General features: G+C 45.3%; 1 protein-coding gene and 1 pseudogene across 1 annotated transcript; one reads left to right on the top strand and one right to left on the bottom strand.

The window, feature by feature from the left end:
• Positions 1-23,043: 23,043 nt before the first annotated feature.
• On the bottom strand, positions 23,044-133,698 carry IPO5 (importin 5). The gene is made up of 26 exons (XM_040336126.1): positions 133,490-133,698; positions 128,837-128,917; positions 121,181-121,373; positions 119,552-119,654; positions 106,973-107,069; positions 104,782-104,886; positions 98,795-98,917; positions 98,588-98,708; positions 98,406-98,493; positions 97,936-98,042; positions 96,942-97,066; positions 96,699-96,788; positions 95,925-96,098; positions 75,968-76,186; positions 75,551-75,634; positions 75,264-75,396; positions 66,908-67,029; positions 66,346-66,442; positions 65,976-66,148; positions 63,131-63,242; positions 50,134-50,189; positions 42,636-42,758; positions 39,171-39,390; positions 38,859-39,087; positions 24,645-24,786; positions 23,044-24,008 (listed from the first exon to the last, which is right to left on the bottom strand). The coding sequence occupies exons 1-26, from the start codon at positions 133,568-133,570 to the stop codon at positions 23,922-23,924; spliced, it is 3,285 nt and encodes a 1,094-aa protein (XP_040192060.1). The 5' UTR covers positions 133,571-133,698; the 3' UTR covers positions 23,044-23,921.
• LOC120928733 lies at positions 126,248-127,939 on the top strand (annotated as a pseudogene).
• Positions 133,699-144,179: the final 10,481 nt, after the last annotated feature.

Genomic DNA, 144,179 nt, shown 5'->3' with positions numbered 1-144,179 from the left:
CACGTTGCACGACCGCGCAATTGTCCGTTAAAGCGACGCAGTTCTGAATCGCAAAACCTGGTCGGGTCCTTTAGCAGCATTTTGGTCCGGGTCTTAAGTGGTTAAGACCGAGTACAAGTACTGATACTTTTTTTCAAATACTCGCCGATACCAATACTTTGTTTTAATGTCATGTGACACACTGATAGATGGCACTGGCTGATGGGCACTAAAAGGTGGCACAGACTGATGACTGGCAGTGGCACTGATAGATGGGCACTGATTATGCAGCACTGATGAGCACTGATAGGTGGCACGCACTGAAAGATGGCACAGATGACTGGCACTGAAAGGTGCCACGCACTGATGGCTGGCACTGACAGGTGGCACGCACTGATGGCTGGCACTGACAGGTGGCACAGATAGGCGGCAATGATGGGCACAGATGAAGTGGCACTTATAGGGCTGCACTGATGTGTGGCACAGATAGGCGGCAATGATGGACACAGATAGGCAGCACTGATAAGGGGGGGCATTGATATAAGGTGGGCTGTGAGCTAATGGGGGTCTCCAAGGGGGGTGCTGCTGATCTAATGGTTGGTTACCACACATTATATCAGCAGTCAGTACCCCCTCTTGGAGACCCCCCATTAGCTCAAATCCCCCCCCCTTTCCTTAGAGACTTCCAGAGATCAGAGAGCTGCCCTCTTTAAGACATCATTCATGTCTTATCAGCGTGACCCGGGAGGGAAGTGTGAGAGTCGAGCTGGGGGAGGGGGGCAGAGACGCTCTTGGGCTATGCAGACAGTGTGTGTGTGAACAGATCAGCATGTTATGTTACTCACATGCACACTGTTCCCCGCAGCACTTTCTTCCTCTCCTCCCGAACTATGTCACGACGGGGCGGCACTAGAAGGTATCGGTCGGGCGGGGAAGAGAATATGCTGGGTGCAGGAGGAGTGCACACCGCTGCCATCCCTGTACAGTGAGTGATTTCCCCTGCACGCCCACTGACTTCCTGTTGTTCCCGCCTCTCTCTCCCATCTCTTTCCCATCCCAGGTATCGGTGAAGCATCGGCAGCATTTGCACGAGTACAAGTACTCGCGCAAATGCTTGGTATCGGGACAACCCTACTTGTCCCCATCAACATGGGGACAAGGTGCTTTGGGGTGGGTGGGGGCCCACAGGGAGCCCCCCTGCCCCAAAGCACCTACCCCCCATGTTGAGGGTATGCGGCCTGGTATGGTTCAGGAGGGGGGGGGCGCTCGCTCAACCCCACCCCCTTTCCTGACCGACCAGACTGCGTGCTTGGATAAGGGTCTAGTATGGATTTTGGGGGGACCCCCCCCCACAATTTTTTTCAGCGTAGGGGGTTCCCCTTGAAATCCATACCAGACCTAAGGGCCTGGTATGCTCTTGGAGGGGGAACCCATGCCGGTTTTTTATTTAAAATTTGGCGTGGAGTTCCCCCTCGTGATTCATACCAAATGCCAGCTCTGTGGGAGGGAGGGGTTTTGTCTTACAGCCGGTTCACACTGGGGCGACTTCCTGTAAAGTTGCCTCAATATGAACGGGGATCCGACTTGGAGGCGACTTCTATTGAAATCAATGGGTACAAGTCACCTAGACGTCAGATTGACGTAGTACAGGAACCTTTTTTCAAGTCAGAGCGACTGCAGTAGTGTGCATTAAGACTGCTCCATTCACTTACATTGATTTCTTCATGCAGCACGACTTGAGGCGACTAGGGGCGACTTGCAGTCGGATCCAAAGTCGGACCTGTGTGAATGGGCTCTCAGTCAGCTTGTTTATCATTCACTACTTTATTTACTTCTCTTTTATGCCTTAGTACCCACACCCTCATGTGGGATCATTCTGAAGTAAATAATAAAAAAAAAAATTCTTGATGCATTACAGCTTGCACAATATCCAGCCTTTACTGGCCATACAAACAGGCGTCCCTTGTGTGAGCACGTCAGAGCATGTCTCTGGGTCTCTGCATCTCCACCATTCTGGACTCCCCAGCCAGTCTGTACTGTCTACTATGTATGTTTTTATCTTGCCACAAAAACAAAATGAATCACACCTATGTAAGTATGTTTAAATCTGAAGAAGGAAAATCACACTGTATTGTGAAACTCCAAAACATGTTGGGATATTATGCTTAAACACGGTTTGCTATAGCCCGGGCAGCGAATTCCAAGCTCCTGAGTTGATATCTGTACTTCAGTATGAGTGATTCATCTCTATTTTAAATGAATGTTGTAATCTTCTATGTTCATTACCAGTAAATAAATATATATTTTTTCTTGTTATAAAAAATCTAGCACTTAATGTGCGTTTTTTTTTACCAATTTATTCTTTTTGAATACTTTTTCTGCCTTAAAAGTCCCATGGGGCAACCCCAAGTGTACTAGTTGCACATTTCTCTCTATATAGTATAGGGATGTGGGCAGTGTGTTTTGTACATTTCCCAGAACTCACACCTATATTTCATATATATATATATATATATATATATATATATATATATATATAAATAAAAATAAATACATAAATATACATATACACACACACACAGTAGCTCAAAAAAGGTAGTACTACACCCCTACATTTTTGTAACTATTTTATCTTTTCATGGGATAATCCTCCAGGAGACATTTGATGGGCAGTCAAGTGATGGCTCTGAAAAAGCCATGGATGCAGAAATCTTTGCAAGCATCTTACTCTACATTTGCCAGGGGGCTTTGATTCTGCTTCACAAATCTCTTTCCCTGCACGGTTGAGGCAGTCCATATCAACCCCCATGGCTGGAACATGCTGTTGGTATTGACAATGTGGAAGTGACGTTATGTTATTGCTGGTATCTATGTTTCACCACCATTCAAACTAGAACTGCTGTATGCCATTCTGGAGAGGATTACCCAGTATTGCCCTGCAAAAATGCTGCTGTTAGGGGATTTTACAATATCCTTTCACCAGACTTGGACAGGCCCACTCTGCCTAAATCCTTTACTGGAGACTTACCTGACTGGGCTCTCTCAGCAGGTGTCACAGAGGTATGGAGATGGAAGCATCCCTCCACCAGAGCTTATTCCTGTTTTTCTACATCATATAAAACATCCTCTGGGATAGACTATGCTTTTGTCAATCCATCCATGATGGTAGATATACTAGATGCTACCTACTTACCTAACGGTCTATCAGACTATAGCTCCCTGCTAGTTACAGTAAGGACCCACGCTCTGCATAGGTGCCCAGTAGATTTCCCATGATGAAATTTCAGAGCAAACTCCTCAGGTGCTATCTGAGTATTGGGAGTCCAATTCAGGGTCACCCTCTCCTTCCATGGTTTGGGATGCCTTTAAAGCGTTCACTAGGGGGTCACTATATCTCTGCAATTGGTGGTTAAAACACATCAAAAAGCTGAAACATTATTACTGGAAAGTCCTCTGACCAATACGGGTCTGATTCTTCTATGTTTAATTTTGACCAACTACAAGGCCTCTAAATGAGACCTTCACTTGCATCTCACAGAGGTCACACATCTAGAGCTTTATCACGCTAAGCAGCAAATCTTTGAACAGGGGCATAGGAATAGCAGACTGTTGGCGATGTCCCATCATGATACCCCTCTTACCTTGATCCCCGAATTCATATGCTCCACGGGTGAATTCATTTCCTCCCCGGAAGATATACTGAAAGACTTTAAACGTTTTTATCAGATGTTGTACACCACCACACTGCCTTCAGATGTAGGCCTAGACTATTTGGCACCTCTCATAGTCCCCCTGGCCCTTGGGTGGCTGTCGGACTCAGAGATCTCATCTAATAAATCTCATCACTGCTGAAGAGGTCCTTACCGTCATGAACGCCTTAGCTACGGTAAAGCCCCGGGTCCAGACGGTCCGCCTGTTGAATTTTACCAGGCACACGTTGGCCTGCTGGTTTCCCTTCTGGCCTCTCCGTACACTCATTGCCTGGAGGTTGGTGCTCTGCCACCTACTATAGCTGATGCACATATTATTCTGATTCCGAAACCTAATAAGGACCCTAAATTATGTGCCTTCTACAGACCCATTGCACTCCTCAATATAGACTTCAAAATTCTATCTACGCTTATCACAATTAGATCTAACCCCCCTGCTACTCTCCATTATAGACTCAGATAAGACTGGGTTTATAGCCCATAAATCCAGACATTAATGTTTACAGGTTTTTCACGAACCTACATGCACAACACGAGAACGAATCGGTTAAATGGCCCTTCCTGTGGGAAATCCTTAGGAGGATGAGATTTCCTCTGGTATTTATCCAGTGGCTGCAAACCCTATATCGATCTCCACAGGCTGCCATCCGATTGGGGGGGGGGGGGGTAATGTGTCTTCCTCTTTCTCTCCATCCAGGGGAATAAAGCAGGGCTACCCTCTCTCTTCACCCCTATTTGCCATAGCCATGGAAACCGGTGGCAGAGCAATTACGTGTCTCACCTCATTAAGTGACTTAAACTGGCTTGGCTGGAAGAGAGGGTGGCCCTGTATGCGGATGACCTCTTACTTTACCTGAATGATGCAAACTCCTCCATGCAGGGGGCTTTACAAGTTCTAACAGAATTCTCAAAAGTAACAGGACTGAAAGTGAACTGGACCAAGTCCCAGTTACGGACTACTGACCCGGATGCCAAACAACTGGCCCTGCCGGATCTGCAGCTTTAGTGGGTGAAGGATTTTACATATCTAGGAGATACAAAGGGATTTATCCCACTTAATCTGGACTCAGTTGTTCGAAACGTTAGGGCCAAGCTGAAAGCATGGGAGAACCTCCCTTTATCCCTTCTAGGCCAAGTGAATCTTGTTAAAATGAAGATACTCCCTAAATTTACTTATTTGTTCTGCAATTCTCCACAGCTCCTTCTTTTCACAATTAAACAAACAATTCTCCTCATTTCTTTGGGACCCACACCCACCCAGATTTAAGCGGACTACCCCGATGTGTCCTGTGTCACAGGAGGGATTGGCATTTCCAGACTGTCAGAAATACTTCCTTGTAGCTCAGCTAGTTACAGCGGTTTGGTGGCTGGTACCAGATGCGTACAATCCTGCTGCAGCCCTCGAGGTGGCTGTGGTCCAATTCGTGGACACCTTGTCAAAATGTACCCTGGAAGGGCCTCAAGGCTCCATACGATCTGACTCCCTCCATGCGTACAACCCTTTGGACCTGGAAAACAGGTTTGGGTCTTGGGGAAAAAATAAATAAAATACCCACGATCTGCAGTGTCTGCAAATTCTCCCTTGTGGAATAATCCCACTTTACTCCACCCAAGTATGGGCCAAGTACAAGATTAAATTGATTTCCGATAATACCTCAGGCAACTCAATCTACTTGTTTGATCACTTACTGTCCTATAATAATGTTTTATCCCCCTACCTATTTAGGAACATACAGTTGTCCCATGCTTTTAAGAGTCAAATACATCCTAAGGACACACAAGTGGTACAACCTGATTTGGAAAGGATTGTGCATTATGAATAAACAAAACCTACATCTGTCCTATATGCACACCTTCTCAGGTTTCCTCCCCTGAACTGTCGGTGCTTCAACAGCATTGTACACTCGATATTCCGGGGCTGGACTCTGACGATTAGGACGACATGTGAGACTTCCCATTCAAAATTCTTGTCTCCTTACGGTACGGGAGAGCATACGTCACCCCTTATATGCATAAAATTAAACCCTTTCTGTCCTCGGAATGCTGGAGATGTGCCTAGGCCTGGACCTGTCCCATAATCAGTGTATACTGGGACACAAATGGTATCTGTGATACAAGAAATAGTAGACTTAGCAATAATCCCAACACTGCAGGTTTGTTTATTGGGGCTAGTAGAGGAGCTGGTCCCCAGGGTGGGGGAAAGAACATCGATCGGACTTATTTTTTACACTAGGAAAATTATTATACTTTGTTGGAGGAAATAGGTCCCCTACCTCTCTTTATGGAACACACGTCAATAAAGTAATACCCCTTTACAAAGACACTTGTCATAGAGGCTGCCCTAAAAAATAGAGTATGGGCCAAATGGCTAGCCAAGTCTGTTTAAGTAGAACATAAGATTCTCTTGGTTATAAAAAAAATAAATAAAAAAAAAACAGTTAGACTTACCGGTGACGGTATTTCTAAGAGCTTTTCAGGACAACCCTGGAGAGAGCGCAGCTCCGCCTCTTTTTCAGGAAACACATGTAACCTTTAAATCCCTCCTCTTCCACCATGGCCTCAGTTATTGTGGTCTCCAACAAACTGGAAGACAAAGCACAGAAGAACCACAACAAACCATGATGGATACTTAAAACATACTTCCAATGATATACTTAGGGAGGGAAATAGCGGTTGTCCTGAAAGGCTCTTAGAAATACCGTCACTGGTAAGTCTAACTAAGTTTTTCTTAAATCGCCTTTCAGGACAACCCTGGAGAGAATAACCGAGTAACTTACCCTAGGGTGGGACTACTGCCTGCAGTACCTTCCTGCCGAAGGCTTGCTCTGCGGCGGACAGAAAGTCCAACCTATAACGTCGGAGAAAAGTTGAGTAGTTGGACCAGGTGGCAGCCTTACAAATCTGATCAGGCGTGGCACCGGCCCTTTCGGCCCTGGAAACTGCCGTTGACCTCGTTGAATGAGAAGCAATACCTGAAGGCGGTATTTCTCCTTTATCTTGTTAGGCAGATGGCTTAGACAAGCAATTATGGAAGCCTAACATCCTTTTAGAAGCCTTCTCCCCTTTGCGGGGGCCTGAGAATATTATGAAAAGAGCATTCATATTCCTGAATTCTTTAGTAACTGAAAAACAAGCAGGCATCTTCTCACATCCAGTGTATGGAAAGCTTCCTCTCCTGCATTGGTAGGAACTGAGGAAAAGGTAGGAAGAATTATTTCTTGAGACCGATGGAAGGTCAAGGACACTTTTGGTAAGAAGGCTGGATCCGTCTGGAGGATCACCCGGTCTGAAAAAACTAAGAAAAGGTTCTGTGATTGCCAGGGCCTGAAGCTCACTGACTCTTCTTGCCGTTGTGATGGCAACTAAAAATTTTTTTTTAAGAACTTAATTTTTCAAAAGGAGTATCCTGTAAGGGTTCAAAACAGAGCTCCCGTGAGACCCTGTAAAATGATAGAGAAGTCCCAACTGGGAAAAGATTTGAGGGCTACGAGTGTTTCGAGCAAGTGCCCCAAAAATATCTAGAAATTAAAGCTCCTCTGGATAGAGATTTTTCAAAATAAAACTGAAAGACCTGTGTTTTCAGGGTGCTGGCTGCCAGTCCTTTCTCCATTCCTTTGTGAAGAAACTTCAAAACTTAAACGACACTTTTGACTTTAAGACTTTTGGAAGAACACCAAGAGTTGAACTTCTTCCACACTGGAGGTAAATGACCCTAGTTACCTCCTTTCTACTAGAGAGTAGTGTCTTCACTACTTTATCGGAAAGTCCTTTGGCTTTTAGGAGGTCTTCCTCAGAAGCCAAGCCGTTAGGTGTAGCCGGTCTGCTTCCGGATGGTTCACAGGGCCCTGTGATAGATCTTTCCTGAAAGGTAGTTTCCATGGAGGATTTGTGACCAAGTTTAGGAGTATCGCGAACCAAGGTCTTTTTTGCCAATAGGGAGTAATCAGGATTAAGTTGGTGTTTTCTTCTCTGAATTTTCTCAGGACTAATGGTATTAGCGGCAAAGGCGTAGCACAGCTGGTAATGCCATGGGTGGGATAGCGCGTCTATGCCTACCGCCTGGTCCTCTCTGTGAAGAGAGAACTCCTGAACCTTTGAGTTTTCCTGACTGGCAAACTGGTGTATTTGCGGTTGCCCCCATTCTTTGGAGATCATCATGAAGATCTCCTGGTTGAGACTCCATTCTGCCTCCACTACACTCTTTCTGCTTAGAAGATCCGCTAGCAGATTCTGAGACCCTTTCAGGTGGACAGCCCCAGGAACTCGCGTTCGTTGTTAGACGTTTGTCTATAGCAGGGGTCTCCAAACTGCGGCCCTGGGGTCAGATGCAGCCATTTGCTTTCCTGTATCCAGCCCTTGAGGCTCTTTCCACTGACACCAACAATGGGGTCATAAATCCTCCCACTGTCACCTACAATGGGGTCATAAATCCTCCCACTGTCACCTACAATGGGGTCATAAATCCTCCCACTGTCACCAACAATGGGGCCAAAAATCCTTCCACTGTCACCAACAATAGGGCCATAAAACCTCCCACTGTCACCAATAGGGCCATAAAACCTCCCACTGTCACCAACAATGGGGCCATAAGTCCTCCCACTGTCACCAATAATGGGGCACTATTCCTCCCACTGACGCCAACGGTTTCTCCCCATAATACCAAAGATGGGCCATTGTTTTCCCCCATTGGGCACAGTCCGGCCCCCCTAAAGTCTGAAGGAAAGGCCCTTTGTCAGGTTGGTTGAGTCTCTCCACGAGTGCTCGTTTTACATTTGATGTTAGATTGAATCGCTTTTCTAGCGATTCCTGGTGCGACCAAACCTGTAGGATGTTCATCTGAAGGGGTCTGGAATGCAATCTCGCAATCTCGCCCATTGCACTGCCGAAATCGAGGCCGTAAGCAGGCCCAAAACTCCCATAGCTGTTCGGACTGAAATACAGAGATTTGTCTGAACCTGTCTCACAGCGGAAAATACCTTTTACATTTTTTCCGGTGGAAGAAACACCTTTTGAAGTACCGAATTTATGGTGTAACCCAGAAACCTCATCTCCTGTGTTGGATCTAGATTTGATTTTTCTAGATTTGATCTCCTGTGTTGGATCTAGATTTGATTTTTCTAGATTTAACAACCAGCCTAGACTCTTGAGATGAGCCTGTGACATTTGAAGGTTTGTCACAACCTGATCTCTGGAATCCGCAAAAAAACAGAAGGTCGTCCAAATATGGAATGACAGAGATTCCCCTCAGTCTCAGAGGTTCCAGGGCTTCCGCCATTATTTTTGTGAAAATCTCGGGGGAGGATAAAAGACCGAAGGGAAGGGCCTTGAACTGGAGGATGCCAGACTGTGGTCCCTAGTTTGATAGCTAGGCGGAGAAACCATTGGGAGGCCAGGGCTATCGGTACATGAAGGTAGGCATCCCTTAGATCCAGGGATTCCATGAAGCAGTCTGGAGTTAACAACTTCGTTATGGAATGGATTGTGTCCATGCGAAAGTGTTTGGACCGTATTGATTGAGGGCATTTTGAAAATTCCAGACTGTACCCCTTTGCAATGATATTTTTTACGAAGGGACTTGTGGACATTCAAATCCATTGAGGAAGGAAGGCAGACAAAAATAATTCAACCCCTTCCTTTACCCTTTAGGGGAACCCAACGTTTTTTGTTGTCTTCTTTATTCTTGTAGAACTGCTGAAAAGGACGAAAATTCTTTTTTGAAGTCCGTTTCTTTTTAGCAGGGAAAGCCTTCTTTTTGTCGGCTGTTCTGTCCAAAACTTTTTCCAGATCTGAACCAAAAAGGAAACCCCTGATAAAGGTAGGCCGCAGAGTTTAACCTTGGAGGCTGTGTCCCCTGACCAAGTTTTTAGCCAGACTGCAGGCATGGCTGAGTTCACCAGTGCTGCCGATCTCGCCGCCATCTTGATTGACTCTGCTGAAGCATCTGCCATATACTTTTTTTTAAATTCTTTATTTTATTTTCATTCTTAATAAATCCTTTTACAAATCTATATGGCTTACATACACATTTATACAGTTTAACACTTTCTTAGCATTATCTTTTAACACGTTATTCCTCTTAACAAGCTCTCCACAATCCCCCCTCCTTCCACCATATATAAATATATCATAATATACTTCCCTTCCCCCCCTAGACCTCCCTTATCCTACCCACCCCCGCCCCCTTAAAAAAAAAAACATAAAAAAGGGAAAAAAAAAAAAAAACATAAAAAAGGGAAAAAAAAAAAAAAACCTTCCCTTCCCTCCGTGTCTCTCCCCCCTCTCAGGTCTCGCTCTCTATATCTAATGTACGGGGGTACATATCTGTCTATACTTCTCCTCCTGCTCTCTTACTCCCATCGTCAAATTTTCCATCAACTGATTTTCCATTACTCTGTCTAACCATTGTTGTCTAGTTGGCATAGATGTACTTTTCCACAGAATTGGAATACATGCCCTTGCTGCCGTCAGCAGGTGTCTAAGCAGGGAATTTTTAAACTTTGCCGTAGAAATTGGAAAGTCATATAATAAATAGGAGGCTGGGTTGTCACCCAATTCCACCTCTGTAATTTCTTTTACCGTGTCCTCAATCATTTTCCAAAATTCTTTCAATTTTTCACATTCCCAAAATATATGTAGCATTGTACCCTCCTCTTCTCCACACCGCCATCTGCCATATACTTGACAGTTTTTAATATCAAGGGAAAGGATTCCAAGAGGTCTTTTCTTGGTGTGCCTGCCTCTACATGACTCATCAGCTTCTCCACCCAACATTCTAAGTTTCAGGCAACCACTGTGGCAGCCATAGCGGGTTTGAAACTCGCTGAAGTAGAATACCATGCCCTTTTCAAAAGGGAATCTGCCCCTTTGTCCATTGCGTCCTTCAGGACCCCCATGTCTTCGAAAGCAAGGTCTGTGTGACGTGAAACCTGTGAGAAAGCTGCATCTACTCGTGGCTTCTTGTTCCACACCTCCATATCTTTATCCTCAAAAGGAAATCTTCTCTTAAGAGTTTCAGAAAAGAAAGGACCCCTCAGGGTCTTTCCACTTTTTTTAATCTTGTCCGACAAGACTCTATGAACTGGCAACACTTTGTTTAGTCATCCAGACCTTGGTACATACTATTGTGAATAGATAATTGTACTTTTTCCTCCTGAATATCCAGAATAGTGTAGATTGCTTTCAGTAAATCGTCTACTTCGTCTAAGGACAGTTTATATCTGGAAGCTTTTCTAACATCTTCCTCTTCCTCCTCATCCGAGTCCCTGAGAGAGGGAAGAGTACTAGCCCCTTCTTCCCCAGAGTCCCCCTCTGCTGGTCTAGACAAGGAGACTTTTGGGCTGGATGGTGGTTGCTGGGGTTCCACCTGAACTACTGGACCCTGTGTCAGTAAACATTTGACTGAACTGAGGGAGCTCGTAAGTTCAAATCCTTGTACTGTTGGGATGCTTCTTCCTCAACCAAATCCTTAATGCATGATCTACACATCGCCTTTTGCCATGAATCTCTTAGAGGATTCTTGCAGGAGGGACACTTCCTTTGGCTTGGTGGATTTAAATGCCTAGTTTTCCCTACAGATTTTTCCTACAATGAGAGAAATAGCAAAATCACTTTTGTTTTTAACTTAAAAACACACCACCACCAGCAGAAAGAAAGTGTCCCCAGTGAGAAGTAGATTAAAGCTGCCAGGACTGAAAGACAAACTTCTGTTCGGCAGCCACAGGCTCCCTTCAGGGAGGAGGAATACACAAAAAAAAACAATAAGCCCACAAAGGTTCAGAATAAAAGATACCACTGTACCCCTCTTACCTGGGCCTGACCGGTGCTTGCGGCGCCTGTATCCGCAATCTGTCCGTCTCTCCTACATGTTTTCAGAGACCGCAGCGGGGTGCAAGAGAAATGCAATTTTTTTCAATTTTCCCAGTTCCCGCGTCATCGACGAGGGCCGGAAACGGAAGCGCCGGTCGAAAGACCCGCCCCCTGGTCACTGCGTTCCAGGCACTTGGAACCACGAGCACCACGCCCCCACAGGAAGCTGCGTCACCCGCCAGCCGGGACCCAGAAACCGACATGCGGTATACGCCGCTGACCAACAACGGCTCCCGCCGACCACCAGAGTCAAAAACCATGGCCTCCAGGTACCATGACACTGCCTCCTGTGGGTCCATAGCTCCACTGAGCAGGAGGGACTGGGGACACTGGAGCATCTGCACTCCAGGCAGCACAAAAAACAAGGTATGCCTGCCCCCTCCAACCCTGGAGAGAACGTAGCTCCATGCTTCCCTCATGCTGCTTCCACCACGGCGGAGGAAACACAATAACTGAGGCCATGGTGGAAGAGGAGGGATTTACAGGTTACATGTGTAACTAGTTCTGCCTGCAGGTCATATTGTTGGCTATATAAGGGAGCGCAAGCCAACCTTGTTAACTGGTTTTGCATTACATTACTCTATGTTGCAACATACTATACCCCATACAGTGCACCCCTGCGAGGGTCCTTCTGGAAGCCGTGGCCGGCTTCCGATATGTAGTGTTTTGTCTTTATGTGCTTTATACACCAATAAAAAGATTAAAACTAAAAAATCCTTGCATCAGCCCTGCATACAAGCACCTGGGCTGGATGCAAGAGGAGGATCAGTGGGGATGAATATGCCAGGACAAGTAACCATGTTTAACCTCTGCTTCCCTACACCACTCTGCATATCACAACTGAGCAGGGGGTACAGCAGTGAGGCAGATAAGAGTATACAATGGTAGGGCAAATGAGCTGGTGTTTACAGCAGTGGGACAGAAGAGCCGATAGGTGCAGCAGTAGGGCAGAATTAGGACTGGTCAGAGGTGTGACAGTGCAGAAACTGGTCTGATCTGAGGGGGTGAAAGTGCAAGAATTAGGCTTACTATTACTCAAGTAATTTACAGCATATACTTTATAAAATTATTTTTCACGATTCCGTGAGAAGTTTTTTTTTTTTTTTTTTATATATAACTGGTACTCTTAATTTCTTGACTAGTATACAGTAGGTCTCACTGTCAGCAGTAACTCACTATAAATGTGCATCCAGCTTTCCTGATCAAAGTATACAGACAAGTCTGAACAGTGAGCATAACCCGCTATTGCCTCTTCCACTCACTTGCAGCAGGGTGGCTAGTGTGAAGCTTGCAGTCAAAGGTAGTAAGCAGATAGGGAGTGGAGCCTTTGAAAGAAGTCACATTGCTAGTAGATGTCATTAGATTGGGTACATTTTGCCCTTTTGGATTCGTCAGCCATTCTAGGGCTGAACTCTTCACTGACAGCAGCTGCTGGGCTAGGTTGTGCTCCAATGCCCCATTACGGGGATGTTAATAAAGGCCAGAAATACATGGTTCAAATCTCAGCAGGAACAGGCTGAGATTCAAACCATTAATGGGCAGGCTGAAATATACCAAGATGATCAATCAACTCGATTCACTTGCGATCAACGCAAGCAGCTGCTATAGCCACTAGCGATAATCACTGTCTTATCTCAGCAGGGACGGTTTCCCCCGCCAGAAGACTATTGCTAGGCCAGAGGAATTCCCCTGTCAACACTGTGTTTGAGGAATCGTGCAAATTTCTTTCCTGCAAACTGATCAAATCGATCAATTTGATACATTCAGCCTGCCCATTAATGGTTTGAATCTGGGCCGTTCCTGCTCAGCCAGCCTTAGTAACATCCCTGTCATGAGGCATTGGATCCCAACAGCTGCCATCAGTGCAGAGGTCGGCCCTAGAATTGCAGATGAATCTAAAAGAACAAAATTGACCCCAAAAAAATTACACCTACTAGCAGTGTGAATTCCTTCGAAGGCTCCACTCCCTGCAAGTAAGCATGGTGGGCTCAAACTGCCTGTCCTAGTTTTGGTTGCCCCAGGAAGCTATGCTCCCTTTCACCAAAAAACACCTAAAACTGCACTCATACTGGATGCTGGGAAAGGGGCAGGCGCAATGCAGGAGACACGCCCCCCCCCCAGTGTCTCACAATCCCAGTGGCGGGGGGGGGGGGGGGGGGGAGAGGCAGGCACAGTTTTTTTTTTTCTTTACTAATAAAGGTTTTACATAAGTAAAAGCTGACCATCGTAAGCATCCCTGGCAGTGCTAAATGTTTTATCCCAACCCTGTTACTTTGTCAGGACAGTGTGGTCATTTAAAGGAATTTGAAAAATAAAAGTTACTGGCCGATTAATGAAATGTGAGCTGGGCACATATCTACAGTATTTTGTTATCTCTTTTCAATGAGCCAAGTCTTATAACTCTTCTGAACAGTTCCTCTGTTATCAGCCTGAACTCTTGACATATTTGACTTTTTAGACAAAAGCAGCCTAAATCTTTTGTCATAGGAGATTGCTAAAATAGATTAGCAGAGAGCAGCTCCTATTACAAAACAGCTGAGAGTCTCTGCCTATGGAGAGGAAGTGTGTTCTTTTCCTCCAATCAGCAATGTTAACCATCGTGGCTGAATGCCCAGACATCACACTCTGTTAGGCTGGGTTCACACTACTACACTACTTTCATCCTACTTTGCTCTGCTACATTGGTCCTACATCCATCCTACTTTCATGAACAGGATACTACTTTGGTCCGACTTCAATGATATTCAATGGGTTGAAGTAGGATCAATGTAGGACCAAAAGTAGTAGAGGGAGCATTTTCAAAGTCGGACCGACTTGTGTAGGACCAGTTAAGACAGCTCTCATAGGGAAACATTGATTTTCACACGTCATGCTACATGAGGCTCCCAATGTAGGACCGTTTGTCGGACAAGTGTGAACCCAGCCTTAACCAGGAAGGGAAATATACATATAAAACCGATGTAGGGAGATTTGATTAATCTCCTTGTATCATCTGAGGCTGTTTTAGGTGTATGGAGGGTTTACATCCACTTTAACTGTTAGGCCGTGCAATGTGAAAAAATGCAACATGTTTTTCAGTGCACACACATCTAGCATGGCACCATCCTTACTTTATGGATGGTGGAAGAGCGTCCCCCCCCCCCCCCCCCGAACCATACCAGGCCACATGGCGGGTACCAACATCCATTGTTTGTGGGCGGTCTGCAAACAGAGGGCTTATCAAAATCTGCAAGCCACTTTAAAAAATACTGACCCTCATGCGAATGCAGGTATGCAATAGGAGATGGTCAAAGAGCTGCGCAAACATCCAACAGTAGATGGTCAGAGTGTGCAGACTTGCAATGGGGATGCTCTGGGAATATTGACATGCCTATAGGAGATGGTCAGAGACTACAGACATGCTTCAGAAGACACATTACATGTGACTGCTAGATACTACCATTACAGCTCATTAACAGATGCTTCCACTTGTGTTCTCACTTCAATCTCCCTCAAGTAACTTTTGCTAAATGTGATATTTCAGTCAGCAAGATACATTATAAAAGATCAGTGTAATATATATACAGGGCTCAAAATTTCAAGTCCTGAGCCACTAGCCAGACCTTAAGAGTTACTCGCCACCAGTTGCCCCACCCAACCTCTCCCCTGCCCCACCCCTAAACACGCCCTTGTAAATTATCTCATGAAATTACACTGTTAAATGTTTTCAGCAGAATTAAGTTCCAAAAATAAATAACAACTTTAACAATATCAACATAAAGCATATCAGTACCCATCAAATGCACCCGCACTGTGCCCATCAAATGCAGCCGCACTGCCCATCAAATGCAGCATTATGGTGCCAATGATTGCAGCCTCACTGTGCCCATCAATGCAGGAGGAAAATGGAGGGTATTGGATCCTCTATATGCCGCCCGCTGCCCCTCCTATCTGGGTGTACAGGGGTGAGACATGGGCCCCCTGAAGCATGGGGCACTGATGAGTGAAAGTGAGCGGTGGTAACAGTGATGGGGGAATGGGATCAGTGGTGATGGGGTGAGTGGCAGCAGTGGTGGGGGGGATGGGATCAGTGGTGGCTGTGAGGGGGGGGGGGTTAGATCACTGGCAGTGGTAATGGGATCAGTGGTGGCTGTGACAAGGGTTAGATCACTGGCAGTGGTGACGGAATCAATGGGTGGGGAGGGTGATGGGATCAGTGGTGGCTATGAAGGAGGTAAGATCACTGGCAGCATGGGGCTGGGATGAGTGACAGTGAGCGGTGGTAGCAGTGATGGGGGAATGGGATGGAATCAACGGTGGTGGGTTGGATGGGGTGAGTGGCAGTGGTGGGTGGGATGGGATCAGTGGTAGCTGTGAGGGGGGGGGGGGTTAGGATCAGTGGTGGTGGTGGAATCAGTGGTGGCTATGAAGGCAGTGGTGATGGGATCAGTGGTGGCTATGGAGGCAGTGGTGATGGGATCAGTGGTGGCTATGGAGGCAGTGGTGATGGGATCAGTGGTGGCTATGGAGGCAGTGGTGATGGGATCAGTGATGGTGGAGTCGGTGGTGGTATCAGTGGTGGGGTTGGCAGTAAGAGGCAGAGGTGGTGGGGGAGGATGGCACCGGGGATAGGGATAAGATCTGTGGTGGTGAGGGGGGTCAGTAAGGCAGAGTTTGGGATCAGCTGCACTGACTATTATGTCACTTACTTTGTCAGCGTTACTACCATGCCTCCAGGGATGCTCCTGTGTCATAGGATCTCCTGCAGAGGGGAGAGCTCCTCCCCCTTCACTGCATTGGTTGGTGTCAGCTGACTTGCTGTCCTTTCCTGAGGTAGCAGCGAGCAAACAAAAGCCCCCCACCCCTCGGCACGCAGTGCAACAAAGGTTCCCACACCCCGAGATGATACTATCGCACACGCCGATCTAGGGGGGGCAGGACCCTGTTACACACACACATACAGCCCCATGACACACAGTGGGACATCCCCGCTGTGTGTACGGTAAAACAAGTCAAGAGGAGGAGAGAGAGAGAGAGATGCAGCCTCCTCACCTCAAAGCCGCGCCAGCAGTCAGGTCCTGCCGCTGTGTCTCCCTCTGGCTGACAGTTTCCTGGCTGATCGCTTCGGCCAGGAAACGGATCAGCCTGGTCCACCCCAGCTCCTCACTCGCCCTGAATGAAATGCAACTCGCAAATTGCGAGCAAAGAGTGATAATATATATATATATATATATATATATATATATATATATATATATATATATATATATATATATATATATATAAAAGCTATGGATATAATTTCATTAAACAAAAAACGGATCAATGTTTCTCAACGCCAGTCCTCAAGTACCTCCCAACAGGTCATGTTTTCAGGCTTCCTATTTTCACAGGCATTTTGATCAGTTTCACTGCTTTAATAATTACCACAGCCATTTCATCTGATGGAAATCCTGAAAACATGACCTGTTGAGGGTATTTGACTGGAGTTGAGAAACATTGATGGAAAGAAATAAACCAAACAATTTAAAAAAGTTGGAGACTATGTCCAAAGCTTTTTTACTTCTCAAGTGGGTCACAGAAGAGCACTTGGATCTGCACTCCAGTAACAGATTTAACAGACAGCAGGCTAAAGCCTGCTGTCAGCTGAAGTCACAGCACCGAGACAGGCTCTGCAGGGATCCCAAAGTCAGGATCCACCCTAATGCCCGACTGGCAGCTGGCTCAGCCTTTTAGCATACTGTTGAGTCTGAGCCAGCTGCTTCCGCCCCCTCCACAGCCCAGCATTCCACCACTGGGAGGCAGAGCAAAGAGCTGGTGACTGACGTTAACAGCTCCTCTGCTCGATTAAGGCCAAGAACTGTGGTAATGTGATCTCTTGGTTCAGTCTTAGAGCCCGCAGGGGGACAGCTCCAGCATCAGAGCAATGCTGTAGCCATAGGTGAATGTTTTTTTTAATTTAAACCCACACTTCTCTTTACTGTAACCCAGTCAAAATAATTAATCTGCCCATTAAAGAGTAAAGCCTTGTACACAGGATCGGATTTCCAACGGACAAATCCCTGGAATTGTGTGAAGGGCATTGGCTGTGAACTTGTTCTGCATACATACTGCATTCAGCCAACATACACAAAACTACATGGTTGTTCAGCTCTTTAGCGCCACCCTTTGGGCAACTTCTGCTAATGTTGTGCCATGTGCTAAAAAGTGTACTGGGGGGGGGGGGGGGCTATAGAGTAATATGCAATTACACAACTTATCCTATAATATGCAACAAGTAAATTAATAAAAATATGTGTCCTGTTGTACGTGATAAATCAATCAATAGTAAATAATAAAGTCCCATTGGTGCAAACAAAGATACATCAATGCTCGAATATCCTCTAGATATATTTCTTGCTGTGATACAAAACAGTCTCCGGTCGTGCAAACTTATTGATGTCCCACCACCTGGATAATTAGTACGACACCCAATGTGCACAAGTAGTGAATTGTGCTTACCATACCTGGTTGACCTCTTTAATGAAAGACGGTCAGATGCGCTTGAGCAGGATAATGCCTGCAGACATAAAATGAACTGGGGCATGTACTGCAACTGCATTGGCAGTACCAGCAACACCTTTTGTATACAACAAAATTGTATAAACCAGTATTCTTCTAAGGGCTAGGAAAAGATTTCTGTGGACATCCTTTCACTCTCCAGGAGAGCAGTGGGGACACATTTTGCCTGCTTATCTTCTCTCCATCCAGCCTGTGTGAGAGCAATACAGACACCGGGGCTGCAGTGTAAAGTTGGGGAGCTCAAACTGCTACCCTTAGAAGATTTAGACACTGGTTGCTCCTGCTCTAGACAGGTTTGTGTTACCATCAATTCCTTATTTAGCCTCTGGAAGGCATCCCATGAGACTCATTACACAAGCATCCAGCATATTGACATCCTGCTCTCCTCTACAAGATCAGCTGTATCTACTTGCAACCGATGATTTATGGAAGCTTCTGCCATGTTAGCCAGCCCACATTTGCACAGACTTGTGGGGTAAGGGAGTGTAAAGGCAGAAATTAAAATTGTGGAATGTTTTTTTGAAGCAAATTCAGACACCTGGTGCTTAGAAAACTTACCAATTGATAAAATAAAAATATAAAAAATCAGTTGTAGGTAGGAGCGTTGGGGGGGCTCAGTAGAAGATCACATCTGTTGATCTGTCCCTGTATGAGTTTGAATTTCAAGTAAATCATGCAAGTGAATGACTGCAAGCAATGATGGGAAACAGCTTTTAAATAGAGCATCTCTGGTCTGCGAGAAGTTAGCCAGCATGAATATTGACAAATTGAAGCCGTGCATTCTGCAGGCTCTGACTGGTGTCATTGGGCAAGAGAGGTTGAGAGTAGACCCCAGAAATCGCATTGGCCAATCCAGAGTCACACAAGTTTGTAGATTACAGAAGGCAATGGTGGAGAAATAATTGTGAAGCAGTCTGTCAAAGCACTGGTAAAAACGTAGCAGCAGAGAGCTGGCAGGCTCAGAAGAGTGCTGTACTGGATTTATGACTATGTAGAGGTTGGCAGGTATGGGAATTTGCTTACTGGCCAATGCAGGGAAGACTGAACAAATTTGATGTAAACATTTCCAAATTGCTAGGGGACTGCCCAGTGGAACATACAGGCTGGAAGGCTGTGCAGTACTACTAACAATGGTGCTGTTGCAGCTGACAGATCCAGGGGCAATCTGCTGATCAGCAATAGTGTAAAGTGGAGATGTCGGTAGAGTAAGATTCAGTGTGCTGCAGGAGGTGATAAGATGAAGCAAAGTAAAGCAAATCAGCCATACCAGGTGCTGTAGTGTTGAGAAGACAGAACTGACATATGCTATCACAAATCCTGGATTTCATTTTTGTGAAATCTGGGAAGATAAGTGCCTGCAGGTCAGCCAACTAAGACAGGGATAGGATTGTAGCCTTGTGCATACACTGTCAGGCTCCGCACACACCTTTGAAAGTCAGGCAGATGCACAGCTACAGTATTGTAGCAGCGTGCAGACTCAATTATGTTAGGCAACTGGAAAGTTTATTTTACAATGCAAGCATCTTTTATCGCAGGCAACAGCACCCAACTGGCACTATGTGGTCACAAGAATGCCCAATTAACTTCTGATGGAAAAATGGAATGTACCAGAGAATTTTATTTTATTTTTTAGACATATCCAGTTGGTCCATGCCCTGGTAGCACAATTTCCTGATGGCATCCCGCAGCTAATAGAAACAGACCTAGAACAACTGGTGAGAAAGAAAAAGGAAAAAAAGGGTTGATTTCAACTCTTTACACCCATCTAGTAAAAACAGAACCACCAGATATGAATAAATTATGTGAATGTTGGTTGAGAGATATTCCAAAATTGTCACCAGAAAATTGAGGGGATATACAAATGACCATTTCAGATCTTAATCTCACTTCGAGACAAATTAATCCAATTTAAAATAACACATAGGGTCTACTATACACCGTTTAAAATATTTCCATCAAATACTCAAAACTGTTGGAGATGCGCAGGCATTCCAGGGAACTTTATACATATATTCAGGACATGTCCAAAGATAAGGTGGTTCTGGAGAGAGGTGCTGAGAATTGAGGAAGTGACGTTCGTCCAACTTGACCTGGAGGCAGGGACTTGTTTGTTAGGACTCGTAGAGGAAACTATGGCCCCCAGAGAAAAAAAAATACAGGTGGGTTTGCTGCTCTTTTACGCAAGAAAGGCCATAGTGTTAAATTGGAAAAAAGTGGAAGCCCCCTCTCTGGCACAATGGAAAAACTTGATAAAAAATAATCTGTCATTGTATAAAGAGACATACTTTTCCCCCCCCATTTCCTCTGTTATAGCATAAGAAAACATGGGCAAATTGGATAGAAAATGTGAAACAGCTTCAGGGTAGGGAGGCACAGAAGTGGGGAGGGAACTACAGCAATGGAGGAAAGGGATAAGAGGTAAATGGGAATAAGATGTGAAGTATGGAATGTTTGTATCAATGTGATTTTAATAAATGAAAATGTGAAATGTATATTTGTATATGAGAAAGGAAAAAAATCAATAAAGAGATTAAAAAAAAAAAAAACTTCTGAAAAGGATGTCTTTAGGCTACCCAAATGTTTTCCCGCTTGCTCCACCCCAATTTCACAGTGCAAGCATAAGATATCATGGGACTTGTGACAATGTGCCAATAAGGAATAGTTTAGAGCAGGGATATGCAATTAGCGGACTTCCAGCTGTTACAAAACTACAAGTCCCATCATGCCTCAGGGTGTCATGCTTGTGGCTGTCAGAGTCTTGCTATGCCTCATGGGAATTGTAGTTCTACAACAGCTGGAAGTCCACTAATTGCATATCCCTGTTTTAGAGGAAATGCTGGATATAGTTCAGGCTGCAAGTCTTAGCCACTGCTTTCATCCGAAAGATTGATTTCCATTATGTCATACCGGATGGTCCCAGCAAGGGTACACCAGAGTTTTGTTCCACCCTTTGTCAAGGAAGACACTACTAGATCTGTGAACGCCTCAAGTTTTCGGCACCAAGCTACCATTCCTCTCAAGAACATGTCCTAGTATTTTTTCCTAGGTTTCTGTCCGAGAAATTAATTACTCAGTGACAAGGCTTGTAAAATTCTTGCATGTTAGCTTCCTATTCACATAAGCATGCTCCTACACCCCCTAGAGACCTTTCCATACGCATGGGCTGGCCCTTAGGCATAAAAGGCAGCAGCACACTTTTGCTGTGAAAGCAATGTATGCATAATAACCGTGGAATGTGGGGGAGTTCTGTAATCCAACAGGCAGCCACTAACAACGCTTAGTTTCAGTACAACAAAAAGCACTGTTGGCTCAGTCAAGGAGCTGGGAGTCGGAACACTACATCGCTCTGGCAGACAGTGTTAATTTCATAGGACTAAAATATTTTCAGACTAAATACTATTTTAGTCAACTAAAAATACAGATAACTAAAATATGACATTTTAGTGAAGATTGACAAACTAAATAGAATTTATATAATGTCAAACTGTAGGGCATGTTTAAACCTACACCATAAATTACAAACATGTTATTTGATTTTTACTCCAGGAGTATAGAATGTTTGGCAGTATGAAGAAAATGTAACTAAACCCATTTGATTTTAGAAGACTAAAATGTACTGGAGATTTTAGTCGATTAAAAATATAACTAAAACAACTTCGCTGACTAAAATGACACAACTAAATCGAAATTTGATGTCAAAATCAACACTGCTGGCAGATCAACAGGTATTTCTCTGCAAAGAAAGAAAGTTTACCGCTCAGAGGTCCCAGAGAACAGCAAAGTGGAGTCCAAACACTTGGGTGCAGGCACTGCAATAGTATGCAAAAATGTATAAGAAAGAACCGGGACGGCCGCACTCCAAAAATAAAAATGTGTTCCTTTTAATAAAAACTGGTCACAACATGGATGTCACAGCAAAAAATCAGGAAAAAGGGCTAACGCGTTTCACACTCTCATAGAGTGCTTATTCATAGCCTATTTTTTATTAAAGGAACACATTTTTATTTTTGGAGTGCGGCCGTCCCGGTTCTTTCTTATAGGTATTTCTCTGCATTTAGTGTTAAGTGATAAAACATGACTCCAATACATACAGAATAAGATTTGTGTTAAGTTTAGCTATGATATGCACAATTATACAATTCCACCTTGGACGGATTTCAGTTAACAAATTACTTTAAGCTTAAAAGTGTAAAAGAATGAATTCTAAAAAAAAAAACAGCTCAATTTGCTTTTAAAAAAAAAATGGCAAAAAACGTCCATAGTTTATACCTAAAATAAAATACCTTTACGTCATTTTTATACACAACAACTTTATTTTTTGTGTTTTATGCAAAAATGCATATCCAATTTGTCTAATAGTTTGCATACAAACTGTGAAACATTAACACACAAAATAGCATCAGGCTCCTAATGGGTCCAGGCAAAAATGTATAAAAAGAAAATATATGTATAACTAAAGTAATTTATACATGATATCTACAGGCGTAAAAGTAGAACATGACACATTGTGTTAATGTATCATTTAGAGTAATGATAAATAAAAACAACATTACCTATAAACTAGTTAAAAAAAAAAAAAAAATTATATATATATATATATATATATATATATATATATATATATATATATATATATATATATATATATATATATATATATATATATATATAGTGGTTTATCTAGCAAAGTATAAACCAATTTGAAAAATTTAAGTGGCATCACCTTTATAGCACAAAAGGAGCCCTCACTCGACACCTAGAATTTAGGTCTGTAATTTCACCTACCATACCACATGCTGGTAAATCTGGCAATGCAAATCAAGCTGAAATAATGGCCTTTTGTGAATTATTCCATACAGAAATGGACTGTAGTTTTTAGTTTAAAAGGGTGACAGTGGAAAGTGTGACAGTGGAAAGTGTGGTCCCATCACTACTACATGAAAAGGTCAAAAGCAAATAGCTGTTTATTAAAATACAAAATCTCCTTTCATGTGTGCTACTAGATGGCATTTATACAAAAAGATTAATTCAAGACAGCAGGGAACCAATGCACATTCCGGTGTTTGTATTTCATTGTTTATTGAGGAGTGAAGGAGATATTGCCAGACATGCCAAAATGACATTTCACATTCAAGGGCCTGAAGCTACATATTTTCCTGTATCAATTAACAATTTATTTGGGCACAATGGGTGACCAAAAAAAAAAAAATAATATATATATATAAGCCAATATAAATCTGTGCAAAATTTCATTTTGAATACCACACCGACTATTTTCCCAGGATACAGGAATTTGCTTCCATTCGACTCGAGTAGCGTTAATACTATAGACAAATCTGCCTTGACGATTATAACATCGTGCTAAGTTACTAGTTATGAACTCACCACACCATTCTAATGAATGATGTGGGGAGTACCATTTTATAAAAAGCTTTGCAGACCCTCTGGGCACTCAGGAATTAAGTCAATTTGCCTTAGAACCAATCTAAATCCCTCTCAACTCCTGAACTGTTGATAATTGACAATGGAAAGTAGTTCTCCTTAACCACTTATGTTGGAAAACTGGAGACAGAAAGGAAAGAATCCTTTAAAAGTTAATCTGTAGGCCAGCAGGAAAGCATCTTGCTTCAAAGAATAGATTATTTTCTCTCACAGTTCAGTTTGGAGAATGGTTTATATTCCTCCCAGTCTTTTAGCCTGCAGAAAAACGGCCTAAAAGCACTACTGCTCCTTTTTGCTGGGAACAAAACAAACAAAAAAAACCTAAACAGAAGAGGTAAGTCTGATGTTAGTTTTCCTGATATATATGGAAATGGTATGAGGCCCTCACACGGTGCTAAGGAGATCTTGTAAAGCTTTCTGCTGAACAGCAGTAAGCTGTGCAACACATTCTGTAAACAGTCCTCCAGAGGCCTAAAAAAATAAAAAAAAAACACAACATTAAACTAAATATACATTTACACATCAGTAACATAAGCATCTTAATACTTCTCAAATTTGACAGAATTCATGCTTCGATCAAGCACCAACAAACTATAGTGCTGGGGGTAGAGTTATGTAGAGATCATAGCTTAGACAAGTTGGCATAAGAGGTCTGTAACTGACATTTGGCTGTGCCCATGATGGATTTTGTACAAATCGATGTAGAAAAAGCATTGTGCACCAATATACCGTATAACACGCACCTTAACTAAGAGGGAAGTTTCAGGGGAAAAAAAAAAAAAAACTTTCCACAGCCCCCTGCGTATAACACCCACGCACAGTTTACCCTCCATTTTCAGGGTAAAAAAGTGAGTGTTATACGCCAATAAATAAAGTATATAATCAAAGCCCAAATTATATTTCCAGAAAAGCAGAACTCTTTTCCTCCCCTCTCTCTTCCCACAAATATTGCAGGGTAAAGACTTTTGAATCAAGCTTCTAATAGATTTGCTAATTTAAAAAAAAAAAAAATAAATAAAAAAAAAAAAACACACCACACACACCACAAGTATTAGTTTATACTCTACAGAAGGCATTGCATAACAATCTTGAGTGAACAAAGCTCACCTGAACTTGTCGAACAACATTAGCAAGTCTTTTGCCACATACGTCCTCAGTTTTAATAGATTCATGAACACCGCCATCAGCTATGATACTAAATATTTTGGGTAAATTTGAATTGTTGGGTCCTAACACAATAGGGTTATTACTGTGGATAAAAAGAAAAACAAAAAAAACATTAATAACCATTTAAAATGTAAACTTAAAGCTAGCTGTATTGCATACGGTGGATACACAAGGTCTACACACCCCTGTTAAAATGTCAGGTTTCTGTGGAGAATTTTTTTGTTTAATATCTCAGAACTTTTCCCACCTTTAAATGTGACCTAAAAACTGCACAACCCGGTTAAACTGAAACAGGGTTAAAAGCACCCATGTTGCGGTACCACAGAAGCGCTGCCCATTCATTTCAATGGGCAGGGAGTTTAGGGAGCGGTGTATACACCGCTCCCACCCCAATGATGCTGCCTGCAGGACTTTTCCCCATCTTGCAGTGTGAAAGCACCCAGGATTTCACACTGGGGAGGTGCTTTACAGGTGCTATTTTTAGTGCTAAAAACGCCCCAGTGTGAAAGGGGTCCAAGAAAATGTCAGAACATCCCTTTCAGAAGAGCTGAACTTTGAGGTTAATCAGAGGCACTTTAACCACTTCCGGACCGCCGCATGTACATTTACGTCGGCAGAATGGCACGGACAGGCACATCAACGTAACTGTACGTGCTCTGCTTGACGTGGGGACCCCCCCCCCCCCCCGGTACTTGCAGCGGTCCCCGTGGCTTCAGGAGCGATCCGGGATCGCTCTCAGCCAATGTGCGTCCTCCTCTGCCTGCACTGTAAACACAGGCAGAGGAGGAAGTGATGTCACCGCTCCTCCCGCCGGTATATTCGTCCGGCGGAGGAATCACACAGCGAGTACACAAGCACTACACTGACACCAGTACACATAGGCACACAAACCCCCCCCCCCCCACACTGTCACTAAATAGCAGTGATCATTTACTGATCACTGCATTTAGTATCAGTGTGACAGGCAGTTAGTGTTAGGTCCAGGGTAGCCCCCTACCGCCCCCCCAATAAAGGTTTTAACCCCTTGATCACCCCCTAGTTAACCCTTTCACCCCCCTTTTGCCAGCGTCACTAAGCGATCGTTTTTCTGATCGCTGTATTAGTGTCGCTCGTGCCACTAGGTAGCTAGTTTTTTTTTTGAGGTTCGCCACCATGTTTTTATAGCGTTAGAAAATGTATGGGGGTACCCAACGCTATAAAAACATGGCGGCGAATCTAAAAAAATAAATAGCTACCTAGCTGCACGAGCGACACTAATACAGCGATCAGAAAAACGATCGCTTAGTGATGCTGGCAAAAGGGGAGTGAAAGGGTTAACTAGGGGGTGATGAAGGGGTTAAAACCTTTATTGGGGGGTAGGGGCTACCCTGGACCTAACACTTTTAACACCTTGATCACCCCCTAGTTAACCCTTTCACCCCCCTTTTGCCAGCGTCACTAAGCGATCGTTTTTCTGATCGCTGTATTAGTGTCGCTCGTGCCGCTAGGTAGCTAGTTATTTTTTGAGGTTCGCCCGCCAGGTTTTTATAGCGTTAGGTACCCCCATACATTTTCTAATAAAGGTTTTAACCCCTGATTGCCCCTAGAGTTAACCCTTTCACCCCCTATTGCCAGCGTCACTAAGCAATCGTTTTTCTGATCGCTGTATTAGTGTCGCTGGTGCCGCTAGGTAGCTAATGCCAGTAACGCTTACACCCACGCGCAAAGCATACTCCCCCCATATGTGGAATTACACCCCAAAATACATTCTGCTGCTTCTTTTGAGTACGGGATACCACATGAGACTTTTTGGGAGCCTAGCCGCGTACAGGACCCCAAAAACCAATCACCGCCTTCAGGCTTTCTAAGGGTGTAAATTTTTGATTTCACTCCTCACTACCTATCTCAGTTTCGAAGGCCATAAAATGCCAAAATAGCACAAAAACCCCCCAAATGACCCCATTTTGGAAAGTAGACACGCCAAGCTATTTTCTGAGAGGGATGTCGAGTCCATGGAATATTTTATATTTTGACACAAGTTGCGGGAATATGATAAACTGATTTTTTTTTTTTGCACAAAGTTGTCACTAAATGATATATTGCTCACACATGCCATGGTTATATGTAGAACTGCACCCCAAAATACATTCTGCTGCTTCTCCTGAGTACGGGGATACCACATGTGTGGGACTTTTTGGGAGCCTAGCCGCGTACGGGGCCCCGAAAACCAAGCACAGCCTTCAAGATTTCTAAGGGCATAAATGTTTGATTTCACTCCTCACTACCTATCATAGTTTTGAAGGCCATAAAATGCCAAGATGGCACACATCTTGACCCCCCAAATGACCCCATTTTGGAAAGAAGACACCCCAAGCTATTTGCTGAGAGGCATGTTGAGTCCATGGAATATTTAATTTTTTTGCCCCAAGTGATTGAATTTTTTTTTTTTGTGGCATTACGGCCGAGGACATAAGGATGGAAGAACAATGTCCCCATCAATGTGACAAGCCGAAACGACCTTACGGATGACCAAGTAGGGAGCCTTGCAAGACAAGGCCGCCAGATCAGACAGACACCCGTCTGATCGAGGTAAATCGCTACCAGAAATAGAATTACCATTTGTGACAATAAACAAAAAACCTCCCGAATGTCCTCAAAGGGAGCATCCCGAAGCACCTAAAAGACTAAATTCAAGTCCCATGGGGGTAATGGAGGGCGCACCGGAGGGGTCACCTGCCAGACCCCCTGACCCAACGTACGCACCCAGGAGTGCTACGCCAAGGGTCGCTGCAAGTAAAAACAGCCAGAGCAAAAATCTGGCTCCTAACCGTACTTAAGGCGAGAGCCCGAACCACTCCCTGCTGTAAAGACAGCAGAACCCTGTACACCACGTATGTACGAGGGTGCCATTTCATCACCTCACCCGCAGAGATGTAGGCCTTCCATGTATGATGAGAAATCCTACGTGAGGTAGACTTCCGTGCACGGAGCACGGTAGAGACCACCGAGCCCAATAGGCCTCGGTCCTTCGGCCCCTGGCTCTCAACAGCCACGCCACTAAAGCCGTTGGCTGTGAAACAGGGTGGAAGATCGGACCCTGTAACAGAAGATAAACTCCCAGGGGAAGACGCTAGGGGGCGTCTGCCAGCAGACGCATTAGGTCCGCGTACCAGGAGCGACGCGGCCAATCAGGGTTGATAGAATCCCTACAGCTTCCACTCTGTGCAGCAGGCGAGGAAGAAGCTTCCGAGGAGGGAAGGTGTAAAGTAGACGATAGTGACCCCAAGGAGCCAACGCACCCGACACGTCCGCCCACGGGTCCTTACACCTGGCCACGAACCGTGGCACCTACCTATAGAGACGGGATGCTAGAAGGTCCACGTCCAGAGTGCCCCACTTTTTTGGCACAGACCCCGAAACACCTGCGGGTGGAGAGATCACTCTCCTTGGCCCAGTGTAGTGCGACTTAGGAGGTCGGCTAGCCAATTCCGTACTCCCGGAATGTACCCGGCCGATAGAGCCGGAACGGACCCTTGGGCCCACCGAAAGGATGTGCGCGACCCCCGTCACTGCAACAGAACTCCGTGTGCATCCCTGATGATCAACCTACGCCACGGCCGTGGCGTCATCGGGCAGGATCCCGACCTGTCGGCCCTGTAGATCCAGGGACCACCTGGCAAGGCAAAGCTTGATTGCTCGGAGCTCCAGAACGTTGATCAGTAGGCAGGACTCCACCTTAGTCCAGTGCCCCTGGGCTGACTGGGTGCCCCCTCCCCAACCGGAGAGGCTGGCATCTGTCGCGAGCACTGTCCAGTGGCCTGCAGAAAAACGACTTTCCGGCCCGAAGCACCGGAAACGCCAGCCACCACACCAGGGGAGACCTGAGCAGATGACTCAATTAAATCTGGTAATCCAGAGATGACGGAAGCTTGTCCCAACGTGACAGCAATTCCCACCGTAGTACCCTGGTGTGGAATTGGACATACGGAACCGCCTCGAAAGATGCCACCAACGGACCCAGAACCCTCCTGCAGAATCGCCGAGATGACCGCTTCTGGGTCGGCAACTGCTGCACAGCAGATAGCAGAGTCTGAAGTTTTTCCGTTAGGAGAAAAACACTCCCGCCCCGGCGGAATCCAGGACTAGTCCCAGGTATTCCAGTCCCTGAGACGGAATCAACCCTGATTTCAGGACAATCCAGAAACCAGCCGAACACTCGGAGAGCCTGACACGTGATACACGGCTTCGCCAATGCAGAGCTCGAAGAAGCTCGTAGGAGAATGTCGTCCAGACATCCCATGATAACAAACCCCCGCTGTCACAGCCGGGCCAGTATCGGGACGAGCACCTTGGCGAAAACCCGCCGAATGGGAAGGACAATTGAAAATGGTCCCCCCCCTGCGGTGCATCCCATTCCTTGTATAACATATTGACCAAATAAAGGAACACAAGGAAACACTTCAGCGGTGCGTGGCGGTCTGCTGGTACCGACACGGAGGTGTCTCCGCCACATCCTCAATTTTTAGAGTCTCACGCATCGCAGAAACAAGAGCTCCAACAAATTCTTGCCAGCAACTGACTGCAGCAGAGTCATCCTCACTATCCATAAGTGTTAAACCCGCAGCCTCTGACATAACAGAACCAGAAAAAACAGCGAGTCTGTGTCAGACACATCCCCAGAAGCAGGCTCAGGGACGGGGCGCTTTTAACCCCCCATCCGGGCACTAGCTGCTTCAAACCTGGCAAGAAACCCAGGACAGCCAACATAACAGATGTGGCAAGGGAAGGGGCGTTAAGGGTTAACTCAGGCATAGCTTGAGAGGGAGACCTGGCTCAGGTTCCATAGTGTCAGCGCTGAGTCACCCACCCTGCAAGGCAGGACAAAAAAAACCCACTGGTCACCTCCTTGCTGCTATTGCAGAGCATGGGGGCCCCTGGTATTCAGCACCCCACCCAGCTGCAGAGAGCTGAAAAACCTGAGGTGTGCTCTGATGTGCTGGCTGTGATGTGTCTGTTACCTCAGGGAAGAATCACAGCGTTTCACAGCACTAAAACTGTTACAGCACTAAAACTGTTACAAGAGACCAGAGGCTGTGCTGTGTGTCACCTCAGGGAAGAATCACAGCGTTACCAAGGAGATTTCCAAGATGGCCGCCGTCTGAGGTAAAAATCACCTCATAGAACACAGCAGCACCCCCCAGAGTAACAACACAGTCCCCCAACAACACACGGGCCCCGGTGGTAAGAAAACCCAGGAGGCCCCCCTTCACAGCCACTACCCAGTCAGGGGAAGGAGGGAGAGGAAGGGGAGAGAGAAAAGCAGGACGGACCCTCAGTCGACCTCCCCAGGGAAAACACCAGCCAGACCACTTTCCTGAGTAATGGGCCACTACTTACCCGTCCTGCGACTACCCGGCTGGAGGTATCCCAGACAGAACCAACGTCCGTAAACGGCATGGCTGTCGGCCAGACACACTGACAAAGCCATAGAGACCGGTCATATGTGTGCCCTAGAACCGAAGTTCCCCGGCAGCCCCTGGAGCAACGGGGCCTGTCGTGGACGTCCCAAAGCTGAGCTAAGGGCCGGCACACGCTCGATGGCCGAACATGGGGGGGGGGGGGGGGGACTACAAGAGTCAAGACCCAGCCTGTCACCCAGTCGGCTGTTGATAGAAAAATCACAGGATTCAAAAATGCAGGAACAAAATAATAAAAGCGAGAAAAATCGCAAGAAAAAAAACTCCAGAGTACAGGGACTCCAGAAGTGCCTGACTCCTCTCCTGTCGTTAGGCAGAAAAAGACTGAGGCTTCTAGAGCAGGGTGTGGGTTATGCCTGGGGGAGCCACGCCCCCTGGGAGGAGCGGCACAAAGGAAAGGTTTTAACACTTTAAGTGCTGTTAAATTCTGCCTAAACTTTCCTGGTAGGAAGAAGCATAACCCTAATGTCAAAGAAGGCTGTGTCCGTCTATGAACGGAAGAGAAATCTTTTTTTTTTTTTTTTGAAAAAAAAAAAAACAATCTTTTTTCCGTTTATATCGCAAAAAAAAAAAAAAAACGCAGAGGCAATCAAATACCATCAAAAGAAAGCTCTATTTGTGGGAAGAAAAGGACGCAGATTTTGTTTCGGTACAACATTGCATGACCGCGCAATTACCAGTTAAAGCAGCGCAGTGCCAAATTGTAAAAACACCTTGGGTCTTAAGGACCGGACCAACATGCTGCCTAAAGTGGTTAAAATGATGGCAGGCATGTACTGACTCCTAGGTGGAATGTGATTGTTTAATTCTGAACACAGCTACATCCCCAGTTATAAGAGTGTGTGAACACTAAAAAATGGGGTTACTTACCGGTAACATCCCTTTTCCAGGAGTCTTTCAGGACAGGTACTGTAGAGAGACACAGGCTCCTCCCCTCTTAGGAAACACCGCCTTCCAATTAAGGATTTAAGCCTCATCCTCCCTCAGCTCCTCAGTTTTTCCAGAGTACCTCCGGCCAGCTGGGGAGACACAAGAACACGTCAAATAAATATCACTTTTCATCTTACCTGACGGCCTTGTATGATGAGTTTTTCAGAAATACCCCTAGAAAAAAAGGGTGGGTACCAGTGCTGTCCTGAAAGACTCCTGGAAAAGGGATGTTACCGGTAAGTAACCCCATTTTTCCCTGTTCGTCTTTCAGGACAGGTACTGTAGAGAGGATAAGCGAGCACCTTACCCTAGGGTGGGACCACTGCTTGTAGTACTTTGCGTCCAAAGGCTTGATCCTTGGTCGAAAGCAGGTCCAGTCTGTAGTGTTTCACGAAAGTCGAGAAACTAGACCATGTTGCAGCCTTACAGATCTGCTCCGGGGAAGCACCAGCACACTCTGCCTGTGAAGCTGCTACAGCCCTGGTGGAATGTGCCTTAATACCCTGTGGAGGCTCCACCCCCTTAGATATATATGCCTGAATAATGGCCGATCTTAACCATCTGGCTATCGTGCGCCTAGAGGCTCTGGACCCCTTTTTGGACCCCGAAAATAAAACAAAAAGAGAATCAGTTTTCCTGACCTGCTCTGTGCTATTTAAGTATTGTAGGACACACCTCCTTACATCTAAACTGTGAAATTTGTGTTCCTGTTCCCTCACAGGATTCGAACAAAAAGAAGGCAATGTGATTTCTTGACTTCTGTGAAAATTAGAAGATACCTTCGGTAAAAAGGCCGGATCCGTCTTAAAAATAATGCGGTCCGGAAAAATCTGAAAAAAGGGCGCCCTAATTGACAGGGCTTCGAGTTCACTCACTCTTCTAGCGGTGGTGATCGCTACCAAGAATACAGTCTTGAGTGTGATCACCTCTAAAGTACTACTCTCTAGCGGCTCAAATGGTTCCTCTGTAAGAGCCTGTAGAACTAATGAAAGATCCCATACTGGGAAGTTGGGGGCTCTAACTGGTCTTCTTCTACTCAAGGCCTTAAAAAACCTAGAAACCCATGGGTCAGATGCTAACTGTCTTTCTAGGAAAACACTCAAAGCTGAGACCTGACCCTTCAGTGTGCTAATGGCCAGCCCCTTGTCTGCTCCTGCCTGCAGAAATTCCAATACTGCTATCGAGCTATGAACCTTGAAAGAGCTTTCCAAGCACCAGTTGTTAAAACGCTTCCAAACTTTAAGATAGATTGCTTGCGTCTCCTTCTTCCTGCAGCTTAGAAGGGTTGCTATTAGTCGTTCTGAAAAGCCCTTGTTTCTTAGCAGCTCCTCCTCAGAAGCCAGGCTGCTAGGTTCCACCTCTCCACCTGCGGACAGCAGACTGGACCCTGAGTAAGAAGGTCTTCCCGGATTGGCAAAATCCAAGGAGGTTCTACTGATAGACTCTTCAGAATGGAAAACCATGGTCTCCTGGGCCAATGGGGTGCAATCAGAATCAGCGTTGTGTTTTCCCTTTGCAGCTTTCTCAAAACTGCTGGAATCAGAACCGGAGGGGGGAAAGCATAACACCTGACGAACTGCCAGGTCTGTGCTAAAGCATCCACCCCTAGTGCTCCGTCCCACCTGTTCAGGGAAAAAAATAGCCGTGTCTTGGTATTTCCCCTTGAGGCGAACAGATCCACCTCCGGTATTCCCCACCTTTGAGTGATCACTTCGTAAACCTCTTGGTTCAGGACCCAATCGCCCTCCCTCAGCTTTTTCCTGCTGAGGAAATCTGCGACTTGATTCTGCTCCCCCCTCAGATGAATCGCAGAAAGAGACAAAATGTTGGTCTCTGCCCATTTGAGGATGGACTCTGTCAGCTTCCACAAGGACTGGCTCCTGGTGCCCCCCTGCCTGTTGATATAGGCAACTGCGGAGGAATTGTCCGAACGGATTCGGACATGATGACCCTGAAGATCTCTTTGAAAGGCTCTGAGGGCCAGATCTATAGCCTTCAGCTCCCTCCAATTCGAGGATCTCTTTGAGTCCTCTATTTCCCAGGTACCCTGCATCAGAGAAGAATTCAGATGTGCTCCCCATCCTGTGCCACTGGCGTCCGTTGTTACTGTCCTGGATATTGGACAAATCCACTCCAGCCCTTGTAACAGGTTCGCCCCCTTCCTCCACCACCAGAGGGCTCTCTTGACCTGAATCGGTACTGAAATTAGAGCATCCAGGGACCCCGGGTTGCGATCCCAGACACTTAAGATGTAAAGTTGTAAGGGACGAAAATGCAACCCTGCCCACTGTACCGCCGGAAGTGTGGAAGTTAGAAGACCCAAGGCTGACATGGCTTTCCTTATTGTGAGCTGAGAGCTGCCCTGAAGAAGTAGCATTGCCCTGTCTACTTTTTGTATTTTTTCTGCTGGGAGAAAGACCATCTGTCTGGTTGAGTCCAGTTCGTACCCCAGGAAGGTGACCCTTTGAGATGGCACTAGACTGGATTTCTCCAGATTCAAAAGCCATCCCAGGCTTTCCAGGACCTCTCTTGTTACCCGGAGATCCTGGGACAGCTGTTCCGGTGACCCTGCAAACAGTAACAGGTCGTCCAGGTACGCTATCACTGAGATCCCTCTGAGACGAAGGAACGCCAAGACCTCCACCATAACTTTGGTGAAGATGCGGGGGGAAGAGGAGAGCCCGAAGGGAAGGGCTTTGAACTGAAGGTGAAATGTCCCTTCCTTGGACCTTACTGCCAATCTCAGAAACTTCTGATAACCCTCTGCTATAGGGATGTGCAAATAGGCATCCTTCAGATCTATTGATGCCATAAAGCAATTGGGGGGGAGAAGGGTCTTTACTGAGTAAATTTAATCCATCCGGAATCTTTTGTAAGTGACCGAGAGATTCAGGGGCTTCAGATTCAGTATAAGTCTGAACTTCCCTGATGGTTTGCGAACCACAAAAATGTGGGAATAGAAGCCCCTGCCTGTCTCTTCTGTCGGGACCCGAACCACTACCTCCTGATCCTCCAACTCCTGAAGGGAGGAAAGAAGAGCTAATGATTTCTCCTTGCATTTTGGTAGCTCGGTGATCAAAAGTCTTAACGGAGGAGGCTTTGAGAATTCTAATTTGTATCCTCGCCTTATGATCCCCAGCACAAATTGATTGCTGGTGATCATTTCCCATTGTGGGAGAAAGGCCCCCAATCTTCCCCCCACCTTGACTTCGTCATTGTGGTTTTTGGGGTTGTTCAGGAGCACGAAAAATCGCTGCTCCGCGCCCCTTACCTTTCGGCCCCCAAAACTTCCTTTTCCCTTCTGGTTTAGGGGTTTCTACTTTCTTCTGGGACCAGAACTTCTTCTTTGCCTGTCCCCCAAACTTTTTCTTTAGAGGAAAGGCTTTCTTTTTGTCGGCTGTTCGGTCAAGAACAGCCTCCAAACCTGGTCCAAACAGCAGGTCTCCTGTGAGGGGAATACCGCACAATTTAACCTTAGATGCGCTATCCCCTTGCCATGTCTTGAGCCATAAGGCTCTCCTTGCCGAATTAGACAAGGCCGCAGAGCGCGCAGACATGCGTATAGACTCTGCTGATGCGTCTGCTAGATACGCTACCCCATTCAGTAGTGTAGGAAAAGAGGCCAAAACAGTTTCTTTGGGTGTCCCTGCTTCAATGTGCGCTTTCAATTGCGTGAGCCAATGTTCCATGTTGCGAGCTACCACTGTAGCTGCCATGGCAGGCTTGAGATTCCCCTGTGAAGAATCCCACGATTTCTTCAGAAGTGAATCCATTCTTCTGTCCATGGGGTCTGAAAGCACCCCCATGTCTTCAAACGCCAAGTCAGTGTGTCTGGACACCTGTGAGAATGCCGCATCTAATTTGGGAATTTTGTTCCAAACTAAGGCTTCTTCCTCAGAAAAGGGAAATCTTCGCTTCAATGCATTTGAAAGGAAGGGTTTCCTTTCCGGATCCTGCCACTCTTTTTTGATGGTCTGGACCAAGACCTCATGGACCGGGAAAACTCTTTTCTTTTGTTCCCCTAAGCCCATGAACATTCTGTCATGGAGCGATAGTGCTTTTTTCTCTTCAGGGATCCCCAACGTAGCGTGGATTGCCCCTAAGAGGTCATCCACTTCTTCAAGGGAAAGCTTATATCGGGAATTCCTTGAGGGTTCCCCCTCCTTCCCTTCCCCTTCAGACTCCCCTTGGGAGTCAGAAGCGGCACTATCTCGCTCTTCCTCAGCGTCCTCTCTGAAGTCCTCTGGGTTCTCTCCACTTACGGAGGGAAGTACCACAGGACCAGGTGGATTAACCTGCTGCACTGGAGAAGGGCTACTCTGTGGCAACTGAAAACCAGCAAACAGATCCTTAAAAGATTGAAAAGTGCTGGTAAGCTCTTTCACTGTAGTTGCTAGCTCAGAACCCTGCTCTGCCTCTTTCTCCCTGATTAACCCCTCAATACAGCGTCTGCACAGTGCTTTGTTCCAGGTCTCTCCTAAAGAAGTTTTACAGGAAGGACACCTCTTCTTGGAGCTATGACCCGATTTTTCTGTGGATTTCTGTAAAACACAGTAAAAAGCAAGAGCAGGTATGAGAGGCTATCAGCGTTTCTTTTAAAAACAGCAAACCACCAGGAGTGTTTTTTCCCCCTAGCCAACCATCACCAAGGGACACACTACCTCACCCCCCGACCACCAGGAGAATACACCAGTGAAGCTGAAAAGAAGGTAAAGGAACACCACCCCAGGGTTCCTACCTTAGAGTGGCTGGTGCTGCTGTCCTCCGGAGGCGCGTGTGAAGCCTCTGCTTCCGACATCTCCGGTCTAGGCTGTGGTCGATGGACACGCTCCGAATGCCGTCCCCACGGCTGAAAAGCGTAGGCCGCACCAGCCTGGCGTGTGGTCCTTATCCTCTGCCGCGTCTGGGCCTAGAAGACGCGTATCCGGCGGAAGTGCCCGCCCCTTCCGGATCTGACGTCACCCGTCATCCGGCCGGTCTCAGCTCCTGACCTAACTGTGTGATTACACAGGGAGCCGACACGCCGCCTGCAGCGCCCCCCTGGACGAAAGGAAAAGGACCCCCTCGGTCAAATACTTCCCCAAGAACGCCGAGGCACGCAGCGCAACAGGTACCTTCGATTTTAGAGCTCACTAGCCCAATCAGGTAGTTGCAGGACTGAGAAAAAAAAGAGTCCAGGACCCCCCTCCTCAGAAAACATAGCCCCAGCCTCCCCAGCTGTCTGGCTCTCGGCCCCAGCGGTGTCTCCTGCCGGAGGAAACACCATAAACTGAGGAGCTGAGGGAGGATGAGGCTTAAATCCTTAATTGGAAGGCGGTGTTTCCTAAGAGGGGAGGAGCCTGTGTCTCTCTACAGTACCTGTCCTGAAAGACGAACAGGGAAAAAGGTTTGTTTTTCCGATTGAGTTATATGTCACAATAAGTTCTGAAATTATTAACCTTTGTCTTTTTACATCACAGAAACCTGACATGTTAACAGGGGTGTGTAGACTTTAAATCAACTAGCCAACAAGGGTCAATAATAATAAAAAAAAGTTTATATACCTAGGGCTTGTTCACATTGAGTATTACTGTATATGTAAAACACATGCACGTGTGTGCATAGGCTGCAATACATTAATAGCATTGCAGGAATTCCTTTATTTTTAACTCATGTCAGGTTAATGTATTTCACGAGTGCGATGCTACAGATCATACTTCATATCCCCATCGCACACATTCCCAGGTGAGCTCTAAAATTAGGGTGCTGCAGCAACAACCAGCTGGAAACTGGTTCAAGTCACAATGTAGATATTTGCCAGCACACCATAGAACGCCTTGAATAGGGTCCAAACTGATGATTTATTGCATGATCACAACACAAGGAGAGTGCAACGTTTCAGAGTCACGCAGGATCCCTTTGTCAGGCACATGCCAAATCATCCCAACACGCTGTACAAAAACATAAGACAAATGGTCTTGTTCTTATGTTACAATGCTGATGCAAACAAGTCATAATGGAGGAGAATTTTATTTTTTTTAGACACTTTATAATTGATAGATAGAACATTACTATTCATTATAGAAAACTTACTTTATTGTGATGCACACATTAGTAAACTAATTTCTCACATTCCTGCAAAGCAAACATTCACAAAAATGTGCCGTGATGAAAAAAAAAAAAAAGAAAAAAAAAAAACTTACACTGATCAGCTATAACTATGACCACTTACAGGTCAAGTGAATATCATTATGTATCTTGTTACAATGGCATCTGAAAGCCAATCAGATATATTAGGCAGCAAAGTAAACCTGTTCCTGAAGTTGAAAGAAAAAAGAAAAAAATGGGCATTGCAGTTTGTTGTGCATGGGTAGCTGCACAACGGTCAGGGTGTCGGGTGCTGGGGAGTCATGTGCCTGCAATGTGTACATTAGCATCAGAATTGGACCACAGAGCATTGTAAGAAGGTGGCCTAGTATGATAAATATTTTTATGACATGTAGATTTCCGTGTGCATTTGCGTCCCTTTGCTGGGAGTGGATGGAGGTTTGGGAGGGAAGGCACCAGAATGCAATATGGGAAGAAGGCTGAATGGGAAAAAAAAAAAGCTGTAAACCATCATGGTTTTTTACCTCAATGCATTAAAAATGTGAAAAGCCAGCGCTGCAGCTGTCCCCCAGAGCCCACCCTTTTTTCTTGGCTTAACCCGACCGCTCCAGCTACAAGCACAGCTGCTCCAGCCACGATCTCAGGTGCTCATTGGATAGAGTCAAATCCAGTGACATAGGAGCAGGGGCTGGGCCTAGTCCTGTTAGTCAATGGACTTGAAAACAGCTTTCCTTGAAGGAGGCGTCAGGAGTGCCACCCAGAAAAGGAGGATCTCGTCCGCTCCGTGCAAAACTCAGAGCAGACAAGTATAACTTTTTTTTTAAACACAGACCTTTACAATCACTTTAAAGTGGCGTTCCACCCATAAAAATAATTTAACAAAATGTGCAGCAAACATTTTTCTTTTTTACTTCACTTTTAATTCCTGTTGCTATGTAGTTACTTCTAATCTTCCCCACCACAGCTCCTGATGTCACTTCCCTTGGCTCCTCTGCTCACTACTGCTCCTGGGAGATGTGTCATTTGCCAGGAGTCGGTGGGCAGCGCCAAGGGCTTTGTTGCCATCACAACAGGGCGGGCACTTCCGACACCCGTCTTGATGGCAACCTGTATAGTTTACAGCACCTTTGTGATATTACTGTGCATGCGCGAGAACAGGCGGTGCATGCTGGGAATAGAGCCGCGCCATATCCCGGAAAATATGCTTGTGGGCTTCTTTTGCCCACAAGATGGGAATCCCCAAGAATGAAAAATAAGGCATTTTTTAATCATCTTCTAAAGGCAGCGCTAATGACAATTCGATTTTAATGATATGCATTATGAGTAATAAGTTTTTTTTTTTTTTTTTAAAGATGTGGGTGGAACTCTACTTTAAGGACCACAATGAGCATGGGGTGCCGATATGTCCTCCAAATCTCAATCCAGCCAAGCATATATGTGGGATGTGCTGCAACAAGCTCGAGCCACGGAAGTCCCACCTTGCACCATACAGGACTAAGGATGTGTCTACTGTTAGGTGCCAGATACCACAGAATACCTTTAGCGGTCTAGTGGTGTCCACGCCTTAATGGGTCAGGGCTGTTTTGGTTGCAAAATGGGGACCAACTTCACCATTAGGTGGGTCGTAATAAAGTTATGGCTAATCAGTGCATATTTATCTTTCAGCAATAAACAGGCTCACCTTTCAATAAGGTCACAGAGAAAATTGAAAGTATGAACTGCTTCTTCTTTGTCCTCGTGCAGTGGTAGCCATGATACCCAGTGGGGTAAGACCTCCTCCACGTTTATACAATCAGGCCTGAACTTCATTATTTTTCCTACAGCTGAAATGCAATTCTCTGTTGCATTAATATTCTCTTTGGTTTTGGATTCAGCAGCTTGGATAACCTGAACAAGCAGCGGAAGAGCTTCTACAATACAGAAATAAGAGACTGCATGAAACATCCATACCCCTCAATCTCAATATATATATATGCATTAGAAATCCATATACCTGTGCAGAAAGGACGATAGTTATCTCCACCAAACTGAGCCATAACGCCAACACCATAAGCAGCCGCCTGCCGGACTTCCGGACTGTTGTCACAGATTGATTCAAGCAGGGGTCTTAGAAAGTACTCTGCATATTTGAAGGAAGTGGGACTGCAATGTTCAATTATATCATCAAAGATACAGAGACCCCACTGTCTGTCTGGCCAGGGCCTGTGAGGACACTGTTAAAAGAAAATAGATAATTGTGAAGTATCTATACACTGTAAAAAAAAATAATTAAGTACCAACACAGAAATTTTCAGTATGCAGAATGAGCATGAGGGGGAAGGCAATGTTCTTCCCAGAGTAATACTGACAGATTTCACAAACTCCCATGTATGTATTCAGTTAGATTTTATACTTATTAAATGGCGCAAATACTTAAAATCAATTAACTCGTCACGATTTGATAGTTTTAAAAATAAAATTAATAAAATTGTAGTCAAATTTAACCAGTTTGTATTAAATGGTAATTCTCTTTTTAGCCATCAACCTTTTAATTCAGCAATAACTTACTGGTTTTATACTTTAAGACACGGATCCCCTTCTGTTTTGATGCACCCAATGACGTAATCGGCAATAGGACCAGCTTCAAAGCCAAACTAAACCAACAATTTGGAAAACTGAGCAGGCAGCTTTTTATTGCAGAGGAAACATGCTAGGTCTGTTCTACAATAAATAAGACCTACATTCCTGCTCAGTTTTACTGCATGTACACTGACCCATCCATGTGCAACACACACTGGCTGTGCCAGAATGACGACTTGGCTCCCATGTGCATGCTCCGAGTCACGTCACCCTCCGCCAGTTAATTAGGAGGTTGAAAACCTGACAACCAATGTAGCCTGGGAAGAAAGGACAGCGGCTGGAAAGGAATGTAAATTGTTGAAAGATGGAGGCAAGTACCTGTATCTTGTGGCTTTAGTTCCACTTTAAAATGATCCTAGCTGCATGTACTTTAAAATAATGTGTACTCAAAGATCATAATGGACTCTGAAATTCAGGTTTCAGTCTAACAGCACCTGGTGTTTAAACTTTACAATGTCATACTTGCCTCAACTATGCAGTTCGTTTTACACACAGAGTGGCCCCTTTGCTTGACTTCTGGGGTCCCACGGCGATGCTGGTAGCTCCTCCCCACATCGTATAACCCCTTAGGAGAAGCGCTCTCCCAGAGGTTACCTTGCGGGCGTGCTCACGAGTCCAGCATCCATAGACACCGAATGTAGGATGCCCCGCATCATTGGATTTGATTGACAGCAGCAGGAGCCAATGGTTGCACTGCCATCAATCTATCCATCCAATCAAGAGCCAAGATAACAGGCAGAGGGCAAGAGCACATCACCGGTGGGGGAATACAGGACTCAGGCAAGTAAAACAGGGGGCTGGGTCAGTGACAGAAGTTTTTACCTTAATGCATCAAGGTGAAAAAAACATGGAGGGTTTATAACCTCTTTAAATTTTAAAGGCTGCAAAGTTTCTGCTGCCACTGAAAGAGGTATAGGAGCAGTGTTTAATGCCTCTGGTGTAGAATTTCATGGTTCAACTTCTCCACAGTACCTACACCAGTGGTTCTCAACTCCTGTCCTCAGGACCCACCAACAGGCCAGATTTTATTAGATGCAGACTAGAATACTGCAATCACTGAGCAGCAAATGATATCACCTGTGATGCATTTCAGTGATCTTGCAAACCTGGCGCGTTAGTGGGTCCTGAGGACAGGATTTGAAAACCACTTATCCAGAGGTTTGTATTAAAGGGTGTAAGAAATGAAATGCTTTAATCCCTTGGAGCTAGCGCCTCCTGGACCTTCAAGGGGTTTCAGATTCCAGGATTTATGATCATGTGCCCGCCATGACTGTCACAAGTAACGTTCACTGCCATAACTGTGCTGCGTTTACATTCTGGTACAAAAATGTGGCCTGTGTGTTGAGGCCCACCTGCCAAAAAGCCACATATTTGCATACTTTTGGTGCCAAGGAGTCATATCTGCTACATTTAAGTTTCTCTGCAAATTTAACATTAAAAGGTAGCTTTACTCTCCAAAAATCCATGCGAATCCACTACTTAATTGTCCTGTAATCGATTAAATTTGTAATCCATTTCAGGCAATCATTGGCAACTGGTTTTCTGCTTGCACTGTCCTTCGTGTGCTCTCCAACCTTTGCTTCCCTCTCACATCCATTTGTTTTTGAAAATTATTGCACGTTCGCAAATTTCAATGTACACTTCATCTAGGAGCATGCAAGAGAGGGTGGCTACTTTTTCTTTTTTACATACAGTGGTACCACAGAAGGAATGTAGCAAGCAATAGGAAGGCAGATTAAAAAAAAAAAAAAAAAAGTGAAATTTAATCTATCAAGTCATATTTTCTCAGAAATCATTTACCCTTTTATCACCCAGTAGTTTATTTTTAAAGGGGAGATCTGTGTGGTTCTTTGTGAATTTACTTTTACACTGAATTTCATAAGGGCTGACAAATTAACACTTTCATTATACAATAGCCCTAGTAGTAAAACTACTTGAGCGGATTAAAAAAAACAAAAAAAACACACCCACCCATTGTGTGCGTGTAAAATTTGGAACCGAGTGTTATTAGGTAAATTGGGTAATGATTAAGCGATTTGGTTTGTGAAACAGGTTAACCTTGCCACTACAGTCCTGTTGTATTGTGGTCTATTGATGCAACGCATGGATTTTTACAATTCAAGCATTCATACTTCGGAAGATTGGAGCGTGGTCTTAGGCCCCTTTCACACGTGCGGACCGTATGTCCGTTTTTTCATCCATCCGTTTGCGGATGAAAAAGAAACATACATTGGTCCCTATGAGATCGCGGATGAACATCCGCTGACACCCGATCTCATCCGCAATGATCGGATTTTGCAGACGGAAGAAACCCCTATTTTTCCTTCCGTCTGTGGATCGGATGAACACGGACATATGGTCCGTGTTCATCCGATCCCCCATAGGGGAGAGCGGAGAAAAGACAGGGCGGTCCCTGCACAGTGTGCAGGGACCGCCCTGTCATCCGCCAGCTCAGCGGGGATCAACGGAGCAATCCCCGCTGAGCAAACGGAGCATACGGAGGCGGATCATTACTGATCCGCCCCGTGTGAAAGAGGCCTTATGCACACTTTGACAGTCTCAATTCACGGACTGGACCAGCACCAAATCTACAGTACAGCTATTGTATCACCTGTAGCGGTGTTGCAGCCTCAGTCTTATTAGGTAAATTATAGGTATGGTATTACAGAAATCGCACGAGAAAAAAAAAAAAAATGGGTTTACGAGTTAGCTCAAAACAGGGGTTCCCTGAAACCGTTGATAGCCGCTCCAGGCAGGTATTGGCAGTTCCAAAAATCAATGTGGGTTGAGAAGGGGAGGTCTTTAAAACTTAAACACAACAAATTAAAGGTCAACTTACAATCAAATTAACAATTAATGGCAGTAACTGTTCGAACCACGGCAACACTTTTTCTTTGTAGCTGCTGAATATCGAGTGCAAAACGTCAGCGACTTTAGTCAAAATATAAACATCATTGTCATCCTGTGAAAAAAAAGTAAAATGGTTTCAAAAACACTTGTTAATGCAAGTTTCAGAACGTTTTGCTTACAACCATCAAAACGAAAAATTAAGAGGGTGTCTGCATACAATTCTTTAGTAACAGCCACTGCTACAAATACAGTATATCAATAGGTTTGGGTTGCTAAAATCAACATATATAGTCATTAAAATTAACCTTATCAAATGCCAACAGGCATCTTTACAGCAGAAGGAGCTCTGCATGTCTATGCACCAAGACATCTTATTAAAAGATACATTTTAGTGTGATTTGTATTAAACCACATCTCCAAAAAGGACAGAAGTGTACAGCACCAATTCAATGTGTAAAGTTTGGATTTTGGTTAACTTGTAAAATCTTTCTTGGAGTACATCAGCAAACAGAGGACTTCATAACCATGACTGTCTGAAAGGGGCGTCATAAAAAGTAGACACACATGACTCCCCCCCCCCCCCCCCTTGGGGAGGACCTCACTACAAAGCTACCTGCAAGACCATCTTCCCAAAACTGGGTGTCCAAAGAGTGAACATCTACCTGGTGGAACTTTGAAAACATGTGAAGGAAAGACTTACGAACATGAAACACATAAGCTTGTTCTCCCTAGGATGCTTCAGAGAAGGATAAAAAGATGGTAAAAGGTCTGCAAAAAAACCCCAGACAAGACCAAGTTGAGATCCCAGTGTCTGCGCAGGTGAACCAATCTGTGCAACATCATGCACAAGGGCTTTTACCAAGGAAGGAGACATGAAAGGTCCCTAAAACATAATAGGCAAGGCCAAGATCAGTGCCTTGATGGTACTTAGTGAAATTTCACCACAACATACCCACAGTGATAAAATGTACACCCCTCACAACAGGAGGAAAAAAAAAAAATATATATATCTTAAATGTATGGTGGTGCACATTCCTGAAGGTCAACTTTCTTGCCTTGAGGGTAGTAGGGATTAAAAGCCAGAGACTATAAAACATGATGGAAGATCAGACAGTGCAACAGCAAATTCGGCCCATCTGGAATGGCTTTACCGCTCATTACCATTTTTCCCCAAGAAGGTGCAATCAGAATCACTGGAATGCCCTCTATTTTTATACTGCACATAAGGCAGGGAAAAGATTGCACTAAAAAGGAAAGATTAAGTAGGTAGAAAAAAAAATTCTTTCAGGAATTCCCAGACAGTTGGACAAGCACCAAAAACTCACGCACAGGTCCCAAACTTAAGGGCTTTGCAAATGCCCAAAAAGTTCTCCAACTTCTTAAACATGGTGCCCTTAAAGACTGGGGATCTAATCTACCGGGACACACAAGGGTCCTATTCAAATAGGAAATGGCTGGGTCAGCAATCAGAACTTTAATGAATTCTTTCTCCATAATGTACTGTCAAGTAAATCACTTCGGAGGTGAAAATACCTTTAGGTGAGCCCATCGGCATAAATATTACTTGCTGAAAGTTCGGATACTCAGGAAGAGATTTAGGATGTTTTGGCAGCCGCCATGACCCAAATCCAGCGACCTTTGGAGAAGGAGTCCAGAAGTGGCACCTTTACGTTGGTGAAAACCACAACCATTAGGAAAGCCCACTATGGTCTTCTGTGTCCGAGACAGCCCTGGACCTCGAGATTTCTCCTGGAAGGACTTTTCTACAGAAAAGTCCCACTCCTCAGATTCCTCCTCTTCCTGAGGACGTTTTTCAGACACCTGTATAAGGTAAGCAGCATGCCCAGGCTTTCGCCCTTGAGTGTTCAAAGCAAGTAAACCCACAAGAGCCGATTATGCAAACCAGAAATGGCTGCAGAAAATTTCTTGGACACAAGTAAATGGAGGATGTGCCCCCCAAGACCAAACTCTGCAGAGGGCCTTTTCTATCTGATAGAGATTTGGGAGCCCACCACCCTTTGCAAGGCCCATGGCTTACTGAGGATTTGTAGGCCTTTTATTTCCCCAAGAGGAGCCAACCCAGCTGAGGAGAGTGTAGGGACAAACCAAAATACCTAGGTGGCAAGTACCCTTGATGAACATGTCCCCAGATACTGTACTCTGGTGCTTAAACTGCTACTCTGTGCAGGGGGCTGTAGCAGAGCTACTATTTCCAAGAGGCACCCCCCAGATGTTGCAGGGTCAGCAGGCCCAATTTTCACTCATCCAGCAGGGCTTTGAATTTCCTGGACTTCCTTGAAACTACAGAGCCTGCTAGAGAAGTTGCCTAGTAAACTGTACCCTGAAGATGGCTACACGCAGAATTCAGGGCCGACTGGCACTGTTACACGCAGCACCTGCTGCGGTCAGTAGGCCAAGTTCTTCTTGGCCTACAGACCACAGCAACTGGTGCAAAGCCTTCCTTTGCATCATCAGGGATGTTAAAAAAAAAAAAAAGCCCAGGAATTAGGGAACTAAAGCCAAAGAAAGGAGCTCCTCAGAGAGACAAATAGCTAAAAAAAAATTAGGCCAATTGGGGCAGGGAGGGGCTATGCCTGGATAGGAATTTCTTCATTTTTGTGGCCAGTGTCCATTCACCTGAAGGTGGCAGCATAACCCAAACAGTCATGAATATGAAGTCCTCTTATTCTGTAATTAAAGAATAAGTTCCTTTGGAACAATGTTACACCTGTATTTAGGGTGGACCATGTAACATGCACCAACCCCTCTTCCTTTGATAACCCTCATCCTGTGACAGCAGACGGGGTCCCTTTCATAGCACCTGCTGTGACTTTACAAAAACAAAATGGCTGTGGGGGGCTACGCCCACACGGCCGCCTTATTCAGATTCCTGTATATGAATAAACTCAGTTTTCCATGAGCTACAGGGTAAGCTTTTGTTCACAGACATATCCCTCCGGTTTTCAAACAGAATGCCTGTACAGAGGTACTAGCTGAAACGCGTCTACAGGAGCCCACACTGTACTTGTGATCTACTGATCATGGGTGCAATGCTTTCAGGCTCCTGCAGGGGAAAAAAAATAAATGCACATCTTTGTGTTCTCCAAAAACATGTTGATCTATTTTTCTGTAAAGGTGAACTTGGCCTTTATGAAAATGCAGAGACATGGCTGTGTCTTTAAAGCCACACAAGTGCTGTCACGGGATGTTGGTATACAGGGCATCCATCTCTATCGAAAAGTTAACATGCACAAAGTAGAGTTTTCCTAGTTATTACAGAAGTACAGTGAGGTATTTGATGGCCTGCTGGTTTTGTACATTTGCCCACTGACAAAGAAATCAGTCTAATTTTAATGGTAGGTGTATTTTAACAGTGAGACAAACAAACATATCCAGAAAAAGGCATTTAAAAAATAAAAATAAAAAATTAGACTCGCATTTTAACCACTTCCGTACTGCCGCAAGCCAGCTGTTTGAAGAGGAATATCATTATGTCAGTAGCTAGCTGCCATAACCCCAGTATCCTCTTCTTCAGGGGGCAGTCCGGTTTCCGATAATAGTGGGGTCTGCGGCAGACTCGCCGCAAGATCACTTATCGGCAGCAGGAGAAAGCAACCCCCTCCCCTTGCTTACCGAAGGCCATCGGCAGCAGAGGCGATTGGATTTTCTCACGTCAGTGGTATGGAGACGAGTGAGATGGCCCCCACCCGTCTCCATATCACTGCAGGGCAGAATCTGCGTCAAAACGTCACTTCCACCCATAGCTCTTATAAAGGGCTTTCTTGACCCCAGATCGCATATTTAAGAGGTCCCGTCATGCTTTTTTTTCTATTACAAAGGATGTTTACATTTTTTTTCTAACCACTTAGAATCCGCCTCCTGCAGATATAAGTCAGCAGAATGGCACGGCTGGGCACAAGCACGTACCTGTACGTCCTCTAAGTGCCCAGCCGTGGGTTGCGAGCGCGTGCCCACGCCAACCGGTCCGAAGCTCTGTGACCGCGGCACACGCGGACTCGATCGCCGCGATCGGTCCCCGGAGCTGAAGAACGGGGAGAGCCGTGTGTAAACCCAGCTTCCCCGTTCTTCACTGTGGCGCGGTCATTGTGAGTTCACTAATATAGGGAAACACGATCAATGACGTCACAGTCCAGTCCCGCCCCCCTACAGTTAGAAACACAGATGAGGTCACACTTTCCCCCCTTTACCGCCCCCTAGTGGTTAACTCCCAAACTGCAATTGTCATTTTCACAGTAAACAAAGCATTAATGCATTTTTTGCTGTGAAAATGACAATGGTCCCAAAAAAGTGTCAAAATTGTCCGATGTGTCCGCCATGACGCAGTCACGAAAAAAAACGCTGATCGCCGCCATTAGTAAAAAAAGAAATAAAAATGCAATAAAACTATCGCCTTTTTTGTAAACACTATACATTTTGCACAAACCAATCGATAAACACTTATTGCGATTTTTACCAAAAATAGGTAGAATACGTATCGGCCTAAACTGAGGAAAATATAATATAATATAATATAATATAATATAATATAATATAATATATATATATATATATATATATATATATATATATATATATATATATATATATATATTTTTTTTTTTTTGGGGGGGGGGGATATAGCAAAAAGTAAACAACATCGAACGCTTTACCAACCAGCATTCGGTTGGAGGAGAACCACTGGACGTTCAGGAGAAAGATCAAGACTCATCTTTTTTGTTCCCAAAGGAGACAGGAACAACAAGCGCCCAGAGGCGATTAAGTTCGCATGTGCTGCGCTATATAAGTTTTCATTCATTCATTGAATTTTTTTCAAAATTGTCTATTTTTGTTTATAGCGCAAAAAATAAAAACCGCAGAGGTGATCAAATACCACCAAAAGAAAGCTCTATTTGTAGGGAGGGGGGGATGCCAATTTTGTTTGGGAGCCACGTCGCACAACCGCCAGTTAAAGCGACGCAGTGCCAAATCGCAAAAACTGGCCAGGTCCTTTACCTGCCTGAAGGTCCGGGTCTTAAGTGGTTAAAGAACATTATAAAAAACAACGAAATTATTTATTTTTAAACGCGCCACCTCCCGACGAGCTTGCGTGCATAAGCAACCACACACGAGCAGCGCCCCACATATGAAAACGGTGTTCAAATCACACACCTTAGGTATCGCCGCGATCGGTAGAGCGAGAGCAATCATTCTAGCCCTAGACCTCCTCTAACTCTAAACATGCACCCTGTAGAATTTTTTTTAAACCTCGCCAATGGAGATTATCGGTAAAAGTTTGCCGCCATTCCACGAGCAGGCGCATTTGAAACGTCACATGTTTGGCAAATACCTAACAAGTGTGCTGGTAAGACCGCTGCGCAAATACAGTGTGAAAGTATTGCAACTACCATTATTTAATTTCCTAGGGTGTTAGGGGGGGGGGGAAATAATGTTTGGGGGTGCCAAGTCATTTTCTAGCAAAAAACTGTTTTTGACTTGTAAACAAATCTCAGAAAGGGGCTGGGTCCTTAAAGGATTAGTGAAAAACATTTGATCCCTTTGCAAAACGACGCAGTACTTGGTGGCAAAACCCTTGACAGTCACAGAGGTCAGACATAGTTGGCTACCAGGTTTGCACACATCTCAGGAGGGATTGTGTCCCACTCCTCAGTGCAGATCCTCGCCAAGCCATTAAGGTTTTGAGGCTGACGTTTGGCAACTTGAACCTTGAGCTCCCTCCACATATTTTCTATGGGATTAGGGGCCAAGCAACTCCAGGACCTTAATGCATTCCTTGAGCCACTCCTTTGTTGCCTTGGCTGTGTGTTTTGGGTCATTGTCATGCTGGAATACCCATCCACAACCTATTTTCAATGCCCTGGCTGAGGGAAGAAGGTCCTCACCCAATATTTGACAGTACACGGCCCCATCCATTTGATAGCGTGACATTAGCGTGACATTGTCCTGTCCCTTAAGCAGAAACACACCCCCAAAGCATAATTTTTTTTACGGTGGGGGGGATGGTGTTCTTGGGGTCATAGAATTCCTCGTCCAAACACAGAGTTGCGTTGATGCCAAAAAGCTCAATTTTGGTCTCATCTGTCCACAACACTTTTACCCAGTTCTCCTCTGAATCAGACATTAGCAAACTTCAGACAGCATGTACATGTGCTTTCTTGAGCAGGGGGACCTTGCGGGCGCTGCAGGATTTCAGTCCTTCACTGCATATTTTTACTAATTGTTTACTTGGCGACTATGGTCCCAGCTGCCTTGAGATCATTGGCAAGATTCTCCTGTGTAGTTCTCGACCGATTGCTCATCAATACTTATGATCATTGAAACTCCTAGAGGTGAGATCTTGCATGGAGCCCCAGACAGAGGGAGATTGAATTACTTTGTGTTTCTTCCATTTGTGAATTGCAAACTGTTACCCTCTCACCAAGCTGCTGGAGAGGGTCTTGTAGTCCATTACAGCCTTATGTAGGTCTACAACCTTGTCCCTGGCATCCTTGGACAGCTCTTTGGTCTTAGCCATGGTGGAGAGATTGGAATCCAATTGCTTCTGTGGACAGGTGTCTTATACAGGTAACAAGCTGATATTAAGGAGCAATCCCTTTAAGAGTGCTCCTAATCTCAGCACCTGTATAGAAAACACCCGGGAGCCAGGAATCTTGCCGATAGGGGGTCAAATACTTATTTCTCATTAAAATGCAAATCAATTTATAACTTTTGGAAATGTGTTTTTCTGCATATTTGGGTTATTCTGCCCCTCACTGTTAAAATAAACCTACCATTAAAATTACAGACTGTCAGTGGGCAAACGTACAAATATCAGCATGGGATCAAATACTGTTTTTTCCCCCTCACTGTACCTGCCCTTTACAAGTACTTTTACATTTAAATGTTCAGAATGGCCGACACAATAACTGCATAAAAATTAACTCTGAAGGGTCTATTTATGAGGGGGGACCTGACTGAGAATGTCTTGTCATCTGCACAGCCGACACAAATGTGTATCTAGTGTGTGACATGTCATTTTCTATGAATTTCCCATGATCATCAGAGCTCCTTCTATTTTTCTGTGTTTTCCTGATTGCAACATTTCAAAAACATTGGATGAATGTCAATGGAGAAAAGTCAAAAAAGAAACAGAAAATCAAGTTTCACATATCTGAGATATTACAGGATTGCAACAGTTGCAAATGATGACATTAACATGGCAATTTTTTTTTTTTGAAAAACAGAAAGCTTAAATTTCAGACAGCTTTTCATGTACAGCATAGTTAACAGTTCTGGAGCCAAATTCATGTCTCTGTTCCTGCTACTTAGCACAAAACAAGATGCGACCCAAAGGCTCAATACTACCAAGGTTTCCTCCCATATTTCCATTCGACTCATAGGTCAAGGCATTTGCTCATTACAAAAAAAAAAAAAAAAAAGACACATAAGAGGCCAATGTTTTCATTTCCAAGCACAGAATTAAAATCTACCTCATCTTGCAGGGACTCCTCCACTTGCTCGTCATAGTCTTCATCTTGTCTTTTTACTAAAGCGTCAAAATAATTAAAATTTAGTATACAATATTTTAAACAAGACTTATAGTTTCATACCTACCCTGAAAGGATTTTTTCTACTACATTTAAAGACACCAGAATTTATAACATTTGGGTTATACTGCCACCTCCAAGAAGTTAGGGCACTGGAAAACAAAGCAATAAGCCAGCCCCTGTATAACCCCCTCTACCCAGCATACCATTGCCCCTCCCCCCTTTCAAAACACCAGGGTGCAGTCTGTTCCTCAATGGATTACAAAAAGGTAGAACAAAAAAAATTAAATACTTGACTTTTAGATTCCTCCTCTTGGAATGCAGCACAGGATTTGTATTGAAAGATCATAGGTTATATGCAGGCTACTTTTAAGATATTGGACACTGGCAAAAATTAGCTAGGACAGCCCCTAATACACACTTATAGCCCATTCCAAGAAACCTTTTTTTAAAGCAAGGCGTGAAAAAGGCACAGTGGAGGGGCCTGTGCCCTGTATTACAAGACTATGTATTTAACAGGAAATTAAAAAAACAATTACCTTAAAATTGTACAGTACAGGATTTGTATTCATAAAGTTTTAAAAACCCCATGCAACAAACTGAGGAGTGGGCAACATAGCAAACAACTGCAAACAGGCGCTCACAAAAAACAAGCCAAAAATACTCAGCTTGAAGCACCTTGTGGCCAAAAGTATCCTCAAAGACCTGAGCATCTATCTGGTAGAACTTGAGGAATATGTGAATGAAGAATCAGAGACCATGTTGGAGTGGGAAGTAAAAGTCCACTTGGAGGACCTACAGGCATGGCAAAGAGAAAAAGTCTTGTGAACAGAGGCCATGGATGGTAGGTAGACCGCAATAACCCCAACCACATCTGAGCAGTGTAGGAAAATGTCTTTGTCCCGACAACTAGGAAGGCAAACTTACTAGTGAGGTTTTCCACCGAAATGTCTCAAATTGGTTCAAAGGGAGGTCTCTGAACCTCAGAGCACAAAAGGTTAAGATCCAGAAGTGATACAGGAGGCATATCTCCTTTTTTTTATTTTGCAGTGAATTGGGGAATTTATATGAGCAACAAGCTGTAGAAACATTGCCTGGGAATTGTGAGGCAGATTGTTTGTTACAGAATGAAGGCAGTAACCTGCCCCAGACACTGATCAAAACCAGACTGAAGAATAGCCAAAGTATGAGTGATATAATTTCTATGGATTCAGCCGTGCTCTCGCACCATGCAAAGACCCCATGTGCAATTCGAAATATTGTTGGTAGTTGGATGTGGTGGAGATAATCACAATGACTTATATCCTTTAGGACAGATAGTGAAATAAAAATCAAGGAGGTCCGGTAACTAATTTTTTCCAGCCAAGGTCCAAAACGCAAGTCTGTACCATGAAAGATTGTACAGATCTTTCCTTTTTTGGCGCAAGCCACACTCGGGTGTTCTTACTGTTTCCTCCACACACTCTGGTAATCCTCTGTAGATGTCCCAATCACAGCCCCCCCCCTTACATCAGGTGTCCATCACATGGCCCCCCCCCCTTAACATAATGTGCCCATCAGCATGCACCTTCTTTTATGTTAAAGGTGCAGGAGGTAGGACACACACACACACACACACACACACACACACGTTGTTGGGAAACTCCCAGTACCAGTAAACCAATGACTGACTACTACACAGGTAGCCTGGGCGGTCCGCGCAGGAGTGTTGCACGGTCCATGCTTGGACTGCAGGCTACCATTTAGGGATGGCTGCTTTAGGACTTAAATTTCAGCCATGCTGTTAAGCCGACAAACACTGAGCAGCAGGATGGAATAGAGGGTCTTGAGCAAGCAACTCCGGTCCATTTAGAAGAGGTCTGTGTACCATGTCCTATGTCAATTTGGTGTAATGAGAAACAGATAGCCTTTCTTCCTGCAGACAAGAGGGTCTTTAATGGGAGGGAGTTGTAAAACAAGCTTCAGCTTGTAGAGGCTGGCACCTATAGTCACCTTCTAGGATATGGGAATTAATAGGACTTTCCTGAACCCAGGGCAGAATTGGTCACTGTGCCAGGGAGATTGCCTGAATAGAAGCACCAACAATCTAGGATTGGATTTGCTTGTTCCACATTGAGTATGTTGGCTTGAAGCGGTCTGGCATGAAAGACAAAGAGGCTACCATAAAGTCCTAAAACCCTCATGCAAAAGCGAGCTGATGAATGTGGTTTGGATCCGAGTCTCTGCATGTGGGACCTCAGGGGAGACCATTTTTTTGCAGAAGGAAGATTCTAGCTTGGGCTGTGTGCAACGTTGAACCAAGGTACACCGGACAGTGAGGGGAGGAGAGCAGACTTTGGAAAGCTGGTCATTCAGCCTACATTTTGAAGGAAATTAATTGCCCTTGAACATTGGCAGACAAGGTTATGAGTGGACCCTTCAGTACTAGGTCATGCAGATATATCCTATGAAATAATGCCTGGATTAATGGATTCCTTGAAAATTTTCTGATAATGAAGTTATGTTATCAGGGAATTGCTATAGAAGCCCTAAATTTAGAGAGGATTATCCGTTTACTGTGTATGGATGCCTTTTGTCACCATTTTGGACTACTTTTCTTATTGCAAAATTCAATACATTTCAGTAAAATAAGTGAATGCATGGGTTCATAGAAGATGCAAAAAGGGGGCAAGCACTTCTGTGAACACCCTGGGTGGAAAGGAGAGCCCAAACGGTAGGGCTACAGATTGGAAGTGCTATTCTCCCACAGCAAAAAGTAGAAAAAGTGTCAATGTGAGCGGAAGCTGGAGATGTGTAGATGGGCGTCTTGTATATCAGGGCTCGACAAATCCCGGTCGCCAGGGCGACTAGAAATAACGTCCTGGCGACTTGGCTTGGAAGGTGGGCAAAAAAAATAAAAATATTTTTTTCGTGAGCTGGCGCCACCTGGTGGTTAGCCGTTGGTATTACAAGTTATTACCACCAGATGTGTGAGCTGGCGCCATCTGGTGGTGGCCGTTGGTATTACAAGTTAAGCATAACAAGTTAAACAGCAATTCTAATGTAGTTTTTCACTGCCATCTTCTTCCCTTTAATTAGAACCCCCAAACATTATATATATTTTTTATCCTAACACCCTAGAGAATAAAATGGCGATCGCTGCAATACTTTGTCACGCTGTATTTGCGCAGCGGTCTTACAAGCGCACTTTTTTGGGAAAAAATAACTTTTTTTTTTAATTAAAAAAATAAGACAACAGTAGTTATCCCCATTTTTTTTATATTATGAAATATAATGTTACGCCAAGTAAATTGATACCCAACATGTCACGCTTCAAAATTGCGTCCGCTCATGGAATACCTAAGACTTTTACCGTTCAAAATCTTCATAGGCGACATTTAAAAAAAATCTACAGGTTGCATGTTTTGAGATATAGAGGAGGTCTAGCGCTAGAATTATTGCTCTCGCTCTACCAATCGCGGCGATACCTCACATGTATGATTTGAACACCGTTTACATATGCGTTCGCTTCTGCGCGCAAGCTCGTCGGGACGGGGTGCGTTTTCTGGCTCCTAACTTTTTTAGCTGGCTCCTAGATTCCAAGCAAATTTGTCAAACCCTGTTGTATATTGATGGCAGAAATTGTTGGAGAAACACCATAGCTAGTTAAAGTGGTTGTAAACTGGGGGGGGGGGGGGGAGAGAAATACCCAGCAAGACAAAGGCATAATGAGCTAGTATGCAATGTATACTAGCTCATTCATTACCAATTAAAGGTGTTGTAAAAGGTACAATTTTTTCCCTAAATGGCTTCCTTAACCTCTAGTGCAGTCCTCCTTCACTTAACTCATCCTTCGATTTTGCTTTTAAATGTCCTTATTTCTTCTGAGAAATGCTCACTTCCTGTTCTTCTGTCCATTTCCACACAGCAATGCAAGGCCTTCTCCCTGATGTAGAGTCGTGCTCGCCCCCCTCCCTTGGACTACAGGAGAGTCAGGACGCTCTCTACGTTGCAGATAGAGAAAGATGCTGTGTGTTAGTGGGCATCCCGACTCTCCTGTAGTCCAGGGAGGGGGCGAGCAGGACACTCCACCCCAGGGAGAAAGCCCGGCATTATTGTGTAGAGTTACAGACAGAAGAACAGGAAGTGAGGATTTCTCAGAAGAAATGAGGACATTTAAAAAGCAAAATCGAATGATGAAGTGAAGGAGGACTGCACCAAGGTAAAGGAAACTTATGGGGGGGGGATTTGTACCTTTACAACCCACCCCCAGGACAATTTTCAGCGCTGTCGCACTTTGAATGACAATTGCGCGGTCATAAAACATTGTACACAAACTACATTTTTATAAATTTTCTTCCCACAAATAGAACTTTCTTTTGGTGGTATTTGATCACCTCTGGTGTTTTTTTTGCAAAACAAACTGAAAAGGATTAACATTTTTGGAGAGAAAAATAAATAAAAAGTTGTTTGTCCTAACATTTTGTTTTCTCCTTCACTGTAGGGCAGGGGTCTCCAAACTTTTTACTTCGAGGGCCACATTCTATATTTTACACATATTCGCGGGCCGGAAACATAATTTATAAATAAATCCACAGAAGAAGAATAGAATAGAATTTGACTTACTGCTGACAGCAGGATTGGATGGTGCTCCTATATTCTTTGCTGGCACCTAAACGCTGGAGCATCATGCAGCGGGGCTAAACTTCCAGCGTGCATGAGGCTTTACATCCGTGTCACCATCATCTGTGTCCCCATCAGTCTTCCCATTCATCTGTGTCCCCATTTATCTGTGTCCCCATCATCTGTGTCCCCATCAGTCTCCCCATCCATCAGTCTCCCCATCCATCAGTCTCCCCATCCATCAGTCTCCCCATCCATCAGTCTCCCCATCCATCTGTGTCCCCATCCATCTGTGTCCCCATTCATCTGTGTCCCCATTCATCTGTGTCCCCATCCATCTGTGTCCCCATTCATCTGTGTCCCCATCAGTGTCCCCATCCATCTGTGTCCCCATCCACCTGTGTCCCCATCCACCTGTGTCCCCATCATCTGTGTCCCCATCATCTGTGTCCCCATCATCTGTGTCCCCATCATCTGTGTCCCCATCATCTGTGTCCCCATCATCTGTGTCACCATCATCTGTGTCCCCATCAGTCTCCCCATCCATCTGTGTCACCATCATCTGTGTCCCCATCAGTCTCCCCATTCATCTGTGTCCCCATCAGTGTCCCCATTCATCTGTGTCCCCATCAGTGTCCCCATCCACCTGTGTCCCAATCCACCTGTGTCCCCATCATCTGTGTCCCCATCATCTGTGTCCCCATCAGTCTCCCCATCCATCTGTGTCACCATCATCTGTGTCCCCATCAGTCTCCCCATTCATCTGTGTCCCTATCAGTCTCCCCATTCATCTGTGTCCCTATCAGTCTCCCCATCCATCTGTGTCACCATCATCTGTGTCCCCATCAGTCTTCCTATTCATCTGTGTCCCCATTCATCTGTGTCCCCATCAGTCTTCCCATTCATCTGTGTCCCCATTCATCTGTGTCCCCATCAGTCTTCCCATTCATTTGTGTCCCCATTCATCTGTGTCCCCATCAGTCTCCCCATCCATCTGTCTCCCCATCCATCTGTGTCCCCATCAGTCTCCCCATTCATCTGTGTCCCCATCAGTCTCCCCATCCATCTGTGTCCCCATCCATCTGTGTCCCCATTCATCTGTGTCCCCATCAGTTTCCCCATCCACCTGCGTCCCCATTCATCTGTGTCCCCATCATCTGTGTCCCCATTCATCTGTGTCCCCATTCATCTGTGACCCCATTCATCTGTGACCCCATCATCTGTGTCCCCATCCATCTGTGTCCCCATCCATCTGTGTCCCCATCCATCTGTGTCCCCATTCATCTGTGTCCCCATCCATCTGTGTCCCCATCCATCTGTGTCCCCATTCATCTGTGTCCCCATCAGTTTCCCCATCCACCTGCGTCCCCATTCATCTGTGTCCCCATCATCTGTGTCCCCATTCATCTGTGTCCCCATTCATCTGTGACCCCATCATCTGTGTCCCCATTTATCTGTGTCCCCATCCATCTGTGTCCCCATTCATCTGTGTCCCCATTCATCTGTGTCCCCATCCATCTGTGTCCCCATCAGTCTTCCCATTCATCTGTGTCCCCATTCATCTGTGTCCCCATCAGTCTCCGCATTCATCTGTGTCCCCATCAGTCTCCCCATTCATCTGTGTCCCCATTCATCTGTGTCCCCATCAGTCTCCGCATTCATCTGTGTCCCCATCAGTCTCCCCATTCATCTGTGTCCCCATCAGTCTCCCCATTCATCTGTGTCCCCATCAGTCTCCCCATTCATCTGTGTCCCCATCAGTCTCCGCATTCATCTGTGTCCCCATCAGTCTCCCCATTCATCTGTGTCCCCATTCTTCTGTGTCCCCATCACTCATTAGGCTATCCCCACAAATTGGTGTCCCCATTAGAGCCCCCCCCATCATTTATCCGAGTCTCCCTGCACATTTGTGTCCCCATCACAGCCCACCCCCGCCTGCATATTTGTGTCACCATTAGAGCCATCAGCCCCCCTCCTCACATGTTTGTGTCCCCATAAGAGCCACCAGCACCCCCACATTTGTGTCCCCATCAAACCCCACAGATATTTGTGTCCCCATCAAAATCATCAGCCCCCCACATTTGTGTCCCCATCAGACCCCACAGATATTTGTGTCCCCATCAGAGTCATCACCCCCCCCCCCCCCATATATATATATATTTATGTCCCATCAGTCATCAGCCCCCCCCCCACATTTATGTCCCCATCAGTCATCAGCCCCCCCCCCCACATGTATGTCCCCATCAGAGTCATAAGCGCCCCAAAATGTGTGTCCCTATCAGTCTACAACCCCCCCTCCACGTGTGTCCCCAGCAGAGTCATCAGCCCCCCAAAATTTGTGTCCAAATCGGTCTGAAGACCCCCTCCACGTGTGTCCCCATCAGAGTCATCAGCCCCCAGATGTTTGTGCCCCATCAGCGCCATTCAACCCACCCCCACTCAAGTGTATCAGCCCCCCTCCTTGCATGTGTCCAGCGCGTCTCCACTCTCCGTCACTGGCTGTGCAGACCTGCTGCATCTCCCGACTCCCGCCCCGCTGGTATTGCACACTCGTTACTGGTTAACAGCGAGGCGGGAGGCGGCAACGGGTCTGCCCTAAACACCTTATTGGCTGCTGGGATGCCGTGGTCCCAGCAGCCAACACACACAGTGAGATGCCGGGAGGGATTGCGGGACCTGCGCTGCATATTGCCTGGGGCGAATATGCAGCGCAGATTCCACAACTAACAGGTGGACTAAGGAGTCACGCTGCGGGCCGGAAGAAATGGCCTGGCGGGCCGGATGTGGCCCGCGGGCCGTAGTTTGGAGACCCCTGCTGTAGGGCACCGATGAGGTGGTACCGACATGTAGAATTGATGGGCACTGATGGACACGAATAGATGGTACTGATGAGGCGCTGACAGGTGTAGAATTGCTAAACACTTTGGTGGGAAAGACTTTGAGGGGGCACTGACTGGCAGCAGATTGATTAGCACAGCCCCCATCAGACGTGTTGGTCATGAGCACAGAACACCCCCCCTAAATCAGCACGTCAGCGCGAACCAAGGTATGCCGTTTACCGGCACTTCCTGGTTCACGCAATGATCAGCTATGATTGATCACAGCTGATCATGTGGCAAGAAGCGCGTGTTAAAGGCTCCTTACCACGATCAGAAAAGCAGCCAGACACGCCGCGATCGCCACACGCTGGCATGTTATCCTGCTGGACGTCATGATGCCTAGTCAGGATTAACAACCACTTTCCAGCCATCAATCTGCTATAAGCCAGGTAGGAAGTGGTTAAATACTTGCCTTAGATCAAAGCTGTTGCAGCAGGCTCCGCACACTGCTGTGACCGGAGACCTGTCTCCCGGAGTTATTTTTAGGTATGAGATTGGCCGGAGCCGCGATGACGATTTTCTTGTCCAGCTAGCAGTAATCTGTCAGATAGGGCAGACATTGCCCACTGCTAGGCAGAACCTGAGTGTGAAGCTTTAAAGAGGGCTTTCAAACACCCATCTACAGAACCCTTCAAAAAGGAAAAAAACATCTTCAGTAGGGAATGTAAGGTGTTTGAGAACTGAAATGGCAGGATCCACTACGTGAATAGAATATTTTTCAAATTTTCTATAGGCTAAAGCTCAGCAAAATTACGAAGTATCTTTCAAGTTTGGCCACAATCAATCTGCATGTACAGGAAAAGTCTCGACTCTTGGTGTAGATAGGGGCTTGTCAGGTAAGCTGCTGGGCAAAAACCCAGTGCGCACCACACTAACCTGTGGTTCATAAAATGGAGATTAAAAATACTCTGCAGTCTGCGCTTCAAGTTCAGGATCCTAAATATTTTATAGTTTATTCCATAAGATCCTCAAAAAGGAGTTTGCCAGTTTTTGCTGAACTGGGACAGAAGAAAGAGGACATGCAACCAAAAGGTTGTAGAAGTGCTGAATGTTTTCTGAAGAATTTAGACCAATTGGCAAAGAAAAACTGCTTTGTGACAGACAGGCTATATCGTACGCTCCTGAGAGAGCTAGAACATAAGGGGACATTCTGCCGGAACATGGAAGCAGCTATCACTAAGCAATATTTTTTTTATATGGGGCTTGGCCATTTTGCCACCAGTGGGGTATTCATGAGAATATAAAGTTTCAATTGCATGGGTTTTGTGTGTCCAGATAGAGGAGCCACCATTACTTGACATTTCTGTTGATGTGTCTCAAGAGTAGATTAGCAGGAGTGCAGCAATGTGTTGTGTTTGGTTTTGGTGGAAAAGGTAGTTAGGAATGCCATCAGCTTGGTGATCTGATGAAGCTACTTCATCCTCCTGGGACCAAGTCTAGATAAAAAGCAGGGGGGGTGTGCTCACACCGAATAACCTTGAAGGCTTACGATTACGGTATACAACATGAATAACTTTCCATTCTGCCAATAAAACTGCACAGTATGCAAGGCACCGTGGTTTATCCTATTGAAAAAGGTAGAACCCATTGTTAACATACAGGGAAACCCTGTTACAAAATAACCCAAGGCAACACTGTCTTACTGTGTACATGACACTGGGCCTACCAAGTGCCCACACTTTACCTGTCAAAGTGGGCATACCCCTTGAAGGAGTCTTCAGCATCTGAGAACCATAGACAGACCACAGCCCTGGACCTGTATATCACCCTGTGGCTAAGAACACACATTGTGCCAAAATGAGCTCCTAATGCAGGATCTTTAGACACACAGTAATCACACCTTCTTGATCATGGACCACAGTGAGAAGCTCGCATGAGTTTTTTCATAAGGAGCCAGACAGACAAGCAGGAAGTGTGGAGATCAGAGAAGGATTACAGCTACTTCAAAGCAAAAACGAACAATGGAGGACATGAAACCAGTACTGACCCTTTAAAGGACACTAGTAAACAAAACTGTAGTTTAATGGTGTGGGAGGGATAATTTAGTTTATTAGGGGTGGCCCAAGGAAGTTTTTATCCAGTGTCTTATCACCTGTAGGTAGCCTGCACATAACCCATGCATACGAGTTTTGCAACGTACGATTAAGATTTAAGTTTACAAAAAAAAAAAATTCTATTAGTTAGGCTGTACAAAAGTAGTTCAGCCAAAGGGTGAGCAATAAAAACTGAAATCATAAACATTTTAGGCCTTCCACTTCACATGCGGCAAACTCAATGCATTGAACAAAAGTGCCAAATTGAGTGCCCATGCAAGAGGCAACACTATATGCCGTCCCCCACAGCGTGCAGTCTTTAGGCTGGCATTAGAAGTCAGAGGGCTTGATTGAACAATTGAAGGTTGAGAAAAGAAACCAGTTACGGTGAGTTCTCCGTGGAGGGGAAAAAGTCCATCACCTTCAGACAGTAGCACAAAACCGAGGATTCTGTGTGGGATAGCGGAAGCGCCCAGGGTGTATGCCATCTAAAAAAACTTTGCCAATGTCAGATCACCTGAAGGTGCATGCCTATAACCTAAGGTGGATGAATACCAGGCATTAGTACTGTTGCAGCATGATTGAAGAACTCTTGGTCCAGGGGTGCCCAACCTTTTGGAGGAGCAGGGCCACGACGACAGGTTTGTGCCCACTTTGCATATGCAGAGCAGAAATAGCCTGCTCTAATCTATGGGCCATTAGAACCGATCTGCCCAGATAGAGAACAGATCCCTTTCTGTTTTTTTTTTTTTTTTTAAGGTAGATCGGATTGGAGATAGGTGGGTGTAAACAGACAAGTCCGTTTACATGTGCTGCCCTATAGAGGTGAATGCAGGGTCCGATTTGGTGCACTTGAAAAAACATTCGGTCACAAATTGGACTGATCGTGTGAAAGGGGCCCAAGGCTGCATTCCTACTGATGTACTGCGGTTTACATTCACCTCAATCTTCACTTCTTCCTCAGGATTCCTGCAGGCATCACTGGCTGCTGCTGTCCCCCAGGCAGGTAAAGCTATTGGCTGGACGCCAGGGCTGGTAGTGCTGGGATCCACCATCCAGAGCATCAGTGTGAAAGGAGGCGGCGCTAGAGAAATATGCAGAGTACATTTGGTCACAGGCCGAGTACATTCATTATTACTTTGCCTGTGACAGGAGCCAGTGCTATACATGAAGCCCTGATTCCTTAAGCGCCGACTCAGTTTACACTGATGCTCGGGGATGGCAGGTCAGGAACCCACGATCTTGGCTTGCCGACCTGCCATCCCAGAGCAGAGGGCATGGCCTGCAGTCCAGCTGTTGGGCACCCCTGTCTTAGGCCATCAAAATGGTTTAAAAATTACTGTAATAGGATGTGCATGTTTTTAACCAACTTGTACAAAGCAAATTAAATGGAAAGTCTAGGGCATGGACTTTCACTTCCAGCTTTAAAGTGGAGTTCACTTCCAGCTTTAAAGTGGAGTTCCACCCATAAATATAACATTACATCAGTAGTTTTAAAAAAAATGTCATTAGTCCTTTAAGATTTTTTTTTTTTAGATGCTTTCAAAGAGTTGTTGCTAGGCAGAATAGTTAATCTTCCCTCTTCCTGCACCTAGGTGCTTAAGCTTCACCGCACAGACTCCTGGGAATGTAGTGGTTGTAACTTTCCAGGAGTCTGTGCACTCCCCAGTCTCGAAAGAATCATGTGACTTGGACAGTACAGGTGCTGAAACCTGATCTGAAAACTATTACACTGCTTGTGCAGCACTGAGCATGTGCGAGATCCGCAAGGCTGAAATCCAGGAAGTCATACAGTCTGGCTTCATGATGCCCACACTTAAGATGGCCCCAGTCAATTTATATTTTATAAATTGTCTAAAGGCTGCAACAACCTAACAAAACAGACCTTAGTTTACAGACTAACTTTACTAGAATACATTAAGCTTGTGTATTACAGGGGTATATTTAAAAAGTGAAATTGTGGCCGGAACTCCGCTTTAAGTGATTTTTTCCATTGCTTATACAGCGCAAATCAAAAAATGTATTTAAATACCCCTTTTCACAGCAGCATATACTTTCCGTATACTCCACCACCTTCTGATTGCACTGGACCAATCAAGAGGGAGAGAAAAATCACATGCTCTCCCAGAAATTCAGGGTATTTTACTTTGGTCTCAGAAACGGAGCAGCATGGGAATGAGGGGAAAGCAATGAGGCGTTTCATTACTTTACTCTTCCAAGTAGAATGTAAAATTCATTTCCATGCAGTTAGACAGAAATGGTGCTACATTTCAAAAGGTTTTATTTGCACAACCCAAACCAATAATTTTGCCTGCAAGCTAAAGATCAACCACTTGAAAACTAGGCCCATTTCTGACATTTATTGCTTACAAGTTAAAAATCTGTATTTTGCTAGAAAATTACTTAGAACCCCCAAACATAATTGGCGAAGAAAAAAAAAATGTCAGTCATTGCAATATTTTATTTCACACTGTATTTGCACAGCGGTCTTTTAAATGCATTTAAAAAATAAATAAAAAATACACTTAAATGAATTTTAAAAAAGGAAACAAAAAGAAACCTTGTAAAGTTAGCCAAATTTTTTTGTCCAATGTGAAAGATGTTATGCCGAGTAAATAGATACCCAACATGTCATGCTTTGAAATTGTGCATACTAGTGGAAGGGCAACAAACTATGATACTAAAAATCTTAGGCAATGCTTTAAAATTTAACAGTTACCAGTTCAGCGTTGGAGGCAGTCTAGGGCTAGAATGATTTCTGTTGCTCCAAAGACCACGGCAATACCTCACGTGTGGTTTGAACACTGTATATATTTGTGGGAGCGTGACTTTGGAGCGCTTTAACAAAAAACACATTAACTTTTTTTTTAAATCACTTTTATTGCTGTCACAAGGAACGTAAACATCCCTTGTGACAGTAATATTCAGTGACAGGTACTCTTATTGGAGGGATCTGGGGTCTATAAGACCCCACCCAAACCCCTCCTCTACACTTGAAAATATTCAAACCGCTAAGAACTGCATTTTTGAATACTTTACACTGGAGCCAATGGCGCCAGTTTTCTAAACCAGAAAGGGACGACGCTTCCAGGTTACTACAACTGAGACCTGATCAAAGCCAATTCCGGCTTTGTTTGGGTCTCCGGCCAGCCGGCGGATCATGCCAGCTTGACGCTCAGGTCCCCTGGCAGTACTGAAGAGCCTGGGGGAGCGGAAGGTGGGGGGTGTCCCCCTCCCACTGCTTGGCCGCATTGGTTTTTACTAGACAGCCTACTATCAGCTCTAAAAACGGTACCTAAATGATGCCTGCAGCTGCATCACTTTGGTACAACCACTTGAAGCCAATGAGGTTCATGATTTGGCGGCAAGGGAAGAAGCTATTCGTTTGAAGAAAATCACTTTACAAAACATTTTCTGGAAACCTACCTTGTCTTAATTCTTGATTTTTAAAGTGCTCTTCTAATTTGCTTTTGAGGATTCCTCCAAGCTCTTCAAAGTGTTCACTGTTTAAACATCCATCTCCCATAACCTCAATGCACTACCCAAAAAAACAAAAGAATAATTTCAAAAATGCATGTAAACAATGCCAACTAAACAGTTTAATGCTTACTTGCTGGTAAAAGGTGCAAGATGTCAAGAGCACTACCTCTATGGTTTACTGCTCAGAAAATCATTGACCTGAAACGAGTACGGCGACAACTTAAAAAAAATCATCATCAATTAGTTGACAGATTGATTATTTTAAGAAATTTAACAAAATGGAGTGATACACACAATGGCAAAGGGGAGAAGAAAAAAAAACACACACACCTTAAACTTCATATAAGTGGATGTAAACCCCATTCATGAAATTTGACCCGGGCTTGCAGCACCCCCCCCCCCCCCTGGATGACTCATACAATGCTACAGCCAGTTTCTATACCCCTGTGCATTTTGACCTCCCGGGCACCTTCCTCCTCCCTCAGACCAAGATTTAATCTTCACAGCATGGATACCGGCACACCTCCATGCCACGCTGATCCGCTAAAGGATGTTATCCCTTAAAACGCCCACAGGATTCAGTGTGGCATTGTTTCAATTGTTTTTTTAGTTACATCTCAGTCTTATACACTTTTTTCATTGAGGAATAAACATGTCTTGTTACGATTGACTGCTGCGGCTCTTCGTAAGACATCACCTAATCCAATGAGCGCTGTCCATCCTGTTTTGTTTACACCCATCTGTAATGTTTACTTATCCCTCTCCAAAGCCCTAAGTCCCGTGTCTTCTGCTCCTCTGTTCCTGTTAGCATAACCTCTGACAAGTTCTGACAACCAAGATAAAACCATCCTGAAATTTGTGTTGGGATGGTGCATAGAAGGTAGGTTACTCTTCCACCAATTCAAAGTGTTTTTGCCTTCTTGGTAAAAGGGCTTCTCTGCAAAATAAGTCCGGACTTCTCTTGAGTATTAAAATCCACCTTATGTTGCCCCCAAATTTAAGGAGTGAATCAAGTAGAGATGCAACTCTAGCTACAAAGTGATAATTTGCTGTGCACCATCTGTTAAAGCAAATGCCTCCGTCTTTACATTTATAAATTTGCTTTTGGTGTTAAATATTCTAAATATTCCAAATCTTGAACCCAGGGTAGAGAAAATTTGTGTCTGGGACCTGTTCAAAAAGTATCCCCTTCCATCTGCTTTGAAACTGGTCTCTTGCAGTGGCTTGGAAGCAGTTCAGTGCAGATAATTTAAAATAAAACACCCCCATTGGACCACAACAGATCCTTTACAAGTGCAGGTATGGATGAGAAGAGTAAATATTCTCTGCCCCTCATGAATACAGTAGAGCAGGGGTGGCAAACTCAAATTCATTGGGGGCCGCATCAGCAGTATGTTACCCTCAAAGGGCCGGGTGCGCCACGTACACAGTGCATGGGTCAGGGGTGCGCCACGTACACAGTGCATGGGTCAGGATTGCGCCTAAAAATTCCTCACATCTGTACTCTCTCCTACCTGGACCAGCACTGGTACCTCCCTGTATAGGCGGCTCCCTCCCTTTGTATTGGGCTATAGTACCTTTTTTTATTGGGCTATAGTGGTACCATCCCTCTGTGGGCAGATCTCCTGTGTGATCAGTACTTTTCACCATAACTGTAAAATAGCAGCACACAGTTTAAGAAGAGCCACAGGACACAGCCCGCTGAATGGGGGGAAGAAAAATGGCCAAAAAACTTCCAGCAATCTCTGCCACTGAGCAGTCAGTGGCATCCAAAAAAGCTGGCATCGCTGGCTGGAAGGACTGGGGAGGCGGGGTGGAAAAGGGGCAGTGGTGGAGGCGGAGACCAGAGCGGCATTGTAAGCCAACATGGCTGCAGAGAGCGGAGGACACCAACGTGGCATTGTAAGCGGAAACAGGGCGGAGGCGGAGACGCAGCGTTGGAGGTAGAGGCGAAGACAGAGCGGCACAGTAAAGGGAATATGTTAATGCCTGTGCTCAGACTGGCCACGCCGCTCACTGGAATCCCAACCTGGCAAAATGAGAAGGCTGCTGTGCGGGCCACATTACAAGGTTCGGCGGGCCGGATGCGGCCCGCGGGCCTTGTGTTTGCCACCCCTGCAGATGAGCATTCAAAGGGCTGAAGAGCAGTAGAAAGGTTAAGAATATTCCACTGGTCTGGTTTTAAGTCCAGATAATGTTTGGCCTTTTTGTAACTTACTAGCCACCTTTGTTCATCGAGTCTTTCAAACACATAGCAAGGGCCATTCCACCCTGTGTTTGGTGCTCAGCATTTGCCACTGCTTCTCCTACTTTCTGCTAGCTAGCTTAAAACTTAAATGTTCTCGTCCTCTCAATTCTTTAATGCAGCGCTAATCATCAGCTGTAAGGCGAGACCATTACAGCGGATACTGGTCCGCCCCTGCCTGTCCTCTAGGACGTTGGCAGCCTTAATTTAAATTGTAATGCCTTAATTTATCTCCAGTCTATCAGCTTCTCTGGTTTCAGATGTTGTATCTTCCCTAAAGAGAGCCCTTACATGACTTCCTTCTCCTGCCAAGGACTACACACGTTTACAAGTTCTTAGGCTTACTGACATATGAACGGCTGTGTGCTGCACCATGTATACTGACATGTAAACAAATAATGCATTCTGTATGCAGGTCAACTAATCGATAATGAATAGTTGACAACTATTTGTAATGTTGATTAGTAGGGCCTCCATGATCTGTCATTCCTGCGGAAAAATAAATAAAAATCATAGCAGAAATAAAAACAAACAAATGGGACTCACCTTAGCAAAAGAGTGCATAATCTCTGAAAGCACATCTGAATCAGGCTCGGTTCCTATCCCTTTGATCAGAGTATCACACATGAAGTGCCACATTTGTGTCAGGTAGTCAGGGCCACGGACCCTAGCACATTCCAACAGCAATGGCATGGACTCTGCAGCAGCAACTCTGACGCGTATATAAGAGTTAAGGATATTGAGAACTGCACAATTACAATTTTGAGGTTTGTTTTTAAAAAAACAGTGCCTTAAAGTATTAATAAGGCACAATTCCATCTCTCTATAGACATTTTGCTAGAATCATAATTTTGAAACAGTAGTGGTCTTGCAGTAAGAAAAAGGCAGAACTACAATTTGGTTTTAAAAAGGATATCATCATGAAAGTAAAATTTAAGCAAAGGGACCATCAGTTTTACAACTTGCTCCGTATATTCAACAAAGCCCTCCTTTAGTTCTTTAGCATAACAAACCTTAAAAAAAAAATAATTCAAGTTAGATATTTCACGTCAGAGTACCCATTTAGATGGTCATTAAAACATGTATGCTGCCCTACAGAAGATTAAAGCTTCTGTTCAGTTTGCTAAAGGATGATCTTATCTTGTGTACACATGACCACTTATGTCTATGGGCAGTGTTAGAAACATTGTTGTACAATATGTTACCCTTAAAGTAGAATTGTCACATGCAGAACAAAAACTGAAAAACAAGATTTTACTTTTAATTCTTGCTACAGATTTTGCAAAACGTTAGTTGCGTTGAGTCCTACGAAAAAAAATTGCCAACTGCCTTGTGTTGACACTGCATATTCAATACAGCTGCACCTAGAGACATTTATATTATACTGCAACATTAATGTGACAGTTTAACTGAATAGTTACCAGCATATTGCAAAAATGCTTTTCTAAACAAAATATTCCTTAATAAAAAATACTCACCAACATCTGACATGCAGTTGCTTTTTCTTCAAGTCCTGCAGTTTTAATACCAAAACTCTGCTGATCCCCCAAGTTAACAAATTCCCATCCATCATCATCACCCATGCTTTCCATGTCTTGAGCTGTGTTAAAAAAATAAATTTTTGCAGGTTAATCACTTGATTCCCAAGCCTATTCTGACACTTCTCACAATACGTAAACATTTTCATTTTTGCGAGAAAATTACTTAGAACCCCAAACATGTATTTTTTTAAGCAGATGCCCTAGAGCAGGGGTCTCCAAACGTTTTAAACAAAGGGCCAGTTTATTGTCCTTCAGACTTTAGGGGGGCCAGATGGTGGCCAGTGGGAGTAAACATCGCCACATTTGGCTTTGGGGGTGGAATAGTGCCCCATCATTGGGAGAAATGGTACATCATTTTTGGTGTCAGATGGCAGAATAGTGTCTTGAATTGGTGGGAGAAAAAGTGTTCTAAGGGCCAGATAAAGGCAAGCAGAGGGCCACATCTGGCCCCCGGGCCACAGTTTGGAGACCACTGCCCTAGAGAATAAAAATGGTGGGTATTGAAAAATGTCTCAAATGCAGCTTTAATGCACAAACACACAATACCCAATTCTTTGGTAAAATATGAGAGAACATGTTGCCGAGTAGCTAGATACCAAACACCTAATACTTTAAAATTGTGCACACTCATGGAATGGCAACAAGTTATAGCACAATTATCCATATGCAAAAGCCTTCACAGGCTTAGAGTTACACTAGTGCTAGAATTATTGCTCTCACTATAAGCACTTGCAGCAATATCCCACATGTGGTGAACACTATTTACATATATACGTGTGCAACCTATGTATGCATTCGCCCTTGGCGCTTTACATTTTATTTATTTTTAATAAAAAATTACACTATTTTTTATTCACTTATCACAATAAATGATCATCATGATCGCATGTCTTGACTGAGACATCTGGGGTGTATTGGACCCCAGATCTCTCCACCACCCTTAAAAGCATATGGGGGGGGGGGGGGAGTAACCGCTCCAGATAAAAATGCTTGGCTAATCAGTCTCCTCCTAAAGACCACGGGTGCCAACAATGCATATAGCAAATAAAGATGTGTATACAGCCGCAAAAAAAAAAAAAAAAAAAAAAAAATCCTTAAAATGTTTTTTTTTAGTAAAATAAATACACTACAATCCACAGCAAACGAAAAAATAGGATTTTTGTAATCACCGTAAAATCCATTTCTGAGTTCATGGACGGACACAGCAGCATTGACCTTAGGGTTATATATCCTTCCTTTCAGGAGAGACTAGGCAGAAAAAACAGCACTTCAAGTGTTAAAACACTTCTCAGTACAGCACCTCCCAGGGGGCGGGTCCCCCAGGTACATCCCACTCTCTGCATCATGCAGCCCCAGTTCGTAAACAAGCAGTACAAACAGAGGTGGGTGCTGTGTCCGTCCATGAACTCCGAGAAATGGATTTTACGGTGAGTACAAAAATCCTATTTTCTCTTCCGTTCATGGACGGACACAGCAGGGACATCCCCAAGCAGTGTACATTTTTTCGAGGGGTGGGAAAAACACAGCAAACCAAGCTTCACCCCAAACAAACCAGAGTTCAACGGAGGAACTTCAACCTTAAAGGAACACTAAAGGTACAATTTTTTTTTTTTTTAAATAACATACATGTTCTACTTACCTCCACTGTGCAGATCGTTTTGCACAGAGTGACCCGGATCCGTGTCTTCTGGGGTCCCTCGGCGGCTGTCTCGGCTCCTCCTCGCAAAAGCTTTCCACGTTCATGCGAGCTCCCTCGCATGGTGGAAAGCTTTTGCGAGCGCGCTCCCGTGATACAGCAGCGGCCACAGCCGCCGACTGTATCACTCGGCCCCGCCCCCCGGCGCGCTGCGTCATCCGCTGTGATTGACAGCAGCGCCAGCCAATGGCTGCGCTGCTATCAATCCGCCTAGCCAATCAACGGCCAGGCTGGGAACCGAGCAGGACGACAAGCACGCGCCCGGGACTTTCGAACGGTGAGGTAAGTAAAACGGGGGCTCGGGGGGGGGGGGGGGGGGGGCAGTGCTGTCAGATGTTTTTTTACCTTAATGCATAGGATGCATTAAGGTAAAAAAACTTTTACCTTTACAACTCCTTTAAACAGCCGCCTGTAAAACCTTGCGGCCAAAGGAGGCATCCGAAGATGCACCCACATCCACCTTGTAAAACTTTGAGAAGGCGTGGATTGACGACCAGGTCGCTGCCTTACACACCTGTAAAACAGACGCTTGATGGCGGAAAGCCCAAGAGGCACCAATCACCCTGGTCGAATGCGCCATAACCTGAAAGGGAGGCGCCTGCCCCTTTAGGGCATAGGCCTGGAGAACGACCTGTCTGATCCACCTAGAATTGGTGGCCGACGAGACCGCCAGACCTTTTTAAGGACCAGTCACTGACACAAACCGTAAGTCCGACTTCCGAAACGGAGCCGTAGCAGACAAGTACACCCGTAGGGCCCGAACCACGTCCAAGGAATGCAAAGTGGCCTCCTTCGGGTTTTTCGGCCGAGGACATAAGGATGGCAAAACAATGCCCTCATTAATGCGAAAAGTCGAAATAACCTTTGGAAGGAATGACGGTTGCGGCCGCAGCACCACCTTATCCTTATGGATGACTAAGTAAGGATCCTTGCAAGACAAAGCCGCCAGTTCAGATAGTCAACAAAGGAATCTTCCAAATGTCCTCAAACGGAGCCTCTTGAAGCACCGAAGGGACTAAATTCAAGTCCCATGGAGGCAGTGGAGGGCGCACAGGAGGGGCCACATGCCGAACCCCCTGCACAGAATCTGGGACATCACGGATGTACAAGGGTGCCATTTCATCTCTTCACACAGAGATGTAGGCCTTCCATGTACGATGGTAAATCCTTTGTGAAGTAGACTTCCGTGCTCGTAGCATGGTAGAGATCACCGAACCCTACAGGCCTCGGTCCTTCAGCACCTGGCTCACAGCCACCCCGTTAAAGCCAGCGACTGTAAAGCAGGGTGAAAGATCAGACCCTGCGACAGAAGATCTTCTTTCAGGGGTAGACGCCAGGTGCACCAGGTCCGCATACCAGGGACGATGCGGCCAATCTGGAGCGATCAGGATTGTTGGTATCCCCTCGGCTTCCACTCTGCGCAGCAGGCGAGGAAGAAGCTTCAGAGGGGGGGAAGGCGTAGATTAGGCGATAGTGACCCCATGGTGCCACCAACGCGTCCGCCCACGGATCCCTTGACCTAGCCACGAACCGTGACACCTCCCGATTGAGATGGGACGCCAGAAGGTCCACGTCTGGAGTGCCCCATTTTTGGCACACTCTGAAACACCCCTGGGTGTAGCGACCAGTCTCCTTGGTCTAGCGTTTGGCGACTTAGGTAGTCGGCTTGCCAGTTCAGCACCCCCGGAATGTACACGGCCGACAGAGCCAAAACGTACTTTTCGGCCCACCGGAGGATGTGCGCGACTTCCGTCTCTGCAGCCGAGCTCTGTGTACCTCCCTGATGATTGACGTACGCCACGGCCGTGGCGTTGTCGGTCTGCATCCTGACCGGTCGGTCCTGCAGTCCCAGAGACCACTTGGAGAGAGACAACTTGATCGCTCGGAGCTCCAGTACATGGATTGGTAGGCGGGACTCCTCCTGAGTCCAGCACCCCTGGGCTGACTGGACACCCCCCAGCCAGAGAGGCTGGCATCCGTCGTGACTACGGTCCAAAGGCACGGCAGAAACTATTTTCCGGTCCAAAGTACCGGAGACATCAGCCACCACACTAGGGAGGACCTGACCAGTTGACTCACCCGAATCTGGTAATCCAGAGACGAAGGAAGCTTGTTCCAACGTTACAGAATCTCTTTCTGCAACACTCGAGTGTGAAACTGGGCATACGGAACTGCCTCGAAAGAGGCCACCATCAGACCCAGCACTCATGCAAAAGCGAAGCCCATTTCTGGGTCGTCAACCGCAGATTGCAGTGTCTGTAGTTTTTCCGTTGGGAGTAAAAGCCCTGCCTCTGAGGAGTCCAGGCCTAACCCCAGGTATTCCAGCCGCTTAGACGGTACCAGTACCGACTTCTGGGTATTCAATAGCCAACTGAATTCTTGGAGGGTCTGACAAGTGATAGACACATCCTCTTCTAATTCTGAGCTTGAAGAAGCTCTCAAAAGAAGGTCGCCCAGGTATCCTACGATAGCGATCCTGCGCTGCCTCAGCAGGACCAGAATCGGAGCGAGCACCTTGGTGAAAACCTGTGGTGCCGAGGCCAGGCCGAACAGGAGGGCCACAAATTGAAAGAGGTCCTCTGACCGCAAAATGCAGAAATCTCTGGTGTTTTGCACATATGGGGATAGGGAGGTACGCGTCCTTGATATCCAAGGATGCTAGGAAATCCCCCTGATGGAGCGCTGCCACTACTGAGCGAATCGACTCCATCCTGAATTTTTGTACTTTGACAAAAACAATTGAGGGCCTTGAGGTCCAGGATTGGACGGAACCCTTCCTTCTTGGAGACTAAAAACAGATTGGAGTAAAACCCCTGAAACCGTTCCGTTGAGGGAACCGGTACAATCACTCCAGTGACTAGCAGATCCTGGACAGCCCCCGACAGATCCTTCCGGCGATCCGAAGGTTGGAGGGAAAAAAAAACAATCGGTTCGGTTGACAAGAGAAACTATCGTGTACACCAAGGAAACCAATTTGCAAACCCAACGGTCGGCAAGAAGAGACCTCCACCGAGCCGCGAATTCGCAGAGCCGGCCCCCCACCCGAGATGTGGGCGGGGGCAGACCTTCATGCAGAGGCAGGCTTGCGGTACCAGGTACGCTTTTGCCCTTCAGCGGGCGCCTTAGCACCCTGAAAAAGTTTTCCTGCCGCACTTGGCGGGCGAAAAAACGATTGGGGTTGTAAAGGAAGGCCCTTGCTTACGGCGAGGCTCCTTACCCTTTCCAGATTGCGGGAGCAGAGTGCTCTTACCGCCTGTGGCATCCTTTATGATGTCATCCAAAAAGCCGTTCACCCTTAAAGGGTAAGTCCACCAAGGCCTTTTTAGAAGACTGGTCCGCAGACCAACACTTCAGCCACACAAGGCGGCGTAGCACCACTGCGGAGGCCCTGGAGAGCAAGGGTAGCGTATCCAGGGCCGACTCACAAATGTTAGGCCCTGCACCTACTGGTCGGCCAGGTCCACACAGGCCTCAGGAGCATTCCTCGCCTACAGCTCCTTTAGCAAGGACATTGCCCGTTCGGTAAGTGTCTGCGACACCAGCGCCCCGGCCAAGACCAGTCTCACCACCGACCCCACCACTGAACATGGAGCGGGCCACAGCCTCAGTTCTCCTATCTGCGGGGTCCTTAAAAGCGGGGGCCCCTTCCACAGGCAACGTGTTGGCCTTGTTCAGTCTGGACACAGGGGGGTCCACGGACGGAGGAAAAACCCACTTCTTAAAAAAAGTCCTCATCAAAAGGGTAATGGACCGCAAAGTATTTTGGAATTGCAAAAACCTTCTGCGGCCGATTCCATTCATTGTACAACAGTTTGTCCAGATATGGAACACAAGGAAACACTTGTGCGGGGTGGCTTGCGGAACCCAAAAGGGACCGAAATGTCTGATGCCTCGGCCGAATACTCAAGTTTCTGATTATCCCGCACCGCAGTGATAGGAGCTCCAACAAACGCCTTATGCGATGACCCTGAAGCAGAGTCATCCTCACTGTCCGTGTGGGCTAAGCCTGCATCATCTGATATGACAGAACCAGGGCCAGACGCAGTAGCAGGGCCTGATTCCATGTCAGAGACATCCCCAGAAGAAGGCGTAGGGAGGGGGCGCTTTTTACCCCCCTTCTGGCCACTCGCCGCTTCAATCCTGGTAACAAACGCCTCAAGGACTGCCGTCATAGCATCCACTGAGGCCACAGGAACAGGGGCACTAAGGGTTAACTCTGGCATGCTTGGGGTAGAAGCCTCTGGTTCGGACGCCATGCTGAACCCCCGTATATGCCGCCCTTGTACTGCAAGGCAGGACCCACAGGCCAACCTCCCGGCCGAAACAGAGAGCAAGGGACCCCCCCAGGGGACTCACCACCCAACCAGGCTGTAGTGCTGCTGAGAAGATGAGAAAGCTGACCGTGCTGTGCCGTCCCTCAGGAAGTGTGCGGAGAGCTTTGGCGCCGTTATTCTGGTCACTAGAGGCTGCAGACATGCAGAAAAACAGCATGCGGGCTACAAGAAAATGGCCGCCGATTCAAAAATCGTAAAGGCTTCATCAGAGAATATGACTTTGCCCCAGTCCTCAGCAGTCTATTCACCATATATTCTGCAGAAGATCAATCTGTCCCTGATGTGTTTTTTTGGAGAGAAGTGGCTTCTTTGTTGCCCTTCGACACCAGGCCATCTTCCAAAAGTCTTCGCCTCACTGTGCATGCAGATGCGCCCACACCTGCCTGCTGCCATTCCTGAGCAAGCTCTGCACTGGTGGCACTCCGATCCCGCAGCTGAATCCTCTTTAGGAGACGGTCCTGGCACTTGCTGGACATTGACACCCTGAAGCCTTCTTCACAAATGCAGTGGACATTTTTTTTATGGAATTAAGTTAATTTTCATGGCAAAGAGGAACTTTGCAATTAATTGCAATTCGTCTGATCACTCTTCATAACATTCTGGAGTATATGCAATTTCCCATCTCAAAAACTGAGGCAGCAGACTTTGTGAAAATTAGTATTTGTGTCATTCTCAAATATTTTGGCCATGGCTGTAGGTTTCAATTTATCCCAAAACCTACATTCCAGTATAATACAGCATTTGTAATCCGTCTGCCTTAACCACTTAAGACCCAGACCATTATGCAGCTAAAGGGCCTTGCCCCTTTTTGCGATTCGGCACTTGTTTCGCTTTAACTGACGATTGCGCGGTCGTGCGACGTGGCTCCCAAACAAAATTGGCGTCCTTTTCCCCCCCACAAATAGAGCTTTCTTTTGGTGGCATTTGATCACCTCTGCGTTTGTTTTTTTGCGCTATAAACAAAAATAGAGCAACATTTTTGAAAAAATTTAATACGTTTTACTTTTTGCTATAATAAATATCCCCAAAAAAAATCTTTTTTTATCTCTCAGTTTAGGCCGATACGTATTCTACCTATTTTTGGTAAAAAAAAAAAAAAAATAAGCGTTTAACGATTGGTTTGCGCAAAATTTATAGCGTTTACAAAATAGGGGATAGTTTTATGCCATTTTTTATTATTTTTTACTAGTAATGGCGGCGATCAGCAATTTTTTTTTGACTGCGACATTTTGGCAGAAACATCGGTCAATTTTGACACCTTTTTGGGACCATTGTCATTTTCACAGCAACAAGTGCTATAAAAATGCATGGATTATTGTGAAAATGACAATTGCAGTTTAGGAGTTAACCACTAGGGGGCGCTGTAGGGGTTGTGTGACCTCATATGTGTTTAAGGCCCCTTTCACACTGAGGCAGGAGGGGTTAATACCGCCCGCAATGGGCCTCTGCAGAGGCGAATTGCGGGCGGTATTTCCGCGGTTTCCCATTGTTTTAAATGGGAAGGAGCGGTATACACGCTGCTCCTCTCATCGCTCCAAAGATGCTGCTGGCAGGAGATATTTTTTGTCTCCCGCCAACGCATCGCCTCAGTGTGAAAGCCCTCGGCCTTTCACATTGAGTATGCAGTGCAGGAGTTTTTCAGGCGGTATAGCAGCGCTATACCGCCTAAAAAAACTCCTCAGTGTGAAAGGGGTCTGACTGTAGTGAGCCGGGCCTGGACTTGTGACATCATTGATCGTCTTTCCCTATATCAAGGAACAGACGATCAGTGACACTGAAGAACGGGGAAGGTGTGTTATATATATATATATATATATATATATATATATATATATATATATATACACACACACACACACACACACACACACACACACACACACACCTCTACCCGTTCTTCAGCTCCCGAGACCGATCGCGGCGATCGGGTCCAGCGGTGACGGAGCTTCGGACCGGGTCGCGCACAACCCACGGCTGGGCACTTAAAGGGGACATGCCTGTTCCCAGCCGTGCCATTCTGCTGACGAATATGTGCAGGAGGTGGTGCTTAAGTGGTTATGCTCTACCCGAGCATTCCAGCAACAGAAAAATACTAGCAGCACATTCAATTTGTTAGCATTCAAACATTCTATATACAATCAACCTCAAGGTAACAGAGCTCAGAGAAACATTCAATGTATTTGACAAACAGATACATTCATCCATCCACAGAGCACCCCAATGGTTAAAGATGCAAAAAGAATCCCAAGTAGATGTAACTCACTGTCAAGGAGAGCAACCTCTGGTTTAATTGATGCAGTTTTCATAAGAGGACCCATGACCACAGGGAGGTATTGCTGAAATTCCTTCCCAAGAATTTTGCACATGCGTGCCCAAGCAGAGATCATGTATGAAATCTTGAAAAGAGAAAAAATAAGTAAAAAAACACATCCTGAAGAATTTCAAACATATTACAATAAATCTGCATAAATAATCACACAAGGATCATCACTGATTTAAGTCTGTTGTCAAACATGAAACAAGATTAATATTTATATTTTGTGAACACACCTGAGGATCATCATCTTCCAATTCGCTGAAGTCAGTCTGAGTTTTTAGAAGAAGCTGCATTACATCTGATGCATCTTGCATGAACTGAAAGAATAAGGAGATGCACTGAAGACATACTACTTGTCCATGTCAACTAAAAAGTACTTAAAAACACCAAAGATTCTCTTCTTGGGTTTAAAGTGGAGCTGCTACGTTTGAGATTTTTTTTTTTTTGGGGGGGGGGGGGGGGGATGCATAGAAAGGCCAGAGGACAAATTGGAACACATTTTCGTTTCCATTGACTTCAATGAGGAAACTCGCTTGATATGCGAGTACTTTGGATTTTGAGCATACTCCTGGAACAGATTCTGCTCGTAATGAGAGGTGTGTGTGTACACATAAATAGATATAGCTCTTGTAAAGACACGCAGAACTCACCTTTTCTTTACCTACAGCCAGCCCAATAAGACTGATGCATTCAATAGTCTTCCCCCTGAGAAGCCGAAGCTCTTTCTGCACTGCATTTTCCACAATGTGTTTCAAGGATGGCATAAACAAATCGTAATAAGGGACAAACTTTTGTTCGGCTGTGTCTGCAACAGAGGCTATTGAAGTCACAACTTGTTCCAGGACCAGCTTTGTTCCCTTTTGAATCAGCTGAAATAGAAGGGAAAAATAAATAAAACCACCACTAATGAAACTATTAGAATTTATTCTAATAAACATAAAATTTTATGTGGGCAAAAATATGTCAGTTTGCGAAAGACCAAGCCAATGTTACTGGACTGTGCAGAGATTTTTTATATGCACAAAATATTCACAGCACAGTATATGCATTATCATACAGAAATTAGCGATGTGTAGATCATTTTTTTTTTTTGCACATTTAGTGTGGATTTGCCATTTATAGCTCTGTACTTAGGCCTTTTTTCAATATTAAGTACCAGATTTTATTCATCTTGTATCCCTTATACAGGCATTTCAAAATTTGCAGCCAAACTGGGATACCACCAACTGTTTCAAGTCTATTCATTTAATTTTATTTTTTTTTGGATTTTTACAGGTAAACCAAAAATCGTTATCCTGTACCACGGGCCACAGAGCACCTTTATATTCATTAGAAATGTCCAAAAATGCCAAATATAAAAAGGGGAGGGAAACATGGTAACAAGCCAACAGTTCCCAACCAACTAAAGTGCAACATCATACCAACCAAACGAAAGTTAGTGTCCTTGGTGACCCTAAAATCCATTTGTAAAAATATGAACCGAAAACCAGAAAGCATTTCTACAAACATACACAATTATATATATATATATAAACACCCATTTTAAATGAAAGCCAATAAAAATTTGTTTTGGCATAAATTTAAGCCAAAATTTATTCTGCTACATGTCTGGTTAAAAAAAAATAGTATTTTTGTAAAATCCATTTCTCTGAGTTCATGGACGGACACAGCAGCATTGACCTTGGGGTTAAATAACCTTCCTTTCAGGAGAGACTAGGCAGAAAAAAACAGCACTTCAAGTGTTAAAACACTTCTCAGTACAGCACCTCCCAGGGGGCGGGTCCCCCGGGTACATCCCACTCTCTTGCATCATGCAGAGTCAGTTCGTAAACAAGCAGTACAAACAAAGGAGGGGTGGGTGCTGTGTCCATCCATGAACTCTGAGAAATTGATTTTACGGTGAGTACAAAATTTTTATTTTCTCTTCCGTTCATGGATGGACACAGCAGCATTGACCTTAGGGACGTCCCCAAGCAGTGTCAAAATTTCAAGGGGTGGGAAAAACACAGCAAACCAAGCTTCACTCCAAACAAACCAGAGTTCCTCAACGGAGGAACTTCAACCTTAAACTGCCGCCTGTAAAACCTTGCGGCCAAAGGAGGCATCCGAAGATGCACTCACATCCACCTTGTAAAACTTTGAGAAGGTGTGGATTGACGACCAGGTCGCTGCCTTACACACCTGTAAAACAGACGCTTGATGGCGGAAAGCCCAAGAGGCACCAATCACCCTGGTGGAATGCGCCGTAACCTGAAAGGGAGGTGCCCGCGCCTTTAGGGCATAGGCCTGGAGCACGACCTGTCTGATCCACCTAGAAATGGTGGCCAACGAGACCGACAGACCCTTCTTAGGACCAGTCACCGACACGAACAGTGAGTCCGACTTCCGAAACGGAGCCGTAGCAGACAAGTACACCCGTAGGGCCCGAACCACGTCCAAGGAATGTAAAGTGGGTTTTTCGGCCGAGGACACAAGGATGGCAAAACAATGTCTGACTGGATCCTGACCGGTCGGTCCTGTAGTCCCAGAGACCACTTGGAGAAACACAACTTGATCGCTCGGAGCTCAAGTACATTGATTGGTAGGGGGGACTCCCGAGTCCAGCGCCCCTGGGCTGACTGGACACCCCCCCAGCCGGAGAGGCTGGCATCGTCGCGATCACTGTCCAATGGCACGGCAGAAAAGATTTTCCGGCCCGAAGTGCCGGAGATGTCAGCCACCACACTAGGGAGGACCTGACCAGGCGACTCACCTGAATCTGGTAATCCAGAGACGAAGGGAGCTTGTCCCAACGCGACAAGCTTTTTGCAATACTCGAGTGTGAAATTGGGTATACGGCACTGCCTCGAAAGAGGCCACCATCAGACCCAGCACTCATGCAAAAGCAAAGCGACGCCCATTTCTGGGTCGTCAACCGCTGCACCGCAGACTGCAATGTCTGTAGTTTTTCCGTTGGGAGGGAAACTCTCGCCTCTGAGGAGTCCAGGACTAACCCCAGGTATTCCAGCCGCTGAGACGGTACCAGTACCGATTTCTGGGTATTCAATAGCCAACCGAATTCTCGGAGGGTTTGACAGGTGAGAGACACGTCCTCTTCTAATTCTGAGCTTGAAGCTCTCAGAAGGTCGCCCAGGTATCCTACGATAGCGATCCGGCGCTGCCTCAGCAGGGCCAGAATCGGAGCGAGCACCTTGGTGAAAACCCGTGGTGCCGAGGCCAGGCCGAACGGGAGGGCCATAAATTGAAAATGGTCCTCTCCGATCGCAAAAATCTCTGGTGTTTTGCGCATTTGGGGATATGCAGGTACGCATACTTGATATCCAAGGATGCTAGGAAATCCCCCTGGTGGAGCGCTGCTACAACTGAGCGAACCGACTCCATCCTGAATTTTTGCACTTTGACAAAACAATTGAGGGCCTTGAGGTCCAGTATTGAACGGACCCCTTCCTTCTTGGGTAGTAAAGATTGGAGTAAACCCCCTGAACCCATTCCGTTGAGGGAACCGGTACAACAGCAGATCCTGGACGGCTCCTGACAGATTCTTCCGGCGACCCGGGTGGAAAAAAATCTGTTTGGTGGACAAGAGAGAAACTATCTTGTACCCCGAGGAAACTACTTCGCAAACCCAACGGTCGGAACGAGACCTCCGAGCCGCGAATTTGCGAAGCCGGCCCCAGAGATGTGGGGGCAAACCTTCATGCAGAAGCAGGCTTGTTGGGGTTGCGGTACCAGGGGCACCTTTGCCCTTGGCAGGCGAAAAAACGCTTGGGGCAGTTAAGGAGGGCCCTTGATTACGGCGAGGCTCCTTTCCCTTCCCAGATTGTGGGAGCAGAGTGCTCTCACCGCCTGTGGCATCCTTTATGATGTCATACAGGGACGACCAAAAAGAAGTTCACCCTGAAAGGGCAAATCCACCAAAGCCTTCTTAGAAGACTGGTCCGGAGACCAACACTTCAGCCACATGAGGCGGCGTAGTACCACCGCGGAGGCCCTGGAGAGCAAGGGGAGCGTATCCAGGGCCGACTCAAACTGTAGGCCCTGTACCAACTGTTCGGCCAGGTCCGCACAGAGCTCAGAAGCATTCTGCGCCTCCAGCCCTGTAGCATATAGCTCACCGGCCACCCCTGGAGCAACAGGGCATGTTGTGGACGGCCCAGCTCATAGCTAAAGGCCGGCACACGCTCGATGGCCGAACGGGGGGGGGGGGGACTACAAGGATCAAGATCCAGCTTGTCACCCAGTCGGCAGTTGATTGTGGAAAAATTCAAAATAAAAGCGGAAAAAAAAAAAAAAAAAATCTCCAGAGCACATGGGCTCCAGAAGGGCCATGTCTAACGTTAGGCAGAAAAATAACTGAGGCGGCATGATGCAAGAGAGTGGGATGTACCCGGGGGACCCGCCCCCTGGGAGGTGCTGTACTGAGAAGTGTTTTAACACTTGAAGTGCTGTTTTTTTTCTGCCTGAAAGGAAGGATATATAACCCTAAGGTCAATGCTGCTGTGTCTGTCCATGAACGGAAGAGAAAAAATCATGTACAGATGTGCTCATCTGTACATGAACATATATGTGCAGATGACCATTGTTGAGAACTTTCCAAGTCAGGACTAAAACATTTCAGATTGAAGAAAGCCAAAAAGCGACCAATGACATACAAAAAATACACTGGCAAAAAAACTGGAGACTTGCATAATGGGAGGGGACTTCCTGTCTCGTTTGTCAGTATCTAATCACCTGAAGGTAGCAGAAAGGCTATTCATAATGAATATGAAGACTGTTCTATGATGTATAATAAATGTATAATTTTTATGGTATGCCGAGTCAATAGGAACAGAAACAGTGACGATATCCCATATTTGACTGCAAAAGTGGAAATGCATTTTTATCAGTTCCCTTAAATTTTTGCACACAATAAAATCTGCAGTTTTGGCTGCAGAAATACCTACATTTTCTGAATGCAGAGGTCTGGTAGAATGTATGGACGTTCGTTTTTACAATTTCACATTACTGCAGACTTTGAACATACTGTGTACATCCAGAGATTAATTAATGTACAATTATGAAATCCTATTTTCTTTATCGTACACCACAGGACACAGAGCCAGTCATTACATAATGGGTTATGGGTCACCAGCGGTGATCAAACACTGGCACAACCAATTGGAGACAGTTCCCCTCCATATAAGCCCTCCCATCAGGGGAGGGGTTATATGTACCCCAGTTTCTAAAGTGTTGGACGAAATAGAATGTGCTAAAGGAAAGCTCTGCCAAAGAGACCCTCTGGGGGTAAAAAGCTATGCTTTTGGATCCATCCAAGACGCCAAATAATTTATTATATATAAACTGGATATGACCTGGGCCTCACGCACAATGCGTCGCCTGCAATGTCTCAGGGGACTGGGCTCTAGGGCCCAGCACTTTCGCTGCTTATGCTAAAAGTCCTGGTAAGAGTTTTACAAGGCCCAGGGGAGAGGTCTCCTTTAATTAGGAACCCATATCCCTGAAGGTTGGCACACAAATCCCGCCGTGATGCGTGAAGATTGGTGCCGTCTGAATTTCAGCAGAATAGGATTTTTGTACTCACCGTAAAATCCATTTCTCTGAGTTCAGGGACGGACACAGCAGCTTTGAACTTAGGGTTATGTACCTTTTCTCTAGGAGAGACTAGACAGAAAAAAACAGCACTTTTAGTGTTAAAAACACTTTTCAGTACAGCACCGCCCATGGTGGCGTGTCCCCCAGGTACATTCCACTCTCTGGAAGCATCCAGCCTCAGTTCGTAGACAAGCAGTACAAAGGAGGGGTGGGTGCCGTGTCCGTCAATGAACTCAGAGAAATGGATTTTACGTGAGTACAAAAATCCTATTTTCTCTTTCGTTCATGGACGGACACAGCAGCTTTGACCTTAGGGACGTCCCCCCCAAGCAGTGTCAAAAATGTTGAGGGGTGGGGAAAAAAAATATAAAAACACAGCAAACCAGGTTTCACCCCAAACAAACCAGAGTTCCTCAACGGAGGAACTTCAACCTTAAACTGCCGCCTGTAACACCTTGCGGCCAAAGGAGGCTTTCGAAAAATGCACTCACATCCACTTTATAAAATTTTGAGAAGGTATGGATTGACGACCAGGTCGCCGCCTTACAAATCTGTAAGAGACGCTTGGTGACGGAAAGCCCAAGAGGCACCAATCGCCCTGGTCGAATGCGCCGTGACCTGAAAGGGAGGCGGCCGCCCCTTTAGGGCATAGGACTGGAGCACGACTTGTCTGATCCACCTAGAAATGGTGGCCGACGAGAAAATTCTATCCTGTACCCCGAGGACACTACTTCGCAAACCCAACGGTCGGAAAGAAGAGACCTCCACCGAGCCGCGAATTCGCGAAGCTGGCTCCCCACCCGTGTCGTGGGCGGGGGCAAACCTTCAGGCGGAGGCAGGCTTGTTGGGCTTGCGGTGTCAGGTGCGCTTTTGTCCTTCAGTGGACGTCTTAGCACCCTGAAAACGTTTTCCTGTCGCACTTGGAGCGAAAAGACCGCTTTGGGGTAGTAAATGAGGGCCTTTGCCTACGGCGAGGCTCCTTTCCCTTCCCAGACTGCGGGAGCAGAGTGCTTTTACCGCCTGTGGCATCCTTTAGGATGTCATTCAGGGAAGCCCCAAAAAGCCGTTCACCCTTAAAGGTAAGTCCACCAGGGACTTCTTAGAGGACTGGTCCGCAGACCAACACTTCAGCCATACAAGTCGGCGTAGTACCACCGTGTAGGCCCTGGAAAGCAAGGGAAGTGTATCCATGGCTGACTCAGACAAATTATAGACCTTGGACCAACTGGTCGGTCAGGTCAACGCAGGTCTCAGAAGCACCCTGCGCCTCCAGATCCTGCACCAGGGACTTAGCCCGTTCGATAAGAACGAGTGACACCAGAGTCCCGGCCAAAACCGGTCTTACTGCCGACCCCACCACTGTGAATAAAGAGCGGGCCACAGCCTCAGCTCTCCTGTCTGCGGGGTCCTTAAAGGCGGGAGCCCCTTAAACAGGCAACGTGGTAGCTTTGTTCAGCCTGGACACAGGGGGGTCCACTGATGGAGGAGATACCCTTTTGGGGAGGATTTCCAAAAAAGTGGGTAACGGACTGCAAAGCACTTTGGTACAGCAAAAGCTTTCTGTGGCCGATCCCATTCCTTGTATAACAAGTCGTCCAGATACGGAACACAAGGAAACACTTTTGCAGTGCGGGGGGGCTTGCGGAACCCAAAAGGGACCGGCATGTCTGATGCCTCTGCCAAATCCTCAAGTTTTAGAGTATCCCGCACCGCAGTGATAAGAGCTCCCACAAATTCCTTATCCTGCTTTGACCCTGAAGCAGAATCATCCTCACTGTCCGCGTGGGTTAAGTCTGCATCCTCTCACATAACGGAAGTATGGTCAAAAGCAGAAGCAGCACCTGATTCTGCGTCAGAGACATCCCCAGAAGCCGGCTCAGGAAGGGGGTGCTTTTTACCCCCCCGTCTGGCCACTAGCCGCTTCTATCCTGGCAACAAATGCCTCCAGGACTGCCGTCACAGCATCCAGCGAGGCCGCAGGGGCACTAAGGGTTAAGTATGGCATGAGAGGGGAAGAAGCCTCACATGAGGGCCCTGGTGGTTCAGACTCCATGCTGTCCACCACAAAAAAAAATTGCCACCTTAGTAAACAGACCCAAAACTGACCCACCGGTCACCCTCCTGGCTGAAAAAGAGAGTAGGGACCCCCGGGGACTCACCACCCAGGATAGGCTGTACCGCTGAGCAGGGCTGAGAGAGTGCTGCTGTGCCGTTCCCCTCAGAGAGAAGCCGTGGTGTGCACGCCGTTATTTCAGGCACTAGAGTCCAAAATGGCCGCCAAGCACAAAACAGCATGCGGGCTACAGTAAAATGGCCGCCGAATGCATAGAACCGTGGCTCCGGCAAAATGGCGGCCGTTAACGTTCAGTAAAACACAGCGAGAGCACCTCAGTAAAAAATAGCCCCCAGTACAGTAAAACACAGTACCCCCTAGCAGGACAGCCCCCCCGGCAGTCGCAGTGCCCCCACAGGTGGACCCCCACCTCACAGCCATCACCCAGAAACGGGGAAGGAGGGAGAGCAAAGGGAGAGGAAAGCAGGGCGGACCCTCAGTCGACCTCCCCAGGAATGCACCAGCCGAAATCACCCCGCCGAAGTAAGGGGACACTACTTACCCATCCTGCGGCCACCGGCTGGAGGCATTCCAGACAGAACCAACGTCCGCATGCGGCATGGCTGTCGGCCCGGCACACTGACACAGCCATAGAGACCGTCATATGTGCACCCTGGAACATGTAGTTCACCGGCCACCCCTGGAGCAACGGGGCATGTCGTGGACGGCCTAGTGAAAGACCGGCACACGCTCGATGGCCGAACATGGGACTACAAGGATTCAAAATCCAGCCTGTCACCCAGTCGGCAGTTGATAGAGATCCCAGGATCTAAAAAGCAGGAACAAAAAATTAAATTAAGGCGAAAAAAATAAAATAAAAATAAAATATCGCACAAAAGCTCCAGATCACAGGACTCCAGAAAAAGGCCAAGCTCTCCTGACGCTAGGCAGATGAAAACTGAGGCTAGATGCTTCCAGAGAGTGGGACACGCCCCCATGGGCGGTGCTGTACTGAAAAGTGTTAACACTAAAAGTGATGTTTTTTTCTGCCTAGTCTCTCCTAGAGAAAAGGTACATAACCCCAAGGTCAAAGCCGCTGTGTCCATCCATGAACGAAAGAGAAAACCTTCAGCGGGGATAAAGGCAATAGGAAAGAAATCCTAAGCATATTCTTAAGGACCTTTCCTAATATTGAGTAAGGCGTCTTCTCTTTTCCCACCACTAGAGGGAGTAAAGAGCCGAGTCGTACTCGCCATGCTCCAGTGTCGGATCCCACAGACAAGCACACTTCCTCCGCTGCAGAGCTCTGCCATACAGTATCAGACAGGAGGAGGTTCTCCTTGCCCCAGGCCATTAGCCCTAGGTCACAAGGGCGCGCTTTATCGGCGGGGGCTGGGAGCGGGCACGTTGATTCGAAAGATGGCGCTCAATACAGGAGCCATAAAGGGACTCAAAGGCCGGCAGCTCTTTCCTTGGGACACAGCAGCATTACGGGGGCACGCAAGCTCTATGTGGTTGGTGGGGCACTCCTGAGACACCTACTCTGTGCAAGTTTAAGTTGCATACTTTATGAAGATTGCAAAACTGAGCACAGTAGTATATGCGTTGTGGTACCTCGGCTTTTTGCTTCGTAAGGTCTTTCCTTAGAAAGAATTCAGGGACTAAGACAAGAAAGCACCGTCTTAGACAGGGGGCTCTAGCCGTGCCTGCTCGGTACCTTCCTTTCCTGTAATTTGATGCACCTGTACTGGGGGAGCCATTGCCACTAAAAAGAGTAGCAACTTCCCCGGTGGTACCTGGGCCTGCATGTCACCGAGGACACTTGGCCACAGCTCTGGGCAACCTAGAGGGGAGAATCGCTACGCTAATCGCAAAGTCCTCGCAAAAGGAGAAGCAAAGCAGATCTTCTGTGGTTCGAGATCCCCTTTCAGAAAAATCTGAGAAGAAGGATGAGGCAACAATTGCAGAGGATAGGGATGAGGAGTCGGATGGATCAGAGGAACCTTTCTACTTCCCAGATTTTAAAGTCAAAAGGTGCAATGTTATGCTGTAACAGTGCGTGCTACATTCAGGTTACCCTCCGAGTTAACTGAATCGCCTGTCTCCTCCCTGGGTTCACTAAAATACCTGCAGGGTGCATGCTCTTTTCCGGTTCATCCGTTACTAGAAAGGCTAATTTACGCAGACTGGCAACATCCAGATAAGAGTTTCTCACCTCCTAAGAAGTTTGACATTCTTTATCCTATGGAGGTAAAATTTTCCAAGAAGTGGAGTCTGCCTTCTGTAGATGCAGCTATTTCTTGTATAAATAAAAACCTGACTTGTCCGGTGGATAACGTACAGGCATTTAACTAGGGCTGCAACTAACGATTATTTTCATAATCGATTAGTTGGCCGATTATTGTTTTGATTAATCGGATAATTGCCTTAAAAAAAAAAAAAATTGGGCCAATTTGTTGTTGGGCAGATTACAAAACACAAATTGCCGCAAAAACACATTACATGCTTTTCTGCAGCTTCTCCGTTGAAGTATATTGAACCAAAAAAAACAAAAATGGCACAGTTTTGCGTTAAAGTCCTTGCCATTTCCAAGTACGCAGCAGCTGAAAAAAAATCATGATGTGAACGTGTCCCATAGGAAAACATGTAAATGAACTGTAGCGTGTTTCTGCAAAAAGCACCAAAAATTAGGTGTGAACCCAGGCCTGAGATGTTTAGTAACATAATGGGGTTAAAAAAAATAAGTACAAAAAGGAGCAAATAAACGCTACTGTAAGGGGTTCATTTTTTTACTGTGGGACAGTGAAAGTACGGTAATAATTACAGAAGCGATTTGCTTTTTTGTACTATAAAGGGCTAATTTTAGTTTTTTTAACCCCATTATGTTACTGGCCGATTAATCGATTATGAAAATTGTAATCGATTAATTTCATAATCGATTAGTTGTCGATTAATCGATTAGTTGTTTCGTCCCTACATTTAACCACTTAAGACCCGTACCATTATGCAGCTAAAAAGGACCTTGCCCCTTTTTGTGATTCGGCACTGCGTCGCTTTGACCGACGATTGCACGTGCGATGTGGCTCCCAATCAAAATTGGCGTCCTTTTCCCACCCACAAATAGAGCTTTCTGTTGGTGGTATTTTATCACTTCTGCGGTTATTTTTTGCACTATAAAAAAAAAAAAAAAAAAAAGCGAAATTTTTGAAAAAAAAACCCACACTATTTTTTACTATAATATCCCCAAAAAAATAAAAATAAAAAACTTTTTTTCCTCAGATTAGGCCCATACGTATTCTACCTATTTTTGGTAAAAAAAAAAAAAAAATATCGTTTAACGATTGGTTTGCTCAAAATGTTTAGGCGTTTACAGAATAGGGCATAGTTTTATTGCATTTTTATTATTTTTTTTTTACTAGCAATTGCGGCAATCAGCGTTTTTTTGTCACTGCAACATTATGGCAGACACATCGGACAATTTTGACACATTTTTGGGACTATTGTCATTTGCACAGCAAAAAGTGCTATAAAAATGCATCGATTACTGTGAAAATGACAATTGCAGTTTAGGAGCTAACCACTAGGGGGCGTGTGACCTCATATGTGTTTGTAACTGTAGGGGGGCGGGGCTGGACTTGTGACATCATTGATCGTCTTTCCCTATATCAGGGAACAGACGATCAATGACACTGCCACTGAAGAACATGGAAGGTGTGTTTACACACACACCTCTCCCCGTTCTGCTCCTTTGACCGATCGGGTCTTGCGGTCACAGTGCTTCGGACTGGGTCGCACTTAAAGGTGACGTACCTGTGCCCAGCCGTGTCATTCTGCCGACTTATATGTACAGAAGGCAGTCCTTAAAGTGTTTTTTGTGGTTGAACTGGATGGACAACCTGACCAACTATGTAACTATGTAAAAGAACCTTTGAAAAAAACACTAAAAAAAAAAAAAATGGAAACTACTAAAATCTTCCTTCTGGCTGGTTCAGTTGCCCAACCTGCTGTAGCAGCAGTGGGTATGCGTCAGGTCCTCAAGGATCAGGTAAAACAGGGGCTGAAGGATCTGCCTTCGAAACAAGACACATTTTGGGAGAATTTTCCTAAAGCCTTATGTTTTACAATAGATGCTATGAGCGATTTGATTCAGCAAGCATCTCGCCTCACACTCCAGCTGGTGCATATGCGCAGAATTCTTTGGCTAAAGCAGAGGCCCCAAGCAAAATACTTTTGGCCAGTTTCCCCTTCCAAGGCGAACGCCTCTTTGGGGAGCATTTGGAACAAATATATTGAGTGGTAAGACCACTATTACCAGAGAAGAACAAGCGGCCATGTTTTAAGCATTCTCTCTACCCGTCTTCTGGTAAATCTACCTCCAGCCAGTGGCGACGGCATTTTCAGACAGCCAAATGCTGAAGACCAGGTCCAGAAGAACAAGAAGCCGTGGGGTTCAAAAGCCAACAAGCAAAACCCCAAAGCCTCTTTATGAAGAGGCGCCCCCGCTCAGCCGAGTGGGGGGGGGGTGGCATCAGCAGTTTTCAGCAGCATGGCAGACAGAAATCCAGGACAAATGGGTAGTATCCACAGTATCCCTAGGGTACAAACTGGAATCAAGAGATCCCATCTTCTCAGTTCCGAAGCGCAAGGATCTCCAAAAGATCCACTAAAAAGAGCGTCCTTCAAAGGATTGGATCACTTGCTGTCTCAAAAGGGTAATCACAGAAGTACCCCTAAAAGAGCAAGGTTCAGGTTTTTATGCAAACCTCTTTGTGATTCCAGAACCATGGAAAGTAGCAAAGGACTGATGGACGGCCGCACACCAAAGAACACTTGAGTTGTCTTTATTGAAGGAACATGAGCAAACACTGCAAATACACAGCAGAAATCAAAAACAGCCAACGCGTTTCACACTTAGTTAGTGCTTATTCATGGCCTAAGTACAGCTAATACACACAAAATAAATAGTGCTAACAAAAGACATGTGACCCGAATTAGCCACTAGTGGAGGAGAGCCTATGAGCAGAGGCAATACTTCAGCTGTGGCAAAATCAGAGTGCACTTGTGTGAATGAAAGGAAGCAATGAAATTCAAAAAAATCAGGTGCAAGTAAATCAAATGTCACTGAAATAATAAACAAGGCAGCAGTGAAAAAAAGTGGTGATACATTGATATTAATGCGTATATTGATTCATATGTGGAATACGAATATGATGAAAATTAAATATAATATAATGTATATGATCACAACGTGGAAAAAAATCCCCAAAGAAGCTGCAAGGAAAAAACGCACAACGTGCTGGTTCCTGTAGCTACTAAATAAAAAAAAACATGCTAGAGTAGAGTAAAGAATGTGCTGTGGGAGCAATAAAGAGGGGGCTCCGAATGCAAAATCTCAAAAACAAAGGGGAGTATAATAAATGTGTAGCACATAAATGTATGAGCTTATCTAGTGACCAGCAGGTACTGTGTGAAATAGTGGATTCCAAAACCAAAGGAGACGTCAGACCCTTCCTGGATCTAAGATCGCTAAATCGGTTTCTAAACATTTGCCATTTCCGAATGGAAACTATTCGATCAGTGGTCGCCACCCAACAAGGCGGAGAATTCAAGAACGCCTATTTACATGTGCCTAACCATCCCACTCACCAAAAGTTCTTAAGGTTCGCGGTAGACCATCGCCACTTCCAGTTTGTGGGTCTGCCCTTTGGCGTGGATACCGCACTCTGAGTATTTACAAAGGTTGCCAGCCCCTCTGTTGGCAAATCTGAGGGCACAAGGCATAGTGGTAACCAATAATAATTGGTAGAAGCTGCGCTGCAATGTGAAAAGATCAATATAACAGTCAAATTACAATGTGTGTGATGCACACAAATCACTAGTGCAATCTAAAATAAACAAGTGAAAGGTGCAAAGTCCATATGAATGGATGTATCTCAGGGAAAATCAAGATGACAGAAAGTTCTCCGAATGTGTGAAAGGTATCCAAATAGTATCCAGTGAATCTGTATAGCAGATGAGAGTATCCTCTACCGTTAAATCCCAACTGCTTACCAAAATGATAAGTTAATCAAGCATGTAACCGCAACTGCCAGATCCAGGATTCCAGGGTATATTTTCACCTTATCTCAGTTTCACATATCAGACTATTCCCAGATAAGATGTCTCTAACAGAGATGTGATCCAAAAGACCTTTCTCGCTATGCGGTAACCACCTAGACGATCTACTTGTGATAGAGTCAGTGGCAGGATTAGATTACGCTGTGCTCACAATAAAATACCTGGAGCATTTAGGATGGATTGTAAACCTACAAAAATCCTCTACAATCCCAAAAGTGGAGTATTTGGGCATGATCATAGACAGCCCAAAGCAGGGTATTCCAGAGACAAAGATCAAGTCGCTAAAGGACCCGATCCACAAAGGTCAAGGCAAAGAAAGGGCTGTCTATTCGCTTTTGCCTGAGGCTATTAGGTAAGATGGTGGCCTCCTTCGAAGCTGTCCCTTACACCAAGTTGATAAACAATCAGCGCGAACCCCTTCTGTCAGGAGAGCCGCCGATCGGCTCTCCTTTACTTGCGTCTGTCAGACGCGAGTGAGGAAGAGCCATCAACGACTCTTCCCGTTTACATCGTGATCAGCCGTGATTGGACACGGCTGATCACGTGGTAAAGAGTCTCCGCCGGAGGCTCTTTACCGAGATCGGAAATGCAGGGTGTCAGACTGACACACCGATCGCCGCGTGACCCCACGGGCGCGCGGCATGAAATCCTGCAGGACGTCCAGTCAGGATTTCAAAACCACTTCCCGGACGTAAATCGGCCATAGGCCGGGCGGGAAGTGGTTAAGTAGGGTTGTCCCGATACCACTTTAAGACGAAGTACAAGTACCGATACTTTTTTTGAAGTACTCGCCGATACCGATTCTTTTTTTAATGTCATGTGACAGTGACGCATTGATGGCTGGCACTAACAGTGATGGCTGGGCACTGACATGCTCTCATCCTTTTCCATAACTGCAGAATGTGGTTTAAATGACAATAAATTATGTGAAAATGGCACTTTACAGCCTAGTTCTTGGTGGTACCGTTCTGGCTTTATAGTAATAAACCTGCACTAGGAAAGACTGCTGCACTGCTGTTCTAAGCTGTTTATCTGGATTAAATTCAGAAACAAACTTGTAAAAGGAATCTATTGGGCTTTCTTTGGAAATTAAAAAGGATTAGGTGGATGCTGGTTGACTATTCAAGCCCTTAAACATGTTGTCTCAGTTTACAAGTCCTTTGATAAAAGATACCAGCCAGTCTGCACTTGTTAGCATTACAGTACAGATTGTTTTACTACATGAATAAGGCGATTGCCTGATCCGATACCTGGGAGAGAGAGGCAGCATGTAATGCCTGTGTCCCTGTATAATGCTCAGATGGCAGCCATCCAGTGTAAAAAAGCCGCGCCTCCTCCTCGTCCGTGATAGGGGAACTCAGTTTCCCAGCAGTGAGTGTTCCGTGTATCACGAACATCCTCTTCCATGGCATGAGGATGTCCCTGATTGGCAGAACACTGACTCACTTGCTGGGAGTGTTCCCCTATCACAGACGAGGAGGCGGCGCGGCTTTTGTACACTGGATGGCTGCCGTCTGAGCATGACACAGGCATTACACGCTGCCTCCTCCCTCCCATCCCAGGTTTTGGAGCATTTGTGCGAGTACAAGTACTTGCGCAAATGCTCTGTATCGGTCCCGATACTAGTATCGGGACAACCCTACCATTAAGGGTCAAATATCAGCTCTATCAGTATTTTTTCAAAGATCGCTGGTATCTCATTCCCTAGTTTGAATAGGTTTTGAACCTATTCGCCAGATTCCTTTAATTCTTTTAAGCAGGAAGTTTGCCTTTCATTGATATCTCTTCTGCTAGAAGAGTATCTGAATTAGCAGCTCTCTTGTAAAGAGCCTTATTTAATTTGTCACAAAGACAAGATTGTACTACGACCCCATCCTGCCTTTTTACCCAAGGTGGTGTTTGTTGGCTTTTCATTTAAATCAAGACATTGTTCTGCCTTTTTTCCTGACCCCCCGGACGGTGGAGGAAAGGTTATTGCACCCTCTAGATGTAGTGAGAGCAGTAAAAGCGTATCTGCAGGCAACCGCTCAGATACGTAAAACAGATGGTTTATTTTGACAGATGATCCCAAGATGGGACAAGCGGCATCAAAATCCACCATCTCTAGGTGGATTCGACAGACAATTATTCAAGCTTATAGTTTAAAGAACAGGACTCCTTTTTCTGTTAAGGCGCACTCTACCAGGGCGATATGTGCTCCATGGGCAGTGCATCACCAGGCTTCGATGGCTCAGATCTGTAAAGCTGCAACTTGGTCTTCAGACCTTTTCCAAATTCTATTAAATAGATGTGAAAGGTCATGAGGATGCCGCCTTTGGGCGAAGTGTGCTGCAGACAGCAATATAGGGCTTCTTGTCCGTAGCAGCCTGCTTGATCTGTGTCTCCCACCCTTCATTAAGCATTGCTCTGGGACATCCCATTATGTAATGACTGGCTCTGTGTCCCGTGGTGTATGATAAAGAAAACAGGACTTTTAGAACAGCTTACCTGTAAAATCCTTTTCTTGGCGCAACACCACGGGACACAGAGGTCCCCCCCTTCTTATGGGAACCTTACCCCTTTGCTACAAAACTGAGGTACTTCCCTGATGGGAAGGGTTATATGGAGGGAAACGGTCTTCAATTGGTTGTGCCAGCGTCCAATCACTGCTGGTGACCCATTATGTAATGACTGGCTCTATGTCCCATGGTGTACTCCAAGAAAAGGATTTTACAGGTAAGCTGTTCTAAAAATCCTGTTTTCCTTCTCATCCATTGAGGTAGCACACATTCTCGGGACAGCAACATACAGTACAACTACATCCCCTTGCAAGGACCAGGAATGAAAAGTCAGTTCTAAAAGCAGGAGTGCGACAAACGCAGCAAGAACTACGGCAAAGGGAGAGAGATCGAATGAACTGCAGCTAGAACTAGGAAACCTTGTCCAAGACCAGAAAAGATTTTCAGGATAAGGCCACCAGCTCAGATTTGCCTGTCCAATTTTTAAACCTAGAGGCCAAGTCCTCCACATTCAATGCCCCCCTTCTGGAATGCATCTGTGTCCAGGCACTGCAGGCTGAAAAAGTCTGCCAGCCAATTGTTCAGGTCTGGGATGCAATTGGTAGGCAAGGCTGGAACGTGAAGGTCAGCCCAGAACAGCATGCGTTCTACCTCTTGCCATGGCAAGACTTCTGTCTCCTCCTTGATTATTCCGAAAGCCATGGAGTTGTAAGACTGAATCCGAATCGGATGACCCCCTCCACCTGGGTGGTCCAGCATTGCAGGGACAGATAGCCAAATTGCCCTCAGTTTCAGATTAACTGGGAGATGAAATTCTTCCGATGTCCCTGTACAGATGCCCTGAACTTCACTTCAGCTCAAACCCCTGGCATCCATAGTGAGGATCTTACTCGCTGTCTGATTTGTCCCACAACAGAATGTTACAGGTGCATCTCCATAAAACTAGAATATCAAAAAGTTGATTTCTTTTCAAAAACTGAAACTCATCTTTTATATGGATGTGTTACACACAGGGTTGTTTTAAGCATTTGTTTTTCATTTGGATTATGGCTTACAGCTAGTGAAAACCCAAGATTCGGTATGCATTGGCTGTGGAAACTTCACAATGGATCTCATGCAACTTGGATTCTGTGCCTCTCCACTCTTCCTCCAAACTCTGGGACCTTAATTTCCAAATGAAATGCCAAATTGTCCACAGTCTGATGATTTGGGGAGCCATGTCATCTGGTGTTGGTCCACTGTGTTTTATCAATAAATCAGATTATAGAGCAATTCATGCTTCCCTCTGCTGACCAGCTTCAGGGAGATGCCGTTTTAATTTTCCAGTAGGACTTGGCACCTGCCCACACTGCCCAAAGTATTAAATACCTAGTTTAATGATCATGGTATCACTGTGCTTGATTGACCAGCAAACTCATCTGACCTAAACCCAATAGAGAATCTGTGGGCTACTGTCAAGAGAAAGACGAGACCAGACCCAACAATGCACACAAGCTGAACACCGCTATAAAAGCAACCTGGGCTTCCATAACACCTTAGCAGTGCCACGGGCTGATCGCCTCTATGCCACTCCCCATTAATGCAAGAATTAATGGGAAAGGAGTCCCGACCAAGTATTGAGCGCATACTATACTGTACATACTTTTCAGTAAAAGAGCTAATCTAATTACGTGTATTGCTACAAAATTAACTTTGAGTGTTCAATAATGCTATGAAGTCCATGCAACAGTGTATCCGTGTTAGGCGATGGATACAAACTTATACATTTACCATAAATCATACGAAACATCAAATTGCATACAATCCCAACATAGTGCGATCCTTGGTTTAAATGAATAACCTCAATCCACAATGCATTGTGTGAATATTGAAAATACTTAAGAAAAAGTGAGACAAAGAATAGTGACCCCCATTTGGAGTACAGCCCCCAACATGGTTCGCACAGTTGTCTATTGCTCAACTTGTTCGCTTTTATGCCTTCGTATGCTGCGTTATAAAGCGCTCTGCAAATATCAGTTTTCTATGGGAAAGAAATGTTACTCTTACTCTCGGGCCCCGCAGGCCTAAGCAGGCAGGTCGTCAGGAATGCCTTTAATAAGACCTGATATGTACTCTGTTCCCATGTAGGTTTTAAAAGTCAAATGTTGTATCTATATATAAAAAAGCGACAAAGTCCAAATAAAAAAAGTCAAAAGAAATGTCAAAAATGTCAAAAATCATGATCCAGAATAAGGCTCAACGCCAGCAATACAAGTCAGTCACCACTGTAGAGGGTTACACCACCACCGATTAATGAGGGGGCTTACTGAAACGTGTGGACCCAGTTAAAGTGGAGGTTGACCCTAAATATGAACTTCAGTGGGCGCGTCATTCGTTTTCCCAACGGCGCAGGGTCTCCTGGGAGTGATGTGTCGAGACTCCCAGGAGACGATCTTTACTGTGCTCTCGGGTCACATGACTCGGCAAGCGGTTGTCATGGTAATGAGGAAGCGTTGACAGCACAGCTCGCCGTCAACACATCGCATGCGCGGGATTCTGCGGGCTTCACAATGCCCACAAGCAAAATGGAAAACACCAGGAATGAAATTTTAAAACTTCTCCTTTCTCAAGGAAAAAGAGTATAAGCGGCCAGCAAGTGAGTGCTACATCGAGATGTGTTACACTATGCATTGCACATAAAACACACACAAAAAAAAATAAAAGAGAAACTGCAGAACCTCTGCTTTAAAGCTTATGCCTAGTGGGTCTACACACGCCACCGAGGATGGAATCTCCACATCACTTCGCCCTGGGTAATAGATGGGATATTCAGTTTTCAACGTCCCATCCATTACTTAATACAAGGCGACTGAGCAGGACTTGCAACAAAGTGAGGGGTGGGTAGTATCTTCACTCTACCACGGCTTGTACGAGATTCCAAAATGACTTCCTGGGTGGCAAGATGCCACGGAAGCGTCCGTGTCAAGCCTCGTTTTGAGAATCGGACCACCATCCACAGCGTCAGCCTATTTCCTCTAAGGAAATACACGCAATTAGATTAGCGCTTCACATACTTTACCGCTATTTTAGAATCAAATTTGTCCTTTACTGGGCTGGCTGTTTTAGTTTTACACTTTGGACCCCAGCACAGTATTTTTTCACATACTTTTTAGTAAGCCAACATTCCTGTATTAATCTTTTATTGGTTTTCTGTAATCTGAGATGCTGAATTTTGGGTTTTCACTAGCTGTAAGCCATAATCAAAATTAAAAAGAAATGCTTGAAATATCACTCCAAGTATAAACACATCTATAATACAAGTCAGGTTTTCAAAGAATTACTGAAATGATGATATTTATAATTTATGAAATGCACCTGTAGTTGACTCCTGAACAGAAGATTTTAAGTTTGCAAGCAGAGTTTGTAGTTTCTACTGGGAAAGAAACTCTGAATTAAAGATGTTCTCCTGCATCAGTTTAAATGGTTGTTTGGGCCAAGCTGGCCTAAACAAACCATTTCCCTCACCAACATGTGCAGGGCCACTAGGTGAGCTGTATAAAAAAAGGTGTGTCGCCAAAGTATACAGCACTGTGATCCGGGTGCAAGAAGAGGAGACCTTCCAACCTCACACCTGGAGCATAATAGCATCGGTCTAGTGCCGCTGAGCCATTCATAGACAGCTTTGTATTCTATCAAATACAAAGCTTTCTCTGATTTGCAGAGTCAGAGTGTGACATCAGCCCACCTCAACTATTAGGCACACTAGGGGCCGAAATGTCAGAGGGACCTTTCATGCAAGAGGAGTGCAGAGCTGAAACCATCTCACACTACTTGGTTCAGTTTGTGTCACAGCAAGCCAGAATCCTGAGTACAATCAGCTGCCATCCTAATTAGTGGTTGGCTACCCGGCGTGTTCAGGTTGTGCTAATTTATCCTATTGACAACCTTCTGCATTCATTGTGTTCTATTTTACAGTCCAGCTTATGACAGACAGTCTTAACAGATGGCTGGCATGATGAGCACTGTTGACCCCATGGAGGTTATAACGGAATCTTACTTCCTTTAATTTACAAGTTGCTTTTCTGCCCAACAGCAATGCTTCTGTGGAATGTATATTTTTTTTATTTTATATTGAGTTATGTCACCATGACCCAGCCAATCAAGATAGCTGAAGACGTCAAACAGAAAACTATTGAAGATGCCAGAGTCATCGGCAGAGCAAAGCTGGAGGGTGCACACTTGTAGATTATGCCAAAAGCCCTGGACACCAGGGCTTTGTTTGGCTCTCAATATAAAAACTTATGTTAGAAAGGTACAAATCGGTGCATTAAATGGGCAACAACCAGCTTATCCATAGCCAAACCATACCTCCTGCAATTTGACGACCATAATGGAATGCAAGTGTTTAACCAGATTATCCAGGTAAGGAACAAGCAATGACTTTGGACAATCTTCCGTAAAGTTGATAAGTGCAGCAGCTGCATGGGCCTGGACACGGGGATTAGCTTGGTCTTCCATAGTCTGAAGCAGGCTTGCGATCACCTTTAGAAAACAAGAATACACAGTTTGAGCAGTAAATTGTAACTTGATCCATATAGGATAGTTCATCTGTGTGAAAGCTCACCTTTTTACAAAAAAAAAAATTTAACTCTACAGTGCACTTACCACCATGGATGATTAACTTTTCTGGCCCACAGAGCCTGTGCAGCAGTCTATTTGAAAGCCACAGCTTATTTTTCCTTCCTTAGAGACACTGGAATGGATAATATTATTTCTATTTGGTCAAAGCAGTCACATCACCAACTGCATGGCCAGTTGGAAAAAAAAAAAAAAAAAAACATCCACAGAGGTAACTGCAGTGGGGATCAGTGGCATAAGTTGGCACACCTTTTCATTTTTTTCGGAAAAAGGTGAACTTAAACTTTCAAGTACTTCTGTTGTCTAATACTGTTCAAATAAATGGTAACATGAAAAATACAACCTGCTGAGGTTTGTACCACTTTAGTTTATATTACTGTGCAGCTATACAGCCTCTCTAAATATGAAATTCATTAAAATAAATGCACAGAATATATACTTGGCTATAAAATGCCAACATATTTGCAGAATGTATAAAACACAAATATATAGGTGCAGGCGTACCTTTTCATGAAACTTCTTCTGGAAGGCAGGGGCAAAGTCGGTAGCCATCTGCCCAATAGCATTACATGCAGCATACCGTACTCTTGGATGCTACAAAAAAAAAAAAAAAAAAAGTTGAACATTTTAATCTTTGACTTTCCCCATAACCTTGACAGGCGTTAAAACTATTGATGCTTAGTAAACACATCCATTCAATTAAACTGTACCAAGTAAATCAACTGCCATTTTAGACAGTATACTTACAGGGTCTTGGAGAAAAAGTAACACAAAGTTGACCATCTCATTAAGGATGCTCTCCATTTGCTGGTGGCAACCCTCTCCAATGGCTGATAATGCCATAAGACCAGCATGTCTGTATTTCCAGTTAGCTGTAGAGAAATAGATGAAATGGTAAATATCAGTTCAAAATATTTATGTAAACCAGAACAAATGCTCTCAAGTTCAGTGACCATTACAAGGTGAAGGTATCTAAAGTATAACTACATACGAAGAAAGTTATACAAAACAAAAAATGGTTGTGAAAAAAAAAAAAAAGCATTGAGTACAAAAGATGAGGAAGCCAAAATTGAGTAACACCAACTGGCTTGGAGGGAAGAGAAAAAAAGCCAGCCTTAAGGCCTAAAGCAAGGTATAAGTTAAGTGTTTGCTACTACTGTCTCAGATCCCCGAGCGGCCATTACCGATCTCAAAAAAAAAAAAAAAAAAACACAAGTTATACAACGGTTTATAGGTTCCATTCAGTAAAAAATAAATTAAAAAAATCAAGACACTGAGTTCTGGAACAGCCCATAAAAATCTAAGTTTGAACTTACTCTGTACTGTACTTGCTCCAGTTGAATGATTTACAGCCCGAAAGTGTTTTTGCCTTCATGCATTCTGTGCAAAATCGTTGCAGAGCAGGCAAGTATAACATGTTTGTCAAATTTACACAACCACCCAGTTTTCTGTAGCAGCTGGAAGTCAACAACCCCATGTAACATCAGTGGCAGTAAAAGGCTAAAGGAGATTGTACATTCAAAAAGAATGTGGCTAGATAAACTTTTGTTGCAATATCACATCTTACATAAAGACAATTAACACCATTAATGGTCCATTACCCAATTTCAATGGTTTACAAAATGGCCAAATACAGTGTAATAAAAACAGAATTAGATTGTCAGCCCCATAACATTAGTAACACACAAGTTTTCTAAAAATATTCCAAAATTTATCACAGGTAATATATGAAATGACTCACCGTTTTGTAGCATTTGCATGATATGTTCCTTAATCATGGGGAGCACAATCTTTCCACCCAAACCACAAGCCATTCTATCCAAGGCACTTTCACCCGCTACAGCATTGCTAGGGGAAAAAGAAAGTGTTTAGATTGTTTAATTCAAACAGGAGCAAATGCGATCAAAAGGACAAAAATAAAAATAAAAAACACCCCAAAAATAGAGAGGCTAGCTGGAAAGTATGCACATTGACTTGTTGCTTTACCTTTCAGGTACAATGTGCCTCCAGGTAGACTACTTTAAATCTATCCATAGTTTAGATCTCCCTGACATGGAAATGTGACAAATATATAACAATACTGAACAGTTTAATTCAAAAAAAATTCCAGTGCTGGAAACTTGGCTTGTGCCATAAAACATTCTACAGCTGGAAAAACTTACAGTTTTAGAATTGACTTATTACAAATTTGAATACTATATAGGTAAATACCTGTCAAAATCATCATCTTCCAACTCGTCAGCATTTGACCATTCTTCATCTTCTTCTAAGTCTACCATCATTGCCAACATTTGTGGTACTAAAAGCAAAAGGTTTCATTAGACACCAAGACCATACAAAAGCACACACAAATCCATAATCAAGGCAACAGACAACATTCAAGATTGACATACTTGCTTGAGCAACAATACTTGTATGTTTCCTCAACATAGCAGCAGCTGTCTCCGACAGGGTGACAATAACCTCAAGTGCCAACTGTCTTTGCATGTTGCTTAAGCTTGTGTCAGCACAAAGCTACAAAAAAATTAAATAAAAATAAAAAGTTAAAATAAATGTACTCGTGTTAAAGCAATACAAAAATTGCATGAATATATTACTACCTTTAAACTTAGTTGCAAAGTTGCCTCCAGATGGGGCCTCAAATATTTGGGAACCGTATCTGCAATTTCCACAAGTGACTTCAGAACAGAATCATCATTTTGATAACACGACTCATTCACAGCCTAAAAAGATTGAAAATATTAGGAGTACTGAAAAAATAAAAAAATCTGAGGCCAACAGATACAAAAGGTATTTTTTTTTAATTAAGCGAGATACAGCAGAGGTTTTGGGGTCAATTTAATTAAAAAGGTTCTTAGCGTGTATATGCAATTGAGGTTTAAACATTTATATACAGTGACTAAATTTGACCCCCTGAAAATGTTGTAAGTTTGCCCACTTACAAATAAATTAAGAGTCTAATTGTTATTATAGGTGTTATTAAGCATTAAACATTTTATCCTCTACCAACCAACAATAATTCTAGCTCCCACAGACTTACTACAGTATGTGTTCATATGGTACACAGAGCTGCACAATTCTGGATAAAGCGAGAATCATGTTTTTGCTTAGATCACGATTCTCACTGCATCATCATATTTCAGCAAAAAAAAAAATTGGGCCAATGTTAAAAAAAGGTTTGGTCTTTAACCACTTAAGGACCGGACCAATATGCTGCTACATGACCCAAGGGGTTTTTACAATTCGGCACTGCGTCGCTTTAACGGACAATTGCGCGGTCGTGCGACGTGGCTCCCAAACAAAATTGGCGTCCTTTTTCCCCCCCACAAATCGAGCTTTCTTTAGGTGGTATTTGATCACCTCTGCGGTTTTTATTTTTTGCGCTATAAACAAAAATAGAGCGACAATTTTGAAAAAAAAGCAATATTTTTAACTTTTTGCTATAATAAATATCCCCCAAAAACATAACATTTTTTTTCTTCCTCAGTTTAGGCCGATACGTATACCTATTTTTGGTAATAAAAAAAAAAAAAAAACGCAATAAGCGTTTATCGGTTGGTTTGCGCAAAATTTATAGCGTTTACAAAATAGGGGATAGTTTTATTGCATTTTTAATAATTTTTTTACTAATGGCGGCGATCAGCGATTTTTTCGTGACTGCGACATTATGGCGGACACTTCGGACAATTTTGACACATTTTTGGGACCATTGTCATTTTCGCAGCAAAAAATGCATTTAAATTGCATTCTTTATTGTTGGCTTGAATTGAGATTGTGATCTTTTAACAATCATGCAGCTCTAATACACATATTAGTCTAGTCAATTTAAAGCAGAGTTCCAGCCGCAAAAAAAAAAAAAAAAAAATTAAAGACAGCAGCTACAAATACTGAAGATGGGTCCATGGATAGGTCTTCCAGCAGGACAATGAACCAAAACATACCACCAAGGCAACAAAGGAAGAAGCATATTAAAGTGGAAGTCTTAAATTTTACTTGTACTTATAGGCAAGTCTAATAATGCATACCTGTAGGCACTGTGATCATCTGCTAAACTTGCAGTTTAGGAGATATTTCAGAGTGCATGCAGCCGATGACTTCATCAGCATATGCGCTCTGAAGGTCAGGCTTACCGTGCTGCACCTTGAGGGCCTGTGCTGTATGCGCTAGAGTGACGTTATGGCTCTGACTACTCACAGCACTGAAGCACGGAAGAAAAACCGGGGTAGATGTCAACTGTCTCAGCGGTGTGCAGGCAACCGCAGGAGGGCTTCATGCTAAGGCAAACCGCCTTTAGGTTTCCATATTCAATCACCAGAACAGCTCATCCAAAGCAGCAGGATATTCAACCATAATCTGGCACTTAACTGCTCTTCTACGAAGGATTCATTGTTTCACATGCTCATGTGACTGTATAAAGAAGCCACATGTTTCGTTAAGAGCCCTGCACATTCAAGGTGGTGGGGCACTTTGGTAAAAAATTTGGACAAACACCAATCTGGACTGTGTATATTTTTAGGTTATTTCTATTGGTTTATACACCAAGACTGACACTATTGTATGAAATTCTAGCATGCCAATGTTGACTATTTTTGTACACCGTTTTGTCAGCTGCTACACAGATCTGTTAGAGCAATTTCTGTTTGTAGCCACAATATTTCATTGGAGAGTTCTAAAATTAAAATGCATGAAAAGTCACCATTAAGCCCAGATCACTTATGGAAAAACGGATTTCTTTTGGATCAGAATAAAGAATTAGCGCTATACACTAGGTGCACAGAGAGCAGATAGGCCACCAAAAGGCAGTGTAACAACCATGGCAAAGTGTAGAAAACACTAATGCAAAAAACAGTTACATTGCCGACATGCTGGGAAGGCAAACTGGCACATTAATTGTGCTCTCCACAAATCTGGTCAAACCATCCAATGGCTGGTGCCCCAACTGATCACATGTAAAGCATCATGGCAGTTGAAGCTCAAACAGACCAAGATGGCAGTTGAAGCTCAAACAGACCAAGATGGCAGTTGAAGCTCAAACAGACCAAGATGGCAGTTGAAGCTCAAACAGACCAAGATGGCAGCTTCCTTGGATGAAAACAATAGGAGGGTTTGAACCTGTCCTGTGGTGGCACAATGACTCCCTGGGAACAAGAGGTTGTCCAAGGCCCTTTGTGAATTTGACTGCGCTTGGACAGTCTGGTTGAAATGACAGAAGAAAACAGTGAAGAGAGTTTAAACTCTCCTGTATCATTTAGAAACCACCAATTCAACCCATAGGTCAGGGACATCTTTGGTCCAGAGGGATGCAAACTGCAACAGAAGTCCCCCCACTGTGAAGATGGCTTGCACACGAAGGACAGTTAGTTATCCCCAAGGAAGCAAAACATATGCCTGTGACCTTTATAATACATTTTCCCAATAATGAAAGAACACTGCTCAAGGTATAAGTGCTGCACGCATTGTATAGCATCCAAGACAGAAGTGCCTGCCTGACTCGCCTCAGATCAGCAGGAATTTATTTTTTAATAAATTATATATCCGCACACTCCAGTTGGATGTCAAACTTTATTGTAGTATACCCAATACAGCCAACACATTAAAAGGCCTTGTGAAATGCTATATTGCATATTTGTTTTGATGCCTAAAAATAAGAGCTCCTAAGAGTTGCGTATATTAAAAGTAGGGTTGTTTCGATACTAGTATCAATGCCGAGCATTGCCCGAGTACTTGTACTTGGGAAAATGCTCCGATGCTTCACCCGGTACCTGGGCAGTCAGGGTGATCAGTGCGGTGGGGGAGTTACAAGCACTGATCACCCTGTATAGATTTAAAAAAGTCTGACAGCCGGTCCTCTCTCTCAAACCCCCTGCCACAGCTTTTAGCGGTGATCGGTGCTTCTCTCCCACACACAATCACCGCTGACTGTTCCCTATCCTCCTCCAGACCCCATCCGTCCTTCATGCTGCTGTCCCCCTCTCTCCTCCATGCTGCTGTCCCCCTCTCTCCTCCGTGCATCTGTCCCCCTCCACGTTGTCCTCCGTGTCCCCCTCCACGTTGTGCTCCGTGTCCCCCTGCATGCATCTGCCCCCCCTCTCCTCCGTGCATCTGCCCCACCCCATCTCCTCCGTGCATCTGCCCACCCCATCTCCTCCGTGCATCTGCCCACCCCATCTCCTCCGTGCATCTGCCCCCCCCCCCATCTCCTCCGTGCATCTGCCCCCCCCCCCCCCATCTCCTCCGTGCATCTGCCCCCCCACCCCCTCCGTGCATCTGCCCCGCCCCCATCTCCTCCGTGCATCTGCCCCGCCCCCCATCTGCTCCGTGCATCTGCCCCGCCCCCCATCTCCTCCGTGCATCTGCCCCCCCCACGCCCCCATCTCCTCCGTGCATCTGCCCCCCCCACCCCCCATCTCCTCCGTGCATCTGCCCCCCCCACCCCCCATCTCCTCCGTGCATCTGCCCCCCCCACCCCCCATCCCCCCCGTGCATCTGCCCCCCCCCCCCCCCATCTCCTCCGTGCATCTGCCCCCCCACCCCCCATCTCCTCCGTGCATCTGCCCCCCCCCCCCCCCCCCCCCCCCCATCTCCTCCGTGCATCTGCCCCCCCATCTCCTCCGTGCATCTGCCCCCCCCACCCCCTCCGTGCATCTGCCCCCACCCCCTCCGTGCATCTGCCCCCACCCCCGCCCCCGCATCTGCCCCCACCCCCGCATCTGCCCCCACCCCCCATCTGCCCCGCCCCCCATCTCCCCCGCCCCCCATCTCCCCCGCCCCCCATCTCCTCTGTGCATCTGCCCCGCCCCCCATCTCCTCCGTGCATCTGCCCCGCCCCCATCTCCTCCGTGCATCTGCCCCGCCCCCCATCTCCTCCGTGAATCTGCCCCGCCCCCCCATCTCCTCCGTGCATCTGCCCCGCCCCCCCATCTCCTCCGTGCATCTGCCCCGCCCCCCATCTCCTCCGTGCATCTGCCCCGCCCCCCCATCTCCTCCGTGCATCTGCCCCCCGTGCATCTGCCCCTCCCCTCCTCCGTGCATCTGCCTCCCTCTTTTCTACCCCCCTCCGTGCTGCCGCCCCCCACCCCCCGGTATCTCAGGATGGAGAGCGGAGGTAGGAGCCGGTAAACCGGCTCCTTTGTTTTCTAAATGGAGAGTCAGTGATCACTGACTGTTCATTCACATAACTGAAACATTGTAACCTCCTGTGATTACAATGTCTCAGTTAATGAAAGAAGAGAAGCCGCTGTCTTTCATTTTCAGTGCAGCGGAGGCTGCTGAGAAAGGACTCCCTGGACTGGGGAATATGTGTCCCCTAGTCCCTTTTAGGGCTGCAACTAACGATTATTTTCATAATCGATTAGTTGGCCGATTATTGTTTCGATTAATCGGATAATAGCCTTAAAAAAATAAGCATATTTAAAAAAAATTGGGCCAATTTGTTGTTGGGCAGATTACAAAACACAAATTGCCGCAAAAACACATTACATGCTTTTCTGCAGCTTCTCCATGGAAGTATAGTGAACCAAAATAGCACCATTTTGCGTTAAAAAGTCCTTGCCCTTTCCAAATACGCAGCAGCTGAAAAAAAATCATGGATGTGAACGTGTCCCATAGGAAAACATGTAAATGAACTGTAGTGTGTTTCTGCAAAAAGCACCAAAAAACAGAGGTGTGACCCCAGGCCTGAGATGTTTAGTCAGAGTCGGTTCACACAGGGGCGACCTGTCAGGCAACTCAGCCGCCTGACAAGTCGCGGTCCGCAGTAGTCAATGGAACCGTTCTAATAGGAGCGACACAAGTCGCTCCGATTTAGAAAAAGGTTCCTGTACGACTTTGGGGGCGACTTGCATTAACTTCAATACAGAAGTCATTTTGCAAGTTGCCTCTCAAGTCGCCTTGCCGAGTCGCCCCCAAAGTCGTGCCGCCTGTGTGTGAACCGGCTCTAACATAATGGGGTTAAAAAAACAAAACCAAGTACAAAAAGAGCAAATAATCGCTACTGTAAGGGGGTTCATTTTTTTTACTGTGGGACAGTGAAAGTAATATTTACAGTAGCAATTTGCTTTTTTGTACTATAAAGGGACAATTTTTGTTTTTTTAACCCCATTATGTTACTGTCCGATTAATCGATTAGGAAAATTGTAATCGATTAATTTCATAATCGATTAGTTGTCAAATTGATGTTTCGGCCCTAGTCCCTTTCTCTGTCTCAAAGGGGAGATGTCAGAGGTCCGTTAAGACCCCCGATATCTCACCATAGCCCCCCCCAACAGGGCTGATAATAAAAAATTGCAATACATTTTTTTTTTTAAATAACCCCACACACCGACACTGTCCCCACATCCCCCAAAAGAAGAAAGCATTGTAAAAAATACTGACACATGTGCCACTGTCAAATGAGATTAGTAAAAAAGTATCGGTATCGGAGAGTACTTGAAAAAAAAAGGTAACGGTACTTGTACTCTGTCTTAAAAAAAATGGTATCGGGACAACCCCAATTAAAAGTATGCAAATTCAGAGAGATATATATAATTAATACATAACGACTAACACGAGTTCAATGCCTGAGCGGAAAATGATCTTTGGATCTCACCTGAAGGACACCTGGTAATAAGTCCGCAAAGTGCTTTAGTAAGGGAACGTTGTGTTCATTGGCTAGAACAAATGCAGCAGCCGCCCTGGCAGACAGTGTCCCGATCTACAAAAAAAAAAAAAAAAAGTTAAATATGACAGAGACAGATGCCACTTATAACATGTACAGTTGTGGCCAAAAGTTTTGAGAATGACACAAATATTAGTTTTCACAAAGTTTGCTGCTAAACTGCTTTTAGATCTTTGTTTCAGTTGTATCTGATGTAGTGAAATATAATTACACGCACTTCAAAGGCTTTTATCGACAATTACATGACATTTATGCAAAGAGTCAGTATTTGCAGTGTTGGCCCTTCTTTTTCAGGACCTCTGCAATTCGACTGGGCATGCTCTCAATCAACTTCTGGGCCAATTCCTGACTGATGGCAACCCATTCTTTCATAATCACTTCTTGGAGTTTGTCAGAATTAGTGTTTTTTTTGTCCACCCGCCTCTTGAGGATTGACCACAAGTTCTCAATGGAATTAAGATATGGGGAGTTTCCAGGCCATGGACCCAAAATGTCAACGTTTTGGTCCCCGAGCCACTTAGTTATAACTTTTGCCTTATGGCACGGTGCTCCATCGTCCTGGAAAATGCATTGTTCTTCACCAAACTGTTGTTGGATTGTTGGAAGAAGTTGCTGTTGGAGGGTGTTTTGGTACCATTCTTTATTCATGGCTGTGTTTTTGGGAAAAATTGTGAGTGAGCCCACTCCCTTGGATGAGAAGCAACCACACACATGAATGGTCTCAGGATGCTTTACTGTTGGCATGACACAGGACTGATGGTAGCGCTCACCTTTTCTTCTCCGGACTAGCCTTTTTCCTGATGCCCCAAACAATCGGAAAGAGGCTTCATCGGAGAATATGACTTTGGCCCAGTCCTCAGCAGTCCATTCACCATATTTTCTGCAAAAGGATCAATCTGTCCCTGATGTTTTTTTTTTTGAGAGAAGTGGCTTCTTTGCTGCCCTTCTTGACACCAGGCCATCTTCCAAAAGTCTTCGCCTCACTGTGCGTGCAGATGTGCCCACACCTGCCTGCTGCCATTTCTGAGCAAGCTCTGCACTGGTGGCACTCCGATCCCGCAGCTGAATCCTCTTTAGGAGACGGTCCTGGTGCTTGCTGGACTTTCTTGGGCACCCTGAAGCCTTCTTCACAAATGCAGTGGAATTTTTTTTTATGGAATTAAGTTAATTTTCATGGCAAAGAGGAACTTTGCAATTAATTGCAATTCGTCTGATCACTCATTCTGGAGTATATGCAATTTCCCATCTCAAAAACTGAGGCAGCAGACTTTGTGAAAATTAGTATTTGTGTCATTCTCAAAACTTTTGGCCATGGCTGTATACAGCTTCAAGCACTTTTCCTTTAATGCGATTTTAAAAAATCGTGTGCTGCCACCTAGGTGTACAGACTAATACTCCACCACCTCACGTGTCAGTGCCATAAGAAAAGCAGAATAGTCAAGGTTATATAAAAGCCCAGTATTGCATCTCTTTGTATTGCTTCCTGTGTGTGAAATCCCTGGTGTTCCTGTCAGTCCCTCTGCTTTCCTAAAAAAGACTGACCAGCAGGAGAACAGTGGTCAGTTCTCTAGCTTTGCTGGGAACTCAGCCTGCTCTCCTCCAATGATCAGACTTGTCAGATTTTGATGCGGTTTGCACACCCACTGGTGAGATTATCAGAGTGCATCTATAAATCTGTCCCAATGCCAGCCTATTATGACAATACTTATGCTGCATGGCACACCTGTAGTCAGACTGATAATGGCATGCTCTCACCAAGCCCTGCACAGCTAAAGTGACAAATTCATACAGTAAAAGCTCCTGGAAACAGTGAAGTTCTTGAAGCTGCTAATAGTCACTAGCAGTCTCCACCCCACCTCTCAGAGCCCAAGGATGCTTGGATGTGGCATGGCCAAGACATGACTGGCCAAACGAAGACTGCAAATTTTTTATCTGAAATTCATTTCCTATATTAGTGTAGTGCAATTTTTGTATCATTAAGCTCTTACAGGTGGTAACAATTAAGTCTATAGAACCACACTGTATTCAGATAAATGTCACTTAGCAAAACAATTACTACAGTAAGCTCATTTAACCTACAAAAAAGTGTTTTTATTTCAAATAGTTTCCATATTATCAATACCTGTGGGTGAGCCTGGTCCTGCATACACTGGACAAGCATTCTCTTAATTACTTCTAAGTAATGTTGCTGCTGATTTCCAAAAATACCCGGAAAGTTCCTGAAAAACAGATGTTGCATCTCATCAAGAAAGCATTTGGAATGTTTTTAGACACTGACCCTGTTCCAAAGAGAAAATTATATATATATATAGCTTTAACTTCTTAATGACGTCGGCAGGAACTGTCCGTCCTTCAGAGTGGACGTCATATGACGTCCTGTGCATCGCTGCTGCTAGGGTGCGTGCGGCGCCACCCGTGGCAAAGCTCGCGACCCGGTGCACGTGCCCGGCGGTCGCGATGTCCGCCGGGCACCCGCGATTGCCAGCAAACGCGGCAGGAGTGTGGATCTGTGTGTGTAAACACACAGATCCACCTCCTGTCAGAGGTGAGGAGACCGATCTGTGTTCCTCTGTTCTGGGAACACACATCGGTCTCCTCCCCTTGTGAGTCCCCCTACAGTTATAAATCACTCCCAGGGAACATATTAACCCCTTCAGCGCCCACTAGTGTTAACCCCTTCCCTGCCAGTCACATTTACACAGTAATCAGTGAAGTTTTATATAGCACTAATCGTTTTATAAATGTGAATGGTCCCAAAAAAAGTGTCCGATATGAACGCCGCAATATCAGTCACAATAAAAAAATGCAGATTGCCGCCATTACTAGTAAAAAAAAAAAATGGTCTGGGCAGGAAGGGGGTGAAAATGCCCTGTATGGAAGTGGTTAAGGACCGCTCACTGTATATATACACGTCATTTGTTTAAAGAGGATATCTCGGTAACGGAAGCAGCTGCTGCTACAACCGAGATATCAATCTTTTCAGTGAGCGGTGCTGTCAACGATAACCGTGGTCTCCGTGGCGGATTCGCCGCAAGATCACCGTTATTGGCTGCGGGAGAGGGCCCCCACCCCCTCTTACCAGAGGCGATCCGGTCCTCTCCCCTGCTCGGCTGGGATACGAGTGAGGGCAAGATGGCCCCCAACCATCCCCATAGCATAGCAGGGTGGAAGTGACATGAATACGACTACTGCCAAAGCTTCGTAAAAGCAATATTTTTATTGTTGTAATTTTTTCAAAATGACAATATTTTTAATTTTTTTTGCATTTTAGTCTAAGAATGAGATCTGAAGTCTTTTTGACCCCAGATCTCATATTTAGGAGGACCTGTCATGCTTTTTTCTATTACAAGGTATCACTGCGATCGTTAGAGCGAGAGCAATAATTCTAGTTTTAGACCTCCTCTGTAGCTCAAAAGATGCAACCTATAGAATTTTTTAAACGTCGCCTATGGAGATTTAAGGGTAAAAGTTTGACGCCATTCCACGAGCGGGCGCAATTTTGAAGCGTGACATGTTGGGTATCATTTTACTCGGCGCAACATTATCTTTCACAATATATAAAAAATTGGGCTAACTTTACTTGTCTTTTTTTTTAAATACAAAAATTTACTTTTTCCCCAAAATAGTGCGCTTGTAAGACCGCTGCGCAAATACGGTGTGACAAAGTATTGCAATGACCGCCATTTTATTCCCTAGGGTGTTATAATGTTTGGGGGTTTTAAGTAATTTTCTAGCAAAAAAATAGAATTTTTGTACTCACCGTAAAATACATTTCTCTGAGTTCATGGACGGACACAGCAGCATTGACCTTAGGGTTATATATCCTTCCTTTCAGGAGAGACTAGGCAGAAGAAAAAAAAACAGCACTTTTAGTGTTAAAACACTTCAGTACAGCACCTCCCAGGGGACGGGACCCCCGGGTACATCCCACTCTCTGACTCATGCAGCTCGTAACAAGCAGTACAAAGGAGGGGTGGGTGCTGTGTCCGTCCATGAACTCAGAGAAATGGATTTTACTGCGAGTACAAAAATCCTATTTTCTCTTCCGTTCATGGACGGACACAGCAGCATTGACCTTAGGGACGTCCCCAAGCAGTGTCAAAAAATTGAAGGGTGGGAAAAATAGCAAACCAATCTTCACCCCAAACAAAACCGGAGTTTTTCAACGGAGGAACTTCAACCTTAAACTGCCGCCTGTAAAACCTTGCGGCCAAAGGAGGCATCCGAAGATGCACTCACATCCACCTTACACACACACACCTTACACACACACACACACCTGTAAAACAAACGCTTGATGGCGGAAAGCCCAAGAGGCACCAATCGCCCTGGTCGAATGCGCCGTAACCTGAAAGGGAGGCGCCCGCCCTTTTAGGGCATAGGCCAAGCCCGACAGGCCTCGGTCCTTCAACACCTAGCTCTCAACAGCCACGCCGTTAAAGCCAGAGACTGTAAAGCAGGGTGAAAGATCGGACCCTGCGACAGAAGATCTTCTCTCAGGGGTAGACGCCAAGGGACGTCTGCCACCAGACGCACCAGGTCCGCGCACCAGGGACGGCGCGGCCAATCCGGGGCGATCAGGATTGTTGGTATCCCTTCGGCTTCCACTCTGCGCAGCAGGCAAGGAAGAAGCTTCAGAGGAGGGAAGGCGTAGATTAGGCGATAGTGACCCCATGGCGCCACCAACACGTCTGACGTGTCGGCCCACGGGTCCTTTGACCTGGCCACGAACCGTGGCACCTTCCGATTGAGACCAGGAGGTCCACGTCTGGAGTGCCCCATGTTCGGCACAGACTCTGAAACACCTCCGGGTGTAGTGACCATTCTCCTTGGTCTAGTGTTTGGCGACTTAGGTAGTCGGCTTGCCAGTTATCAACCCCGGAATGTATACGGCCGACAGAGCCGGAACGTATCTTTTGGCCCAACGGAGGATGTGCACGACTTCCGTCGCTGCAGCCGAGCTCAGTGTGCCTCCCTGATGATTGACGTATGCCACGGCCGTGGTGTTGTCGGACTGGATCCTGACCGGTTGGTCCTGCAGACCCACTTGGAGAGACACAATTTGATCGCTCGGAGCTCCAGTACATTGATTGGCAGGCGGGACTCCTGAGTCCAGCGCCCCTGGGCTGACTGGACACCCCCCCAGCCGGAGAGGCTGGCATCGTCGTGATCACTGTCCAATTGCACGGCAGAAAAGATTTTCCGGCCCGAAGTGCCGGAGATGTCAGCCACCACACTAGGGAGGACCTGACCAGGCGACTCACCCGAATCTGGTAATCCAGAGACGAAGAGAGCTTGTCCCAACATGACAGAATCTCTGTAACACTCGGGTGTGGAATTGGGCATACGGAACTGCCTCGAAAGAGGCCACCATCAAACCCAGAACCCTCATGCAAAAGCAAAACGACGACCACTTCTGGGACGCCAACCGCTGCACCCTCAGATTGCAGTGTCTGAAGTTTTTCCGTTGGGAGAAAACCCTCGCTTCCGAGGAATCCAGGACTAACCCCAGGTATTCCACCTGCTGAGACGGTACCAATACTGACTTCTGGACATTCAGTAGCCAGCCGAATTCTCGGAGGGTCTGGCAGGTGATACACATCCTCTTCTAAATCTGAGCTTGAGGAAGCTCTCAGGAGAAGGTCTTCCAGGTATCCTACGATAGCGATCCCGCGCTGCCTCAGCAGGGCCAGAATCGGAGCGAGCACCTTGGTGAAGGCCCGTGGTGCAGAGGCCAGGCCGAATGGGAGGGACACAAATTGAAAGGGGTCCTCTCCGATCGCAAAGCGCAGAAACCTCTGGTGCTTTGCGCATATGCAGGAATGCGTCCATGATGTCCAAAGACGCCATAAAATCCCCCTAGAGTGCCGCCACTACCGAGCGAATCAATTCCATTCTGAATTTTTGCACTTTGACAAAAGAATTGAGGGCCTTGAGGTCCAGGATTGGACGGACCCCTTCCTTCTTGGGGACTACAAACAGATTGGAGTAAAACCCCTGAAACCGTTCCATTGAGGGAACGGGCACAATCACTCCCCTGACCAGTAGATCCTGGACAGCCCCTGACAGATCCTTACGGCGATCCGGAGGAAGCTGGAGGTTGGAAGGTAAAAATTTGTTTGGTGGACAAGAGAGAAACTCTAACTTGTACCCCGAGGAAACTACTTTGCAAACCCAACGGTCAGAAAGAAGAGACCTCCACCGAGCCGCGAAGCCGACCCCCACCCGAGACGCGGGGGCAGACCTTCATGCGGAAGCAGGTTTGTCCGCAGGCTTGTTGGACTTGCGGAACCAGGTGCGCTTTTGCGCTGCAGCGGGTGCCTTGGCACCTTGAAAATTTTCCTGTCGCATTTGGCGGACGAAAAAATCTCTTGGGGGCAGTAAAGGAGGGCCCTTGCTTACGGCGAGGCTCCTTACCCTTCCCAGATTGTGGGAGCAGCGTGCTCTTACCGCCTGTGGCATCCTTTATGTCATCTAGGGACGCCCCAAAAAGCCGTTTACCCTTAAAGGGTAAATCCATCAAGGCCTTTTTTGAAGACTGGTCCGCAGACCAACACTTCAGCCACACAAGGCGGCATAGTACCACCACGTAGGCGGAGGCCCTGGAAAGAAAGGGGTGCGTATCCAGGGCCGACTCACAGACAAACTTTAGGCCTTGCACTAACTGGTTAGCCAGGTCCACACAGGTTTCAGAAGCATTCTGTGCCTTCAGCTCCTGCAGCAAGGCCTTTGCCCATTCGGTAAGTGTCTGACACCAGAGCCCCGGCCAAAACCGGTCTCACCGCCGACCCCACCACTGTGAACATGGAGCGGGCCACAGCCTCAGTTCTCCTATCTGCGGGGTCCTTAAATGCGGGAGCCCCTTCCACAGGTAACGTGGTGGCCTTGTTTAGTCTGGACACCGGAGGGTCCACTGACGGAGGAGAAACCCACTTTTTTTTAAAAAGTCCTCAAAAGGGGTAACGGACTGCAGTATTTTGGAACAGCAAAAACTTTCTGCGGCTTATCCCATTCCTTGTACAACAGCTTGTTCAGATATGGAACACAAGGAAACACTTTCGCGGTGCGGGGTGGCTTGCGGAACCCAAAAAGGGACCGGCGAAACCGATGCCTCCGCCAAATCCTCAAGTTTGAGTATCCCGCACCGCAGTGATAAGAGCTCCAACAAACGCCTTATGTGCTGACCCTGAAGCAGAGTCATCCTCACTGTCCGTGTGGGCTAAGCCTGCATCATCCGACATGACAGAAGCAGGGCCTGGTTCCGTGTCAGCGCCATCCCCCCTTCTGGCTACTTGACGCTTCAATCCTGGCGATAAACGCCTCAAGGACTGCCGTCATCGCCTCTACAGAGGCGGCAGGGGCACTAAGGGTTAACTCAGGCATGGTTGGGGTAGAAGCCTCTGGTTCAGACTCCATGCTGACCCACCGCTATGCCGCCCTAGTACTGCAAGGCAGAGACCCACAGGTCACCCTCCCGGCTGCAAAACAGAGAGCAGGGGGCCCCCAGGGAACTCACCACCCAACCAGGCTGTAATGGTAGCTGGCGGGCTTCTGCGCCATTATTCCAGGCACTAGGAGGCCGAGACTTTCCCCAAGATGACCGCCGAAATGCAGAAAATAGCATGCGGACCACAAGAAAATGGCCGCCGTATATAGAAACCATGACTCCGGTAAAATGGCGGCCATACGCGTGTTTAAAACCAGTAACACACAGCAGAACATAGCCCAGCACACACAGCAACCCCAGTACAAAAAAATAAAAAAATAAATAGCACCTCACCGCTAGCACAGCCCCCCGGTAGTAACAGAGCCCCATGCGGACCCCCCCCCCCCTTACAGCCGCCACCCAGAATGGGGAAGGAGGGAGAGGAAAGGGAGAGAGGAAAGCAGGGTGGACCCTCATTCGATCTCCCCAGGAATGCACCAGCCACACCACCCTGCCAGGGCAAGGGGACACTACTTACCCGTCCTGCGACCACCGGCTGGAGGCATTCCAGACAGACCCAATGTCCGCAGCAGATACGGCATGGCTGTCGGCCCGGCACACTGTGACAAGGCCATAGAGACCAGTCATATGTGTGCCCTGGAACATGTAGTTCACCAGCCGCCCCTGGAGCAACGGGGCATGTCGTGGACGGCCTAGCTAAAGGCCGGCACGTGCTCGATGGCCGAACATGGGGGGGGGGGGGGGGGGGATTTAAAAGGATCGAGAACCCAGCCTGTGACCCAGTCGAAAGTTGATTGTAGATCCCAGGATCCAAAAATGCAGGAAAAAAAAAAATAAAAATCAAAGAAAAGCGGGGAAAAAAAAAAACTCCAGAGCACATGGACTCCAGAAAGGCCATGTCTTCTAATGCTATGCAGAAAAAAAAAAAACTGGAGCTGCATGAGTCAGAGTTAAATGTACCCGGGGGTCCCCGCCCCCTGGGAGGTGCTGTACTGAGGAAAGTGTTTTAACACTTGAAGTGCTGTTTTTTTCTGCCTAGTCTCTCCTGAAAGGAAGGATATATAACCCTAAGGTCAATACTGCTGTGTCCGTCCATGAACGTTAGAGAAAAAAAAAATGTTTTAATCTTGTAAACGCCAAATCTGAAAAACAGGCTTGGTCCTTAAAGTGGAAAAAAAAAAAAAAAATTCTGACATCACATGGAGTCGCGCCATCCTACACTTTAAGTGGTTAAATGGTGCCATGTTTGCTTTTTCCAAGCCACTTGTTTAAAGCAAAATTAAACCCAAATTTAAATTTAATTATTGCAGCTTACCAATCATTCAATATGGTGGCTGCATTCGTTTTTAGGCTTCTTTCCCTTTTTTCAGACGGTGATATAGGCAGTAACCCATTAAGAGTTTGCCCCACTCTGGGTGAAAGAGCAACAGACACTTTTGGACAGCAGCATTGTCAGTCTGGGGGGAGGATAATGTTAAAAGGGGTTGTAAAGGTTTGTTTTTTTATTTTCTAAATAGGTTCCTTAACCACTTCCCGACCTCCTCATGTACATATACGTCAGCAGAATGGCACAGACAGGCACATGTACGTACCTGTACGTCCTCTGCTAGACGTGGGTGGGGGGTCCGATCGGGACCCCCCCCCCCCCCGGTACATGCGGAGGTCGGGTCCGTTTGGGGAGCGATCCGGGACGACGGCGTGGCTATTTGTTTATAGCCGCTCCGTCGCGATCGCTCCCCGGAGCTGAAGAACGGGGAGAGCCGTATGTAAACACGGCTTCCCCGTGCTTCACTGTGTCGGCGCATCGATCGCGTCATTCCCTTTATAGGGAAGACACGATCGATGACGTCATTCCTACAGCCACACCCCCTACACTAGTAAACACACACAACGTAAACCCTAACTCCTACAGCGCCCCCTGTGGTTAACGCCCAAACTGCAACTGTCATTTTCACAATAAACAATGCAATTTAAATGCATTTTTTGCTGTGAAAATGACAATTGTCCCAAAAATGTGTCAAAATTGTCCGAAGTGTCTGCCATAATGTTGCAGTCACGAAAAAAAAAAAAAAAAAAAAAAAACTATCCCCTATTTTGTAAACGCTATAAATTTTGCGCAAACCAACCGATAAACGATTGCGATTTTTTTTTACCAAAAATAGGTAGAAGAATACGTATCGGCCTAAACTGAGGAAAAATTTATTTTTTTATATATGTTTTTGGGGGATATTTATTACAGCAAAAAATATTGCATTTTTTTCAAAATTGTCGCTCTATTTTTGTTTATAGCGCAAAAAATAAAAACCGCAGAGGTGATCAAATACCACCAAAAGAAAGCTCTATTTGTGGGAAAAAAAGGACGCCAATTTTGTTTGGGAGCCAGGTCGCACGACCGCGCAATTGTCTGTTAAAGCGACGCAGTCCCGAACTGTAAAAACCCCTTGGGTCTTTAGGCAGCAATATGGTCCGGGGCTTAAGTGGTTAAAGCTAGTGCATTGTTGGTTCACTTACCTTTTCCTTCAATTTCTCTTCTAAATGTTTTTCTTTGAATTTCTCACTTCCTGTCCCTCCTCAGTAAGGTTCAGTAAGCTGTTCTAAATGACTTTCCACCGCTCGGATGATGGTGGAAAGCATACTGACGACAAACAGGAAGTGAGAAATTCAAACAAAGAAAAAACATTTAGAAGGTAAATCGAAAGAAAAAGTAAGTGAACTTAAAAGGAACCCTTTTGACCCTTCCAAAAAAAATCTTAAGACTTAAAAGTACTTGCTATTAATGTGCAAAGTATATACAGTGCCTTGCGAAAATATTCGGCCCCCTTGAACTTTGCGACCTTTTGCCACATTTCAGACTTCAAAGATATAAAACTAGTTTTTTTTTTTTGAAGAATCAACAAGTGGGACACAATCATGAAGTGGAACGAAATTTATTGGAGATTTCAAACTTTAACAAATAAAAAAAAACGGAAAAACTGGGCGTGCAAAATGATTCAGCCCCTTTAAGGTAATACTTTGTAGCGATTACAGCTGTAAGTCGCTTGGGCTATATCAGTTTTGCACATCGAGAGACTGAAATTTTTGCCCATTCCTCCTTGCAAAACAGCTCGAGCTCAGTGAGGTTGGATGGAGAGCTTTTGTGAACAGCAGTTTTCAGTTCTTTCCACAGATTCTCGATTGGATTCAGGTCTGGACTTTGACTTGACTTCTAACACCTGGATATGTTTATTTGTGAACCATTCCATTGTAGATTTTTCTTTATGTTTTGGATCATTGTCTTGTTGGAAGACAAATCTCCGTCCCAGTCTCAGGTCTTTTGCAGACTCCATCAGGTTTTCTTCCAGAATGGTCCTGTATTTGGCTCCATCCATCTTCCCATCAATTTTAACCATCTTCCCTGTCCCTGCTGAAGAAAAGCGGGCCCAAACCATGATGCTGCCACCACCATGTTTGACAGTGGGGATGGTGTGTTCAGGGTGATGAGCTGTGTTGCTTTTACGCCAAACATAACGTTTTGCATTGTTGCCAAAAAGTTCGAATTTGGTTTCATCTGACCAGAGCACCTTCTTCCACATGTTTGGTGTGTCTCCCAGGTGGCTTGTGGCAAACTTTAAACACTTTTTATGGATATCTTTAAGAAATGGCTTTCTTCTTGCCACTCTTCCATAAAGGCCAGATTTGTGCAGTATACGACTGATTGTTGTCCTATGGACAGAGTCTCCCACCTCAGCTGTAGCTCTCTGCAGTTCATCCAGAGTGATCATGGGCCTCTTGGCTGCATCTCTGATCAGTCTTCTCCTTGTATGAGCTGAAAGTTTAGAGGGACTGCCAGGTCTTCGTAGATTTGCAGTGGTCTGCTACTCCTTCCATTTCAATATTATCGCTTGCACAGTGCTCCTTGGGATGTTTAAAGCTTGGGAAATCTTTTTGTATCCAAATCCAGCTTTATACTTCACAACAGTATCTCGGACCTACCTGGTGTGTTCCTTGTTCTTCATGATGCTCTCTGCGCTTTAAACGGACCACTGAGACCATAACAGTGCAGGTGCATTTATACAGAGACTTTATTACACACAGGGGGATTCTATCATTAGTCATTTAGGTCAACATTGGATCATTCAGAGATCCTCACTGAACTTCTGGAGAGAGTTTGCTGCACTGAAAGTAAAGGGGCTGAATAATTTTGCACGCCCAATTTTTCAGTTTATTTGTTAAAGTTTGAAATATCCAATAAATTTCGTTCTACTTCATGATTGTGTCCCACTTGTTGATTCTTCAAAAAAAAAAAAAAAAAAAAAATAGTTTTATATCTATGTTTGAAGCCTGAAATGTGGCAAAAGGTCGCAAAGTTCAAGGGAGCCGAATACTTTCGCAAGGCACTGTATTAAGCGCTTGCCGACCGCCGCATGAATATTAACATCAGTAGAATGCCACGGACAGGCAAATGGGCGTACATGTACGTCCCTTTAAATTTGCTGCTGTGTGGTCGCACACGCCGCCCTGCCGCGAGCTCCGTGATCGTGCCCGTGCGGACTCTATGTCAGCCGGTGTCCCACGATCGGGTCACGAAGCTGAAGAACTGGGGAGATGACAGTGTAAACACAACATTCCCCTGTTCTTCCTAGTGACAGGTCACTGATAGTCTGACTAATCAGGAGCAGCGATCAGTGACATGTCACTCGTAACCATGCCCCCTAACAGATAGAATCACTCCCTAGGACACACTTAACCCCTTCCCAGCCCCCTAGTGGTTAACACCTTCACAGTAATCGGTGCATTTTTATAGCAGTGATCGCTGTATAAACGTGAATCACCAAAATAGCGCTAAAAGTGTCCACCATATAGTCACGGGGGGGGGGGGGGGGGTGACTGATCGCCGCCATTACAAGTAAAAAAAAAAAAAGCCATAGAACTATCCCCTATTTTGTAGACGCTATAACTTTTGCGCAAGCCAGTCAATAAATGCTTAATGAGATTTTTTTTACCAAAGATATGTAGAATATGCATTGGCCTAAACTGAGGGAAAAAAAAATGTATATATATTTTTGGGGGATATTATAGCAAAAAGTTAATATTGCTTTTTTTTCTAAATTGTCGCTCTGTTTATAGTGCAAAAAATAAAAGCCGCAGAGATTTCTAAATACCACCAAAAGAAAGCTCTATTTGTGGGGAAAAAATTGTTTGGGAGCCACGTCACACGACCGCGCAATTGTCACTTAAAGCGACGCAAATCCAAATCGCAAAAAGTGCTCTGGTCTTTGGCCAGCCAAATGGTCTGGGGCTGAAGTGGTTAATTCTATTGCTTTTGTAGTTCAAAAAGGCAACCAGGATTTTCTCCTCTCTCTTTTCAAAAAGCTACCATTTTTACCATTTTTCCTCGAAGAATTATCTGCCCATAATCTAGGTCATTCCTAATTTCTACACATGTAGATCATTTAGCTTGGAAATGGCCTAAATTCCCCTGCTGTAGGTGCACTTTATGCCCAGCCATGCTTTACATTCCAATGGAACAGATTTAATTGATCATACGAGAGGTTAAGACAATTTGCATTGACACATCAATCCTGCTTGCAGAGGAGAGAGGCATTTGCACCCACCCACTAGCCCAGGTTATATGTTGACTGAGCCACACATTGCAGAGCTCTAAAGAAGGGCAAATGATGGTCCCATTGGACAGGTGGACCCGATTGGTCCGCCCATGTGAAGCGGACCTATCAGAGCAGAACCCTTCATTATAAAAAGCAAATCACGACTCCTCCCTGTCAACACCTTTCATTGCATCTTGCAGTGAAAGCCTGTACTCTCCTCTGCATGAGACCCGTCAGATTTCACACAATCTTACGGAGAGCAGTGCAAAGTTAGGCTGCATTCACATTGTAACGCCGCGTAGGCGGCGTATTTTGCCGCGATTTGTTTACTTTTTTTTTTTTTAAACAAATAATTTCCATTGATGTCTATGCCCGAACGCCAATGCCGCCTGAAAAAAAGGGTCCGGGACTTGTTTTCAGGCGTAGGGCGTTTCGGCGTGAGATGTGAACTCATAGACATCAATGGAAATTCGTCCCTCCAGCAGCACGAGCGTCGCGCTTCAGGCGAATATATGCCGAGGTGTGAATGCAGCCTTAGTAGCAGACTTTCTCTGCACGGCATGGTGATAAGACAGGGAGCCACAGACCTGTTTTAGGTATTGCTGTTGCCGCTCCGATAAACCCTGCAATGAACAGACCTCTGTATTAATTAGCTCTCTTTCCTGTGCAGGAAACAGAGCTGCTTCTCGTTCTCACTTGAAGGCAAGACAAGGGGACCTTCTACACAGGCAATGGAAGCTGGGGAGCAGCCTGTTCTCTGCATGTCATTTGTCAGAGAACTTACATTTTACAGGCTGTAGAGATTGTATTGCAGGATGTCACAACTTTTCTGGGAAACCTACATGAGGACACAATTTACAGGGAACAGACAGCAGTGAAAGGCAGAGGGAAGGACGTGAGCTCAGTTTACCCAGTGACAGAACTTCTGTCTTTAAGATGACACAGCTTGAATTACTATGATAGCCATTTGGATTGATATTGTTACAATTGGCCACAAGGATCATGAAGCAGGGAAGATTGTGGTTGTGCCATTGCAATACCAGTCTCCAAGAGCAAATTCAAATTTAAGAATGTAAGCTGTATAATTTAGCATCTCTCACATGCTAAAAATGCTGTTCTGGCTGCACAAGCACAGTAAAGATTACAGGACAAATTACTATTATCCCTCCCTATATAAAAATGCAGACATCACAACTGGGAAACGGCAAGTAAAAAATGATATATTGGCGCTTAATGTCACTTTAACCACTTGTCTACTGCCATACATTTATAAAGATTAAGGTGATGGAAGTTTATTTCTGCAGTGCAGTTTATAAACAGCACTGCAGTAAGAACCTTTGGCCAGGCAGTGCCACCAGCAATTTCTTTTGCTTTCACATGAATGTAAACACTGTACAAACTCTATTCTGTTACAATAACGTGATTCACATTATAGTTACAGCAGCTTTAGCAACAGCACAGTGGTAGTCCCACCAAAAGTCTCAAAAAGGACATGAAATATGTTTGGGTGCAATTGCCAATTAAACCATCACAGCACTGAAAAAAAGGGTGTCTGTGTAATGAAGGGGTATTACAAGCTGGTACTCGAGAATAAGACAAGAAAAAATTTCACTAATACTTTAGTCTGTTAGTGCCATTAAAAAGGAGTGCAAACGAAAATATACAATACCAGAAGATATGCAGGGCAGACTCACGCAATCCAACATCTTGAGAGCTCACAGAATCAAATAAAAACTTTAATGCTTCTGGCCACTGATTATTGCCATCATCATCTGATTAAACATAAGAAATCAATGTCATGTAGGAAGCAAACTCAATGTTCATCTCAAAATCAATTTGGAATGTCAAAATAAGGCGCTCCAACACAAGATCAGGTCCTTGTAACCGGCAAGCAAGTTCCGAGACATAATGCTTCATGCTAAACTTTCAAAACATTCAAAGAGAAGTATGGGAAAATATTTTGTCCCCATAATCATACTTACCTAGGTGGATGCAGCATTGGTTCGATGCTGCAATTGTCCCCCGCCATCTCTGCACTGAGAACCGAGCCATCGAACACCACAATTGGCTCGCTTCTCTCGGCTCCCGTCAGCTGCTCTGCTCCTCCACAGCTCAGCGCTCCAATGAGCGTGGAGGGGCAGGGAGCAAACACCTCAGCGGCTTGCCATCAGGTCCAGGCACCTGGCAGAGCCAGACTTCATTGTTTTGATGACAGTGTATGGACCGATTCCAGTGATGTCAGCAGAGAGCGGACTTCATGACGCGCTCTGCTGAAACCAGGTCACAGGAGTGCAAAATGAATTACACTCCTGTGACCCTTAGGAGAAACCCAGCCAAAACGACCTCGGGTTGGACTGCTTTAACACATCCTCTCTCTCTCTCAATTGTGCACAATGTCTGAGGTTTATACTGTAGGCTCTCTCAACTCCGCACAGCGGGCATTGAAGTACAGATTTTGCTGAATCACTAAATTCAAACCTTTTTGAAAGGGACCTCTCCTGCAGGTGAAAAGCAGAGCTGAAGCCATCTTACACTGGCTGGCTCAGGTTTGGTCACAGTGAGCCAGCGTCCTGAGTGCAATCATTTGCCTTTTTTGGAGTAGTTTATGAAAGGTTGCTGCATGGTTGCACTCACTATTATATCTAAATCCCAAGTTTCTCTTTTTTTAAGCTCTTGATAAGAGTGTTGAAACCAATGTCATGCTTTTATTTTGGACCTCATCTCAGATGGAAAATCATTATTGTGGCGACCACAGTTACCAGCTGAGAAAAAAAAAAAGACAGGAAAACCAACATTTTACAATTGTCACCATAACAGGAATAAAATGGAAGTTTTCCTAAATGGACACATATTCCGGTAACTACGAATTTTCTTTGTGTCTCAGACTTCATTGCTTCAGACATCCTTTAAGATTTTCCTGCTAGACTAATGCACAGATGCGGCCAGGCAGCAGAGTCATTCTGGGAGGATACTAGTGCACTGGCATTTGGGTACAGTGTTGCATGCCAAGTAATTGTTATTCAAAGTGTGACAGTATTGAAAACTGAAAAAATGGCCTGGGAAGGAAGGGGCTAAATGTCTTTAGGTGGTTAGAGAAGTTCACTGTTAGGAAGAAAAATATGAATAAATGCACATATTTTTGCAGTTACCTCTATTCCCCCCCCCCCCCCCCCCCCCATTAATGATTCACTGATCATAGCATTGAAGCCAGGAAACTAGCATTTTAGAAGAACAGGTATAAAAGCCTCTGTATACAGGTTTATTACAAACTTTCTATATCATGTGAAGATGATCTCACCAATTAAATTCCTAGAAAGTTCTGCAACAATGTCACAGATCTTCTTCCTCATGGTGGACTGAGACTCCAGCTGAATGACAAGTAATAATTCACTTTTAATAGCATTCTGGACATCAGTAGGCAAGGATGGATAAACTTCTTCAAACGCTGACGATAGGAGACGCCGCAGTAGGACAGCTGCCATCTGTCTAGTCTGTAAACAAACACATTAGAGTCTTTAGATATTCGAGAGCCAAAGACACAAACAGGTCATCATTTGAGCACATGAAAGCCAAAAGGCCAATACAGAAGACTGGTCAGAATCAACACCAATGATTACAATGTCAGAACTCACCACTTGGTTTAATAAAAGGCAAATTGTCTGCTCACTTTGCAAGATAAATGTTCCTTTAGCTCTATGAATGTGGTGAAAACTCACTTTGCAAAGAATACCCAACCATGTACAATTAAAAATTGAATTTTAAAAAGTTACCTGTAAAATTCCTTCCTGGAGTACAGTAGTTTTTTTTTTATTCATAGACCATAGGTTATATGCAGGCTACCTTTGGGTGTCTAGATTCTAGCAATAAACTTGCTAGGCCCGTCCCCTACAGTGCACTGCTATAACCCCACCCACTTGGTGAGGTTTAAGCAAATTAAAAGGAACAATTCAAGAAACAGGGGAAAGACCTGTTTTCGGTGGTCTTCCGAGAAAAAAAAAAAAAAAAGAAGTTTCTTCTTAATTGTCCAGGACAGGACTTTCATAGGCCATGGGACAAACCCAATCAATAAACTGGAGGGATGGGCAACAACATTGCAACAGGCTCACAAAAAAGGATTAAGGAAATCAAACACATGAAAGCTTGAGGCACCTTTCACTCTGGCGGACCGTTCTGGTCCGCTTGTCAGTTTTTCGTGCAGACCCGATCGGACCATCCACAGCTCTCTAGGGAGTAGCAGATGTCAGTGGACATGTGTCCGCTGACACCCACCAGCATCCGATCCTGCAGGCTAAAAACAGACAGCTGGTGGTCCGTTTCCATTAGACAGCCCCATAGAGAACTGGCTGTGTCCGCTCTGCATAGTAGACATGCGCCCATCATCCGCCTGCCCAGCAGAGAGGCCCCCCCCCCCTTTTTTTTTTTTAGCAGGCTAGCTGGCAAGTGTGCTGGTTGTGCTTAGCCCCTACCATGTGCACCTTTTACTATAAAGGAGTTATATGTAGGGGTGGGTCTCACTTATCTACATAGCTTGATGGCTGAATTGTGCGTGGGGACACAGATGTCGTGCTTTTGCTGGTTGTCCCAACGTGTCCCTGCACCTTTAAGAAAGAAGTAAGCGCCCCTTCAGGCAAACCTGCCCTTAGCTAATCCATGGCTATGCCGTGTGCTCAGACTTGGGACCACAGGATACAGAGGAGCCTTGACAAAGCACTGTAGCATTCACGGCTTTGCAAATGTGTAAGACTAAACCCTCCATTTCACCAGTCAGTGTCCCTGATCACCGCCACATCATAGGACACTGTTCTGCACTGGTGACAATGAGAGTGCGTTAATAAATTTTACACAATTTCAACTCATGCTTAAGACTACTTTCCAAAAAGGGGTCATTTGGAGGGAATTTGTACTGTCCTGGCAGTTTAGGGTCACAAGTAATGAGATGAAAGGCCATAGGTGCATCAGGATTGATTTTGTTAAATATATGCTGCAGTTTGTAGACACAGGCTACTTTCATATCGGGGCAGTGCCGTTGTAAGCGATAAAGTGCTGCTCATTTCAGTATGCCGCTTTATAGATGTAGCAGGGCACTTTCAACCCCCAAGAAAGGGTTAAAAGCGCCTGTGATGCAGCATTTCCGAGGCGGTGCCCATTCATTCCAATGGGCAGGGGCAGTTTGGGAGCAGTGTATACACTGCTCCAAAAATGCTGCTTGCAGGACTTTTCCCCCCCATCCTGCAAGCGCACTGCCTCAATGCAAAAGCACTCAGGCTTTCACACTGGGGTGGCTTTAGAGGCAGTTTTAAACCGGCATTTTTAGTGCCAAAATGTGTGAAAGGGGTCTGACTTTTACACAAACCAATATACACTTATTGGGTTTTAAAATTTTCAGTCTTTTACATTTTGCAAAAAATACCAAGAAAAGATCATTTTCATTTGCGCACTTCCAGAACTCAAGCAGTTAAAAGGGAATATTCAGACAGAATTCTAAAACGGCACGTCCTCAACACGTGAAAGCAGTTTGAAAAAACTGAAACAGCAGGATTTACTACTGGACAGCCTATTTCTTCTTAAAGCCATTATCCATAGGACCAATCTTGGCAAAAAAACTTCAGGACTGAACACCCTTTCAGGATTGGATCAATTCTCAAATCACACAATCTGTGCATGAATGGGAAAGTACTTTTAGACTTAGCCAGCCTCGGTGCCCATACGGGTTTGTTTTGACAGTAGAGAAATCAGATGCACCTAGCAAAGACTAGTACACAGACACATTAAATAGCATGTGATGCAAAAAGCTGTAGCTTGTACCTCAAAAACGTAGGAGGGGGAAAATCTGCCATTTTCACTGCAAATCAGGGCACTCAATACTCCCTTCCAGAATATCCTCCGAAAAGGAGGATCTGCCTTTTTTTTTATTCTATATTTTAATTGTTAATCAATTGCATACGTATCACATATATAACAGATCAGAAATCGATTCTGCAATAAAAATAATTTACTGCCGGTATAGATAATCTTCATCGTCCTTCCTATTTATCAAGCCAGAACAAAAAAACAAAAACAAACCAAAAACAGAAAAAAAAATATTCCTCTATTCCGCCAGTGCACAGCCATATTCTCTAGAGCAGACATACGCTGACCATGTTGACCATTTTTTTTATTAAACTTCTCTTCTCTGCCTTGAATAGTAGCACTACCTCTTTCCATAGTATATATTTCAGCATTTTAAGCCACTGCGAGACAGAGGGAGATGATTCCCACTTCCAGAGAGCGGATACACATGACTTGGCTGCATTCAGAAGGTGAACGGTCATCGAATTACTATATTTACGCCTAGAAAGCTCTGAAAGATGGAGCAAGTATCTGGCTGGTTCAGAACCCAGGTCCTGACCTATCAGCTGTCTTATACCTCGGACCTTGGCCCAGAATGCCTGCAGTTTTTGACACGACCAAAAAATATGGAGCATATTGCCCTCTGCCACACCACAACGCCAGCACATATTCGTCCTTTCCGGATAAATTTTATGCAACAATGATGGGACTCTATACCAACGTGTGAGAATTTTATAACACAGCTCTTGGTACTTAGTAGCCATTGAGGAGTGATGAGTAAAATGTAAAATATATCTCCGCTGCTCTTCAGACAATGTAATGTCTAAATCTCTCTCCCATTTCTGAAGGAATCCCGGGGCATAATCCTCTGACGATTGTACTAACAGTTTATACATCTCAGATACCCCATGTGCTGAGGGAGCATTTACCAAGCACACATTTTCCACGGGCGTATTCGGACGATCTGACCACTCCTTACGAAGAAGAGAACTGAGAGAGTGAGTAAGTTGCTGCATCTGCCATGGATCCAGTGGTGGATTAAACATCAATTGCATTTCCGCCCTAGTCTTCAGCCTATATTCTTCAAGATAATCACCTAGACAAAATTTCCCCTTCTCACTGTTTGTCTGAAACGGCTATCTGTGTATCCAGGGGGAAATGCTGGGTTTCCCAATATTAGATACATCCGGGATATTTCTCCTTCCTTAGAGAAAAAATGGTTTTGTTGTATTACTCGCAGAGTTGCCCCTATCAAAGGATGGTTCCTCAATATGCCAAGTGCATTTGGCCTTAACCATGGCACACATTGAAGTGGAATCTTGGTGCACGATTGTTCAATTGCTACCCATGTTTTATATCCCCCCCATCTCTGCACCACGCCATAACCCTGGCAAGGTGTACTGCCTGATGGTATCAGTTTGGATCTGGGAATGCCATACCACCCTGGCCAGAAGATTGTAGGATAGACGCGGGTGCTTTTTTTGCCCAGATAAATCTGATAAAAATACCACGCAGTGATTTCAGAAATGGCCCTGGAATAACTAATCGGTAAAGTCTGAAACAGATGCAATTCTTAAAATGAACATTCTGCCCAGACTATTGTATTTCTACCCATCCATGTATAGGGCCCCTTATTCGATCTCTCCAGGTCCGCCGACAAATCCTGCATTATCAGTGGAAAGTTAGCTGCGAATATTTTGTCTACTGAGGGAGTCAGTTTGACCCCCAGGTATGTCAAATAAGATGAAACCCATGGAAAAGAGAATGAAGCTTGAAGAGCTTTAACCCACGCAAGAGACAGGGTAATATTAAGCAGTTCCGATTTTTGAATATTAATTTTGAAATTTGACAGAGCAGAATATCGATTAAACTCTTAATAGGTTTGCCTTTCTTGAACAGAATCAGAGGGAACAAGACATGTACCATTTGTCCACTAAACCAAAGATTCTACAGAGGCTGGGAGTTTTGCAAAGGACTCAGACATAAAGGGGGGAGCAGTGTCATAAAAGGACATTGCTCCAGTACAAGGAACAGCTATTACCCCAAGTGTCTAGGCTGTTTGGAGAAGCATGTTATACTTAGCCATTTTGTCCCAGCTTCCTTGTGCCTTAGATCTACCAATGCCAAGTAAGGAAATACAGTTGGGTACACGCAATTATAGAGAGTGGAATGGATAGGGTCTGGGTATGCGAGACAATACAAACCAAGGCACGTGTTCTGGTTGCTGGGTCTCTAAAAAAAAAAATGGCAGCAGAAATACAGCAACATGCCATTTGCTTTCTGGGTTTCAATGCACTACCACAACGCTCAGAAGTACATTCATGGTTCCTGTCAGAATGTATCGGCTTTACATATGGGCAAGCAGTTACACTGTCTCTGCTGGAGACCTACACAGCAGCAGTCTGCTGATCACTTGTGCAATGCTTAACAGGCTGGAGGGAAAAAAAATGCACATTAACTTACTAAATTTGCATGCGTTTCCCCAAAAATGGAACCTATCCTTTATTAAAAGTATTAAAGACTGCTTGCCAGAAAGATGAGGAAAGGGACATTGGGATGTCACATGACTAGCCAGAAGCCCATGTAAGCCCCTGGGGGGGTCCACACAGTTCGACTTTCCTGTGACCAATTCACAACTCCCAAATGATCTAAAAAAACTCTCCAAGTTCTTATCTTGGACTACATAATACAATAATTAGCACTTATGTTCTAGAGCAGGGCTTGACAAAATCCGAGCGCCAGGTCGCAATTGAGACAAAAAATTGTGACAAGCCGCAGCCTCAGTTGCCGGCCGTCACAAACCCGCCGATCGCGAGGTGGGGGCGCACGGAGGCACAGTGTGCCCCCACCGTGTGATCGTGGCGGGCCCGCAACGGCCGGTAATTGAGGCCGCGGCTTTGTGAAGTGCCAAGCTTCCTTCTGTGACCTGCGCCACCTGGTGGTCGCCGTTTGCATTACAAGTAAAACAGCAGTTCTAATATGTAATTTTTCACTGCCATCTCCTTCCCTACAATTAGAACCCCCAAACATTATATATTTTTTATTCTAACACCCTAGAAAACAAAATGGCAATCATTGCAATACTTTGTCATGCCGTATTTGCGCAGCGGCCTTACAAGCGCACTTTTTTTGGGAAAAAAAAAAAAAAAAAAACAATAGTAAAGTTAGCCCAATTTTTTTTTATATTGTGAAAGATAATGTTACGCCGAGTAAATTGATACCCAACATGTCACGCTTCAAAATTGCGTCCGCTCGTGGAATGCCGACAAACTTTTACTCTTTAAAATCTCCATAGGCGACGTTTAAAAAATTCTACAGGTTGCATGTTTTGAGTTACAGAGGTGGTCTAGAGCTAGAATTATTGCAATCGCTCCAACGATCGCGGCGATACCTCACATGTGTGGTTTGAATACCATTTACATATGCCGGCGCTACTCACGTATGTGTTCGCTTCTGCGCGCAAGCTCGTCAAGGCAGGGAGCGTTTTCTGGCTCCTAGATTCCAACAAATTTGTCAAACCCTGTTCTAGAGATCAGAAAGCTAGGAGTGGTTGAGTAGTTTAGAAAAGACACTAAAGCAGGTGTGAAAACACTCCGCTGCTGGATTCGGTGTCTGCGGATATGCAGAACATGAGGCAGCTGTCCGGGTAGCAAGTGTGCCGACTCTGCAAAGTCATCTTTTCCTTTATGGAGGTTGATCAGTTCACGTCGCAGTTGGAAGACTTTGCTAGAGACAACGGGATCAGTCTGGGGCCCCTGAGGAACATAGTGAGGAGCGTCCTTCTTGTACTAAACGCTGCCCTGAAAATAAACCTAAAATCGGAAGAGCTGAGAGTGGATCTCATCACCCTAGGGCTCGATGAGGAGAAAGCTGCCTATTTTGCAGAGGAGTGGCGTCATGACGCAGCAGCGCTGTCACGGCTGGCAGTTGGTCGAACACTCAGTATTAACCAATTGGTGGACTTGGAGTTACAGCAGCCAGTAGTGAACTGGAAAAATCTGGGAGTATTTTCCTGCAGTTGAAGATGGTTATTAGAAAAGGCAGCCAGTTGGAGCCTGTGTATGTAGAGCTGACCCTGCCGCAGTTCTACAGTTTTCGGCATGAGATGGAGCGAGCCAAGAGCAGTCTGGACTGTTTCACTTGACGGGGGCGCCGCAGAAGCGATCTTCTATAAAGACTCCACCAGCGGCAGACGTTCACCTTCTGCTCTGCAGAGAAATCAGTGCAGATAACATTGTGCAGGACTCTTATGGAACGCAGGAGACGGAGAGCCGCAGCTGCCCATAGCAACCAATCCGATTCTAGCGTTCCTTTATTTCTTCGAGTCATTCAATCATTTAATTTCTAAAGTGAAGCCTGGACTTTGGTTGCTCTGCATACAACCTCTGCTGTTTTCTTTGCTTCATTTTTCTGTGAACCGTTGTGTAGGTTCTTCTGATCCAATTTCTCTGAAAAGTTACACCAGAAATAAAACTTTATACACGAAAAAAAAAAAAAAAGAAAACACTCAGTCCAAGGCATGGTGTTAGCCCACACCAGAGCTTATTAGCCCACACCGAAGCCAAGCGCATTTTTGACAAAATCAACATTTTTCTAGACTCGTAGGGTTTTAAAAAAAAAAAAAAACATGTGGAAAAGTGCATATATTGCAAAAGGGGACTGTATGTAAACTAATGTATCCTCAAATATAGATTAATTGCAACAAGTCTTAACCTGACATCGCAAAAAAACAGTGCAAGAATGTTTTCAAATCGGTACGACACCACAAAGTCGGAGTCTCACTGATTTGAGCAGTTGACATGACGCACCGATGTGAGTGGGGGCTCAAGGCGGTGCTGCCAATATAATGTCATATGAACAGGCGACATAAAAAGCAAAAATTCTTCATTGGGAATAGGAAACCACATGTGTCATCCAGTTGTGCAATGTGGAAATGTGTGTAGACCATAAGATTAGCTGTACAGAATTAAATTCCTTTAGCAAGTAGAACATTAGAAATACATGTCTCTAAACCATTTAGCAGTTTGGTGTTTACTATTGTACATTATTGTTGGTAGATGAACCATTTTCACAGAATGGATTGCGTGCACGAGATAATATTCCAGTCTACAGTGACAATACTCACCTCTTCGGCAGCACCAGCATTTCTTATTGCTTGTAGAAGGAAAGTAATCTTGGAAGGCCCAGGAATGCTGTCATAGGCTTCCTATAACATACCAAAATAAAATTCATTCAGAATCTGTAAACATTTGACCAGGTTTAACCCTTTGTATTAAACATTTCTTAAAAATGTAAAATTCACTCTGCATACATTTACCTTAAATGTCAATTTTTCCTCTTCTATGCAATTTGGGCCCTTTCATACTGATGTGCTTTTGTGCAGCTTATGGGCACTTTCACAGTGATGAACTTTTGAGGTATTACTATTGACTTACAATGGAAGGTGCCTTTTTGGTACATTTTTTCAAAGCGCATCGCACCTGTATTGTGAACAGTTACATAAGATTTAATGGGGAATCGTTTTAACCTGCTTTTGTCACTGGAAAAGCATGGCAAAAGTGCACCACTGTGAAATGGGCCTTCATGTTTTTGCAATAAAAAGATAAATAGTTAAGACAATCTAATAATTGAATTAGGACCAGTTTGTAAGGCAATGAAACCCCAATCACTGTTTGGCGAGTTCTTAAGTGCTTCAACAATGAATTTTCTTAATGAGTGAGAATAATGCCTTTCAGTACATTGATGGTATGTGATCTATAGTGGGCCATCAGACAATGAGAACAAGTGCTACAATGGTGACGCGAGGATGGAAAAGCTAGGTCTTTGTTCTTAACTGCCACAAAAAAGTGCTGAACTGTGCAATGATGTCACTGATAAACCAGGCAGCCAATCAGAATTTCATACAACAGACACTGGAATGCAAATTCATTCAACCAAGGATTCCCCTCCAAGCTTCACAATGTACCCTGCTGAGGAAGGATTAGGTCGCTTTAGATATAACAAAGAACTTTGCTATCTGGGGGAAAAAGTTTTAGCTGAGGATAGTAAAAACGTGCAGTACTTTCACGCAGCACATTAATAAGTACTTTAGAAACAAATTTCAAATACATTTACATAACTGTTGCAACTTAATCATTTTAAAATCTAGATTATGCATATATAAAATGTGAACCCAATTTACCAGGACTGTAACCAGCAATATTTTCCCCAGGACCAGGTAAAGTTTATCAAGAGAAAAGAAAGAACAGTTGGAGCCAGCAGCTTACTGTACAGGGCATCTTTAGTGGACCAGATGTAGGTGGGTGGAAATGGACAAGTATGTTTACACCCACGTGTCCATAGAGGTGAATGGACCTTCTGATCAGGTCCGCTTGAAAAACCGACAGGCGGCCCTGATTGGACCCACCATGTGAACGGGGCATAACTAAACACTGCTATGTTGAGGCAGAAGTGCATACTTTTTTTATATTTTAAAACCTCTGCAAAGTTAAAATAAGTAGGGGGGGGGCTTACCAAAACTAGAGCAGTGAAAGAATCGGAATCTAAAAAACGCAGCTTGTTCAGATTACACAAAAATAAAAGCTAGGTGGTGATTGGTTACTATGCACAGCTGATCCAGACTCCGTAATTTTCTTATGTACCTCATTTTGGATAGTGCCAGGAAGGCTCATCTTTCTCCTGCCCCCTTACCCCACCAAGACAAGATCTGATCGTCCTGGCAACCAATTTTTTCCAGGATGAAAAGTGACCGAAATCCAACATTTTAATAGTTGCCACAGGATCAGGCAAGTAAGGGGAAGTCTGCCAATGGGGAATGTCTGTCCCAGAGACAGCTGTCAAATAAATTTCCCCTAGATTAAAGGTTCAAGTTATTTTATTTTTTTTAAACAAACGTGTCATACTTACCTCCTCTGCAGTTGGTTACGCACAGAGTTGGCCTGATCCTCTGTTTCTGTGGTCCCCCAGCAGTGCTCGTGGCTCTTTCTCCGGCCTGCATTTTTATGGTGTGAACTGGCCATACATTATGCAGCCACAGGTTGAAGGAAAGTAAACTACTTGATTCAAGCAGTTATTGCAGCCACTATGTATTAACCTACCTAGCCGTATTCCCGAGTCAGGCTCGGGGTGGAATTTCAGCACCAATAGCGGTAACCCCGAGCCAGACTTGGGATTGCATCTCAGGATACAGGCAGTGAGTTACTTACCTTGTCCCTGCAATGTCTCCCCCGAGCTCCGTTCCCTGCAACGTTACAACGCACGGGGGGGGGGGGGGGGGGGGGGCAGAGATCGGCGCCAAAGTCAAAAAAGTTAAAACACAATACACATACAGTACACTAATCTTACAGATTATATATTATATAACTGTTCTTTCTGCCTGGAAACTGGAGATTGACCATAGCAACTAAAAAGTTTATGTCAAAAGTGCTTTTAGACCAGCTAGAAAAACAGCGATAAATTAGAATCACTTGCAGAATTCAGCGAAAGTGATTTGTGGGGAAATTTGTCATCAAACACTAAAGCTAATGAAAGCGACAATTCTGCAACTTAGCAAACTTCAGTGGTTTTGATTTGATTACATTATTGAATAATTTGTATTATAATTATTTATAGTATATTATAATTTATGATTTTGGGTTTCAAACTTTATCATACCCGGATGTCTACTAGAGACTCTTGTTTGGACAAAATTAAGTCAGTTATTCCTAAGAATTACAGGCCTACAATATAAAACGCCAAATTATCATGCAAAATTATGGTACCGCTTTCAGCACCTAAAGTCTGAAAGAATCATAACGCCAGGGAGGATAAAGGATCACTAAAGGATTTTTTTTTTTAGCTAAATAGCTTCCTTTACCTTACTGCAGTACTGGTTTCATGTCCTTATTGTTCGTTTTTGCTTTGAAGTGGCTGTAATTCTGCTCTGATCTCCACACTTCCTGGTTGTCTTTTTCCTTACAACCATCGTACTGGGAGCTTTTCACTGTAGGTCTAAGCTGTCATTACTGTGTGTCTAAAACTTAACAGAACCAATCAGATTCATTTTAAAAACAAAACACTGCCCTGGATTTGTTTGTTTTTGTTCTGTGTGTCTCTAGTTCACAGGAACATGAAAACAGTTTAAAAGTGAAACTAACCTACAGGCACATTATACAATTGATTTTTTATCTATTTGTAATCATTTTTAGAAAGGAATCAGTTAACTTGTATGTCTCTATACCCTGTAAACAGTAATTTCAGCAAAAGAAAGAAAAAAATCCTTTAGTGACCCTTTAAAGGTAATATAAAATGATGAACCTTTGGATAGGCGGGCCAGCTGGACAATCAACAGAAGTAAACAGACTGTTAAGTAGTTATTGCAGGAGGGTGAGTGTTGGTAATCAGTGTACACAGAGAACAGGGGAAGTATAGAAGGAGACTATTAATGTAATATACAATTTTGAGCCTTTGGATAGGTGGGCCGGCTGGACAATCAATGGAGGAAGTAAACAGAGTGCTGTTAAGTAGTGATTGCAGGAGGAGTATTGGTGATCAGTGTACACAGTACAGGGGTAGTATAGAAAGATTGGTCTACAGGGAGGAGGGCAATGGCAGCCACTATGTATTGATGTAATAATATAATTCTGAGCCTTTGGATAGGTGGGCCAGCTGGACAATCAATGAAGTACACCGACAGCTGCAGAGTAGTACAGGGTAAGTATAGAACAGGGGTAGGCAACCTGTGGCACTTCAGCTGTTGCAGAACTACAATTCTAGCTGCCAACCCCACCATGCCTCTGGAAGCAATTGTAACAGCCAACCTTGCAATACCTCATGGGAAATGTAGTTCCACAACAGCTGGCGCGCCAAAGGTTGCCTACCCCTGGTATAGAAAGAGATTAATCTACAGGGAGGAGTGCAATGGCAGCCACTATGTATTGATGCAATACTATAATTCTGAGCCTTTGGATAGGTGGGCCAGCTGGACAATCAATGAAGTACACCAACAGGAGGATGAGTGTCGGTGATCACAGTAAAAGATAGTACAGGAGATTGGTGGGGAGGGGTTGCGCAATAGCAACCACTTTTAATGCAATATACAATGATGAGCCTTTGGATAGGTGGGCAAGCAGAACAATCAAAAGTAGTGATTGCATGAGGAGTGTTGGTGATCGATGTACACAGAGTACAGGGTTAGTATAGAACAGGGGTAGGCAACCTGTGGCACTCCAGCTGTTGCAGAACTACAATTCTAACTGCCAACCCCACCATGCCTCTGGGAGCAATTGTAACAGCCAACCTTGCAATGCCTCATGGGAAATGTAGTTCCACAACAGCTGGAGCGCCAAAGGTTGCCTACCCCTGGTATAGAAAGAGATTGGTCTACAGGGAGGAGGGCAATGGCAGCCACTATGTATTGATGCAATACTATAATTCAGCTGGACAATCAATGAAGTACACCGGCGGCTGAAGAGTAGTGGCTGCAGGAGGAGGAGGAGTGACCGAGTACATGGATAGTATAGGAGGAGACAGCAGTGAAGTCAATGAGGCGAGCACATGTCAGTGATAATACGAGAATGAGGGGAGAAGACGGGTTACAGGTATCAGAGATGAAGCTTCATGTCTCCATAGGTACACAGTGTGCACAGCCTACGGGGAGAGGAGGAGCCGGCTGCCGGGCCCAAGCATAGCCGGGGAGTGCCGCTCACACGTGGGCCTCGCTCCGGCCAGGGACACTTTCACACCGGCGCAGTGGACGTTCTGCACATCACACATTCCCTCCAGGGCCCCCACGTCTCACCTCGGCCTGTTTCCTGGCGCTGTTGTCTGGGCTCAGCAGGTTAGTCAGGAGCAAATAGAACTGCTGCTGCTCGTCCGCCATGTCTGCAGCTCCACACACACAGGGGGGAAAGAGAGAGAGGGCGCGAGACTGAGCGCGGGCCGGAGCGCTGACTACAAGGGGCGGAGCCACAGAGGATTTCCAGCTAGCTTAGCGCCCTGACCTCACACGTCCCGCGCACCAGAGAGGCACCGGTTACCCCATTGGATGTGGCTGGCCAAAGGGCGGGGCCAATGAGAAGCAATGCCGGTAGGAGACATGTGACGCACACGAGGGTAGAAGGTGGGAATGGCGGCTGATTGGCTGTGCGGGTAGCAGCTGTTGCAGCCCCTGGGTGTGTTCGGGTAAGCTAGGCAAGCGGTGACGTTAGATTTGCAAGGGCATACTGGGAAAGAAAGGGAGGGGATGAGGCGGAGCTAAGGAGTCAGCTGTCTGCAAAGCGCGGGAGATCCGGAGTGTGCAGTTAAGTTGTGGTCCATGTACTGTGTGCAATGCCAGCTAAGACTAAGCAAAGGCACTCGCTGCACCTGAACTGCCAGTGTTCTAAACACAGCTTGACTTGTAATTCTCTGAAGATGTATGATGACATACTGTAGGGGTAATGCACATGGCCATACAGCGGGTGTACAGCACACACACCCTGTGTACATGTGTCCTTTGGACACAGATTAAAGCGGGAGTTCACCCCCAAATCAACTTTCTGACATTAGTTCCAGCATACTGCTAACATCTGCAGTATGATGGGTTTTTTTCGCTACTTATCGTTTTATGAGCCCTTGTTATCTGGCTCCGAGCGGGGATCGCTTCCGGGTATAGGCGCATCACGGATCGCGGTAAATTGCCGCTGATATCGGCCGTTTACCACGTGATCGCTCCGTCCAATGACGGAGTGATCACATGTAAACAAACCGGCGTCATTTGATGACGCCGGTTCCTCCCTCCTCTCTCTGTACCGATCGGTACACTGTGAGAGGGGGGAGAGCGGGTGTCAGCAGCGCTGTGGCTGGATCTGTGACTATTGCAGTCACAGATCCAGCCATCCCTGCAACCCCTGCCCCAATACTCTGCAATATCCCCAGCAATACTCTTCCTTCCCTGCCAGTACTCTGCAATACCCTCAGCAATACTCTTCCTTCCCTGCCAGTACTCTGCAATACCCCTGCGCAATACTCTGCAATACCCCCAGCAATACTCTTCCTTCCCTGCCAGTACTCTGCAATACCCCCAGCAATACTCTTCCTTCCCTGCCAGTACTCTGCAATACCCCCAGCAATACTCTTCCTTCCCTGCCAGTACTCTGCAATACCCCTGCGCAATACTCTGCAATACCCCCAGCAATACTCTTCCTTCCCTGCCAGTACTCTGCAATACCCCTGCGCAATACTCTGCAATACCCCCAGCAATACTCTTCCTTCCCTGCCAGTACTCTGCAATACCCCTGCGCAATACTCTGCAATACCCCCAGCAATACTCTTCCTTCCCTGCCAGTACTCTGCAATACCCCCAGCAATACTCTTCCTTCCCTGCCCGTACTCTGCAATACCCCCAGCAATACTCTTCCTTCCCTGCCAGTACTCTGCAATACCCCCAGCAATACTCTGCAATACCCCCTGCGCAATACTCTGCAATACCCCCTGCGCAATACTTTGCAATACCCCATGCGCAATACTCTGCAATACCCCCTGCGCAATACTCTGCAATACCCCCTGCGCAATACTCTGCAATACCCCCTGCGCAAAACTCTGCAATACGCCCTGCACAAAACTGCAATACCCCCTGCGCAAAACTCTGCAATACCCCCTGCGCAAAACTCTGCAATACCCCCTGCGTCAATACTCTGCAATACCCCCCTGCGCCAATACTCTGCAATACCCCCTGCGCCAATACTCTGCAATACCCCCTGCGCCAATCTCTGCAATACCCCCTGTGCAAAACTCTGCAATACCCCCTGCGCCAATACTCTGCAATACCCACGCACCAATACTCTGCAATACCCCCTGCGCCAATACTCTGCAATACCCACGCACCAATACTCTGCAATACCCATGCACCAATACTCTGCAATACCCCCGCACCAATACTTTGCAATACCCCCGCACCAATACTCTGCAATACCCCCTGCGCCAATACTCTGCAATACCCACGCACCAATACTCTGCAATACCCATGCACCAATACTCTGCAATACCCACGCACCAATACTCTGCAATACCCGGAAAATACTCTGGGGAAAAAAATGCATTTTAACCACTTCCCGCCCGCCGGCCGTCATATAACGTCCTTGACTTTGTGCAGGGATATCTGAATGATGCCTGCAGCTACAGGCATCATTCGGATATCATCTTTTTCAGCCGGCGATTCCCTACAGTCCAGGGGTATGCAATTAGCGGACCTCCAGCTGTTGCAAAACTACAAGTCCCATCATGCTTCTGACTCTGGTGTCATGCTTGTGGCTGTCAGAGTCTTGCTATGCCTCATGGGAATTGTAGTTCTGCAACAGCTGGAGGTCCGCTAATTGCATATCCCCGCCCTACACCATGAGAATGATCATGGCGGCTGTTCCACCTCTTAATCGTTCTTACGGGAGGCGAAAGGGGACGTCCCCCCTCCCTTCACCCCCTGGTGCTTCTTCCGACTCACCGCTACGATCGAAGCCAGGATAGTTTTTTTTTTTTTTTTTTCAGGCTTCCCAGCCTAGAGGTGAGATGTGGGATCTTATTGACCCCATATCTCACTGTAAAGAGGACCTTTCATGCTATATTCCTATTACAGGGGATGTTTACATTCCTTGTAATAGGAATAAAAGTGATCAAAACATTTATTTTTTGGGAAAAACGTGTCAAACTAAAATAAATAAAGTAAAATGAACAAAAAAATAAATAAATAATTTAAAGCGCCCCTGTTCCCGTGTGCTCATATACAGAAGCGACCGCACACGTAAGTCCCGCCCACATATGAAAACGGTGTTTAAACCACACATGTGAGGTATCGCTGCGAACGTTAGAGCGAGAGAAATAATTTTGGCCCTAGACCTCTTCTCCAACTAAAAAGATGTAACCAGTAAAAATATTTAAAGCGTCACCTTTGGGGATTTTTAAGTAGCGAAGTTTGGCGCCATTCCACAAGCGTGTGCAATTTTGAAGGGTGACATGTTGGGTATCTATTGACTCGGCGTAATTTCATCTTTCCTATTATGCAAAAACATTGGGCTAACTTTAATGTTTTTTTTTTTAAAAGCACAAAACTGTTTTATTTCCAAAAAAAACGCATTCTAAAAATTGCTGTGCAAATACCATGCGAGATAAAAAGTTGCAACGACCGCCATTGTATTCTCTAGGGTCTTTGCTAAAAAAGCATATATAATGTTTTGGGGTTCTATGTAATTTTCTAGCAAATAAATTATGATTTTTCCATGTAGGAGAGGAATGTCAGAATTGGTCTGGGTGTTCCAGAACGCCTGATGGTGCTCTCTGCATGTTGGGCCTCTGTATGTGGCCACGCTGTGTAAAAGTCTCACACATGTGGTATCGCCATACTCGGGAGGAATAGCAGAATGTGTTTTGGGGTGTAATTTGTGGTATGCATATGCTCTGTGTGAGAAATAACCTGCTAATATGAAAATTTTGTGAAAAAAAAATAAAAATAAAAAAAAATCTTGATTTTTGCAAAGAATTGTGGGAAAAAATGACAACTTCAAAAAACTCACCATGCCTCTTTCTAAATACCTTGGAATGTCTTCTTTCCAAAAAGGGGTAATTTGGGGGGTATTTGTACTTTTCTGGCATGTTAGTGTCTCAAGAAATGAGATAGGCCGTCAGTACTTCAGGTGTGATCAATTTTCAGATATTGGCACCATAGCTTGTGGACCCTATAACTTTCACCCAGACTAAATAATATCCAATTTTTTTTTTTTTGTTACCAAAGATATGTAGCAGTATACATTTTAGGCCAAATTTATGAAGAAAAACATTTTTTTTTGCAAAATGTTATAATAGAAATGAAGAAAAACATTTTTTTTTCCATTTATAGTGAAAAAAATAAAAACCGCAGAGGTGATCAAATACCACCAAAATAAAGCTCTATTTGTGGGAAAAAAAGGACACAAATTTCATTTGGTTACAGTGTTGTATGAGTTATTGTCATTCAAAATTGGTCTGGTTATTAACCACTTGCCGCCCGCCAATGACAAATTGACGTCGGCAAAGTGGTTGTAGAATCCTGACTGGACGTCATATGACGTCCTCAGGATTCTGAGCCGCTGCGCGCCCCCGGGGGCGCGCATCGCGGCGATCGTTGTTGCGGGGTGTCAGTCTGACACCCCGCAACACCGATCTCGGTAAAGAGTCTCTCAGGGAGACTCTTTACCACGTTATCAGCCGTGTCGAATCACGGCTGATCACGATGTAAACAGGAAGAGCCGTCGATGGCTCTTCCTCACTCGCGTCTGACAGACGCGAGTAGAGGAGAGCCGATCGGCGGCTCTCCTGACAGGGGGGGGTCGCGCTGATTGTTTATCAGCGCAGCCCCCCCTCGGATCGCCACATGGACCACCAGGGAAGCCCACCCTGGACCACCAGGGAAGGGCAGGAAGAAAAAAAAAACGGGGCAAAAAAAAAGTCTTAAAAAAAAAAAAATAAGTCTGGAAAAAAAAATAAAGATGCCAATCAGTGCCCACAAATGGGCACTGACTGGCAACAAAAGGAAAACAGTGCCGCCCCACAGTGTCCATCAGTGCCGCCCCACAGTGTCCATCAGTGCCGCCCCACAGTGTCCATCAGTGCCGCCCCACAGTGTCCATCAGTGCCGCCCCACAGTTCCCATCAGTGCCACCCCACAGTGCCCATCTGTGCCGCCCATGAGTGCCCATCAGTGCCACCCATGAGTGCCCATCAGTGCCGCCCATGTGCCCATCAGTGCCGCCTATGTGTGCCCATCAGTGCCGCCCAAGGTGCCCATCAGTGCCGCCTATGAGTGCCCATCAGTGCCGCATATCAGCGCCCATCAGTGCCGCATACCAGCGCCGCCAATCAGTACCACCTCATCTGTGCCCGTCAGTACTACCTCATCGATGTCCATCAGTGCCATCTCATCTGTGCCCATCAGTGCCGCCATATCAGTGCCCATAATTGAAAGAGAAAACTTACTTATTTACAAAAAAATTACAGAAAAAAATAAAAACGTAATTTTTTTTCAAAATTTCCAGTCTTTTTTTAGTTGTTGCGCAAAAAAAAAAAAAATCGCAGAGGTGATCAAATACCACCAAAAGAAAGCTCTATTTGTGGGGAAAAAAGGACGCCAATTTTGTTTGGGTACAGTGTAGCACGACCGCGCAATTGCCATTCAAAGTGCGACAGTGCTGAAAGCTGAAAATTGGCTTGGGCGGGAAGGTGTATACGTGCCCTGTATGGAAGTGGTTAAGGGGGTTTAAGTGCCCAGTGGTCAAGTGGTTAATCATCCTCTTTTAGGCCACTCACACTATTAGACGCAATGTAGTCATGTCCATTACTCTCTTTGGAATGCTTAACAGAACTTGTTTTTCCACTGTATCCCAACAGGGTGGCTGATGATTTGTCATGCTGTTTTGATATTTAACCACTTCCTTACTGGGCACTTAAACCCCTTCCTGACCAGAGGACTTTTTGCGATTCGGCACTGCGTCGCTTTAACTGACAATTGCGCGGTCGTGCGACGTGGCTCCCAAACAAAATTAACGTCCTTTTTTCCCCACAAATAGAGCTTTCTTTTGGTGGTATTTGATCACCTCTGCGGTTTTTATTTTTTGCGCTATAAACAAAAATAGAGCGACAATTTTGAAAAAAAAAAAAAAATTTTTTACTTGTTGCTATAATAAATAGCTCAATTTATTTTTTACGTTTTTTTTTTATCCTCAGTCTAGGCCGATACATATTCTACATATTTTTAGTAAAAAAAAAAAGAAAAAATCGCAATAAGCGACTGGTTTGCGCAAAAGTTATAGTGCCTACAAAATAAGGGACAGAATTATTATTATTATTTTTTTTTTTTTACTAGTAATGGCGGCGATCTGCGATTTTTATTGGGACTGCGACGTTATGGCGGACACTTTTGACACATTTTTGGCGACATTCACATTTATACTGCAATCAGTGCTATAAATATGCACTAATTACTGTATAAATGTGACTGGCAGGGAAGGGGTTAACACTAGGGGGTGAGGAAGGGGTTAAATGTGTACCCTAATTAGTGTTCTAACTGTGGGGGAAGGGGGGTGACTGGGGGGGTGACCGATCTGTGTCTCTATGTACAAGAGACACAGATCCGTCTCCTCTCTCCCCTGACAGCACCGCTGTCTGCGAGAGCCGGGAATGAGAGATGATCTCATATGTAAACATATGAGATCATCTCTCATTGGCCGCACAGATCGCCTAGGAAACGGCCGCTCCGATTGGCCGTTCACAGCGATCTGTGACTGGCTGTGTCCAAGGGACACGGCCAGCACAGCAGTTCCCCGCAGCGCGCTCGGGAGCGCGCGCGGGGAACGTGCAAAGGGGAGGCCGTAAAAAGACGGGCTGTTAGATTTTGGGAGCCGCGCTGAGGCCGTACAAAGTCGTACGGCCGTCAGCTAGTGGTTAAAATTGATCAATCCTATTCATACCTATGGAGAGGTCATCTACTGGAGGTAGGGGCGTAACTTAAAGGAGAGCTGTACAAAAGTATAGCTATCCTTTAATAAAGCATGCATTGCACCTTTGTTTAGAATGGTGTGTCATCTCTTAATCAAAATGCTGGTGTTAACCCTTAGGCTGCATTCACATCTAGACGGACGAAATCGCGGCGTTTTGTCGCCGCAAATCGCGGTAAAAATAGCGGCGTTTTGTACCGCGATTTGCGGCGACAAAACGCCGGTATTGTCCGCCTAGATGTGCCCCAAGATGACCCCCTCTATGGAGATGATTCCCATCTCCTAGCCGAACGCTCGAAGACGCCTGAAAAAAAGGTCCGGGACCTTTTTTCACGCGGCAGGCGACAGGCGTCCGGCGTTCGGCGTGGAGATGTGAACCATCTCCATAGAGGGACATGTGTTTCCAGCCCTCTGGCGGCAGCGGCGTAGCGCTACAGGCGTAAAAACGCCTAGGTGTGAATGGGGTCTTACAGTGGATTTTGAAATATTTTTTTCTCGTCTGTTGAGGGATTTTTGAATTCAGAGACTGATGAGTTATAATCTAGTCAATATTCAAATCGCACACATTCCTGGAAAAACGGCTCATAGAAAAAAAGTGGGTGTTGAACTTGAAACGATCACCAGCTGGGCACTGGAACCATCAAACAAATATAGGCATCGAAACGTTGCACTATTGTGATGCTTGTTTTGCATAAAATTTTTGGACATAATCTACAATCCATGGTGTGCTGGCGAATATGTTCATTTGTTTAATGTGCTAGAATATGTTCATTTGTTTGATGAGTTATAATGCCGCCTACAGGTTATAACCCATCAGATGGAAAAGGACCTGGGGGTCCTAGTAAATGATAGGCTCAGCAATGGCATGCAATGCCAAGCTGATGCTAACAAAGCAAACAGAATATTGGCATGCATTAAAAAGTTCATTTAAAGAGATAAAGTGATAATTTTCCTGCTCTACAGGACTCTGGTCCGGCCTCACCTGAAGTATGCTGTACAGTTCTGGACACCAGCCCTCAGGAATGTTGTACTGGAAATGGAGCAAGTACAGAGAAGGGCAACAAAACTAATAAATGGACCGGGGATCTTAGTTATGAGGAAAGGTAACGAGCACTGAACTTATTTGCTCTGAAGAAGAGACGCTTGAGAGGGGATATGATTTAAATTTACAAATACCATACTGGTGGTGACCCCACAATAGGGATAAAACTTTTCCACGGAAGGGAGATTAATAAGACACGTGGTCACTCATTAAAATGAGAAGAAAAGAGGTTTAACCTTAAACTGCATAGAGGGTTCTTTTCTGTAAGAGTGGCAAGGATGTGTATTTACCTTCCACAGGCGGTGTTTTTTTCAGCGTGGAGCATCAGTGGTTTCAAAAAAACTACTAGATAAGCACCTGAATGACCACAACATAAAGAGTTATACAATGTAATACTGACATAAAATCACACACATAGGTTGGATTTGATGGACTTGTGTCTTTTTTGAACCTCACTGTACCGGTCACCACCGTTTACGACCTTCCATCCGTTACGACAGCTCATCTGACACACAGACAAACCAGCAGGCCTCCCATTTCCCAGAATAACGAGACTTGCTCCGTGTTCTCTGGTTTCAAATGAAGACAATTTTAATGGTTTCTTCTCAGCTTATATACAGTACAAGACATTAAAGGAACAATCAACTCCCCCACCCACACACTAAGGCTAATTACTAAACATTCCTTCATTAACAGCATTACAAACAAAACACCATCACACAATGCTCTCTTTCTAATCCACATCCCCAGACAGACGTTCTGTCTCCAACAAGTATATTCCACACATAAACAGTATTTAGCATATATAATTAGAGGTCTGGGAGCAGATCTGGATTAACACCTGTCCGTTACAACACCTTTACACAAGGACAATGAAATGTCTTCCAGGCCCTGACTCAATTAGCATGTCACTAGTCAGGGCTAATCATAGAATGAGTCACTATTGACTGGTTGGGCCAACATCTTGCAGTATCTCAAAATCCTGCAATACGAACTATCAGTGATGTCCCATCTCATGTAATACATGAATTATGATTCACTTGCCACCCCATGCCCAAAGGGCACAGGGTGGACTCAGACCCAAGAGTTATCAGTGACGCTGACACAGGAGTATTCCCCATCCTCACAAAGTCTCTGGGGGTCCCGGGTCATTCCGTTACATCTCTCCCCTTTCGGTGGGAGATTGACACAGGAGGAGACCCCAAACGGGTTGACTCCGAAGTCAGTCAGTAGATCCAGTCCTCCAATGCTGGTATTCATACAGTACCCCAAATAAATTGCTCCAAACAGAGCATTACTCACCCTGCCAACCTCTGTCTCTCTCAGAGAACCTGCCTGCCGCTGGGGAGAGGCCTGGACTGGCCCTTCTCCCTGGAGTCCTTTCAGCCGCTGCAGAGAAGACAGGGTGACTGGGCTCAGTCCATCATGTTGTTGGGGATCTGGGCCAACTGGCCCCCATCCCTGGGGTATACCAGTGGAGACTGAAGTCCCATCCACTGGTCCAGGAACTCCCTCTCCTGCTAGGTGAGAGCAGAGGCTTGTGGCACTCTGCTCTGTTGCCAGCTCCTCTGCTGGGTCGCTTTGAGTGGAGACCACAGTCCCATCCACTCCCACAGGAACTCCCTCTCCTGCTAGTTGAGAGCAGAGGCTTGTGGCACTCTGCTCTGTTGCCAGCTCTTCTGCTGGGTCGCTTTGGGGGGAGACCACAGTCCCATCCCCCGATGTCAGCTCAAGCTGCAGTTGTGTGCAGCAGCCAGTAGCATCCTGCCCTGCTGCCAGGGAATCAGCTGGGAGTAAATGCTTTACCACCACAGCTTGTTGCTGGGGAGAGGGGCCAATTGCCCCGGCTCCCTGGAACTCCACTTCCATGGTGACTGGCATCTGTGCCTCTCCCCTCCCTTCAGTTGGTGCTGCTGTGACTTCTGCTGCTGCAGCACCTCTTTGCTGTAGCCAAGTGGCATCCACAGCCGCTATAACCCGGTCTATGATCTCCGGTGGAGGATTAGGTCCATACTGTGCCAGTCCACGTCTAACAGCCCGGTCAAAAAACTCTTCATCGGGTGTCCTGTCTGTTACGCTGGGCCTCTCAGCTCTATCCATTTCGACAAGTTGTGCGATAATGTCCCTTCTCTTACGGTTGCTGGCCGATCTGCCCCGGCTCTCCAGTAAGTCCTTGAGGGAAGAGAGCTTCAGCCGTTCATACAGCATCTCCATTGTCCTGTGTCCTTGTAGCCGTCCTTCTGCCGATGAAATTATCCCACTGCTGCCACCACTTGTACCGACATTAAAGGAACAATCAACTCCCCCACCCACACACTAAGGCTAATTACTAAACATTCCTTCATTAACAGCATTACAAACAAAACACCATCACACAATGCTCTCTTTCTAATCCACATCCCCAGACAGACGTTCTGTCTCCAACAAGTATATTCCACACATAAACAATATTTAGCATATATAATTAGAGGTCTGGGAGCAGATCTGGATTAACACCTGTCCGTTACAACACCTTTACACAAGGACAATGAAATGTCTTCCAGGCCCTCACTCAATTAGCATGTCACTAGTCAGGGCTAATCATAGAATGAGTCACTATTGACTGGTTGGGCCAACATCTTGCAGTATCTCAAAATCCTGCAATACGAACTATCAGTGATGTCCCATCTCATGTAATACATGAATTATGATTCACTTGCCACCCCATGCCCAAAGGGCACAGGGTGGACTCAGACCCAAGAGTTATCAGTGACGCTGACACAGGAGTATTCCCCATCCTCACAAAGTCTCTGGGTGTCCCGGGTCATTCCGTTACACTCACCTACTATGTAAGTTAATTGAAAAAAAAAGGTGGGTCAATGCAGTATAACCCATCCTACACCAACATGCCTTTGTTTTTTTGCTACCAAGGTTGCCAACTGTCAGTAAATGTATAAACAGTTTGTAAA

This window comes from Rana temporaria, chromosome 2 (assembly GCF_905171775.1).
Source record: "Rana temporaria chromosome 2, aRanTem1.1, whole genome shotgun sequence".
NCBI classification, from domain to species: domain Eukaryota; kingdom Metazoa; phylum Chordata; class Amphibia; order Anura; family Ranidae; genus Rana; species Rana temporaria.
Note: the sequence above shows the minus strand (reverse complement) of the source record. Positions and strands in the feature narration are given on the sequence as shown.

Bases quoted from the DNA above. Each gene is read 5' to 3' on its own strand.
- IPO5 (XM_040336126.1), bottom strand. From the start codon at position 133,570: ATGGCGGACGAGCAGCAGCAGTTCTATTTGCTCCTGACTAACCTGCTG. The intron at 98,918-104,781 runs GTGAGATCCAAA...CAATCTTTTTAG, and splicing joins TATTACCAGGTGTCCTTCAG to GCTGTGAATGAGTCGTGTTA. The intron at 66,149-66,345 runs ATATCCTTTTTA...ACTCTTATATAC, and splicing joins TAAATTTTACTTTCATGATG to GCGTCAGAGTTGCTGCTGCA.